The following is a 121,896-nucleotide window of genomic DNA, read 5'->3' as shown; positions in this document are numbered from 1 at the left end:
GGGGGCCGTGAGGGCTGGGGCCCACCAGGTTTTTTCCCAGTGAATTAGGGCCTCATTGGGGCCCCTATACCTCCTGGGCCCCACGGCAGCCAAAATTCCGCTTCCTCTGTAGTTAGATCCTGAGGAGGCCCCCCAATTTCTGATAGTGACCCCAGATAGAAAGGGGGAGGTACTTTATAGTCCAGACACCTATAGGCGTGCCCCTCGTTTCATTAGACTAACTGGTCAATTGTGCGAGATATTGAGAGACTGGGGAGGCAACATAAACCCATTAGCACTTGTGACGTGCCGAGCTCATTTGCCCACAACACAACACACAGGGCCACTGACGGGTTTGGGGAGGCCATGGGGGGTTACACGGCGAGTAGCCTCTAGTCTGGGCTGACAGTGAGCTGTGAGGAACGCAGTGTGACTGGAACTGGAGCAGCAGCCACGAGCATGTGCGTATATATTGTGTGTGTGTGTGAGGAGCGTCAGTTTGTGTGAGAGGAGGCTGCGAGGGGAGGGGCGATCTGAGAGCGGCGCGGGCACTACTAGAACGTGATTGGAGCCAGAGCTGAGCTCAGATGAGCCGGACATGTCTCTGCGCTCGCTGCTCTCTGTCTCCCCAATGCAGCGCTGCGTCCTAGCGCCCGGCCCGCTCTCTGCGCTACTGCTGCTGTCGCGCACTTGAACTGTGTGAGTGGATCTGTCTTCATGGAAGCCATGTCACCCAAACAGGACACTGTGTCACAGAGCCGCTCTTCTTCTCTCACCGGGGAGCCGCGCATCTCCGCACAGGCTGACAGTAATAAGGTAATCACCCCTTATATACAAACGTGTGTGTCATTGGCTGCACGGTGTCCCCTGCATGTGACTACATTTATTGTCATTAATGATTTATTGTTCTTCTCACCCAGTAGTTTATTAATCAGCAATTGCAGCTGTGCCCCCATTGTGATGTCACTCTCCCAGCCAAACCATTGCTGGGGGGGGGGGTTTTGTTGTGCTGGGTTTCTTTATTTGGGGGTGATGCCCCATACTCTTCTTGCTACTAAACCTGGCAGCCAACTCAGTGACAGTTTTGCACCTAATATTGTAAATCCCATGATCTGTAATGCACGATTCATGTGCCTGGTGCTCTACCTAATGATTGGCCAGGTATTCAGTCCAGGACTCCAGTTATATTCCTTGCCTAATTATATATCTCGTGCCCATATATATATTTTCCATGCTCATTTATATATTCTGTCCTTATTTATATACCCCATGCCAATTTATATACCCTGTGCCCATTTATATACACCATGCCCATTTATATATCCCTTGCCCATTTATATATCCAGTGCCCATTTATATACCCCGTGCCCATTTATATATCCCGTGCCCATTCATATATCCCGTGCCCATTTATATATCCCGTGCCCATTTATATATCCCGCGACCATTTATATATCCCGCGACCATTTATATATCCCGCGACCATTTATATATCCTGTGCCCATTTATATACACCATGCCCATTTATAAATCCCTTGCCCATTTATATATCCCATGCCCATTTATATACCCCGTGCCCATTTATCTGTGCCCATTTATATATCCCATGCCCATTTATATACCCCATGCCCATTTATCTGTGCCCATTTATATATCCTGTGCCCATTTATATATCCCGTGCCCATTTATATATCCCGTGCCCATTTATATACCCCGTGCCCATTTATATACCCCATGCCCATTTATATACCCCATGCCCATTTATATATCCCGTGCCCATTTATATCCGTGCCCATTTATATATGCCCATTTATATACCCCTTGCCCATTTATATACCCCGTGCCCATTTATATACCCCATGCCCATTTATATACCCCATGCCCATTTATATATCCCGTGCCCATTTATATCCGTGCCCATTTATATATGCCCATTTATATACCCCATGCCCATTTATATATCACGTGCCCATTTAAGTATCCCGTGCCCATTTATATATCCCATGCCCATTTATCCACGAGCCTGGGCAGCACACAGGCACATGCAAATTGGATTATATTAGTTAAAATTGTGTATAGGTACAGGTTTTCCTTTTTTTAAAGTAGCAGGGATCCAAAAATGTGGATTTTATGGGCTAAATTCCAGGGCAGATTGTGTGCGTTGTCTGCATCTCTGCTACTGTTGTTACACTAGAGCACAAACCAACAGCCAGTGCTGAGTTGTAATTCAAGGAAATCTGGAGCAGGGATTCTGAATCTGGGTTTCATACTTTTAAATAAAATTGGGCCACCATCCTGGCATCTAGATCCTTTTTAATGCTGCTTTTCTCCTTCACCGGTACAATGCATTTAATGACAAAAACCGAATGCCAGGTTCTCTTGAGTGTGACCCCAAAACTGAAGCTGGGGTAATAACTGATCAAGAAGGTTTTGGATCCACGAGGCAGCGCAGGGAATGTGTCGTGTCTAATTGTTGTGTCATCTGCTGATATTCAGTGTAAAATTCCTCGTTGTCATTGTGCAAAATCATTTCCCCATTGTTTGGTTCCGAACGGCTCGTGAAAAGGGGAATTGATGCCTCGACCTTGGAAGGGTTACACTGGTTTGTTTGTGCTGGATATTGATTATACAGCCAATGCCGTTTCAGTTTTTCCTCCTGAACAAATCAGAATGGAAAAATAATCTAGTACAGATATGGGACCTGGTATGCACATAAAGGGATTAATAATCTCTTGGTTGGGGATCAAGTACAATATATTGTTTTGTTATTACAGAGAAAAGGGAAAGCTGCTTTGAAAATTAGTTATTTGCTTATAACTGTTTCTATGGGAGATGGGCTTCCCATAATTTGAAGCTTTTTGGATAACAGGTTTCTGGGTAACAGATCCCATACCTGTACAGATGTAGCCAACTTTGAGACATCACACACCTCATCATGTTGTATGGGGGTTGCATTCATTTCAGTGGAAAAGAGACTGATATAGTGCAAACCGCTTTAATACTATTTAAAATAATTTTCCGGATAGTAGTGATGTGCGGCCCGGTCAGCTCCTACACAAAATATTCGAAAAAAAGGTTGAGCTCTTCTCCAGCACTCCCCTTTCGCAACCTAGCGTTTCCGGCGCCTAAATTTCTTGACTTGCGTCCACCCCTATTGTGACGTCACTGCTGGGTTGGGCAGGCGCAGGTCTATAAATAGAGGGGGAACGCGGGCTGGGAGGGGGCTAGTTAGTGGGCAGATCATTGTCACCTAGACAGTGACCCTTTAGGACTTCTCCCATGTAGTGGTGTTTAACCTTTTACTTACCAATTATTCACTAGGAGGTAAATGAAAGGAAAGATGCAGAAGCATGCACCATTTGTTGTCCAGTGCTCTCCAGTGCTAATGCTGAATAGACGTGTTCTGTTCCTGTAAACTGTATTCACATGTGGGTATGGGCACTGACAATATCTTTATATTGTTGGTCTCCTTTAATGCCACCCTTGTATAGTATAAATAGTATTTTACTCACACATAGGGGCAGATCTTATCAAAGGTCGAGGTGAATTTTCGAATGAAAGAAATTCAAATTTTGAACTGTTTTTGTGTACTTTCGACTAGGGAATAGTCCAAATTCGATTTGAATTTGAAAAGAATTTGAATATTGAAATTTATCATGTACTGGCTGACTTTTAAAATTCGACTTCGACCATTCGCCATCTAAAACCTGCCGAATTGCTGTTTTATCCTATGGGGGGACCTCCTAGAACCTACTTGGAGTCAATTGGTGGACTTTGGGGAAAAACTTTGAATCGAATTTGATCGAATGCGCTATTAACTCGATTCATACGATTCGAATTCGGCCGAATTCGGACCTATTCGACCAAAAAAAAAAACTTCGGCTTAATTTCGGTCGGTCTTTTTGAATTCAAATTTCGAAGTTTTTTCAATTCGAAATTCAACCCTTGATAAATATGCCCCTGTTTAGTGTATTTCCTCACTCCCCAGCCCTTCACTACTCGTACTACTAGAACATTGCCTTTGAAAAATAACATTCCTTTTGTCTTATCCAAAGCTCTTCTAGTCTCGTGCGTGTCTGCACTTTAGGGCTCCCCATGCTCCATCCACATGTGCTGTGTTACATGTTATTAATAGACTGCTCACTTGCCATATCCACTGTGTGTGTGTGTAGAGGATTTGTCGCATTTCTTGCCCTGGCCGAGGCTCCGTGCATCGTCTATATGTTGCACATGTGCCCTAGACTATAGTGGAACTTTACTGTTCTATCTAAGCACTAGAAATGCTGTAACTGAAAATACTCCAGCACGGGAGAGTAGTATGGAAGCTCCTGCTCCCAGGGATGCTAGTGCCTCTCAGCAGTATGTTAGGTTGGATATTTATACATATGTTGTTAAAGGGGAACTCAGGCTTCCAAACCAAAATTTCATAAAGAGGCTCATATAACACAGACACCCCTAATATACCCATCACCGTTACCTGTTTCTTCAAAAAGTATGAATAAATGCCATTTTCTATGCTGAAATCCATCTGTTTAACAGTTCTTCTCTTTCTGCATCATTTGAAATCCTGGCAGGGAAGGAGGGACTAAACACTGATGTTACAAATTGTAACAACTTCTCCACAGCTTACAGACAGCATGCAGGGACTACATAACCCACAATGCATTGCACTGTGATGTTCCCTTCCTTATTGAAATCACGTGTGCAGGGAATTGTGGGGTTTGGAGGATACAGGCTGAGGGCAGTGCCAACGGCGGTATTTTCTTTTCAACATTTGTTTTTGAAGGTTTATTGTTGTTGTTTTTTGTTGTTATGAGACTTTCATTATACTGACTGCCACCCCAGCTCCAATCTAAGTGCTGACAGTTGTATACAGGGGTGATGCATATGTGTCCAAGCATAGCTCTCTGATTGGTAAACAACAACGTTACAGTATCTAGTAGAATTAAGTCAAAGGCTACTGGACATTTGGGGGCAGATTTATTAAAGTTCAAGGTGAATTTTCAAATGAAAAAAACAATTTCGAACTATTTTTTGTGTACAACGGCTAGGGAATAGTCCAAATTCGATTAGAATTTTAAAAATATTCAAAAATTAGAATATCGAAATTTATTATGTACTGCCTCTTTAAAAATTCGTCTTTGACCATTCTCCATCTAAAACCTGCCGAATTGCTGTTTTTTATTTGGAGTCAATTGGTGGACTTTGAAAAATCAAAGTCTTTTTGGGGGAAAACTTCAAATCGAATTTGATCGAATTCCTTCGATTTGCACGATTCGAATTCAGCCGAATATGGACCTATTCCATTCCTTTGGGAGTCCATAGACCAAAAAAATCTTTGAATTAAATTCGAGTTTTGAAGTATTTTCAAATTCCAAATTTGACCCTTGATAAATTGATAAATATTCCCCTTAGAGTTTTTCTTGAAAATGTTTCATCCGAGTGGATTCTTCAGTTCACCACTCGGATGAAACATTTTCAAGAAAAACTCTAAGTGTCCAGTTGCCTTTGACTTAATTCTACTGGATAAATGAGAATCTTCATAGACAAGTTATGGTTACCTTTAATATTTTACTTGGCATTTTCTTACCTCTCCATGCTTCTCCTTAAGTTGGTTGTGCACCTTTGAGTTAACTCTTAGTATGATGTAGAGAGAGATATTCTGAGACAATTTGCAATTGGTTTTCATTCTTTTATTATTTGTGGGTTTTGAGTTATTTAGCTATTTATTCAGCAGCTCTCCGGTTTTTTTTAGCAAAATTTTAGCAATCTGGTTGTTAGGGTCCAAATTACTCTAGTGAACATGCATTGATTTAAATAAGATTCTGGAATATGAATAGGAGAGGCCTGAATAGAAAGATGAGTAATAAAAAGTAGCAATAACAATAGATGTGTAGCCTTATCGAGCCTTGGATTTTTAGATGGGGTCAGTGACCCCCATTTGAAAGCTGGAAAGAGTCGGAAGAAAAAGGCAAATCATCAAAAAACTATAAAGATTAAATTCTAAAGACCAATTGAAAAGTTGCTTAGAATTGTCCATTCTATAACATACTAATGTTATAATTAATGTCAGTCTAAAGCTGGCCAACATGGGTCCATAAAAGCTGTAGGCAGACCAAGTCAGCCAGTGTACAGGGCCCTCCAATGGCTTCCTTGACCAATATGTGACTGAAAATTGGTTGGTTTTAAAATCCCATCGGATTGAAGAGCACATTGGTTCATTAGTACAATCCTTACACTGATTTCCTGCATTCCCGGCATTGTAAACTTTTCGCTGGGCCCTAGGGCCTACTATTGAGTCAACCCAATATGGCCAACCCTCATGGTGGGCATATCAGGGCAAGATCACTCATTGGCGACCTTTTCAAAAGAGTCGATCTACCTATGCGTGGCCACCTTAATTAATATTACAGATCTGGTTACGAAGCTATGGTTAATATATAATGCCTTTTCAGGCACAAAGCAAAATCCAGGACCAAGTGCTTACTGAATGAACACTGCACCCATTTGTGCTCTATTACTTGTGTCGTACATAAATGAGGCCATGTTGTTTCTACAGGTCAGCTAACAATTATTTTGAGATGATTGTAGGAAATTTAACTGCAAGGATAACATTGGATTCAGCTGCATTCAGTGCCGTCCAAGGTCCTGCATTTAGTATAAATCTCTTAAAAGATGTTTTATATTATCTGGTAACCTTGCTATATTCATTGGCAGGTGCAAAAAAATGGCCACAGTCCTATAACCCATAGCAGCCAGTCAACAGATAGTATTGTTTGGTTTTGTGCAGAAAGGCTGTTGTGGTCGAGTGATAGTCACTTGCCTTTTAGTGCAAATTCAGAGTTTTTTCACCTGCCCCGCTGAGTTGAAAATCACTGTGGACATTTAAGGGACAACAAAAATGCCCAGAATCTCAGACGTGTCAACTACCCTGTGTTTGTCGAGAGTCACTGTGCTTAAACACACATTTGAACAAGTCCGTCTTCTGCTGTCATTCATTTTCTCACAAAACCTAATTTAACGGCTCCTTTAAATTGCATTGACTCATCACTCAATGTCCTTCAATATTATCCAAAGCACTGGACCAGGAACTTGACAGATCACTTTGGATCTAGGTTGGCATCTCTGGGATCTCTTGTGTGCTTCAGTGCCAACTTTTTCTTATTATTCTATAATTGACTGTATTGTTCTATAGTGTTTACACTCCCCCCTCCCCAGCATCCTCCTTATCATATTACAGGTTTAGGATCTGTTAACTAAAGTGCTCAGGGCCTGGGGTCTATCCATTATTTGGATCTTCATACTTTAAGAGGCACATTTATCAAAATTTGAATTTCAAACTCATGTGAGTTTTCTTTGAATAAATTCGAATATTCTCACAACTCGGATTGGAGGTTATTTAAGAAAGAACTCGAATGTCTAAAACTCGATCGAATATTTCCGACCTGAAAACTCGAATCGAATTTGACTAAACTCAAATGGAGTTTTTTTCTATTAACATCTTCAAATGGGTCACTGGACCTCTGCCTTTGACTTCGACATGAATTCGCCAGGTTTTAGATGGTGTATAGTCGAATTCGAGTTGCCCCCAGGGTCCAGGTATGATAAATTTCGAACTTGAGTTTGGATTTTTCACAACTGAAATTTGTGAGTTTAGACCAAAAAACATTGAATTCGAATTTCCAATTCGAAACTTAGTAAATCTGCCCCATAATCTGCTAAAAATCAGATATCCAGCACGTTAGTGGACAGTGCAACACTATTTCGCATTGTCCAGCAGAAGCAGCAGTGATGGGCTTCTCCTGATTCAAAGCATAATTCAGTCCCAGAAAAGAGAGTGGTCCAGATCCCACTGGCAAAGCTTCAAATGAATCTTAATGGAAATGTTCACTCAACAGTACGGAAAGTATTTCTTTTGTCTGAAGAGCAAGTGAAGGATAAAAGTGATGAGTCTTAAGTTACGGGCCCAGAGGTGCAGCACATGTAACAACACTGACACATGGGCACATCTGTAGACTTTGATCTAAAGAAACAATTTCCTGGTGAAGAGGGAAAATCTTTGAAAAATAGCCAGTAGGATCTGGAATATGTCCTTGTCGTCCCGCAGTCAATCAGCTCTCCAGGAAATGACCCATTATATAGAGTTTCATGTTGGTTTGGGAGGAAATAGAACAAATATGTAAGATGGGCTCTGTTTGGGTCTTTGGGAGTAGAAAATTATTTTTACTTGTATCTGTAAACCATTTGTGGTTATGAGTAAAGTGGAAAAGTCATATGTAAACTGCACCTAGTCTTATCCCCTCCTGTTATGGGCTATTTATGCAAATATGATAAAAGTGGCTCTTCTTTAAGACTGGCCTACAGCCCATCCAAACCAGCACCTGGGATCAAGTTTCTCACCCCAGACCTACATATTCCCTGGTTTTTATGGCAATTCGTGCAAATACGATGCCTATCTTCCGAACCTGTCCAAATTTCTTGCCTGGTGTTTGGAAAAGAGGTTGGCACCTCTCTGATAATATAATTGAAGAAGGATTACAAACACTCGAAGGCATGTGAAGCGGGGCGAACCCCTGCGTGTTTATTCACGTCAGTGATGTAACGTTTCGGGGGACCCTTGTTCAATGAATGGGTCCACCTCCGAAACGTTACATCACTGACGTGAATAAACACGCAGGGGTTTGCCCCGTTTCACATGTCTTTGAGTGTTTGGTAATCTTTCTTCTATTTCATGCCATCTCACCCATTACTTACTTTCTGCTGTTTCCGCTTGCCGAAAATATCTAGTACCCGTTCTTTAAACAGGCAATATGTACAGGTATGGAACCTGTTATCATGTAAATGTTGAATAAACCCAATAAGCTGGTTTATATCTTAGTTTGGATCAAGTACAAGCAAGTTTTATTATTACAGAGGAATAGGGATTGTTTTAAAAAAATTGGTTTAGTTTGATAAAATGATGGGGCCTTTTTGAGGCAGCCTTCATATAAATTCAGAGCTTTCTGGAGAACTGTTCTCTAGATAAAGGATTTCATACCTGTATCTGCATGCACCCAGTAGAGGGTGACTTAGTAACCTGTGCGTTCACAGCTAAACAGAGCAGGAGTCAAACACATGGAACAAGAAATGATTATCTCTCAGGGATTCTGATGGTTGTAGCCCTGCTGTATAGGTAGATTTTTCATTAAAGGGATACTGTCATGGGAAAAAATGTTTTTTTCAAAATGAATCAGTTAATAGTGCTGCTCCAGCAGAATTCTGTATTGAAATCCATTTCTCAAAAGAGCAAACAGTTTTTTTTATATTCAATTTTAAAATCTGACATGGGGCTAGACTAGGGTTGCCACCTGGCCGGTATTTTACCGGCCTTGCCGGTAAAACGCCCGCCGGGGCCGGTATTACAAATTTACCGGCAATGTAGCTGCCTGTAAATTTGTAATATCCCTAAGTAAAGCCCTTGGCCTGCCCCAATCTGCAGAAAGTCTAGCTTTTCTTCGGCGCCTGGCCAGTTGCACGCTGCCCCCTTTGACGTCTTGCTCCGCCCCTTTGACGTCACATCCAATTGCACGCCGTGACTCCGCCCCATTTGCAATCACTCCCCACCCCTTTGACGTCACATCCCGCCTCTTTTTACCGCCACCCAGCACCGGCCGGTGCAAATTTTATTGAAAGGTGGCAACCCTAGGCTAGAAATATTGTCAATTTCCCAGCTGCCCCAAGTCATGTGACTTGTGCTCTGATAAACTTCAATCACTCTTTACTGCTGTACTGCAAGTTGGAGTGATATCACCCCTCCCTTTTTCCCCCCAGCAGTACAACAAAAGAACAATGGGAAGGTAACCAGATAACAGCTCCCTAACTAAAGATAACAGCTGCCTGGTAGATCTAAGAACAGCACTCAATAGTAAAAACCCATGTCCCACTGAGACTCCTTCAGTTACATTGAGAAGGAAAAACAGCAGCCTGCCAGAAAGCATTTCTCTCCTAAAGTGCAGGCACAAGTCACATGACCAGGGGCAGCTGGGAAATTGACAAAATGTCTAGCCCCATGTCAGATTTCAAAATTGAATATAAAAAAATCTTTTTGATCTTTTGATAAATGGATTTCAGTGCAGAATTCTGCTGGAGTAGCACTATTAACTGATGCCTTTTGAAAAAAACATGATTTCTGATGACAGGATCCCTTTAAGGAATAGATGCCTAAAAATATCATGCAAACAGAATTGCGAGAAAGAGAGAGAGAGAGAGAGAATGAAGAGAAACAGATGCTGAGAGAGGAATAGTGACTAAAAACTTGATTATTTAAGAAACTATGCAGAATTTTTTATTGATTGATTTTAAAAAGCTTCTTACTTCAGTATGATGAAGCTTATATGAAATGTTCATTTTCGCGATAGTTCCCCTTTAAGCTTTAGTTCTCCTTTAAAATTTGAGTTAGGGGTGGAAACAGTAAAGAGGTCCATGCATGAGTAGATAGTTCCTCTTTTTCTGTTGACTTCTAGACCCCAAATTATTGCATTTTAGGATGATATCTCAGACTGTATATTGGGCAGTAGAGCATTTGGTCAGCGAAGCACCAAATCAGGAAGTGACGAGATCCCTTTATTAAGTCCCAAATATGTGTGTCCTTGCAAATGCTTTAAAATACTTAAAAAATCCATGATTTGTTTTTTCCGTTTTAATGTGACAAACCCAACTACAAATTCACAAGTGGCACAAAGTCAATTGGCGTAGCTCCCTGATGTGAGAAAGTGACATACACAAAGCTACATTGATATAATCCAACAACTAAACCTGGTTTCCTGAATGATTGTCCAGTGTTGCCTCAAGCAAATAAGAGGCCTGAGAGTTATGAACACTACTTTCTTGTTTTTATATTGTATTTGACTTACAAGTAAGGTTTTTTTGGTTTTCTTGTTTATTTTATCTTGATTGATATTCTGACATAAACACTGTGAGAATAGCTGGCAGCCTAGGGGGGCGGCCGTCGCTTCCTCTCTCTGTGCGCGATGATCCTAGTTCGACGTGCTTGCGCCACTTCTGGGTTTTGATGCTGCGTCTGACGTCACTGTGCTTGGGGGGAAATTCGAATATTGAAAGGCGCATCTTTCTTTTCAAAATGCCCAACATAAAAGCCATTCTTTAGTTCCTGGATGCTATTCTTGTCTGTTATTGACCTTGTCTGTCCCTGGCCATTCCACGCTTACTGCCCGTCCTGACCATTGCCTGTTTACTAACTATTCTCTCGGATCACGATTTTCTACTGTACATCGTCCGTTGGTTTTGACCCTGGCCTGTGACCTCAACTACACTCCTGCTCCCTGATTTGGTACCACATTGTCTGTTGGTTTGACCTGGCTTGTTTCACGTCTATGCTTTCTTCTCCCTCGTCCCTTCTTTATACATTCAGTTCCCTTGCACACCCAGAACTCTCTCCCTGGTTCTCTCACATTACGTACTGGCGGCATCCGAGTAGCGGAGGGCTCCTCCTGAAGCCAAAAGTGGTTGCTATAGGCAGAAGAGTGAGCCGGGACCTTGGAGTCGGGACACTGTCTGTTACAAACAATGTGTTAATTTAAAAATTTAAATAAATAATAGCAAAAAAGCTACAGAACCAACATAGATTAGCTTATTTAATAGACTCATTATTGTGTGCTAAACCTGCTACTGTTATTGAAAGTGAAAGACAAACGAGTGACCTGTTCTACAAAACTCTGAGCCAACTATTGATTTCATTATATTGTACAGAATTTATTTTTCTTCTTCTGTACTCAGCCCTGAACCAACTATATTCCTTCTACTTTATTTAGCCCTGAACTACCTATATTTCCTCTTCTGTACTTAGCCCTGAACCAACTATATTCTTTCTAACGTAATTAGCCCTTAACAGCTATATTCCTTCTACTGCAGGCATGTCCAAAGTCAGGCCCGGGGGCCAATTGCGGCCCATTTTCAAATTTACACCGGCCCTCAGCCTCCATCATGAAATGAATAATATTGTGGGCCGCCAGCACAGGAATCGCGTATCAATAGACACATACTGGCACATAGTGACGCACCGCTATTGCATACTTCTTTAGGGCTGAAGGTGCAATAGTCGTACCAACGTGCCTGTACAGTAAACTAAAGAAGTACCGGTATGTGAGAGTGGCGCGTCACTACATGCCAGTACGTGTCTATTGCTAACACCTTCAGCACACAGGCAGCAGTATAGACCAAGAAGCAGATCATTTCACTAACCATATGCCCAAATATTACGGCTACGCCATTTCTTGTTTAAATGAGGGGAGGAGAATAAGTCCAAACAGACTCCACTTCTCCGTATCCTAAACGCAGTGTACGCATCCATCTCCAGGTGTGAATGATCCTGATCGCAAACTAGCGACCTCGGAATGGATGTCAGGGTGAATGGTTGGCCCCTACACATTTTCACCTCACCAAATCTGGCCCTCGTTGCATAAAGTTTGGACACCCCTGTTCTACTGTATTCAGCCCCGAATCAACTATATTCCTTCTACTGCACTCGGCCCTGAACCAACTATATTCCTTTTACTGTATTCAACCCTGAACCAACTATATTCCTTCTACTGTACTCAGCCCTGAACCAACTATATTTCTTCTTTACTCAGCCCTGAACCAACTATATTCCTTCTACTGTACCAGCCCCTGAACCAACTATACTGTATTTCTTCTTCTTTACTCAGCACTGAACCAACTATATTCCTTCTACTGTACCAGCCCCTGAACCAACTATACTGTATTTCTTCTTCTTTACTCAGCACTGAACCAACTATATTCCTTCTACTGTACTAGCCCCTGAACCAACTATATTTCTTCTTCTTTACTCAGCCCTGAACCAACTATATTCCTTCTACTGTACTAGCCCCTGAACCAACTATATTTCTTCTTCTTTACTCAGCCCTGAACCAACTATATTCCTTCTACTGTACTCAGCCCTGAACCAACTATATTCCTTCTACTGTACTCGGCCCTGAACCAACTATATTTCTTCTTCTTTACTCAGCCCTGAACCAACTATATTCCTTCTACTGAACTAGCCCCTGAACCAACTATATTTCTTCTTCTTTACTCAGCCCTAAACAAACTGTATTCCTTTTACTGTATTTAGCCCTGTAACCACCTATATTTCTACTTCTGTATTTAGCCCTGAACCACCTATATTTCTTGTTCTGTACTTAGCCCTGAACCAACTATATTCCTTCTGATGTACTTATGCCTGAACCAACTATATTTCTTCTGAACTTAGCCCTGAACCAAAAATATTCCTTCTGCAGGACTCAGCTCTGAACAACCTTTATTCCATCTACTTTCAGCCCTGAGCCTATTATTCCTGTTTGTCAGAACCAACTATAATTCCTACTGTACAATACAGAAATTTCCTTCTGAACCTTCACTGTCTCCTATTATAAAATAAAATAAAATTAAATTTTGATCATCTATTCAGTTATACAGAATTCTGAAACAACTACCCAATTTCTCCAACTATGTAGGACTCATTTTCATAATTTTATGTTTAACTACTGTAGCTTTGGTTCTAGTTATCCTGTACAAACCTCAAAAACATCTGCTGGTCCTATAGAATTGTTGACCTCACTTACTATCCCTTGCATTCTGTAGAGTGCAGAAACAACCCTCCCTCCAATTATAGGTAATAAAATATAATTTGTATCATCATGTTTACAGTTTGACATATTTCTCTCTAATTTGTGTCGAACATTTTATCCTTGGGTGACTCTTCTGCATAGTTTAGCATTAATTCTGATGATCATATTAAACGCTGAATAACCAAATCATGAGCGGAACATGAGTGAAAAATGTATGACAAATAGTTGCTGTAGGAAATAAATCTAATTGGTTTCATCTGTTCGGTTTCATTTACATTAAAATGAAAAAAAAGTGTAAAATGGCGAAGCTGGTGTAGACGTCACGGTTTAAATCGACTTGTGTTTAGGTTAATCTTTCATCTCCTACCCATAATAAAAAAAATGAAATTGCTAAATGTTAATATTTTTTATCTGCAAAAAACGGGAAGCACAGGATTATATCCCCCCTTGCTATCTTTATTTTCACATATGGAAGACATTTTGCATAGTCTTGGTTACCTTCTAACGTTTTCGTGGATTTTCCAAAGTAGGAGAACACTAACGTTTTTCAGGAGACATGAACATATACAGAAACCCTGCCAGATTCTTTCTTTCTCTGTCAAATATTATTCTGCGGGAAATTTCTGCTATAGATCTTTTTTTTTTTTTAACCTAAAACCGCATTGTTTTAAAGGAACGGAGTGCTGATTAACAGAAAAACCTATTGACTTAAACGAACTGCAAACGACTAGTAGTTGAAAGGCGAGAGAGGAGTACAACTCATCACCTTAGAATTAATGTGCTTACTCTGTATAGGGCGAGCCAATGTGGTGCCGCAGGTTGCTCTAAGCCTTTCCTTTTGGAAAACACACATCCTAAAACAACGTACGCAGATGTCCCAGTTATTTTGGCACTTTAGGTATCTGGCCAGAGCCTTACTGAAAGGATAGGATTTGTGTTATTAACACAGGCATTTCATGTAAATATCTTGTTTCAGCTCCTGGCTTTACGGTCTATAAAATAAATCTGCCCTTCTGGATCATGAAAAAAGATGGTAATGTGATCATTTATCTTTCTTTAGGGTAAAAATTATTTCCCATCTTTATTTAATAGGACGAACGTAGCACCAAAGGCTTTTCCCTTTCTAATTGCTCAAGTGCTGGGGGGACCTTAGGTCAATGTTAATCTGGGAAGGTACTTAGCAAGGCGCCAAGCACGATCTAGAATCCAATAGTGTCATAGTCAAGTCACCTTAATGCTTATAGTCCTAAATCCTGATATTTCTGAAATAATGCCTCTGTAATTTTTTTTGGGGGGGTTCACCCAGACCCACTCCCCCCCTCTCGTAGTGCAAGCATAAAAGACAGTTGGAGAATGGAAGTTTGACGTATGGACGCAGGCACGCATCTGAAGCAGTTGGGGGGTGGCCTGTCCTGAGGGTGGGGTTCATCGAGGAGCCTGGGTGCAAATCCTGTACCTGTATGTCTCTAGTTACACCATTGGGTTTCTTTGCTCCAAAATGGTGGGCAGAGACATGTATTCTCACCAGAAATATGGCCTTGACTGCATTCAAAAGGGGCAGTGAGGGGTGGCACATAGCAGCGGAAGGAACATCTGAATGACATGCATGTTAGGGGACCGGTATGGGTCCGGAAGCCAGATACCTATGTGCCGCCCGCATGAATACAGTGCTACTAAATGCAGGCACAGCTGTATTCATGGGGATAGTTGCTGGTCTCTATGCTCTGAAAAGAAGCAAAGTGACCTGCATCAATTCTCCAATGGAGGAAGGCAGTCGCAAAGTGCAGAAAAAAATGGCAGATTTCATACTTAGCACCCTGTTTTTAAAATTGTAAATGACCCCTTCTACCTCCCAAAACAATGTAGTCAGCAGAATCCAGCTGATTAACAGACCTGCAAGAGAACTGACTTCTGCTTTATCTTCCACAGAGTCAGAACCAGAGAGCAGAAAGCAATAAACAAATACTGTTTCAATTGCAACAACATTGACCAATAATAAAGGCATCAGGTATAGGTTTAACCATTGTTTAAAAGGAGATTCATATTTTACAGTTGATGCATTTCTGCCCTTATGTCTGCGTTGATGTATATTTTGGCTTTTCTGCTGAATGCCCTTTTTCTGCCAAATAGACGCCTTTTGGGGAATAAAAATAGCTCAGTGATCTGATCCCAGGCAGCTATTTTAGAGAAAAATGTATAGTATTATGGCTTAGAAAAACGTCAACCTTATCCGTTAATGGCATGCCAGGTGCTCCGCAAAGCCAACTTAACCTTTCAGGGCAATACGAGCGAGATCCCTAATTTTCATCTGGAGGAAGTGAGAGTTAAAGAGGGACTCTGCCCTGTTCTACAGAATATTTTGCAGAACCAAACGAGTCCTTTTCACGATTTCACAAAGCTGTCTGGGTGTGACCAAAAATGTGCAAGAGCTTTGCCCAGATCCTGCTAGATGAGATGCATGTGTTTGGGGAAGAATGATGCAAAGTACTTTATTACAGAGTTTAAATGTAATGGCAAGGGCCCAGTTGGCCTTTTTACTGTTCCACCTAACCAGGAATATTTCAGCTTTAGATACCAAGTATTCTTGAAATGTTCTTTCTTTACCCACACTTTATTATTGAGCAGCATTGATCTGTAGCTACATTCCAGGGTTTGAAGCAGTTTCTAATGAGCCAATTTCATAATGTGGGATATAAATGAATTGTTTCAAATTTTTAAAAACATTTTTGGTTGTACATAATACGTTTTGAAGAGCCATTCAGGTTAAGAACCCATAAATAGCTAAACCTGCTACGACTTGTACTCTTTTTGCATACTGCCTTCAAAGTAGGGATGCTTTCAATTGACCCCTTATTGGCCGATGACATGGAGATGGGGGGCGGAACAGGGAAGGGGCTGGCCTATTATGTGACGTGGCAAGACTATGATGCAAATGAGGTTGGAACTGGGAAGCTGGTGGCCAAAAGGCAGGCAGCATCAAGGTTGAAAAAGGCAATGGGCAGGACATTAAGGAATGTGGAGTGGAATCTGGGCCAAAGGTAGAACAAATAGGGTTTACACATGTACCGGAAAGTACATAGCCAGTAAATTTGTAATACCCATCCTGGACCTGGTTGGTAATATACAAGTGAAATACCGGCCAGGTGGCAACCCTACTTCAAAGTTGTCTTCATATCTTCCACAACACTTGAGCAAACAGAAGCCAACTGATACTGGAGGAGAAATCTCTTCTGCCTCATTGTTTTGGAAAGGGATTTAACACACTACTGCCATCTCTAGTGATGTTATGACTGTTAGACCTTGGTCCCTTTTGACCACCTGATATAAAACAATAGGGTCGATTTTACAGGGTTAATTAAAAAAAAAAAAACATGCGAAGTATGAAATCTGGCATTTTTGCGCACTGCCTTACTCCATTAGAGAATTGATGCAGGTCACTTTGCTTCTTTTCAGAACGTAGAGACCAGCAACTATCCCCATGAATACAGCTGAGCCTGCATTTAGTAGCACTGTATTCATGTAGGGCGGCACGTAGATATCTAGCTTCCGGACCCATACCTGTCCCCTAACGTGCATGTCATTCAGATGTTCCTACCACACCTATGTGCCACCCCTCCTTTTGAATGCAGACAAGGCCATATTTCTGGTGAGAATGCATGTCTCTGCCCTCCGTTTTGGAGCACATATGCAAGTGATATGGAACTTATTTCCAGCCTGCTAGAGAGACAATGGCTTTTTAAGCAAGACTAAGTAAATGCACTAACTGATTGTTTTAAATGCTTAAACACTGATTGTTTTTAATGCTTAAAATCTTAATACAATGATTGCAATCAGTCACACGTGTATAGGTCCAAAGTTATTTTACCAAACAGACTCCACCGATTTAACACGGCTCTCATGGCAGTTACTAAATTAGCCAATTAAAGATCTTAAGAACAATAAGTATGGCTTGGTATACTGTGTTCTGCATAAATACAATACCATATATTAAGAAGAAATCTTGGGCATTTTCTCTTGTCTTTTCACTGGCACTGTCACGGTGTTCTCAGATGGTATTGGTTAAAGTTAATTGTACAGGTATGGGATATATTATCCAGAATGCTTGGGACCTGGGGTTATCTGGATACTTTTTGTAATTTGGATCTTCATTCCTTAGGTCTACTAAAAAAATCTTATAAACAATAGTTAAACCCAATAGAAATGTTTTGTCTCCAAAAAGGATTGATTATATCTTAGTTGGGTTCAACGATAAGGTACTGTTTTATTACAGAGAAAAGGTAATCCATTTTTTAAAATGTGTATTATTTGATTAAACAGAGTCTATGGGGCAAATTAACTAAAGGGCGTTGTGACTAACGCGGGCGAAAATTCGCCAGTACGACGTCATTTCGGTACTTCGCTGATTTACTAACGGTCGCTAGTGAAGGAGATAGATTCTAGCGGTTCTTCGCTCCCTAACGCTTGGCGAATGGATGTAACTACCCAAATTCACGAAGATGCGGATTTTACTGAAGGTTACCTCTTGCGCCAGACTTGCCTTCGCCACCTCAGACCAGGCGAAGTGCAATAGATTAGATTGGACTTCCTAAAAAAATAGTTGCATAGTCCCAAAAAACGCTGGTGTCTTCTCTTTTTTCAGGGTGATAGGCTGAAAAAGAGAGTAATTGTTTTTGGGGTAACCAGCTTCCTAACATATGGCAAATAAACTATACACTGGGCTCATGTTTAGGGCAATATAACAACTATTTTATTAAGGTTTCCCTGGCTTGTGTAGTGTAATGTATTTGCTGCAACATATACGTCCATTCAACTTAAAATTCCTGCCGTATGCAAATTAGGCAACGCTAGCGCAACTTCACTTCGCTTGGTGCAGTAACGCTAGCGCAGCAACGCCAGCATTCGGAGCCCTGGAGTCAATTTAGGATTTTAGTGAATTAGTGTTGTCCTGGCGAATCTACGCCTGGCGAAGTGTTGCAATTTCGGAGGTTAGTGAATTTGCCCCTATGAGACATGGTCTTTTTGTAATTTGGAGATTTCTACGTGTTTTCCCGATAACAGTTCCCATGCCTGTATCAGGACAGTTCCATGGGCTAGCTATTGGTGTATGATACTAGATCCTGTATGGCGTGATGTTTAAACCTGGGGCCATTCAACAAGTGAATGGAGAGGAAGGCACAGAGATTGAGGAACATCTTGTCCAACTATAGTGTAAAGGACAGTGGTGCGGCGGGACTTCCTTCAATCCTACGCACACAGCAAAACGTAGGTGAGTCTCATTTTGTTCAGTGCTAGCGCATGACGTCATCGCTCGCACCACGAATATTTAAAGTGCCCCTGACCTACTATTCATTGCCCAATGTAGGTCTATTTTTCCATAGCTCCTGGGTGTGTTTATCAAGTCTGATCTTTGATCCTGTCCCTTGCCTGTCCCTGACTTTGCTATCCTGCTGCCTGAACTGACCACTGCCTGTTATTGACCTTTCTTCAGATCCTGATTCTGTACCACGATGCTGTTTGGTGTTGACCTCGGCCTGTGACCTTAACTACGCTTCTGTTTCCTGATTTTGTACTGCATTGCCTGTTTGGTACGACCCGGCCAGGCCATCAACTAACATTCCCAGTTCCCCGTTCTACTTTTATACGGTCGGTTCCCTAGCTTGCCCAGAACTCTCTCCTTGGTCCTCTCACATTAAAGGAAAAGTTCAGTGTAAAAATAAAAACTAGGTAAAAAGCCTTTCCAAAATAAAAAATGTTTCTAATCTAGTTTTTTTTTTTTTTAATTATTAAAGCATAATTTATTTGCAAATAGCATTACTGCCAGGCCATAAAAGCACAAATATTTATTTGTATTGCTGTCATATTAATGTCACAGATTTTTGTTTTTGGTATTAAATGTCCAAGGCAGGCTGAAATATTTTAATGATTTACAATCCATGTAGATAAACATGACAGTCATATTCCAGAATAAACATTTCTCCTCAGAATTTGATTTGCAAACATTTAATTGGAGGATTGAGAATAAAATATTTCAAATGACAAGCGGGGTTAACAGAAAATGATTTGCAAGCGAGGACCAATATACCTGATGAAAAAAAGATTTATATTCAGTTGCAAATGTGTCTGTGGCTAAGGACAAATTGTTTTCTCTATTTAAATGGACCATGGGATGAAAAATAAGCAGATTTTTCATTAGAGTAAAACAGTATGGAATGTTCTTTTATACATATATATATGAACACAAATGAGGTAACATTTAAAAAAATAGATATACAAGTGCTAGGTGTTTCATTACAGAGTTGGAATGGAGTCTCTGCCACATCAGTAGAACTGAAGCATACATGTGCTCCCATAACAGCCTTATATTTTGTTATTTAGAAAGTTAGTGCCAAAATAATTATTTTTACCAAGAAATAAACAAGTCAAACACCTTTCAAAAGTTAGCCAAATCTTGCTAGAGAAGAATCACGTTTCTAATGTTGTTAATTAGCCAAAAAAATGCAATGTATAAAGGCTGGAGTGACTGGATGTCTAACATAATAGCCAGAACACAACTTCCTGCTTTGCAGCTAACTCTGAGTCAGGGACTATAAGGGGGGTCACATGGGACATAAATGTTAAGTGAGTTTGCAATTGATCCTTAGCATTCAGCTCAAATTCAGAAGCTACAGTTATGGCCCATGTGATCCCCCCCCCTCAAGTCACTGATTGGTTACTGTGTGGTAACCAATCAGTGGAAACCAAGAGATCTGCAAAGCAGGAAGTAGTGTTCTGTTCTATTACACATCCAGTCACTCCAGCCTTTATACAGTTTGCAATTGATCCTTAGCATGCAGCTGAGATTCAAAAGCAAATAGTTATGACCCATGTGGTCCCCTCTCAAGTCACTGATTGGTTACTGCCTGGTAACCAATCAGTAGAAACCTAGGGGCAAATTCACTTAGATTCGTAGTTGCGCCAGGCGTAACTTCGCCTCACTTCGCCAGGCGTAGTTTCGCCAGCGCTCCGCAAATTCACTAAAATCCGAAGTTGCGCTCAGGGGTAGCGTAAGGTTGCGAAGTTGCGCTAGCGTTGATTCGCTAAGCGAAGTGAAGTTACGCTAGCGATGGTTAATTTGCATACGGCGCCAAATTCAAATTTCAATGGAGGAATACGTAGAATCACTACAAATGCCTGGGAAACCTTCAAAACATCAAATAAAAATTTTATTTTGCCCTACACATGTGCCCACTGTATAGGTAAGTTGCCATGAGTCAGGAAATGTAGGGGGGAAGGAGGGGAGCCCCAAAAAAATTTAGATCTTTTTCAGCCTATCACCCATAATGTAGAAAACACGACAGCGTTTTTTGGGACTTAGAAAAAAATGTTGACTTTTTTTTAAGCAATCCCTATCTACTCTATTGTGCTTCGCCTGGTCTGAGGTGGCGAAGGAAGTCTAGCGTAAAAGGTAGGGTTCAGTACACTGCGTGCGTTAGTGAATTTGCGTAGTTACGTCCGTATCGAAAATTCGCCAGGCGTAAGGGTGCGAAGTAACACTAGCGAATGTACGCCAGCGTTCGTTAGTGAATTTGCGCAGTAACGAAAATGCCAAACGCTAGCGAAGTAACGCTAGCGTTCGGCGCTTAGTGAATTTGCCCCCAAGGGAGCTGCACAGCAGGAAGTAGTGTTCTGGCTATTATGTTACACACCCAGTCACTCCAGTCTTTATACATTACAGAAACATTTTTTATTTTGCACAGCCTATCTATTTACCAAGTTTTTATTCTGACACTGACATTTCCTTTAAGACCTGGCGGCACCTGAGTAGCTGAGGGTTCCTCCGAAGCCAAAGGCAGAAGAGCCGTGACATGGTCCTTGGAGTTAGTTCTGGGTTTGGGATTCCTTACTTAACATATAGCTACTGCAACTTCTGTTGTTCTTCTAGGCCAGACTTTCTGGGACTAGGGAAGTTTTTGCATAGACAAATTTGTATTGTATTAGTAATATCATTTACAGAACTATATGCCTTTTTTTATCACGCTGGGTGTTCTGCACAGGGGGGGGAATAAAGAGGTTATATACAGTATAAACTCTCTGAATAGTCTACATGTTAACAGCGTCCTTTATATATTAGTGGTGGAAGTTCACAAATACTGACAGAACGTGTTTATATACTGTATCACAATCATTTCATAGAAACCTACATCGGTAAGTGGGAGTGAGCGCCATATGGACTAAATCAGCAACGTTCACGCTTCGAGGAAATTTAATTTTGCCTATTCATACAATTTCTGTCCACCAGAAAACAACATACTGAAATTCCTGCCGCTGTGTTGCATTTCCATTTTCTTTTAAATTGAATCCTGTGGGTTTTTTTTTTTTGCAGAGACCTGTACTTTGCCTACGGACAAATGGGAACAATAATAGCCTGATGAGGATTTGGCAACCGCTGAATTCCTCTGCAGTCTAACTGATTGTTGAGAAATACTGCCTATGATTCTAATGTTTATAAAATGTCTGCTGGTTAATATGTTCCTCTGATTTGAGGGTTGTCTTCATAAGCATGCACGCTGGGATCGGAATTTCCACTAGGACACTATATGGTGCCTAAAACCAAGTCTTTGGGGATGCTGACTCTCCGTATTCCTTATGGTAAAGAACAGAAAGTATTCCCCTGACTTTGGACTCTTCGCTAGTCTGCTAAAGAAGTAAAAACTAGCACTCCATGAAAATCACGTTGTTTCATTCGCTGTTTCAAAAATACTTGGAATTAAAGCTTGAATGTTATATCTACAGTGGTGTGAAAAACTATTTGCCCCCTTCCTGATTTCTTATTCTTTTGCATGTTTGTCACACTTAAATGTTTCTGCTCATCAAAAACCGTTAACTATTAGTCAAAGATAACATAATTGAACACAAAATGCAGTTTTTAAATGAAGGTTTACGTTATTAAGGGAGAAAAAAAACTCCAAATCTACATGGGCCTGTGTGAAAAAGTTTTTTGCCCCCTTGTTAAAAAATAGCTTAACTGTGGTTTATCACACCTGAGTTCAATTTCAAAGGTTATAAAGCCATTTCTAAAGCTTTTGGGACTCCAGCGAACCACAGTGAGAGCCATTATTCCACAAATGGCAAAAACATGGAACAGTGGTGAACCTTCCCAGGAGTGGCCGGCCGACCAAAATTACCCAAGAGCGCAGAGACAACTCATCCGAGAGGCCACAAAAGACCCCAGGACAACATCTAAAGAACTGCAAGCCTCACTTGCCTCAATTAAGGTCAGTGTTCACGACTCCACCATAAGAAAGAGACTGGGCAAAAACGGCCTGCATGGCAGTTTTCCAAGGCGCAAACCACTTTTAAGCAAAAGAAACATTAAGGCTCGTCTCAATTTTGCTAAAAAACATCTCATGATTGCCAAGACTTTTGGGAAAATACCTTGTGGACGACGAGACAAAAGTTGAACTTTTTGGAAGGTGCGCGTCCCGTTACATCTGGCGTAAAAGTAAACAGCATTTCAGAAAAGAAAAATCATACCAAAGTAAAATATGGTGGTGGTAGTGTGATGGTCTGGGGTTTGTTTTGCTGCTTCAGGACCTGGAAGACTTGCTGTGATAGATGGAACCATGAATTCTACTGTTCTACACAAAAATCCTGAAGGAGAATGTCCGGCCATCTGTTCATCAACTCAAGCTGAAGCGATCTTGGGTGCTGCAGCAGGACAATGACCCAAAAACACACCAGCAAATCCACTCTGAATGGCTGAAGAAAAACAAAATGAAGACTTTGGAGTGGCCTAGTCAAAGTCCTGACCTGAATCCTATTGAGATGTTGTGGCATGACCTTAAATAGGGAAAATTGCGTCATACTTACCGTGATTTTCCTTTCCTTGACCTCTCCATGTCAGTAAAGTATCGGGTTAGCTCCGCCCCTTATGCCACGTCAAGAACCCTCCCACTCAAAGTTAATAAAGCTGACCCCTGAACCCTTGACCAGTGTCCAGTTACGAGCTTTTTTTTTTTTTTTTTTTTTTGTGGTCTCATTGGGAGGGCCGTACTGACATGGAGAGGTCAAGGAAAGGAAAATCACGGTAAGTATGACGCAATTTTCCCTATTCCTAGCCCTCTCCATGTCAGTACGTATCGGGACGGTAGCAAGCTACCAATCCCGGGTGGGAGACCCATAATATAATGAAGCCAAGGCAGATAGTTGCAATAAAAACTTTAATGTTTTCCAGCCGCAGATCTGAGGACATTAGAACCGAACTGGGAATTTTCTGCTGAGGCTATGTTTAATTTGTAGTGTGAGACAAATGTGTTGGGACTAGACCAGGATGCCGCCTTACAAATGACCTCCAGGGGTGTGCCCGCTTCAGCCGCCCATGAGGTTGCTTGTCCCTGGTAGAGTGCGCATTGACCTTTTCAGGCTCCCTTAGACCTTGGGAGGCATACGCCTTCTTAATGACTGTCTTAATCCAGCTTGCAATTGTGGATGAAGAGGCGGCTTTTCCCTTGTTCTTCCCTGCAGGAATCACGAACAAACGGTCTGACTTTCGGAATGTCTCTGTGGCCTTGCAGTATAAGTTTACTCCTGCTGCCACATCCAAGGCTCCTAGGACCTGATCCCCCTCCTCCGGAAAGGCTGGTAGGGATAACTCATCCTTGAAGTGGAATGGTGAGACCACCTTAGGCTTGAAGGTGTCTGCGAATCTTAAGACTACCCTGTCCTGGAAGAATACTGGGCTGGAGGTGTCCGTATCTAATGGCTTGAAGTTCTCCAACCCTCTTGGCTGAGGTAACGGCTACCAGGAATACACCTTGAGGGTGATATGCCAGACCGAACATTCGTCTGTTGGATAGAAAGGTGGTGAAGCCAATGCCGCCAATACTAGAGGCAAATCCCACTGAGGGCAGGAAGGTCTTTTTGGTGGAAGTATTCTGATAGCTGCTCTGAAGAACCGGACCACCAAGGGATGTTGTGACCACCTTGATTCTGAAAAGGCTGAAATGGCTGAGACTTGGGTCTTCAGTGTACTGATGCTTAGGCCCTTATCCAGTCCTGATTGCAGGAACGCCAGGATGTTACCTACTGTCAATGAGGACAATGAAATGTGCTTCTCCTGACTCCAATGGAGAAAAACCTGCCAGATTCTTTCATATCTGCTAGTGGTGGAATTCTTTCTGGATTTTAGGAGTGTCTCTATAACGACCTCGGAGAGACCTTGGACCTCTAGGTTCCGCCGCTCAATCTCCATGCCGTTAAGGCCCACGGGCCTGGGTCCGGATGGACGAACGTGCCCTGAATCAGTATAGGACCTGCTAGGGGAATCCTCCAAGGAGGTTCCACTGATAGATGCATTAGATGTGGAAACCACGGTCGCCTTGGCCAGGCTGGAATTATGCAAATCACTTCTGCTCTGTCCTCCCTGATTCTTCTGTATCACTCTGGGAATCAGAGGTAGAGGAGGAAAGACATAGGCTAAAGTCTGATTCCAATTCTGACAAAAGGCATCCACTGCCCATGCTGCCGGGTCTGGTTCCCTCGAGTAGAATCTCTTGCATTTCGTGTTTCCTGAAGTGGCCATAAGATCCACTACAGGACGTCCCCACCTCTGAGTTATCCTGCTGAAGATCTGTGGATGCAGGCTCCACTCGTGTCTCAGAAGATGGTGTCTGCTGAGAAAATCTGCTTGGGTATTTTCTCTGCCGGGAATGTAGACAGCTGTGAGATCTGACAGAGTCTCTTCTGCCAGGCAAAATAATGGTTCCACCTCCGCTAGCAGGATGCTGCTCTTTGTGCCGCCCTGTCTCCTGATGTAGGCTACAGCGGTGGTGTTGTCTGAGCGGATCTTCAGCCTGCAGCCTTCCAGCCGGTTGCCAAAAATTAAAGCAGGCCTGAACTATCGCCCTGATCTCTAGGATATTTGAGGATACGCCTGGAACTGGATTTGGCCATTGGGCCTGAGCTACCTGCCCCTTGAACTCCGCTCCCCAACCTACGCCTGAGGCATCTGTTGTCAGTATGGACCATGGAGTTGGAAACAGATTGGAGCCTCTCGTTATGTTCAAAGGATTGTTCCACCAAACCAAGGATTGATGTATGTCCGGTGATACCTGGATGCTCTGATTCAGATCCAGCCCGTCCCAACTGCGAAGGAATGTCACCTGAAGTGGTCTCAATCTCCAATGTGCCCAAGGGATAAGGCCTATAGCCGAAGACATTATCCCCAACAGGCTCAAGATTCTTGAAGCCGGGACGCAAGATGATGAAATCACCTCTTGGATAGCCCTGAAAGTTGCCTGTTGCCTTTGTTCTGAAAGGCATACTTGTCCCTTGACCGAGTCCCACCTGGCTCCGAGGTACAGTAGACTCTGAGATGGACGGGGTTGGCTCTTGTCCCAATTCAAGCACCACCCGTGGGACTGTAGGGAGAGGATAACCCGATCCCGATGGTCCAGAAGTTGATCTCTGGATGATGCTAGGACAATCAGGTCGTCCAAGTAGTGGAAAACTCTGATTTTCTGCCACCGCAATTGAGCCACTTGGGTTACAAGGATCTTCGAAAAAACCCGTGGGGCTGTGGACAGACCAAAAGGAAGTCCCTGGAACTGGAAGTGGTATCCCTCTATTGAGAATCTGAGAAACTTCTGGTCCTGGGGAGCAATGGGAACATGATGATATGCGTCCCGGATGTCCAGAGAGCACATCCAATCCCCCGGACATATTGCCTTCTTTACAGAATCCAGGGACTCCATCCGAAACTTCCTTGTTTTCAAGGTTCCGTTGACTGTCTTTAAATCTAAGATCGGGCGCCAAGCTCCTGATGTCTTTCTGACTAGAAAGAATACGGAGTAGACACCTTTCCCTATCTCCTTCTTTGGGACTGGAACGATCACTTCTTGATGAAGCAGATGCCTGAGGCACTGAAAAAGGGCCTCCCTCTTTTCCCGATTGACCGGAATTGTTGAAGGACGAAAAATGTGTAGTGGAATCCTGGACCCAAATTCTAGTTTGTAGCCCTCCCTGATTATGTTTAGAACCCAGGCATCTTCTGTAGAACTTTCCCAGGTGGCCAGAAAGAGGCGGAGCCTTCCTCCAATTTTTGGCCCCTGAGGACCCCCACCTTCATAACGGCTTACGGTTATCGCTGAAGGGTTTCCCCTTGGTTTGCTGGAAAAACCTTGGCTGGCCCCTCCAGTTGTTTGGCTTCGTGCTGGATTTCTTATCCCGAAAGGAATAGGAGTCCGAAGGCCTCCCAGGCCTGTAAGGCATCTTCCCTTTTGATGCTTGCGGTCCTAAGAATCTAGGCTTTTTCCTCTGGGGAAGATACTGGCTTTTGCCTCCAGAGGCCTTGGAAATCAATTCCTCCATTCTTTTCCCGAAAAGGAGATGGCCTTGGAAAGGAAGGGTGCAGAGGGCTATTTTGGAGATTGCGTCTGCATCCCATGACCTAAGCCAAAGAGCTCTCCTGGCAGAGACCGAGATGGCCATAGATCTAGAGGCCAATCTAACCAGATCGACCATGGCGCTGGTTAAGAAGGAGGCTCCCAGCCTCAATTCCGCCATACCCTCAAGAATATCTTTCTTGTCTTTACCCTCTTGAAGGGCCTGTTCTATACAGGACACCCAGGTCTCCAAGGCCTTGGATACAGAAAGACCTGCTACTGCTGGTTTGATAGATTCACTGGCGTTCAAAAAGGCTCTCTTCAAATCCGTCTCCATTCGTTTGTCCATGGAGTCACGAAGAGAAGCTTGATCATCGACTGGCAAAAGCACGCTTTTTGACAGGTTTAGGATTGGGGCATCCACTCCTGGGACTGAACAAAAGTCCTTAATGTCCTCTTCTCTGAAAGGGTACAATTTACTGAATTTCTGCTGGGTTGCACTTCTCTTTGAAGGTACTTCCCACTCAGATTTGATCAACTCCAACACCTCTTGGTGAAAAGGAAAGACCTTGTTCCTCTTTTTGCATGGTGGTAGGAAGGATGTAGATTGACCTTCCTCATCCCTAATATCTAATGCTTGTCTGACCGCTTTAACCAAAGGGGAGACTAATGTGAAGTCAAATGATGAAAGCTCCTCATCCGAATCCTCCTCAGAAGATGATCTGATGATATCAATGCCTTCCTCTGTGTCCAGAGGAGAAACCTCCTGGCTCTTTTTCTTGGTTTTAGATATTGCCCCCAACTCCTGGGCCACAACTTCTTTAATCCAGGCTCTTAGGTCTGGAGGGGGACCCGAAGAGGTACTTGCAACCTCCGACATGCAGGACTGGCACAGTCTCTTACTAGGCAGGGCCTCTCCTGAACAGCCTAGGCATACTCCTGGCTCCGTTTCAGGCAAGATGGAAGGATCAGGCGCCTCCTTTCGCTTAGCGGCAGTATCCATGGCACTAAGAGAAATGAGAGATGCATAGGTTAGGGCTATACGTTCTACGCAGGCCCACCCATTGTTCCTTTTTTTTTTTTTTTTTTTTACCTCTCCAGGGGAACTAGGCTTTTGAGGGGATGCGGCTGGGACAGCGGGAGCAAAAGGAAAAATATATAGCCTGGATCAAAATAAAAAGAAACGAAGAGGGTGTTAAGGTGCTGAAGGAACGAAATCCTAACCCCTGCAGGCTCTCCCGCTGTCCCTCTATACCAATCCCGGAGCTTACCGGTCTCTTGAAGAGGATCGGAGTAAGGCGGCACCGCAAGGCAGCTTGTCGGCTCAGCTGACAGGAAGCGTCTCAGCGGAAGTGACGAGGCCGCTAAGAAGCCTTGCGGATGCGACGCTCTGCGTAACGGACCTGCCGCCTCCCCTCCTCCCGCTTCCACGAGACAAGGTAGCACGCCCCCCTGTTAGGGGAGCGGTTCAAGGCGCCGGACGCTTTAGGGCAGGCCGGGTAGCCTGGAAGCGGGCGGAACTCCCCCCATGTGACTAAAAGTCAGGATAGATCCCGGTGGGGTAGCCCTAAAAAACCTTCCGTCAGGATATGAACGGAAAGGAAAAGAGGCTGTTCCAGGGCCGCCTTACGAGCAGGCCCTTGCTAGTTCCCCTAAAAATAAGACTATGCTCCAAAGGAGCGGCATAAGTGCGAAGAACAAAAAAAGACACTGGTCAAGGGTTCAGGGGTCAGCTTTATTAACTTTGAGTGGGAGGGTTCTTGACGTGGCATAAGGGGCGGAGCTAACCCGATACGTACTGACATGGAGAGGGCTAGGGAAAAGGCGGTTCATGCTAGAAAACCCTCAAATAAAGCTGAATTACAACAATTCTGCAAAGATGAGTGGGCCAAAATTCCTCCAGAGCGCTGGAAAAGACTCGTTGCAAGTTATCGCAAACGCTTGATTGCAGTTATTGCTGCTAAGGGTGGCCCAACCAGTTATTAGGTTCAGGGGGCAATTACTTTTTCACACAGGTTTGGATTTCTTTTCTCCCTAAATAATAAAAACCCTCATTTAAAAACTGCATTTAGTGTTTACTTGTGTTATCTTTGACTAATAGTTAAATGTGTTTGATGATCAGAAACATTTTGTGTGACAAACATGCAAAAGAATAAGAAATCAGGAAGGGGGCAAATAGTTTTTCACACCACTGTATAGTCACTTAAAACTTGCTGGTATCCAGATTGGGCCTTTGTTTAAACCCGGAAAAGGTGAAACAGTAACACCAAAACTATCAGTGAATGTGGAAAGGAAGACATACTTAAGAACTTGGTCTTCTGATATGTATCTGCGGAAGGGATGCACCGAATCCACTATTTTGGATTCGGCCGAACCCCAGAATACTTTGCAAAAGATTTGGCCGAATACCGAACCAAATCCTAATTTGCATATGCAAATTAGGGGTGGGAAGGGGGAAAAACATTTTACCTCCTTATTTTTTGACAAAAAGTCACGTGATTTTCCTCTCCATCCCTAATTTGCTTATGCAAAATAGGATTCAGATTCGGTTCGGCCGGGCAGAAGGATTCGGCCAAATCATGCTGAAAAAAGCCGAATCCCGAACCGAATCCTGGATTCGGTGCATCCCTGATCTGCGGTGTTAGAAAAACTTAGAAGGATCTTTAATAAAGACTGCATCCTATTCTGCTTAAAGGAGAATTAAAGCCTAACTAAAGAAGTAGGTAGAAATGTTGTACATTATGTGTTGTGCTTCTGTACCAGCCCAAGGCAACCACAGCCCTTTAGCGGTAAAGATCTGTGTCTCCAAAGATGCCCCAGTAGCTCCCCATCTTCTTTTCTGCTGATTCACTGCACATGCTCTGTGCTGCTGTCACTTACTGAGCTTAGGGACCCACTCACAATATACAGTACACATAGAATAGAAATGTCACAATATAAGACTGATTAGTAATTAATACAGATAATTACTACATGGCAGCACAGAAACCAGTGCAATTAGCATCAGAATTTAATAATCAGCAAACCTGTAGCATCAGCTTATATTACAGTCCAACCTCATTTTCTGCTGGATAATTAGTGACGACCCCTAAGCTTAGCTTCTCAACAGCTGCTCAGAGCCCACTGAGCATGTGAGTGTCACAGACACTTTCCAAGATGGTGACCCCCTGTGACAAGTTTGAAGTCCCGGATCATTGCTGGTATTGACAAGCTGAAACTTTAGGCTGGTGCAATAAGTTCAGTATATAAAATATGGCATTTTTAGCCACATTCATTTTTAGGGTTTAGCATTCCTTTAATTCAGTAGGTTTTCTCTTCAATTCTATAGGAAGGAATGACAGACAGATTCAACCTGTGCTGTTTTTGTCTAGAACCTCCACCAGGTCCCAACTTGCCATTGCTTTAACTGTGATCGGTGGTTGACCATGATCATGTAAGGCTGGAAAAAAAGGTGAGAACTTCTGCTTTATATCACATCGAGCAGAAAGTTCATTTTATGGTAAAATTCTTTCTAAACTTTGTAGAATGTATGAACATCCCAGTCCCCTGGAGTTGAAAGGGCGTCCACGATTGCTGCGTGCAGGGGAGTTAATAGAGGGTTGGGTAGAATATGACATATTCTTATGTACAGTTTAGGAAGGGAGTTAGGAGAGCTGCCTATTTAAGAAGGGATTTAGAAGAGCTGAACGCAGTCAGCCTGTGATTGAATGGTGCGGTCGTTCCACCATCTGCAAACAATAAAGATAATGTATACCTTGTACGTTGGAATAATTACTTATTGTGCGTCCCGGCCGTACTCTGGATCAACTGAGAATTCTGATTTTCTTTTTTTTTTCCACAGAAGATGAAGAGCTTGGCACAAAGACGTCAGTCCGCACCATCTCTCGTCCTGAGCAAAGCACTTAAATCGAGAACCATAAACAAGTAAGTCCTGTCTTCCAGCCCGGGATATGAATCAACGGCTTCTCCCAATCACGGGGGTTTTAAAGCAAATCCTCTTCTCAATAATTTAAAATAAAGAAACATAAAAACGTGTATCGGAATACTATATGTATCATGCGCCATAATGGGGTTTGCTGTGACCTGTTCAGCTTTCCTTGGATTCCATCCATCAGAATTATACAATTCCACAGGTCCCAGATGAGGGATCTTTTTAAAGTAGAACTAAACATGAAATCACTGGAGGGGGTGCTAAAATGTGCCCAGGGGTGGACAGTTTTCCACAAACAGGAGCACCGGCCCAGGGTATCAGGTAAGTAATTATAATTGCTGGACAGTGCTTAAAGGGGAACTAAAGCTTAACTAAAGAAGTAGACTTCTGTACCAGCCCAAGGCAACCATAGCCCTTTGTGCCTCCAAAGATGCCCCAGTAGCTCCCCATCTTCTTTTCTGCTGATTCACTGCACATGCTTAGGGACCCACTCACAATATACAGTACACATAGAATAGAAATGTCACAATATAAGGCTGATTAGTAATTAATACAGATAATTACTACATGGCAGCACAGAAATCAGTGCAATTAGCATCAGAATTTAATAATCAGCCTTGTAGCATCAGCTTATATTACAGACCAACCTCATTTTCTGCTGGATAATTAGTGACGAGCCCTAAGTTTAGCTTCTCAACAGCTGCTCAGAGCCCACTGAGCATGTGAGTGTCACAGACACTTTCCAAGATGGTGACCCCCTGTGACAAGTTTGAAGTCCTGGATCATTGCTGCTATTGACAAGCTGAAACTTTAGGCTGGTGCAATAAGTTCAGTATATAAAATATTACATTTTTAACCTTATTCATTTTTAGGGTTTAGTTCTCCTTTAAATAGTTAAATCGGGTTGAAAAAAAGACAAAGTCCATCAAGTTCAACAATTCAAATGAAACCCAATATCCATATACACACCCCTCCCTACTTTCACATAAATTCTATATACCCATACCTATACTAACTATAGAGTTTAGTATCACAATAGCCTTTGATATTATGTCTGTCCAAGAAATCATCCAAGTCCCTCTTATAGTCATTAACTGAATCAGCATCACAACATCACCCGGCAGTGCATTCCACAACCTCACTGTCCTGACTGTGAAGAACCCCCTACGTTGCTTCAAATGAAAGTTCTTTTCTTCTAGTCTGAAGGGGTGGCCTCTGGTACGGTGATCCTCTTTATGGGTAATTAGGTCCCCTGCTATTTGTCTATAATGTCCTCTAATGTACTTGTAAAGTGTAATCATGTCCCCTCGCAAGCGCCTTTTTTCCAGAGAAAACTACCCCCAACCTTGACAGTCTCCCCTCATAGACTGTAATGACCCTTTTTACTTTAGTTGGGCAAATATATTTGGGGCATTGTTTTTTTGTAGAGGCATGTAAGAGAAATCCATGCCCCAACCAGAGTTGCAACACTAGCATTGCTTCCGCCCATCTGCCTGCAGACTTTTGTGACAAGCTGAAATATGATCAATTCTAGGTTAAGAAAAAGTGCATTGTGGGTGAGAAAAGTGTATGTATCAGTATATTTAGAGTCGGTTGTACTCACAATACTGCACATCTTCACACAACATTACAAAGCAAGTATTTATGAAGCCAGCATATTCCACTGCGTTGCACCATAGAAAAGTTACACACACAGATTAGCCAAAATTTGTGAGCTCACGTGCCATGTCAAGGTCCCTCATTGTATGCGAGTCCTACGCTATCTATAGCATTCTATGTATGTACTGCATTTAAATCAAGTCCCCCAGCAACCAATGTGACTGAGTAGTAAGACCAACAGTTAACTCAGAGGCTCTAGTGAGAAAGCAGGAGATTTTAAGCTCCAGCCCATTAACATACACCTGTAAATCATTCCCTGTTTTGTAGGCTGAATGGCAGCTATAGGCAATACTGTGCGCTGGCAATCTTTCTCCTTCTTTTTGTGTACAAAAATTGGCTTTTTATCATTTATAGCAGTTTGAAATTCTCTAGCTGTCTATTTCTAAGCAAAAAAGTAGCGAGAGTATGTGTTTGGTTATGTCAGTATTTGTCCTCAAGGACAGGCAGGGCTTTGCTGCTCAGTGTTACACGTGTGATGTATCAGTTTTGTAATGATAACCACAGAAAGGTTGAATTGTCATGAAGGTCAGTAGTGGACACAAAGTGGCTTTGTTTTTACATACAGTGATCTTGGACTGTCCCTCACCCTCCTTATTTGCAGCAGTAGCCATCTATTGTCTCTCGCAGAGTAAAGGATACCCATGCTCGTACAGAGTAAAGGATACTCGTACAGAGTAAAGGATACTCCTACTCATACAGAGTAAAGGATACTCGTACAGAGTAAAGGATACTCCTACTCATACAGAGTAAAGGATACTCGTACAGAGTAAAGGATACTCATACTTGTACAGAGTAAAGAATACCCATGCTCGTACAGAGGAAAGGATACTCGTACAGAGTAAAGGATACTCGTACAGAGTAAAGGATACTCGTACAGAGTAAAGGATACTCGTACAGAGTAAAGGATACTCGTACAGAGTAAAGGTTACTCATACTCATACAGAGTAAAGGATACTCATACTCGTACAGAGTGAAGGATACTCATACTCGTACAGAGTAAAGGATACCCATGTTCGTACAGAGTAAAGGATACCCATGCTCTTACAGAGGAAAGGATACTCGTACAGAGTAAAGGATACTCATACTCGTATAGAGAAAAGGATACCCGTGTTCATACAGAGTAAAGGATACCCATGCTCGTACAGAGGAAAGGATGCCGATGCTCGTACAGAGTAAAGGATACCGATGCTCCTACAGAGTAAAGGATACCCTTGCTCGTATAGAGTAAAGGATACTCATGCTCGTACAGAGGAAAGGATACGCATGCTCGTACAGAGTAAAGGTTACTCGTATAGAATAAAGGATACTCATACTCGTACAGAGTAAAGGATACCCATGTTCGTACAGAGTAAAGGATACCCATGCTCGTACAGAGGAAAGGATACTCGTAAAGAGTAAAGGATACTCATGCTCGTACAGAGTAAAGGATACCCATACTCGTACAGAGGAACGGATACCCATGCTCCTACAGAGTAAAAGAAGATAACCATGCTCATACATAGTAAAGGATGCCCATGCTTGTATAGAGTAAAAGATACTCATACTCATACAGAGTAAAGGATACCCATGCTCGTACAGTGTAAAGGATACTCATACAAGACAGTTTATATGTAAATATATTTACACAAAAATATTTCACCACAATAGATGGCCAGTTACATGTGCATTGATCGTGATCCTCCTGTGCACATATAGCACAAACCCGTGTGACTCAGCCTGCACGACAAAATGTAATATCTTTTTTTGGGTTTTTTGTTAGTGGGTGCTCAGATTTATTGTCGTACAGATTCCTATGTCTGGTCCGTAACAGGTTATTGTTATACCCACTACTGCACCTTGGTCGCCAGTTTACAATTTAGTGATTTTTGATTTTTGCTTGCTCATTTATGAATCCCAAGCCCAAATATCCTAAAAGAGTCCTGTAGAATTGTGCTTAGGTAGGTTAGGGGAAGGTGTATGCTTGTGTATTTATATGGTGACTGTCTGTGCCGGCTATGAACCATTCTAAGGACGTCTCCCTGCTGATACCAAGCCTTTAAGGAAGGAGTTCCTTTAATTTAATTTCCTCTAAAATAAAAAAAACTTTTTTCCAAATCCCATTAAGTTGTCATGTGATTCTTAACATTAATTAGAAAAATAGTTAAAAAAAGGCCATAACAGTATGTTACAACTAAAATGGCTTGTGCTTAATTAGATCTGGTGGTGTGTTGGCGACTGTATATAAAGTGAATAGATGTGGCAAGCAGAAGAGACGAGGTGGCACATGGATCTGTGTGAGAGGCGCAGCGTGAGTCACTTGTAGCACATTCCCTAATAGGATTATTCGGCCAAGCGGCTCTCGTGTACCATCTGTTGCCATGTTTTCACTTACATGTTGCATCGCAAGCTACAGGGCAGGCAGTGGGTGGGTATAATCGTTTTTTAATTAGTTCTGTTCTTTTCGGCGCCAGAAAAGCTCTGGTCCCATCTGAAAGCTGGAAGGAGGCAGAAGAGGACTGCAAGTAATTAAAGAACTATAAAATAAATAATGAAGGCCAATTGAAAAGCTGCTAGGAATGGGACTTTCGGTAACACAATACAATTTAACATAAAGATGAACTAACCCTTTGACCGAGTTGCAGAAAAAAACATTTGTATAAGGAGGCACAGTGAAGGGTCAAACTTCAACTATACAGGCCGAACAGATGAAAAGGATAGTTGGCAAGACCCAAAGGAAAACCGTATTAGCACCAGCAACATAAACCGAAGGTTGTCTTTTTCCTACAACGGATATATGGGATTGGCCGGAATAGAAACTGATTGCAATGCCGGCTCAGTTTATTCAGTTGGGAGCTACAGCACCGGAGGGTTAAATAAGTGATGCAGACAGCACCTCAGTATGGCACACACAGAGAGCATAGGGCAGGCAGAATATTGCACACACAGGGAGCAGGTAACCAGTTTTATACGACCCAACTGCAATTACAGTTGTAAATTGGCCTTTTCATTAGATTTATACCTTAAAGGGATTCTGTTATGATTTTTATGATGTAGTTTTTATTTCTAAATTAAACTGTTTATACTGCAAATAATTCACTCTACCATATAATATTTCATTCCTGAACCAGCAACTGTATTTTTTTAGTTGTAATATTGGTGTGTAGGTGCATCTCAGGTCATTTGGCCTGGTCATGTGATTTCAGAAAGAGCCAGCACTTTGGGATGGAACTGCTTTCTGGCAGGCTGTTGTGTCTCCAAATGTAACTGAATGTGTCGCAGAGGGACCGAGATTTTACTATTGAGTGCTGTTCTTATAACTACCAGGGAGCTGTTATCTTGTGTTAGGGAGATTGTTCTGCTGATTGGGGGGGGGGGGAAGGGAGGGGTGATATCACTCCAACTTGCAGTACAGCAGTAAAGAGACTGAAGTTTATCAGAGCACAAGTCACGTGACTGGGGGGAGCTGGAAAACTGACAATATGTCTCATGTCAGATTTCAAAATTAATTGTAAAAAAGTCAGTTTGCTCTTTTGAGAAACAGATTTCAGTGCAGAATTCTGCTGGAGCAGCACTATTAACTGATGCATTTTGAAAAAATATTTTTTTTCCCATGACAATATTCCTTTAACAGTGGTAGGACCACAAAGTTACTTACTCTCTAGTCCGTTTGTAAGAACTTCCAATATTTACCTAGCATTCATTATACAGGTATGGGATCTGTTATCCGGAAACCTGTTATCCAAAAAGCACAGAATGACCGTCTACCATAGGCTGAATTTTAATCAAATAATTCTAATTTTTAAAAATAAATTCTTTTTTCTCTGTAATAATAAAATAGTACCCTTTTCTTAAGTCAAACTAAAATAATACATGATCCTTATTGAAGGAAAAACAATCCTGCTGGATTCATATAATATTTATTTAATATTTAAAGGGGTGGTTCACCTATAACTTTTAGTATGTTATAGAATGGCAACTTTTCAGTTGGACCTCATTATTTATTTTGCTATAGTTTTTGAATTATTAGCCTTCTTCTGACTCTTTCCTGTTTTCAAAAGGGGGGAGGTCACAGACCACATCTAAAAACAAGCCTTTTAAAGTATTTAGTTGGTCTCTTTTTGGTGAACAAAAGCATGTGACTTATGTACTGTAATACAGCAGCCTTCCTCCTCCTGCCTCTTAATTATCCTTGCCATCGTTATATGCTACTTGAATTTAATTTCTGCGTCAAATCACCGGCATTTGTTTGACGTTTTCAAAACATTGCGGTTTTGAATTTTTATATATTTTTTTATTGTATCCCTTGTGATTATTAAATTCCAACTGCTTTCCTACTAATTAAAGTGATCTAAATGCCTTTTTTATCCTCGCCCCACATCTACCCCAAGAATGCTTTAACTTTCTTTTCTTTGCTGTAATTGTTTCAACCACATCATCATTTCAGTAAAGTAAAGCCTTTAAATATTACACTTTGACTCTTCCCTTTCCAGTTGTGGATGAAGATTCATTGTCATTATATTCTTAACCTATCTTCTTAATTTACAGGTGGGAAAAACTTTATTTTAGCATCTGGCTTTCACTACATACCATTCATTAAAATGAGAAATAGACCTTAGTTATGTTCCAGATGCCAGAGTACCCAGTTCCACCTGTTGTTCTCACTGCCTTTTGGGGTGTCCAACTGCCTTTGGGAACCATTGGGGACTCTTTTTTTAGGCGAAGTGTGGGAAAGCTCATTAATAGCCTTGGGGAAGGGACTGAGGCTGTGAGATAGCAGGTATAGTAGGGAGATATGGTGCCTATAGTAACAGTGGGATAATAGTCTCTGGGAAGGGAGTGTGACTGTGGGATAGCAGGTATAGTAGGGAGAGATGGTGTCTATAGTAACAGTGGGATAATAGTCTCTGGGAAGGGAGTGTGACTGTGGGATAGCAGGTATAGTAGGGAGAGATGGTGCCTATAGTAACAGTGGGATAATAGTCTCTGGGAAGGGAGTGTGACTGTGGGATAGCAGGTATAGTAGGGAGAGATGGTGCCTATAGTAACAGTGGATAATAGTCTCTGGGAAGGGAGTGTGACTGTGGGATAGCAGGTATAGTAGGGAGAGATGGTGCCTATAGTAACAGTGGATAATAGTCTCTGGGAGTGTGACTGTGGGATAGCAGGTATAGTAGGGAGAGATGGTGTCTATAGTAACAGTGGGATAATAGTCTCTGGGAAGGGAGTGTGACTGTGGGATAGCAGGTATAGTAGGGAGAGATGGTGTCTATAGTAACAGTGGATAATAGTCTCTGGGAGTGTGACTGTGGGATAGCAGGTATAGTAGGGAGAGATGGTGTCTATAGTAACAGTGGGATAATAGTCTCTGGGAAGGGAGTGTGACTGTGGGATAGCAGGTATAGTAGGGAGAGATGGTGTCTATAGTAACAGTGGGATAATAGTCTCTGGGAAGGGAGTGTGACTGTGGGATAGCAGGTATAGTAGGGAGAGATGGTGTCTATAGTAACAGTGGATAATAGTCTCTGGGAAGGGAGTGTGACTGTGGGATAGCAGGTATAGTAGGGAGAGATGGTGTCTATAGTAACAGTGGGATAATAGTCTCTGGGAAGGGAGTGTGACTGTGGGATAGCAGGTATAGTAGGGAGAGATGGTGTCTATAGTAACAGTGGGATAATAGTCTCTGGGAAGGGAGTGTGACTGTGGGATAGCAGGTATAGTAGGGAGAGATGGTGCCTATAGTAACAGTGGATAGTAGTCTCTGGGAAGGGAGTGTGACTGTGGGATATCAGGTATAGTAAGGAGAGATGGTGTCTATAGTAACAGTGGGATAATAGTCTCTGGGAAGGGAGTGTGACTGTGGGATAGTAGGTATAGTAGGGAGAGTCAAGTCAAGAGTGAGTTTGTCATTTCATCCATATATGTTTGTACAGTACAAGGTGAGACAAAACAACGTTCCTCTAGGACCATGGTGCTACACAACATAGATGTACCGGACAACAGACAAAAAGTGCAAGTGCAAAAATATGCAACTCCTGCAAGACAGGTCAGCACAGTGCAGGGACAGGACAAGACAGTGCACAGCAGATGTAATATGTTAAGTAAATAATGCTAAACGTCAGACATGATGGGTGTATCATTGTGACATGACGGTAGCAAGGACATGATAAAGAACATGACAAAGTGCAGATGCGCTCATAGGGAACAACTGTAAAGAGTAACAGCCAAGTCTTGATGCTTTCTTTAGTTTAGCCAAGTGAACGGAAAGGGTAAACTTATAAAATATTTAAATATATGAAATCTAAAACTGTGAGACAGCAAATAATGCAATACTATGTATCATGCTTTAAAAAATCAAATGTTATAAGAAAAGTTTGTTATAAAATTGCATTTGACTGTGTGTATCTTGTCCTGGCTGTCTTAATGGAGCAAGTTGTGTACCTTGTTTCTAGGGAAAGCTGCTTCTCTCCTGTGAGCCCAGAAACATGTCCTCTGGTACAAGCATTCCTCTGCTCCACCAGACTCTTTGTAGCCTACAGCCACGTGCAGCTCAAGACTGGTCTGCAGACCCAGGACCGTCATCTCTTCCTCTTCACAGACATCATGATTATAGCAAAGTCCAAGTAAGTAAATATCTATTGGTATTAGGGATGCACCGAATCCACTATTTGGAATTCAGTTGACTCCCCGAATCCTTGGTGAAAGATTCGGCCAAATAACGAATCGGAATCCTAATTTGCATGTGCAATTTAGGGCCAGGAAAGGAAAGGAAAAAGTAGTAGTAAAAATTCTTCTTTTGTGTTGAAAAATCACATGATCTCCCTACCCTCCCCTACTTTACATATGCAAATGAGGATTCGGTTCGGCCAGGCATAAGGATTAGTCCAAATATAAATCCTGCTGGAAAAGGTTGAATCCTGGCCTAATCCTGAACTGTATTCGGTGCATCCCTAATTGGTATATAGAAATTGCCCTAACCCTGTATTGCATAGACAATAATGTTTGATAACAAGGATGTCCAGTATATGACTGTCCAGAGCTCAATCTATTTTTCTGCCGTGATGTCAAGTGAGAGACTTGGAAGTAGAGGCCTACTACAGGTTGTACACCTCTTTCTCATGAACCCACGTGTTTTTGCTTGATCCTATAAAAACTACATTTATGAAACACCATTTTTTTTTATATGGACTTTTGTTAAACAGTCCAGCATTAGTTCAGCTAGAAAAATAAATTTTCTCAACAGGATATTTTCAGGCTATGTGCATAGCGGACTCTTCTGTGTATTTTTCTAAGGTACCATTGTCTCCCTGGATGAATGGCCACTAACTCCACTCTGCTCTCTGATGGTCTTATAATACACAAAAGCCATGAATATCTTGTAAATTATATCCTTCTAAACAGTGACTAGTGATGTCATCAGTTTTAAACGGTGAATAGTGTTGTGCATTATAATAAAGTACCCCTTGTTGGAAAATATGAGGATATTAGAAGTAACATCGGAGTTCCATAATTAATATAAAAACACTCTGACTTCGGCCTCGTTCTTTTATATGGTCATTGAACTCCTCGCTGACTTATAATATCCTTATGTTTTACCCGCGGGTCGGGCAGGTTCGGGGTTATCTTGCATGCTCCTTTCCGGATGCGACTTCCGGGTTGAGCTTTTATAGATGAGCGCCTCTCCCCAGCCCCTTTTGTGACGTCCTCAGCGTGGCAGGTCGGCGCGGGTCTATAAAAGGAACCCGGTAGTTGGGTGCGGGTGGTGGGAGGGAGTATGGCGGGCAGGTGCAAGTCTGGAAAAGGCCGACCCGTACATCACTATTCACTATATAATAGACTTTCACAATGGCATAGGGTTCAGCTTAGTAGACTATGGTATATGGCTTAATGATTTTGGGGTGGGGCCAACCTAACACTGGGTATATATGCACCGAATCCAATATTTTGGATTTGGCCGAACCCCCAAATGGAACCCCCAAATCCTTCGCGAAAGATTTGGCCGAGTACCGAACCGAATCCGAATCTTAATTTGCATATGCAAATTAGGGTTGGGAGCGGGAAAACATTTTTTACTTCCTTGTTTTGTGACAAAAAGTTACGCAATCTCCCTTCCCGCCCCTAATTTGTATATGCAAATTAGGATTCGGTTCGGCCGCATCTGAATCCTGCTGAAAAAGGCCGAATCCTGGCCGAATCCCGAACCGAATCCTGGATTCGGTGCATCATATACATATATATATATTATATATATATATATATATATATATATATATATATATATATATATATATATATATATATATATATATATATCCTTCCAAGTGAGTATCCGCACTCCAAGGCAAATAATTTCAGCAAGGAGAGGGGTGCACGGTAATTATGTATACGCCAATTATTCAGAGACCAGCACTCCCTATAGTAAAAGCCAATTTCTTTATTGTGTCTGTGCCCGACGTTTCGGTCCCAATCGGGACCGAAACGTCGGGCACAGACACAATAAAGAAATTGGCTTTTACTATAGGGAGTGCTGGTCTCTGAATAATTGGTGTGTGTATATATATATATATATATATATATATATATATATATATATATATATATATATATATATATATATATATATATATATATATATATATATATATATATATATATATATATATATATATATATAAAGATATAGTTAAGAGCACTCACATCCTGACAACGGTTCAGAGAGAACCGAAACGCGTTGATGTGGGGTAGATTGTAATGCTCCAATAAAAGCCTTTTTTCACAATACCCGTGAGTGCTCTTAACTATATCTTTATGATATTTCCTGAAGAAGCACCAGGGATTTGATTGATCGATGGTGAGTGCCGGTTCAACAAACTGACTATATATGTATAGATTTTCGATAGACCTTTATAGAAGCAAGGGAAGCCTTGCAACAGGACCACCATAAGGCATTTATCTCTTGATGGTAAATTCCATAAGGTTGTCGGTCACATACACAGCGGCCACATGAAAATGAAAATTACTCAATATCCACTTTACTTTCCCGTCTGTAATGTTATTGGGACGTGCACCACCAGCTGTTGCCTTTATCAGTATGTTCACCTTCCAAACACTTGTTTTTAGTTTAGTTGGTTTCAGATTGTTCCGCACAAATAAATACTTTTTTCATTTGCTTTTTTTTTATCTTTTATAGTTTTTTTCCCAAAATTTAAGTTTAAAGTTTAATGTTCGTGTCTCTGGTGTTTCAGTCTGGCAGCTCAGTGATCCAGGAGCAGATTCTGAACTGTTACAATTTGCTACATTTAGTTGATACAATTAGTTGAGACATTTCTCAGCAGTATCTGTGGAATATCAGCAACTATTGTATCAATTCTAACAGCTGCCTGTTATGAAACAAGGTCGGACTGTAGTGATGTGCGGGCCGACCCGATACCCGCGGGACCTGTGGGTTGAGCTCTTCTCATGCTCTCCCTGCCCGCCACTGTCAAATGCCGGCTTCCAACTTCGAGGTTCGTCTTTCGTAGATGCACTTGCTCGACCCGCACCTTTTGTGACGTCATCGGCAGTGCTGGTCTATTAAAGGAACCCGGTAGTGCGGGTGAGGACCAAGGGAGGGCGGTTAAAGTCCTCGACCTGCACATCACTATCGGTCCTGCCGGCTCAGACCCTCTGCCCAATCTGGTGGAACTTAAAGAAACTACAGCCGAAAGTAGACCGCTCCAACCGTGCCGTTTTATTTCAATCCCCTCTTATTTGTTTGGTGGATCCATGTCGAAGTGCTGATTTCAAATAAAGTTGCATGAATCAAATTTTGAAAAATATAAACTGCACTTCCATTAAAAACGTATACTTTATTGTTTAGCTATCAAATTGATAAGATCAAAGTCCGCAACATTGCCTGACGCATTTCGGACTAGTCCATAATCATAGGCTCAAGGAACTTAAAGAAAAATGCGTACAGCACGCAGTAAGCATGCGTGCAGTTCGCCGTACTTCGTGAATGTATCAATTTAGAACAGTCACAGAGTCGGCGACCCCTCCCCCCCCCCGGAGTTGCTTTAGGTAAAAAAATTAAACTTTACACTACAGTATTAGAAAAACTGTCACAAATAGAAAACCGAAAGTAATTGGAAAAAGTCTTTATTTCTGGTGAACTGTCTGAAAAACAACTAAACCGGAAAAAGTGTTTGGAGAGCTAACCGCTTGCTTAGGGAAGGCCCTGGGTTGTGCAGCACATTATTTTGAAAACATTCTGTTACTGCCCACATTTACTATAATTCTGTTGGAACATTACTGTAAGTATATTTCAGCCTGAATATTTTCTTCATTAACTTTGTGGGATTTATTCATTCAGGCAGGTGAACCCACCTTCTGTCCTCAGTGGCCCCAAACACCGCATATTTTCTTACTATCCTCACGTGAACTCTACAGTTGATAATTCCCTCGTGGAGATAAACCTGTGCTTATGGCACTAGATCTTAAACCTAAATACCTGTGGCGCTGGAGGGTCTTTTGGGATTCAGCTGGGAAGAGGTCCAGGCAACAACTAATAGTTTATTCAGCCGTTCCCTATAATAGCAGACCCTTTGGAAATATGGAGATACATACATTTCCTGGGACTGTAGCTTATCTGTTTAGATGGGAAATGTCCATACAAATCCCTGCAACATAAAGCAGAACAGTGCAGTATCCCGGAGATGGTTTTTGTGGAATTCCCATAATCTCCCCCCTAGTTGAACAAGAGAAGGAATGCTGGGAGTATCCTCACTACACTACACTATAGTACACAAGGTCGCCTATTGATTTTTGTATATTGAAAAACAGCAAAATGCTGGTTCAAACTGCATTACAATGGCATTGTAACCCTATAGTTCAAGCTCTGATAATGGGTAGGGATGCACCGAATCCACTTTTTTGGATTCAACTGAACCCCAGAATCCTTTGCAAAAGATTTGGCCGAATAACGAACCAAATCCTAATTTGAATATGCAAATTAGGGGTGGGAAGGGGAAACTATTTTTTACTTCCGTGTTTTGTGCCAAAAAGTCACGTGATTTCCCTCCCCTAATTTGCATATGCAAATTAGGATTTGGTTCTGCTGGGCTGAAGGATTCGGTCGAATCAGAATCCTGCTGAAAAAGGCCGAATCCCGGTGCATCCCTTATAATGGGTGACCACTGCTAACCTGCAGCCTTTAGCCCAACAGAATGTATGGCCCATGAAGCAGCACAGTCTCGTGTAATTGATCTGCATCTTATTAAAATACTAAATGCTGTGGACCTCAGTTATCAAAAATGGGGCAAGGGGAAAATTTCAAACAATAGGGGGCAGATTTATCAAGGGTCGGATTGAAAATTCTGTACCATTTCTCAAATAATTAAGTTTATCTTCACTATTCACTATTCAATTTTTTTTATGGTCAAAACTGTCAAATTCGACTAGGGAGTTATTCAAATACGATTCAAAGTTCGAATTCGAGATTTATCATACTCTGGCCCTTTAAGAATTCGAGCCAGACTATTTACCACCTAACGCCTGCCGAATTGTTGTTTGAGTCAATGGGAGAGGTCCAGGGATAAATTTGAGTTGTTTGCAGCCTTCGTGACATTGAGGTTTTTTTTCTGAGAAAAAACTCGAATTACGTTTTTTAAATTTTGAGTTTTCGGGTAGGTTTAATTCACCCGAGTTTAAAAAAAATCGAGGTTTTTAATACATTTCGAATTTCAAATTTATGGGAGTTTTTAAAAACTCACTTGAATTCCAAATTCGACCTTCGATAAATGTGCCTCCAGGTGTAAAGTCCCATGCACTTTTTGTCCTGTTGATTTTGATGGGTGAAACTATTTCCTAGCATAGATTTTAAAGAACATATATAAATATGCCCCCTGGAATGATTCCATGAACTTGAAAGCCACATATTTTGCTTGTACCAGACCCAGCACAATACACATTTACCATCAGCCCAACTTTGGAACTGATTTCCTGCAGCAAACACTGTTGTGACTTCATCAGGGACACACAAAAGGGAAGAGGAACTGAAATAACAAATAGTTTCTTATTCTCAAAGATTTCTTTGAAAAGAATAAAATGGCATTAAGGTTAAGGCCGATCCTGCCCAAACAATAGGACCGCAATGGTGGATACCCTATAAGTAGCCATACATGATATGCTCACTTTTAGGGATGCAGTGAATCCTCTGGGAAAGATTCGGGTGGACCGAATCGAATCTGAATTTACATAAGCAAATTAGGGGTGGGAAGGGGAAAACATTTTTTACTTCCTTCACAAAAAGTCACACGTTTTTACCTCCCCGCCTCCTCATTTGCATATGCAAATTGGGATTCGGTTCGGCCGGGCAGAAGGATTCGGCTGAATCCTGCTGAAAAAGGCTGAATCCTGAACAAATCTCGAACCAAATCCTGGATTCGGTTCATCCCTACTCACATGCACTATATGTATATTACTAGAATATATTTCCAGCATGTCCAGTAAATTGGCTGGGATCATCCCGGCAGCATATTTGTACTGTAAAATTAAATACATTGTGCTTCCTACAAGTGTGAGAAACCTGTGAAAGACGTTGAGAAAAAAATAAATCCAATACCCAGTTGTATTTAACCGCATGTTTGTTTAATTATCAAAGGATGAATGGGTCACATGTTAATAGAATGATTTGTGTGATATTGGCTGGGTAGGTGTTACATGCTTCTTTATTAACTGCCTTTAATCAGTACTCCTCTAATCAGTACTCCTCTATTCTCCTCTCCTCTAGGTCTCCATCTAACTTTAAACTGAAACATCACATGCGAGTGAGTGAAATGTGGATGGCATCCTGCATGGAAGAGGTGTGCGAGGGCAGTACTTGCCCCGAGAGGTCATTTGTCATTGGCTGGCCAGTCACAAACTGTGTGGCAACTTTCAGGTACACCCTACTTCTTCTTATTTTTTCAGGATTTGGGCCGGATTTTTAGTAGGGCTGAATGGGATTTTCCCTTAACCTGTGGTTTCAGACCTACGGTTCTTTCTTGGGGGGGACACCCTAGGGGAACTATTGCGAAAATGAAAATTTAAAGGGATACTGTCATGGGGAAAAAAAAATAATTCCAAAATGAATCAGTTAATAGTGCTGCTCCAGCAGAACTCTGCACTGAAATCAATTTCTCAAAAGAGCAATCAGATTTATTTTTATTCAATTTTGAAATCTGACATTGGGCTAGACATATTGTCAATTTCCCAGCTGCCCCAAGTCATGTGACTTGTGCTCTGATAAACTTCAATCACTCTTTACTGCTGTACTGCAAGTTGGAGTGATATCACCCCCTCCCTTCCCCCCCCCAGCAGCCAAACAAAAGAACAATGGGAAGGTAACCAGATAGCAGCTCCCTAACACAAGATAACAGCTGCCTGGTAGGTCTAAGAACAACACTCAATAGTAAAAACCCATGTCCCACTGAGACACATTCAGTTACATTGAGAAGGAAAAACAGCAGCCTGCCAGAAAGCATTTCTCTCCTAAAGTGCAGGCACAAGTCACATGACCAGGGGCAGCTGGGAAATTGACAAAATGTCTAGCCCCATGTCAGATTTCAAAATTGAATATAAAAAAATCTGTTTGCTCTTTTGAGAAATGGATTTCAGTGCAGAATTCTGCTGGAGTAGCACTAATAACTGATGTGTTTTGAAAAAAAACATGTTTTCCGATGACAGTATCCCTTTAATATAAGCTTCCTCGTACTGAAGTAAGAACCTTTCTAAATTCAATCAATGAAAAATTCTGCATTGTTTCTGAAATAATCAAGTTTATGTTCACTATCCCTCTCTCAGCATCTGTTTCTCTTCATTCTGTCTTCATGCAGCAGTTGGGTGTCAGATATTCACTGACAGTTAGATCCAATATATCTTATAGGGGGGGCTTCCTTTCCCAGCAGATGAATTAGAGCTCACTCAAATAACTGATTCCAGTACAAACAAAATAACTGCCTTTTGCACAAATTCTGCATGTAGAGAGACATGATGATTTTAATAGAGTGAGCTCTAATACATCTGCTAGGCAAAAGGAGCCCCCTTATAAGATATATTGGATCATTTATCTGACACCCAACTGCTGCATGAAGACAGAATGAGGAGAAACAAATGCTGAAAGAGGAATAGTGAAGATAAACTTAATTATTTGAGAAACGGTACAGATTTTTTAATTGATTGTATTTGAAAAGTTTCTTATTTCAATATGCTGAAGCTAATATTAAATATTCATTTTCCCAATAATTCCCCTCTTAATGTCCCTTCTGCAATAACTGGGTTAAGTATGTTTGAATATCTGTGCTGACCCATATTCTACTTATCCTGGCTCTTGATGCTGGCCTGAGCACCTTAGGGAATTAAACGATGAACTACAGATTTACACCTGCGAGTGTTGGCAGAGTTGTGCTTATCCTCGCCGCAGCACAAAGTAAAAGAAATCCAATGGAACAGCATGTCCTTGCTGCCCTCTTGTACTACAGCAGTGCCACTGGTAAGACCTTGCCATTGAGATTTCAGGTTACATTTTTAAAGAAGGAAGGGAGAGGTAGTTGCTTCCCCATCTTTTCTAACCTCTAATGTGAAAAGTATTCAAGCTTTTTGTTACCAAAGATTTGGAAAACACATTTGCTAAATATGATTAAATGACTCCCAGGGGGTTATTTTTTAAAATCCCTAATTTCTCAATTTATTTCTGAAATGTACTCCAGGCCTAATAGACCAGGGAATGGAACCCCTCAAAATGTATCTTGGATTTTTCTTATTGTAAGGTTTGTCTTTTTGTTTTCTATAAATATTTTCTTACAGTGATGACTATGGTTGAAAAAAAAAAGATATATATATATATATATATATACACATACAATATCAAAACAGGGGGTTGTGGGAGCACTCTAAAGGCTTTAAAATATATATATATATATATATATATATATATATATATATATATATATATATATATATATATATATATATAAAGTATAATAAATGCTAATGCATATGTACCCAAAACAGGGGTTATTTTGTTACAAAGTTATGATCATAAAATTGATAAGCCACCATACCACGTCAAGGTAAACCCCGAATGGCGGTCCCTAACTTGTTTTATATTTTATGTGCATTTTAGCATTACCTGTAATCAATGTCCATTGAACGCTGTTTTTTCACTGAGGGCTGTGGCATAGCTTCAGTGGTTGTAGCACCCCATACCCCCCCTTTAAACTAGTGGTGATCCTATGCTTTTAAAATTGGGCGTTTGTTTTGGGAATATCTCTTATTTAAAAGCCTGATTGCTGGCTGGGGAGGATTTAGCCCTCAGTGAAAAAACAGCGTTCAACGGACATTGATTACAGGTAATGCTAAAATGCAAAACTTGACGTGGCTTATCAATTTTATGATCATAACTTTGTAACAAAATAACCCCTGTTTTGGGTACATATGCAATAGCATTTATTATACTTATATATATACTTTAAAGCCTTTAGAGTGCTCCCACAACCCCCCTGTTTTGATATTATAGATAGATAGATATACTCTGACCAAATCCGCATGGGTTATTTCCCCTTAATATATATTCCTGAAAATTTGCTGTGCGGGGGCGATTTTTGTCCAAAAACCACAAAAACTTTAGATTATTGCACGAAACTCAGCGCAGATTAGGATATCTTTGGGACTTTTCTTATTGACTTGTATACAACCTCGGCAGGTCTGAGATGCTAGATTTTCGGTAGGGATGCACCGAATACAGGATTCGGTTCGGGATTCGTCCTTTTTCAGCAGGATTTGGCTGAATCCTTCTGCCCGGCCGAACCAAATCCTAATTTGCATATGCAAATTAGGGGCGGGAGGGAAATCGTGTTACTTTTTGTCTCAAAACAAGGAAGTAAAAAATGTTTTCCCCTTCCCACCCCTAATTTGCATATGCAATTTAGGATTTGGTTGGGTATTCAGCCGAATTTTTCACGAAGGATTCAGGGGATTGGTCGAATCCAAAAAAGTGGATTCAGAGCATCCATAATTTTCGGATTCTAACTTTTTCCATCCTCAGGGTATAATAAATCCCAAAAAAATGATAGTTTTTTTTTTTTTTGCAAAATACAAAAAAAATTTTTTGAACTCCCATAACTTCGAAATTCGAAAAAAAAGACCATTTGAAATTTATTTAAAAAATCGAAGTTTTTAACTGCGAGTGAATAGAATGTATTCGAATCGTTTGAAACAAAGTTTTAGCGAATTCGAGTGAATTCAAAACTAAGTATTTGCCCCAAAAAACTTTGATTTTTCAAAGTCATCCAAATGACTCCAAATAGGTTCTAGGAGGTCCCCCATACCCTTAAACAGCAATTTGGCAGGTTTTAGATGGTGAATGGTCAAAGGTTTTAAAGAGACAGTACATGATAACTTTCGATATTAGAATGGTCAAATTATTTTTAAATTTGAAATAGCTTGAAAATTAATTTTTTTTTACTTTGAATTTTCACTTGATAAATCTGCCCCTTAGAGTTTTCTGTGAAAGTGGATTATTTTGTGCAGTGGGCTGTCTAATTTAAAATTCATTATATTTGCATGAAGATATCCCACCCAGGAGCTGCTGTGTCGTAGTTGCAGCCGATATTAATTGCTAAGAAACACCTGCTAAAGCCCATATGTGTCCGACCCCAAATCTTTACCAAGTGAACATTCCTGCAACTGGAAAATTGGCAGCCGCACTTTGTTTCTCTAAATACAACACTGATCCACATCCAGTTATGCTGTGGTTTTAAAAAAAAATCAGTTTTTTTCCTCTACACCTCTTCTTTCCTAATAAAAAGATTGGGAAAAGAAAAAAAACAGCTGAAAGCCCCCCCCCCCCTTTTTTTAATGGGTAAGTAGATATTTCTGTCTTACTAAAAAATCTGAGAGGACCAATAAATCAAAATTGCCCAAGACTCGAGTTTTAGAAAAATCACTTCAGTTATTTCATTTCTTGGAGGTAAAGTTCTGTTCAATACAGATTAGGGGATTATCTGAAATGCTTGGGACCTGGGGTTCCCTGGATAACGTTTTTTCCTTTCATTCGGATCACCGCCGACGTCAATCAGTAATTTGAGTATTGTTTATTTTAAACTGCTTTAAGGAACAGTAACACCTAAAAATTAAAGTGTTTTAAAGGAATGACAATATAATGTATTGTTGCCCTGCACTGGTAAAACTGGTGTGTTTGCTTCAGAAACACTACTATAGTTATCTACTGTGTATCCTGTGCTTGAATGGCTGCCCCCATGGCTACACAGCAGCTTGTTTATATAAACTATAGTAGTACTTATCTGTTATCTACTGTGTATCCTGTGCTTGAATGGCTGCCCCCATGGCTACACAGCAGCTGGTTTATATAAACTATAGTAGTACTTATCTGTTATCTACTGTGTATCCTGTGCTTGAATGGCTGCCCCCATGGCTACACAGCAGCTTGTTTATATAAACTATAGTAGTACTTATCTGTTATCTACTGTGTATCCTGTGCTTGAATGGCTGCCCCCATGGCTACACAGCAGCTGGTTTATATAAACTATAGTAGTACTTATCTGTTATCTACTGTGTATCCTGTGCTTGAATGGCTGCCCCCATGGCTACACAGCAGCTTGTTTATATAAACTATAGTAGTACTTATCTGTTATCTACTGTGTATCCTGTGCTTGAATGGCTGCCCCCATGGCTACACAGCAGCTTGTTTATATAAACTATAGTAGTACTTATTTGTTATCTACTGTGTATCCTGTGCTTGAATGGCTGCCCCATGGCTACACAGCAGCTTGTTTATATAAAATATAATTGCATTTCTAAAGCACATACACCAATGCAGGGCAACAGTACATTATATTGTCATTCCTTTAAACCACTTTAATTTTTTGGTGCTACTGTTCCTTTAAATGCAAGAATTCCACACTTTCGTGAAAACTTACAGGCCAGATTCAATTTGAGGAGGAAAGAGTTTTCTCCTAATTCAATTCCAGTTTTTTTCCCCCATAGACAATAGAGTTTTCATGAGATAAAGAGTGAGATAAGTGTTCTCACTGAATTGCATCTGGGTGTATGGGAAAATCTGAAATTGAATTAGAAGATAAGTCTTTCCCTCCAATTAAATCTGGCCCCTTGTTCTGTAATGGTTCATCTCAATTGGACACTGTTAAAAAGTTCTTGTTATTGGAAGCTGCTCAGAGCACCCATTGGTTACCAAATTGAGCTCAGATTTAGAATTACTAAGTGTTTGATGGTATATTTCTATTCTTTATTACAGTACTCCGGAGGAGAAGGAAAAGTGGCTGGCACTTCTGCAAAGGTGGGTATAAACGAACAAAGCTGCTGCGCTCTCAGGATATGGCAAAACTCGCAAAAGAAGTTTATTTAAATCACATGCAGAATAATCAAGGTTTCAATCCTATACCAGGACCTTCATCAAGAGGTGGTACAGATAGAAACTCACTAAAGGGCGAATTCGCCAGTGAACAATCCGCCACACTTTGCGCCACTTTGCCCGGCGCAAATTAGTTGCCACTGTGCTAATTCACTAAAATGCGAAGTTGCGTCTCAGCAGCCGAACGTTGGCGAAGTTTCACTAGCGTTAATTTGTCAGCGCGAGCACTTCATAGTTCTGCCTAGCGAAACTTGGTTAGTACTCTTATGCTTAGGTCAATTTCAATAGGGCGGGTACATATAGGTCATATATGTGAGAGATGTTGGTGCAAATGCTTGAAGTGGCCACTTATTATTACAAATGTCCAAGGAAACTTAATAAACACAAAAGAGATCCTCTAATGTCCTAGACATGAGCCCACCCTAAAATAAATGTGACGTCCCTCAAATGGTAGGGAAAAAATGTTAACACAACAATCTTTAATAGTTAGAACTTTTGAAGACAATCCAGCTTTAAAATATGGAAAAAACCCAGATTTTTTTTAAAATAGGATATGATGTCACTGACAAAAGATTGAGGAGGGTGTAGCTTCATTTTTTCAGTTCGCCAGATCTAAGCTGGCGAATCTCTTTGAATCTGCCCGTGTGTCTCTGCCCTTAAGATATGAAGATCTAAATTATGGAAAGGTCCGTTATCCGGAAAACCCCAGGTCCCGATCATTCTGGATAACCGGTCCTATACCTGTACAAAGATGTTGCCTTTCAAGCATCACCGGGGAACAAAGTGTGTGTTCGGGACTGAGAGAAGACCTTACATTTGTGTTTCTCAGTCCAGTAGAGAAAGGCAGATAACATACAAAGTAACGTGTTTGTGTCCAGAACAAAATGTGCAGGAACCCAGAATTCAAGGAGCTGTGGTCACGGGTATTGTGGTTTTTGGGGAAAACCAAACTCCGCTGGTGACTTGGGATATATTTAAAGGAAATATTTGGTTTGAAAAACCTTGTTTTGATGCTACTTTTAGAATATGTATTGGGTTAGCTCAGGGTATCTAGGACTAGAAGTGAAGTAACATGAGGGACATTATTTTTTAAAGATGATTTATGGACATTCTCTGTATTGTTGCCAACAAAGCCCAAAACTGCTACCCTCAGGCCAGTGGGTAGTGATAAATTGCCATTCTGTGGCCAGTAATTATCAGTCACTTGGAGAGCAGTTGAATGATTATTCAGATTGTAAGGTTCTACAAGCAGTGTCCTCAACCCTATCATTACTCCATATTTGATACCTAGTGTTTGTATCTGATGTTGTTCTTTTATATCATATGGTTCTATGTTTTGTATTTGAACCCAATGTGCATTTCTAGCGGAGCATGTGACCAACCTATCCACAGCATGGATGGAAAAGGGGAACACCCTAAAGATTTTGGCTTTGAGTGTTTCGTGGACTACTGAATTCTTCTACAACTTTTCAGCTGGTCTTCATTTTTCATTTTGTGTGGTTTTTAAAATTATTGCAATTGTTGTTCGGTAAAGGTCAGACTTACAAATGCATCTGCTGTTTGAGCACCCACAGTCTGTTTTCGTTGTTGGCTGCTGACAAACTTATAGCTTTTTCCATTGCTGACTGGTTTACAATACAAAAACTATACAAGATATATGATGAAGGCCAGTGGAAAGTTGGCTTACAATATATTGCTTTATAACGCCCTAAAAGTTCATTCAAAGGCAAACTTTCCCTTGAAGGATGCAGTAAGAAACTAGACAAATGGAGTCTTCATCGGCATTATGAAGAACTACTCTGGCATCATGTGGAAATGGATGTTATTACGGATGCCGGAGTCTTGTCGTTTTCTTGGCTGGTTTATATGTGTGCCGAGGAACACCAGGCCGCAATTTCCTTCTTTTGTCAAAGTGTGAAGTCATTTTCTACTTCTTCTACATAATTAAAACTGAAGGCGAACAACGTTTTGAACTCTGCACCATAAATAATGGGAAATAATTTTCCCAAAAATTTGCTTTGCGGTAAAAAATCTGATTTTCATGATTTTTTCATCCGATTTTCTCGGAATTTTCTGGCCAGCCTGATCGACGAGCCGACTGATATCCAAGTCTTCTGCTGATATTGGTAGGCTTTTTCCAACCATAAACTCACCGAATAACGTACAAAAATTAGTTTTGTGTAAAATTATCGGTGGGTCTATGGCCACCTTTAGGCTTTTGCTGATTGAATGCCTGCACAAGTAGCAGATGTAGCAATTGCCCCTTCCTTTCAGCACAGCGTGCTCATTTCTATAGTCATTCTGTATTGTTGTACCACTACAGGTGTCTAAATTGCCTTACATGGCCTGAACCTTCATGGTGCTCAAGTATAAGCCTTGATAGAAAAGAGCTATCAATTGGGCAATATGTTTGTATCAGTCTCGTCTTCTAGACTAAAGTTCAAAAGTGACTTGATGTTTCATATTCCCTGGTTTGGTCGCTTGTAAGACGATGCATGCATCTCATCTTTGCTCCCTTGACTACCTACTGGTTGTATCATGGTGTTGTTCTCTGAACAATGTGGGTTTTGTATTCGACTCCAAATCTGGTCTAATCAAGACTTTATTTAGAATGCTCTATGTCTAAATCTTTGCTTCCTTGACTACCTACTGGTTGTATCATGTTGTTGTTGTCTGAACAATGTAGGTTTTGTATTCGACTCCAAACCTGATCTAATCAAGACTTTATTTAGAATGCTCTATGTCTAATAGCAGTCCTTCCAACCCCAGAGGTCCACCATCACCTTGTGCCATTCCTGTGGCAGTCATGCTTAACTACATCTGGAATAAGCCTATAACAAAGTCAGGATGTGTATTGGCAGAGGTTTTTTACCTGGGAAAGGTCTTGTAGCAAAAGCGATGAGCAGCAGTCCCCAACTTTTTTTTAACTCTTGAGCCACATTCAATTGTAAAAAGAGTTGTGAAACAACACAAGCATGAACAAAGTTCCTGGGGTGCCAAACAAAGGCTGTGATTGGCTATTTGGTAGACCCTATGTGGACTGGCAGCCTGCAGGAGGTTCTATTTGGCAGTGCATCTGGTTTTATGCAACCAAAACTTGCCTCCAAGCCTGGAATTCAAAAATAAGCACCTGCTTTGAGGCCAGTGGGAGCAACATCCAAGAGGTGGGGGAGCAGCATGTTGCTCACGAGACACTGGTTGAGGATCACTGGCTATGAGTTTGTGTGACAATACAGTTCCAAAGGCCAGTAACACAGGGGTGCCCAGGGTGCCCAGCAGGCCCAGACCAGCTCCTCAGTGTGGCCCATAAAGACAAGCTGTTGCACCGAGTGTCTTTCACGCACAAGGCAGGAGTGAGTTTTTGGTGGTGGGGCGGGGCCCCCCGGAGACTGCCTGGAGAGCCCTCGGTTTTATTGGCCCGGTGGGCCCCTAAGTCTCCTGTCCAACCCTGCACAGTTGTGTTTTTTGATGCAGGGAAACCATTTACAAACCAGATGGTAGCTCCAGGGTTTCAACAGCACCCTTTGTCCTTCTCCATAGTGCGGTTTAACAGAAACTATGCCAGAAATGGTGCCCACCAAACTTGTTGCGGCATGTGCACCTCTCCCTGGTGACCACAACAACTCTGGAATTCTGGGGAAAAAACGTGTAGATTGTGCTACAAGTTTATGTTTTTTAACTTGTCAAATAACCACAAGTACACCACAGTAATAACCACAGTAAAATAAAAGGTGTCCCTGTAAAGAAACATTCGAACATATTATTGGTTGGTCAGCAAAACTGCAAACATTGAGTTTCTGTGACATAATATTAATTCAGCTGACATTATAGTTGGCTCCAGCTGTACAGTTTCATGGAGACCACTCTACATAAGTAAATGGTCATACTTCAATTCCAAACTACCCTAGGAATCAAGAGGAGACTCTAGCAATCCTTTGCTTCCATGGACCAGTTGATAGGTTCTATGTTCACTGCTTCCGCAGAATAGTATCTATGCACATGTAACACCTGCTGTTTCATTATAAACTCTAAGTTTCATTATTTCTTGTTTCTTTCCCCCCTTTTAGACATATCAAAGAAGAGAAAGAAGGTGACCGAATGAAGACCATCCCTTTGAAGATCATCACTAAAGATCTCGGAAATTGTGCCTATGTAAGTTATATGGGTTTCAAAGAGAGTTTATGTTATTGTTATAAAGTTTATGTTATATAATAGAAAATTGAATTTGAAAAATTGATTTGGGGACGATTTACTAAAACGCGATTTAATCTCATTATTTAAAAAAAAACAAAAAAAAAAAACACACAACCAGACTCCCATACCTGTTTTTACATTATTTATCATTAAAAAAAACTCAATAAAATAGATTTGGAAAAAAACTTGGAACAATTTGGGGTTTTGCTAAAAAAAAAAAAACTGAATTTTTCTGGTTTTATGCCCTAAATATTTGAATTTGTCATGATATCGCTCGTAGCACCCAAATTTTTCGGATTTTTATGCACACACCATAATAGCTTCAAGTTTGAAATGGGACCTTTGCCATGGACTTATACAGGACCTCGACAGGTTGGATATGGAGTATTTTTGAATTCTGACTTTTCACAGCTTTGGGGGTTGAGTTCACTCTAAAAATTTGTGCTTTCTAGTGAAAAAAACTCCCCCCTTTGTGTGTGTTTGTGTAAGTTGTTTTTAGTGGGACGAGTGTTAATTAAAACACGAATACGGAATTTTGTAATGTATTAATGTAATGAATTTTACATGCCTAACATGTTTGGACCTCATTTGATACATAGTCCAATGTCGCTGGTTAATTTTGTTCCAACATACAGTATCATGGCCCTGGTTCATGTTCTGTTTCTAACAAAAAGATGTAAATGTTTCATGCTTAACCCAATCACCATTTTTCTAAGGAAGTCCATAGACTTGGTCAGAAATCTGCTACGGCCCACCAGTGTGTGACTAATATGTTTGTATATTGGGCATTATAGAATGTGGATTGTTGGCCGCATAGGTCATACATAGGCAAGTATAGACCACTTGTCCTCAATCTGTTATTCTTAAAAATCCTACAAATTCCTTTCCATCCTAGTATGAAATCATACAGTAATGCCTACTAAATTCCTCTTAGAGGTGTGAGCTTTTGTTGTGGAAGTTTTGTTTTTGGGGGACTGTGTGTAGATGCTTACAGCAGGCTGTGTCTTTGACTTTCAGACCAAAACCTGCATTAAAAAAACACAGGAGATTATTAAATCCCTTGGCCTTTAAATCCAGTCTCATTGCACCAAGTACAAGTAGAATGTTTCGCCTCAGATTTTTTTTCCCACCACATGGAATGGGCATTAATGGTTTCTGCTTCACAGTAACGGATCTATATTTAGCTGTTGGCTGAGATTATTAGCAGCTCATTTTCCTGGATAACTTAACAGGCTACAATCAGACAGTTTATGTTACAGTTAATCTTCTTTATTTTAGGCAAGACTTGCTTCTTTAAAGTTCCGTATCAAAATAGCCTCTGCTAATCATGTTCTTGTTATAGCCAGACGGGTCATACAGCTGTCTCTTCACATAAGAATATTATTCATCATAGAAATCTATTCTTTTATACCCCTGCCTGTGGTGACCAACCTTACACCTCCCTCCCCCATTGATACCAATGCACTTAAATCTGTCCCCGGCACCACATATCAATTGGCATTATTTAATAGTGGCTTGAGGCCATATACAATGCATGTCACACAGAACTATGGGAAATGAACACTGAATCGTTTTCTAAAAACGATTCATTGAAAAAAGACTTTTTTTTGTCCAAATGCGTTAAAGTCAACTGGCAGGTTTTCCTATGGAGACTTTTTTTGTCTCAGAGACAACTTGTCTCGGCAAAATATTCCGCAGCAAATTGTTGCTAAAAAATTTGCATGTGGTGATGTGACAAATTTTGCCGCGAATCCATGCCTGGCAAATAAATGTGCTCATTACTAGTAAATAGATGAAGGACCCTCACTCCATCGTCTATGTGGATTTTGTCACACGGACTTCACAGCACCCGCTTCCCCACAGGCCTCTCTCAGGCTCCAGTAGCCTCTCACAACGTGGTAAGAAGATTTGGGGGGGTTTAGTCGCCCGGCGACTAATCTTCCGCGATCTGCCTTCCGACACTTGGATCGCTTCGTTTTCCAAAGTCGCCTCATGAGGAAACTTTGGACGACTTCGGAAAACTAAACACTCCCAAGTGCCATCCCGCCGGCGATTTAGATTGTAGCTGGCTGAGAGGCAGTTTGGGGAGATTAGTCGCCTGAAGAAGAGGCTTCTGTGTCTCTCGATAGCCCAGGGGTGTGGGAGCCAACACCTTTTATGGGCAAAATGAACACTTATCTCAGCTGCCACTTAATTATCTAACGAAAAGCGAAAGCAACCCCTTTTTTCTTTAGACCTCCCTTTGCAGCACATGTAATGCTCCTACAATGCAAGTCTTTAAAGCAGACGCACGTTGCCATCTATGCAGCTGAATTCACACTGGTTACTGTCCTGCTAATCTTTTGACAGAATGAGATCTCCATCTCTGAAGCACAAATTAAAGTAATCACTTAGGTTTAAGCTGCTAGCTGATGTTAACAGCTGCATTTGGCTGACACGTGCCCCCTGATTAGAATTACAACAGTGAGTACCTAATTCAGTGTTATTCAAAAACGTGTCAGGTTCTCTTCAGCCTCCAAAATTCCAAGCTTCAAAAAGTGTGTTGCTGGAAAACTCCAAAAAAATGGAGAATGGGGATAAAACATCTAGTGGAGAGTGTTCCTAAATGTACACACCCGTGTGCCATTAACTCACACCATATGTGTAAAAAGGATCCAATGGATACAACTCAAACCATCTAAGTAACGTGTGAAAATGACTTCATTGTGCCACACATTCATCAACCACAATGTGAATTGGTGATCAATCACAGAAAAGTTTGTCGATATGGTAGGCTCCCACTTTATTCTGCTATTCTTATTCTTAGCTGAAAGCTGTTTATTAACACCGGGTATCTCCTAGACCAATGATCCCCAACCAGTAGCTCATGAGTAACATGTTGCTCATCAACCCCTTGGATGTTGCTCCCATTGGCCTCAGAGGTGCTTATTTTTGAATTCCAGGCTTGAAGACAAGTTTTGGTTGCCTAAAAACCAGATGTACTGCCAAACAGTCTCCTATAGGCTGCCAGTCCACATAGAGGCTACCAAATAGCAAATCACAGCCTTTATATGGCACCAACAGGAACTTTTTTCATGCTTGTGTTGTTCCAAACTCTTTTTATATTTGAATGTTGCTCACAGGTAAAAAAGGTTGGGGACCCCTGTCCTAGACTTAGAGACACAAGGAACCTATACCTGACCATGACAAAATGTGCTATTAATAGCCTGTTTTTATTTTTTTATTTTACTTTGCTAAATCCCAGAGCATTGAAGTGGTGTTCAGTCAGATGTGAATCCTTGTTGGGGGAAAATGTACATTGTGTGGCAGCCCTTGTTTCTTATTTCTCTGATTTATTTATTGTTTGTTAAAAACGGTCATGGATTTCTGTGCTTATGAGTCTGAGGCTTTGCTCATTGCTGTTTTCATCTGGATATCTTGTCCTGTGGACTTTAGTAAAGCTGGCCATACATGTAAAGGGTAGTTTCAGTTTGGTTGAACCCATTACTTTTGACCTTTAGGTGACACTCCCTTACTTCTAAAATAGGAGGGTTCATAGGAGGTGACAGATTCATGTCAAATGAGTGATTCTTTACCAGATTTATTCACCTAGGTGGTGACCCACATTGGGCCCATCTGTCAACAATCATGGCAATAGGTACGTGTACAAACCCATTAGGACTGCATTGATGGCATGATAAATACGGCCCATTACCAACCAGGTACTACTGGCGTTTGGCCAGTGAGTGAGTTTATTATGCAATAAAACATGTAACATTTTTCTTATCAAAGCTTTGTCGCCTATTTAAACATTATGTTTTGTGCTTCTGTACCAGCCCAAGGCAACCACAGCCCTTTAGCAGTAAAGATCTGTGTCTCCAAAGATGCCCCAGTAGCTCCTCATCTGCTTTTTTACTGATTCACTGCACATGCTCTGTGCTGCTGTCACTTACTGAGCTTAGGGACCCACTCACAATATACAGTACACATAGAATAGAAATGTCACAATATAAGGCTGATTAGTAATTAATACAGATAATTACTACATGGCAGCACAGAAACCAGTGCAATTAGCATCAGAATTTAATAATCAGCCCTGTAGCATCAGTTTATATTACAGGGGAAGTTCATTTTCTGCTGGATAATTAGTGACGACCCCTAAGCTTAGCTTCTCAACAGCTGCTCAGAGCCCACTGAGCATGTGAGTGTCACAGACACTTTCCAAGATGGTGACCCCCTGTGACAAGTTTGAAGTCCTGGATCATTGCTGCTATTGACAAGCTGAAACTTTAGGCTGGTGCAATAAGTTCAGTATATAAAATATGCCATTTTTAGCCACATTAATTTTTAGAGTTCAGTTCTCCTTTAAAACTTCCCACGTTTGACTGTAATAGGCGGTTTGGGGAGGGGGACAATGGAGAGGGGCTGGGGTTTGGGTGGGTGAATTCTCCTTTACATTCAATGTTTTCATAATCTTCTTCAAAAGCAGTTAATTGAGCAACACTATTTGACATGAGCATTTCTGCCCTTTAAGCATTGCTTTGTATAAACCAGTTGTATGGCAGGTATGTGTGTATGTAATCCCTTGAATACCACAGAGGTCTGTGACGGACATTGCTCAAAGATTTCCTCTGTACTTCAGTAAATACACATAAATCACCAGTGAGGTTGTAACTCATCAGGTTCCAATTCTGTCCACAGTCCAAGGTTCTAACCATCAGCAATGAGGACACCGTAAACGACATTATCAAAATGGCTCTTCTACAGTTTGGAGCTGAGGTATGCGCTTTCACTTCCATGACTTGAAACTGGTTTGTGTTCCACAGCATAGGATGGAATTGTGTGTACTCTTGAATTACAAGCTGGCTTTAGGACCCATTGCTATTTATACAGCAGGCCTGGTGTCAAATGGGAAATATGTTTAGGGCTGGAAATGTCAATAAGATTTATCTTGTCCGAGAAGAACATGCACCATGCAGGGTGGAGGAAGTCAGTTGGTGCTAATGTTACATAGGCAGCTCAGCATTTTTTTAAAAGTAGAACAATCATGAAAATTAAAAATTAATAAAATCAACTTTCTAAATATAATCAAGGGGAACTCCAGCTTCCAAACCAATATTTGATAAAGAGGCCCACATAACACAGAAACCCCTAGTATATCCATCACAGTTACCTGTATCTTCAAAAAGGATGAATAAATGCCATTTTCTATGCTGAAATCCAGCTGTGTAACAGTTCTTCTCTTTCTGCATCATTTGAAATCCTGGCAGGGAAGGAGGGACTAAACACTGATGGTACAAATTGTAACAACTTCTCCACAGCTTACAGACAGCATGCAGGAACTACATAACCCACAATGCATTGCACTGAGATGTCCCTTTCCTTATTGAAATCACGTGTGCAGGGAATTGTGGGGATTGGTGGATGCAGGCTGAGGACAGATGGCTGTTGATACAAAGTAACAGTAGTCAGCCAGATCAGCAAAGTAGTCAGACAGATCAGCAGGAGAGCAGGGGGCTAGACTTAGGGAACTGTCAGAAACCATTAAAATCATGAAAAGTCTGCATATTTTTTAATTGATGTATATTGCAAAGTTGCTTGAAATTATGTTCACTTTTTGAAAAGCTATGTTATGGATTCGGCCTTTTTCAGCAGGATTCGGATTCGCCGAATCCTTGTGCCTGGCCGAACTGAATCTGAATCCTAATTTGCATATGTAAATTAGGGGCGGTAGGGAAATCATGGGACTTGGTCACAAAAGATTTTTTTCCCCACTTTTTCTTTTCCTGACCCTAATTTGCATATGCAAATTAGGATTCGGTATGGTATTCGGCCAAATCTTTCACCAAGGATTCAGGGATTCGGCCGAATCCCAAATAGTGGATTCTGTGCATCCATAGTCAAAATACTATTACTTTAACAGGACCAACTTCCTTAGGGGCCTCAAATTATTAGCCCATTGGGCCCCGCCAATGATCCCTGCTAGGCCAGAACTCCAAAACTCCTTACTGCTCCCTTTGCAACCCACAAATTGCACATTCAAGACTTGGGGCCACTGACTGGAATAACCACCTGATTGCAGCCATGTTCTCACAGCAGCTTTTTGACTAATGTGATAAAATAGGATTCTGAATATTTTTTTGGGTGACGGGTCCTCTTTAAGTGCTAAACTCTGACGTATATCAGAATACAATGATCGACAGGAAGAACGGATGGACTTCCCTTTGCAGTGCTAAGGCCATTATGTAATAGGAAGCAGCATCACTGTGTAGAACTGTGCTAGGAATAATAAATACGTCGTTTGGAAGTTTACTCTAGATCGTTTGCTTTAATAACCCCGGAGAGGTTCTTGTGCAATTCATGGCACTAATTAATGATGGGATCATTATAGAGCATTATTCCTCATGTTACATGACTGTTTTTCCCTTGATTCTCCGATGACCATTAACATTGCTCTGTTTTCTCCAGGGCTCAGACGCAGATTATCGCTTGTGGGTCACCTCTGGCAAAGATGAAGCACCTTATCCTCTTATTGGTATGTTCCCAGACTGTCTATTTTAAGATTGACACCGTGCTGCAGTTGACACAGTGACAAATTCAACGTTACAGGGCCACAGAAAAAGATCATGTATACTTGGGCCCCTTATTTGCTGTTAATGTTTTATTAAAAGACGTTGCATTGAATGCTATTGACTAAAATGCAGAGAAAAAGTACCTTATGACTGAAATTAATCACTTTCCTTGTCACTTGTGGGGCATCAAATGGCACAGAGAGGTCAGGGAGTAGACGGCTGTTGTTAAATTTAGTCCATGCTCTGTCTATGGGGCAGTTGGTCACCCTGAACTTAGGCTGATCTACACATCCTTAATTCACATGTCTCATTTGTTTTAAAGGAGAAGGAAAGTCATCTTGCACTTGGGGCTGCCAAATGTTAGGCACCCCCAAGTGATTGTATCTACTTCCCTGAAACCCCGGGCTGGTGTTCCTATCAGCAGAAAACTGCACTGGCCCGGGGGTTATTCCAGCGAGCACCACCGAGCGATCCTCTTCCGGCTTCTTCTTTCTTCGAATTTCCCGGGGCAGATGCATGCGCAGTAGAACGGAATAGCTGACTTTTTAGTTAAAGTTTGGCTTTTCGCTCTACTGCACATGCACAGCCGCAGACGAAAGAAGAAGATGGAAGAGGATTGCTCCGTGGTGCTCACTGATATAACCCCGAGCCGGTGCAGTTTTCTGCTGATAGGAGCACTGGCCGGGGGTTTCAGGTAATTAAATAAAATCACTTGGGGGTGCCTAACATTTGGCTCCCCCAAGTGGAAGAAGATTTTCCTTCTCATTTAAGAGTATGCTATGTGTTTCTTCCTTTGTATACTACAGGAATGGGATCTGTTGTCCGGAAACCCATTATCCAGAAAGCTCAGAATTACGGAAAGTCCATCTCTCATAGACTCAATTATAATCAAATAATCCAATTTTTTTTAATTATTTACTTTCTCTCTCTAATAATAAAACAGTACCTTGTACTAAGATCTAATTAATCCTTATTGGAATCAAAACCAGCCTATTGGATTTATTTAATGTTTACATGATTTTCTAGCAGACTTAAGGTGGCCATACACGGGCAGATAAAGCTGCCAATATCAGTCCTTTAGACCAATTCGACAGTTTATCTGCCTGTGTGTGGGGGCTTTTGACGGGTCTTCCCTATTGATATATGGCCACGATATCGATCGGGAAGGTTTAATTTTTCCACTGACCGATCCGTCTGAGCCCATTGGTCCTTGTAATCCGATCGTTTAGCCCTAGGGCCAAATGTTCGGATTACCCCATATAACCTTGCTGTTGATGGGCATATCAGTGAAAGATCCGCTCGTTTGGGATGTCGCCAGAAGATTGTATCTCTTCATGTATGGCCAGCTTTAGAGGCCCATTTATCAAAGTCCAAATTTATCTCATTATTTTCTGAAAACTACTCCAACCAAATCCGCACAGGTTTTCCCCCTTATTTATGAATACATTTTCCCAAAAATTTCCTGTCTGGGAAAAATTGTGTTGTACGAATTTTTAGGATTTAGATTTTTCCCCGAAAACCACTAAATCTTCGGATTATTGCACAAAACCCAGCTCAGATCAAGATATCTTGGGGACTTCTCCCATTGGGGCAAATTCACTATGCGCCGAAGCGCCTAACGCTAGCGTCAATTCGCTAGCATTGGGCATTTTCATTACTTCGCAAATTCACTAACGGACGCTGGCGTAACTTCGCTAGCGTAACTTCGCACCCTTACGCCTGGCGAATTTGCGCAACGGACGTAACTACGCAAATTCACTAACGCGCGCATTGTTCTGAACGCTACCTTTTACGCTAGACTTCCTTCGCTACCTCAGACCAGGCGAAGCGCAATAGTGTAGATAGGGATTTCTTCAAAAAAAGTTAAACATTTTTCTAAGTCCCAAAAAACGCTGGCGTTTTTTCCTATATTATGGGTGATAGGCTGAAAAAGATCGAAACATTTTTGGGGCTCCCCTCCTTCCCCCCTACATTTCCTAACTCATGGCAACTTAACTATACAGTGGGCACATGTGTAGGGCAAAATAAAAATTTTATTTGATGTTTTGAAGGTTTCCCAGGCATTTGTAGTGCTGCTACGTATTCCTCCATTGAAATTTGAATTTGGCGCCGTATGCAAATTAACCATCGCTAGCGTAACTTCGCTTCGCTTAGCGAATCAACGCTAGCGCAACTTCGCAACCTTACGCTACCCCTGAGCGCAACTTCGGATTTTAGTGAATTTGCGAAGCACTGGCGAAACTACACCTGGCGAAGTGCGGCAAAGTTACTCCTGGCGCAGCTACGAATCTTAGTGAATTTGCCACATTGACTTATGAGCAATCTCGGCAGTTATGAGATGCCAGATTTTCATATTCAGACTTTCTCCATCCTCGGGGTATAATAAATCCCTAAAAAAAAAAATTTCCACTAAAAATTCCGATTTTATAGTAGAAAAACACAACTTATTCAGGTTTTTGGCATTCAGATGTTAATAAATACCCTCCTTAATGTATGAAGATCTAAATTACATAAAATCTGTTATTGTGCATTGTGACTAACAGGTCCCATACCTGTATATCATTTGTAAGGAGTGGCCCTTGCAACACATCCACCATCAGATTAAGTAATGTGCTCTTGCTTTGCAAGTAGGGATTCACCAAATCCATTTTTTTAATTCAACCCAATCCTCCTCTAATACCAAACCAAATAATTTTTATATTCACTGTACTTAATTGTCGATTATGTTGGTACAATGAGTAGCATTGCTGCTTTGATGAAATAAACTGGACACAGTTTGAAGACTTATAATAAAGTCCATAGAACCATAATAAAGATCATTGTAAGCCATTGGGTGAAACCACATCAACGAACTGATATGGTCTCTGCCCCAATGGGAAAATCACACAAATTTTCAGGCAGATATTGATCAGGCAGGCCTCATACATGGGCCAATAAGATACTAACTCGCTCTCAAGGACTGCGTTATCATCCCGTGTATGGCCAACTTTATTGTGTTTGTGTAGTTGGAAAATTAGATTTTAAAGAAGACATTTTGTGTAAAAAATAATAACATACCAATGCGTTCTACTCATTTAGATATAGAAGAATTGTGCTTAAAAAAAGTAGTTTTTCAGACTGATTTATTGAATATTTCTGCAAAAACCCTAATAATCCCTCCCTTCCACTTCCTGCTTCCTGAATTCCCAGGCTTTGCAGGGGAGCCGGCGGCACTCAGCTCAATGCACTGTAGGACAGGAGGTAGAGCAGCTAGCAGGACCTGATAGGGAACTGAAGCCTTTGCTTGTGTGAATGCAGACCTGTGATTGGCTGTCCCCCTCTTACTGTGCTTCTGGCAGGGACTGTTAGGACACACCCACACCAAATTTGAAACAGGGACCAGTGGACATCTATAGGGAGCTCTAATAAAGGGGCTATTTTTAAAGACTATATTAATTTTTAGAACCATGTAAAAGCAACACCATATATTACTTATAATTGGCTACAAAATGAGGATTTTATATGTCTCCTTTAAGCTCCAATGGGGCAGGGATTTGTCATTGGTCCTGTCTAAAGAATAGGCGCACAACAATACCCTGATTGGAACACCAACAACACATTTATTATACTGAAAGAGTTTGTGAGGCCATGATGCAATTACTTGACAGCAGGTCAACTGGGGATCTGGCACTCAACCTTCAATTGCATAGGCCCAAATCCAACCAACTGGATCAAAGCTGACAGTAATTGGCTGATGGTAAACTGATAAAAAAAAGCTCACTCTCCGGTACTGAGCATCCACAAGCTTTTCTTTCATCTGGAACACCAGACCACCCCTATAGATGAACCCTCCTTTGCTTTTCCATGAGCAATCGAACCCAGGAACATGGAAACCCAGTCGGCGCATTGGAATGATACATAACCGTTCACATACAGAGATTGCTGGTTGCACTTTATTGACTTAAATATCCAACCTCCAAGTCCTAATAAATCATAAGAAAACATCTCCTCTCATACTGGTGAAACCTAAATATTTCTGGCACATAAAAAGCTCCCCAGCAGATGTGCAATATTTTCAGTCCTGTGTAGGCAAAAACAGTTTACGCAATGCTAAATATACCTCATAAATACTGAATCCAGAAATCCTGCGTGTAGAAAAAATGGCATTGAAAGCATGAACAATTTATATACATAGAGAATTCTGAACCAGCCCATTATAAATGTCACTGTAATTAAATAATGAGGATCCTAATTGAGTTAGACATTAGGGAAGGCTGAATACATATTTTTTCCTATTTTAGACTGGTTACACATGAAATTATGTAATATGAAACCTTAAAAAAACACAAGCTTTTGGACAGATTTGTATAAACACATAGTAAACATACATGGAAGGATATTCAAGTATTTTCATTCATCAATGGGTGGAAGAAAAAAAGTGGAGACCTGTGCATTGCATTTTATACCCTTTTCCCCTGTGGAAGACCAAAAGGACAGTGACTGTCCGACATTTTCAGTTCAAACCCACCATGGAGGTCCAACCTTGGGTCAAGGCTGCCTCGGCTAATAACATGATTACAGATGTAGGAAAAATTTTGACATATGAGTCATTTAGTCGCTGTTGCAAGAATATCACCTAAATTGACCTTCAAGTTGAGCTTTCATGTGTATTTTGGAGCTCGTTTAGACATTCTCCAAAATTCTCACCCTAAATGACATTCGGTTTGATCCCCTCTGTCTCATTTTCCACCCCTCATAGTTTTGGAACTTTGGGATGTTGAAATGCATTGCTCCTTTTTATACGTAGTTATTTTATATTTGTAACTTTTGTATCAATACATTTGCTTCAGCCTGCCATAGCTCTCTATTATTTATTGTATCTATTTTGGAGACTTCTCTTGGGTCAGCCCCTTCGTATTTTGCTTCATTGGATATTATATTTCATCTTTGGGTAACGGCACAGTGGAGATTTTGGGAATGTTGACAACAGTGTATGTTTTTTTTTGAGGCAACTGTTTCCTGACAAGTGTGTGTGTGGGGGGGGGGTCAGTTTCAGGTGCTTATTTTTAGGGTTAAATATTGCCCAAAGAGCCAGAATGCTTCCCAAGTGCCATTACTTTAAGAAGTTTTGGTTGCCCCATAAAAAGATGTATTTATCAATATATTATCCAATAGAGACCTTGTTAGTATCTTCTCTGTGTGACAGAAAATATAGACTATGTGGCTAGTAGTTGGTCTCATCATTTCACGCACAAGGATATATGAAGCTGGCCCTTTCTTTGCTGCTATTACTCTCTACTCTTCTGGGAAGGCTTTCCACTAGGTGTTGGAACATTGTTGGTGGGAGTTGCTTCCAATTTATTCATAAGAAGTATTGACGTGGGTGATCTGGTTTGGCTTGCATGGGTATTTTAACTCACCCAACAGGTGTAGAGTTGGGTTGAGGTCAAGTTCTTCCACTCCCATCTCTGGACCTTACTTCGTGCATGGGGTTATTATCCTGATAAAACAGTAAAGGGCCTTCCCCAAACTGTTGAAGTGAAGTATGGGAATTGTCAAAAATGTCACCATGTGATGTAGCGCACCTGTGTCGGCAATGAGTGTGGCTTCAATACCCAATTCCAATAATTAGAAAGGGTGTCCTCATACTGTTGGTCAAATGGTGCATATTCAAAATACAGGTATGGAATTTCCAATAATCTGATAAATAGAACTATTGAAGCAACTATAGGAGACATTAATATCTCAGACCATGCACCAATCTCATTTGTGGTCTCCATTTCACCTGCACCTAGAAACTATGTCTCTTGGTCCTTTCCTGATTCGCTTAAAGATAATCCAGACTTCATTAAGATGCTACATAGCAGATGGGATTTGTTTTTCAAGGAAAACAAATTACATTCAAAAGATCCATCCTTATTATGGGAAACTTGGAAGGCAGTGGTTAGAGGGGAAATATCTTCTTTTAAATCTCACTTCTTTAGGAAAGTTCACAAAAACTTTCTTGAGTTGAGTAAAAGACAAAGCATCTCTTACATTCGATTTAAACAACATCCCTCATTTGAGAATGCTCAAAAATATAAGAATATTTTAGATGAACTTAAAATATGGATTAAATTGAGACAAAATTTTTTTGCATCTTTTTCGCAGGCTAGGCTTAAAAACTTAAGTAACAAAGCAAATAATTTGCTTTTTAATCTTACTAAGGCTGAAAATAAGCAGGCTAAATTTATTAAGATTAAAGATACTCATGATCAGCTAACAAATGATCCCAATAAAATTGTAAGCATTTTCAAAGATTTTTATAAAGATTTGTACTCTAATCCAAATATAAACTCTGAGAAAATGCAAGAATTTTTTGTAAATTGTAAAATCCCCCAGATTTCAAAGGGTCAGTTGGAAAAGCTAAATAGTCCAATTTCCTCTGAGGAAGTGTCCACTATTATTAATAATCTGAAAACTGCAAAGGCAGGTGGCCCTGATGGCCTAACTCCTTCTTTCTACAAAATTATGAAAGATAAAATCTCACCCTTTTTAACAAACCTATTCAATGATATATTATTCTTTGGAAAGAGCCTACCTTCTAGTGAAATATCAAATCTTAGAGTTATCCCAAAAAAAGACAAAGACTTATCCAGCGCCGATTCAGACCTAAGCGCCGCCTGAGGCGGCTCCTGCAATGCCGCCCCCCCTCGCCGACTTACTTGTCGGGAGGGGAGGCAGGAACACTAATGCGGAGAGCGCAATTGCGCTCTCTCGCATTTGTAAAGCCGAATTTCCGGTTTAAAAACCGGAAATTCGGCTCTTAAAGGTGCAGGAGCGGCTTTTTGCCGCCCCTGGAAACCGCTTCGGCGTTGCCGCCTGAGGCGAGCGTCTCAGCTCGCCTCATTGGCGGCGCGCCCCTGGACTTATCCCTTCCCTCCTCCTATAGGCCTATTTCCTTGTTAAATCAAGATATCAAGATACTATCCAAGGTCCTTGCCGATAGGCTTTCTTTAATTCTTCCCTCTATAATATCCGAGGCCCAAAATGGTTTTATTAAGAATAGGTCAGGAGTAAAGAATATTAGGGCTCTGATCCATATCTTATACTTCGCAAAAAAACATAAAATCCCCAGTTCTATTTTTAATATTGATGCTGAAAAGGCGTTTGATAATATTACCTGGGATCATCTATTTGTTTGCCTTAAGAAATTTGGTATCACAGGCCCCTTTTTCCAATATATCAAATATCTTTACAAAAATCCCAGAACACAAATTATTTTGGGGGGAGCTAGGTCGGCACCTTTTGAAATATTTAAAGGGACAAGACAGGGCTGTCCTTTGTCGCCCCTTTTATTTAATATTGCTCTAGAACCGCTAATTCGTTTCCTTGATCAATCCAAGTCAATTTCAGGAATTACCATTAATAGACGACATCTCAAGGTATTAACCTTTGCCGACGACTTATTACTAATTTTAAAAAATCCTGAGTCCTCACTTAAGGTTGTTTTTGATTTATTCCGAGACTTTCAGTCCTTCTCTGGTTATAAAATTAATGTTGAGAAATCGGAAGTAATGAATATTTATGGTTCTTTTTCTAAATCTTTACTTAAGAAATTCCAACTTAAAAACCCAAAGAATCAGATCAAATATTTAGGATTAATAATTCCATCAGATCTAAATAATTTATATTCTTTGAATATCACTCCAGCCTGTCAAAAGGTTTTTTCCATGTGTGAAAAATGGGCTAATTCTCCCCTTAATATAAAGGGACGAGCACTCTTTTTTAAATCTTTGATATTTCCCAAGTTAATATATCCATTAATTAATCTCCCCTTGCTTATAAAACATTTTGATATTAAGAAACTTGACTCTGCCTTAAATAAATTTATTTGGAATGGTAAAAAGGCAAAAATTGCACTTCATAAATTAAGAGCTCCAGTTAAACTAGGAGGGTTAAATCTTCCTAACTTTAGAGCTTTTAATTTATCAGCCCTCACTAGATACTGTATTGAGTGGATCTCTCAAGGCAATAAATTTACAAACCCTGACATCGAGATCTTTCAAGAACCCTTCTTTGATATTTTATCTGTTTTACATAGCAAATGGGGAAATGTTCCTTGTGACTTTAAAAGGAATCCTCTTTATCGTGATTCTATTTTTATGTGGAAACATTTATTCTCTCAACATGGGTATAGTTATACAGAAACCCCTTTCATGCCAGCAAAGCTCTTACTTAAACCCTCAGATTATCAAAAGTCTGATTCCTTTCTATTTTCTGCTAAGAGAAATTTACTAGTCTTAGTTAAAGACTTATTTGATCCACATAAGAAAACTTTATTGTCTTGGTCAAAACTCAAAAATGAGTACAAGCTTAATGAATCTGATAGATATTATTACTTAGCTTGTCAATGCGGTCTTTCTCTACTGCATGATAAAAACAATTTGATTTTAGCTGACCACAAGCTAGCAGATGATTTGGCAGAATTTTTGGAACTCCCCTTTTTGATTTCAATTAACTCTTTATCTAAAAAATTTTGGAATATTTATGGTACAGACTCACATCCATTATCTAAATCGTCCATTAAATGGACTGAGTTTTTACAATGTCAAGTGTCTCCCTCAGATTTGGTGAAATCTATTAATACTTATAATAAATTAATTTTGGCAGAGAGTTGGAGAATTCAACACTTTAAGCTTATTCATTTAGGATATGGGAAAATGTTTGCTAAAAGTACCTCTAACAGTCCTATATCATTTTGTCCTAAATGTGACGAGACTAATGTGTCAATTTTTCATTATTTATGGTCCTGTCCAAAAATTAACCTTTTTTGGAGGGAAGTTACTAATTTTTTGAATTTTAGACTGAAGATAAAAATTAAACTATCTCCGTGTATTGCTTTACTGCATCTAGATATTAATATGCTTTCTGCAAATCCTAAGTCAAATATTATCTCCCATGAGAGTAAATTATTGACTTCCTTTTTTCTAGCTGCTTCTAGGAAAGCTTTATTTAATTTCTGGTTACAAAAGGAACCCCCCTCATTATCGGACATCATCTCTTATATGAATCAGCTTAGTTGGCAAGAAGCCTTAATAACTAAAACTAAAGGAAGTATTTCCAAAGATTCTTTTAGGCTGGTTTGGTCTCCTTATTTTGAAATCTGTAACTCCAATACTGGCGATCAAATAATGCGCTTTCTTCAATAGTTAGATGACCTATCTGACACTCCAGATGATAAATGGGCTTTTTCTTTCTTTTATTACTTGTGCATCCACTGGCTTAGTTAATTTTTAGTTCGTTTTTTGTTATTTTTCATGAGTGATATAGTTTTGATACTATCATGCCATTGTCTCCTTTGCAACATATTTTCTTCATCTGCATAACATTTGTTGTCATTTTGATTTCATTTGTTTAATATGAAAATCAAATAAAATATTTTAAACAAAATACAGGTATGGGTTCTGTTATCCAGAATGCTCTGGACCTGGCGGTTTCCGGATAAGTGATCCTTCCATAAATTGGATCTTCATGCATCAAGTCTACTAGAAACTCATGTAAACGTTAAATAAACCAAATAGGCTGGTTTTTCCTCCAATAAGGATTAATTATATCTTAGTTTAGATCAAAGTACTGTGTTATTATTATTATTATTACAGTGAAAAAGGAAAAAATTGGATTATTTGATTATAATGGAGTCTATGGGAGATGGCCTTTCCGTAATTTGGAGCTTTCTGGATAACGGGTTTCCGGATAACGGATCCCATACCTGTACTAGTAAAGACAAGGCAAATATTTGTATTATAATAGCTTTTTGTTTTTAATTTGACCTATGATGTAATTATACAGTACTATGCATACATACAATCGTAGGGTATTTTTTCCTCATTAATGAATGCAGCTGTATTGCTTTTTTTTATTAGGCAGTTGACTTTTAATTATGACTATAGGCAATTAGCCGGTTTATTACTTATTTATTTTGTTTTCTGGTGTAGTACCAGACTATGTGGTACCAGAACACAATAAGGCTTGAGCTTCTATTTAGTTATTTAGACTATGTGGCATTAGGAGCAGATGTGGCCAGATGTAGCCAGACATAAACAGGCCGGGCTCATGTTATTATTGTAGTCCTGCCGTCTCGCTGGTACTCAGCATGTCACATAAACAGCAATCGTGCAGCTCAGCTTGGTTGATAATATTTTGTCAGCAGTGGGGTAGGAGTTTTAGAACAGGTAACTGCCCAGCGGGTATTAATGGAAGACATTTCTTCATGTTTTCATTTCATTCAGCAGCCTGTATGTGTGGGCTTGGAGCTCGCCTCCTATTAGACGGTCATAATTATTGTCTCTTTCAGTAGATAACGGATATTCCTCATGAAAATACTTATACAACATAGTTCTTGAACCAAAACCTAATTTTTGACTGTTGAATCACAAGCTGAATTGGTGCTGACTCTTGATAAGGGATTTTGTACCCCTCCCATTGACTAGGTGTTTCTTTAAAGGACAAAAAAAACCCTATTCAGTAATGGGGGGGGGGCAAAAGATTAAACACCACCCCACCCCCAAGGGAATAGAGGTTTGTTCCCTGGGCTGGTGCATCGGTTATGGAAAACTGCACCAGTGTCACGTTACTTTGCTTACCCGTTTCTCTGACACACTTACAGGCCTATTTATCAAAATTCAGATTTGGTGAATAGAGTTTTTTCTTAATATAAGAAAACTTACCAGACTTGAATGTGTGTTTATTTATGGAAAAACTCAAATCTCAAAAACTTGATCACTTAAAGGGGTTGTTCACCCTTGAGTCAACTTTTTGTATGATGTAGAGCGGGGGTGTCCAAACTTTTGGCTTCCCAGGGCCACATTGGAAGAAGAAACATTTTCTGGGGCCACACTAACGTTAGCTTTTGATTGATTTTATTGTAAAAGTAAAAGAAAAGGGTGTATCATAAACCTAGTGAGATTTTTGACATTGTGTTTGAGAAACTAATGTCAATATCTGGTTGAATGGAAGTAGTTGCAATTCTCAGTGAATTCTCAAGGTGCTCATCAGATAATTTGGTTCTAATTTTACTCTTAGGGGCAAATCCACCAAGGGTCTACTATCAAGGGTTAATTAACCCTTGATAATTTACTGGGAATTAAAATCCTTCGACTTCGAATATCGAAGTTGAAGGATTTTGCGCAAAATACTTTGATCGAAAAAATGTAGGCATTAGGATTCGAAGGATTTTAATCCAACGATCGAAGGATTATTCTTCGACCAAAAAAATTCCCCATAGGCTAACATTGAGTTCGGTAGCTTTTAGGTGGCGAACTAGGGGGTCGAAGTTTTTTCTTAAAGAGACAGTACTTCAACTATCGAATGGTCGAATAGTCGAACGATTTTTAGTTCGAATCCTTCGAGTCGAAGATCGAAGTAGCCCATTCGATGGTCGAAGTAGCCCAAAAAAACACTTCGAAATTCGAAGTTTTTTTTACTTCGAATCCTTCACTCGAGCTTGGTGAATTGGCCCCCAAGTGTGTTCATTCTTGACAAAAATTGCTCACAAATGTAGACGCTGCGTATATCCCTAGCATAGCTGGCAATGGCGCTGAAGAATGCTTACCTGCCTTTGTAAGTAACCGAACGCTCACTTGTTAACTGCTTTTTCTGCTTTAGGAAGCCACACTGCACACCCCACGTAAAATTGAAACCACACATGCACACAATAAGTGATCACATACATACGCTCTCTGTGCGTGAAATTGCAACATGACGTTTCCTGGAATGGCGGAAGTTCAAGCAGGCTGCATTCATATCAATCCTGGGCCACAAATGGCCCTCGGCCCACGGGTTGGACACCCCTGATGTAGAGAGTGATATTCTGAGACAATTTGCAATTGGTTTTAATTTTTTATTATTTGTGGTTTTTGAGTTATTTAGCCTTTTATTCAGCAGGTCTCCAGACTGCAATTTCAGCTGTCCAGTTGCTAGGCTCTAAATTACCCTACTTAACATGCCTTGATTTGAATAAGAGACAGGAATATGAATAGGAGAGGCCTGAATAGAAAGATGAGTAATAAAAAGCAGCAATAGCAATACATTTGTAGCCTTACAGATCATTTGTTTTTAGATGGGGTGAGTGACCCCCATTTGAAACTTGGAAAGAGTAAGATGAAGAACAAATAATAAAAAAAACTATAAAAAGCAAATAATAAAAAAATCTATAAAAAATAAATAATGAAGACCAATTGAAAAGTTTCTTAGACTTAAAGGTGGCCATACACAATAAGATATGCTTGTTTGACGAGGTCGCCAAATGAGCGGATCTTTCCATAATATGCCCACCAATGGCAGGGCAATTTCAGGTTAAACCTAATGTTTGGCCCTTGGTCTGACCGATTGGATTACAACAAAGAAACTGGTGCCGATTGGACGAGGACCACATCGACTAGCCGATGCGGTCCTCGATCGCCAGAAAACTTGAAACTCCCCAATCGATATTTTGGCCAGATATCGATTGGGGAGACCCATTGGAAGCCCCTATACACTGGCAGATAAGATGCCGAATCGATCTAAAGGACTGATATCGGCAGCTTTAATCTGCCTGTATGGCCACCTTTAGCCATTCTATGACATAATAAAAGTTAACATAAAGTTGAATCACCCCCAAAAACATGGAAAAAAACCTTGAACTCAGCGCAGTCGTATTCTACTCATCATTTCCAATGAGTCTAGCAACTTTGAATGAAACCCTCAAAATTGTAAGGATAATTTGAATTTTTCTAAGAACGCTCCCATTGATTTCTACATAAACCTCCCAGCTTTTAGATGCCAGATTTTATAATTCGTGTTTTTTGCACTTAAATCTCAAATCTTTGACTTTCAGTAACCCTCATTTGAATTCTTGATGACTTTTATAACATTTCCCCATAGAGTGACCACTTTGCAAACAACTGTTCATTGCCAGTTCTCATGCATGCTCAAGTGTTCATTTGTGCACTTATTGATGAGTTCTTCAATGGATGAGTTCTTCAACACAAATGACCTAAATCTTTAAAGGATTATACAAATTATTATGTTTTAAATACATGGACTTGCAGTGATTTATTCCTTTCTTCCACCATGGGATAGACATAAATGGGAAGAGGTTTCTGTAATCCAAATTATACTTTGTCTAAATAATATTCTGCAGATGTTTTTGGGGGGAGGAGAATATGTCCTTCCCACTAGAAATGAATTTCCTTGTCACATTCACACTAAACTACACACCACAGGGTCCATCTCATGAAGAACAAGTAGAGAGCCTTCCAGTATGTTTTGGGCTGTGGCAGGAACAGGAGGAAACCAATGCAAACATGGGTGAGCTCACAAATTCCACACTGGTCACAAATAAGCCCAAACAGTAATGCTAACCACTGTGCTCACGCCTTCTTCTGTGTATATTTCAGATTTCTCAGAACTTTGCACCCTACAGACCCCAAATCTATCCCATTATGTTTGGCGACAATGAGTTGCATTCATATTTTTCTCAACAGGACATGAGTACCCATTTGGGATTAAAATGAGCCATGTCCGTGGCACCTTACCGCAAATACAAGGCTTGAAGGACATGGACTGTCCCTTGGATCTACAAGGCCCCTTCCTCATGGAGCATCTCCCTAGAGAAATGCAGTGTCAGTTCATACTGAAGCCCTGCCGCCTGGCTCCTTGCCACCCACTCGCTGGTAAGTTCTGCCCTTTTACAGAGGACTCATTCAGGATGAAATATTCAGCACAAGCATGTTATTACTGCAAACTCACATAATGAAAGGGTAGAGACGCACATTCCAGCCTCCTGAGGTATTTTCCTAGAATTTACGGCATGTTTACATATAATAAGCAAAGTCAAAATTTCAGGAAAACTGTCCTGCTAAGTCAGTGTCCTCTTTCCTCTAAGGGCTACGTATCTATATGTGTATATATAAATATACTGAAGGCACGGGTCTGTGTTTGCATTAGAAACCAGAATAATATCAATTCAAACTTCAATGACAGAAGCTGGAATTAGAATTGTGGGAAGAACTCACTCCCCAAATAATGTCTTGACTTGAATTTTGAGTGTTCTCATTTTTTTTTGCATCTGAGTGCAAATTTCTCAGGGCATTATAAAAAAGAATGAATCTCTCCGCCATCTCCTCACAAGTCCATTGCACAAACTACACAGCTTCTTTGTGTTGGTCACCATAAGTCCAGCACAAGATTTGTAGAATCCTACCAAATCTGATACCCCTATAGCTAGGAAGTCGGATCAGACCAAGTTGGATGGTGTCGTTTGATCTATAGCCGACAGTCAATGTATTTCAATGGAAACCATTACATTTTATCTCATTGTTCAGCAGCATCCAAAGTTCCCTTCTGACAGTTGTGTCGCATTGGATGGAAATTTTTCGTGTAGTTCAGATTTTCCATAAACTTTTTGGTTCTTATCACTGATCTAAGCGAAGTAGGCACAGTAAATAATTGCTTTTCTTCTTACTTAGTGGCCACCATTGTAGATCTAAAAGTAAACATCTACCAGGTGCTGTAGTAATATAAACCATATTTTTCAAGCCACTAGGCCTAGATTATATGCTTGGTCTTACAATAGCTAGACTGCACTGGCTGGCCCAGGGCCATAGGGTTTGCTATACAAGAAAAACCTAATTGAATTCAATAGTGTAATGTTTGGGAAAAGATTAGAATGAACTAGAGGATAAACAGGGGACAGTGATTGTAGGACTGGCCGTAAATATACTTCAATATATGGACAACCCGTCCCTGCTTAGGGCAGAGTTATGGATTAACCGAAAAAACTTTTTGGAGCAGGCACTCAATGAAGGCAAACTTCCACCAGGCAGATAAATTCAAAGTTTATTGTGTCCACAGCCTAGAGAGTTACGGATTAAACCATAAGCTTTTAAATGCTCCATTTTACATAGCCCTTCATGCTAAGTCCAAGGTCATCTACACCTTTCCTTCTCCTTTAACTGTTGCTATGGGTTACTAGACTTGACATTTGCAGCTTTGTTGGTGGAAATATGGCAGGCCCTAAAGTGAGGTGCAAGACCATACAGAACAGGTTTTTAATCAGTCAGAAAGAGATCCATTGGACTTGCCCATCAATACAGACATTGGACCATTCAGTTCAGTTTTAGGAGGAAAAACTTCTCATGATTTAACTCATAAAAACTCAATTGAAATCCATGGGAAAATCTAGAATTGAAGGAGAAAAGCTTGTTTTTTTCTATGAATTGAATCTGCCCCATTATCTGCTGATAATTCTGCCCCAAACTGAGATGGTTTGTCCATATTCTGCAGTGTATTTATGACCAGTCCTACAATCATGATTCACTGCAGCTTTTTCCAAATGATTATTCTGTTTATTGGGCAACATAGAGATCACCCTATGGAAGCTGGGAATAATGGGAGCGATTTTTAATGGGTCCCATTATTCCCAGCTTCCATAGGGTGAATGGAAGAGCGAATACACATGCTGCCTAATTGTGACGTCACTCTGTGGCACCATGTATTCTTTTTGGGTTTTGTAACACACTTTAGTTGGTCTTCGTTTTCTATTTAACATTTTTGTTCTGTGGCTCTCTGTTTGCCAAGATAAGTGGAACCCTAACAGATACGATTCCACAAAAGACTAATACAAAATAATAACAATGAAAAATTAGCGTCACAGCTTGAGCGACCTGCTCCAAATCATTGTGTATTTAGTAACTCCTAGTTCAGAATTCGCATACAACAAGCTTAAAGTTATTAACCAAATTCTCAAATTTTGTGTGTCCGTATTGATTCGATCAATTGTATGTGGACAATGACAATGAGCTGTTTCTAAAGCAAGTTGAGAAGGATTTGTCAGTGACACGTGGAAGAACACTCATCTGTGGTGCTTGGGTAACCAGGCTAAATATACACCAACCTGCTTGTGACCCCAGCGATCTGTAAAGTCCCTTGTTATTCATAAGTCTGGAGAGTCACACAGTTCCTATATCCGACACATGATATCTTGTAGAACTTGGCACTGGTTTTATTCCTTGACAAAATGATTAGAAGGGCATCAAACGTTTTTAAATGTACAGCTTTGTTTGAACAAAAGTTATGCTTATAAGTGTGGCACAGGGAGCGCTTGACCGCCTTTCAACTCCAGCAAACACATTGGCAAACAGATGCCCCCCCTAGCCATTTGTAAAGTTAATTATAAAAACCGGGAGACCATCACACGTTCTTACCTTGAAGCGTATCAGTCCGCGGTCTTCCTTTCGCATGTGCGTCTGGACGTGCGAAGTGAGTGCCACTGCCGGTACGCCTGGATGCGAAGTATAGAGATGATGCTTCTGGGTGCATACATGCTGTGTCAAGACGCCTGCGACCGTGCTGCTGTCATAGGGACAAATTCACTAACGTCCGAAAATTCGACAGCGACCGCTTCGCTCACAGCGCAACACTTCGCCAGGCGTAGATTCGCCAGGACAACGCTAATTCACTAAAATCCGAAAGTTGCGCCCAGGGTACCGAACGCTGGCGAAGTTGCGCTAGCGTTACTGTGCCTAGCGAAGCGAAGTTGTGCTACCGTTGGCTAATTTGCACACAGTGGAAGTTAAAGTTGAATGGACGTATATGTTGCAGCAAATACATTACACTACACAAGCCCGGGAAACCTTAATAAAATAGAGTTGTTATATTGCCCTACACATGAGCCCAGTGTATAGTTTTTGTGCCATATGTAAGGAAATGTAGGGGGGAAGCCGGTTACCCCAAAAAAAAGTTACGCTCCTTTTCAGCCTATCACCCTGAAAAAGGAAAAGATGGACTTATTGAGACTGTTTTTCAGGAACTCCTATCTACTCTATTGCACTTCGCCTGGTCTGAAGAAGCGAAGGCAAGTCTGGCGCAAGAGGTAACATTCAGTAAAATCCGCATCTTAGTTCATTTGCGTAGTTACGTCCATTCACCAGAGCGCAAATTCACCAGGTGTTAGGGAGCGAAGTACCGCTTGAGTCTATCTCCTTCGCTAGCAAAGTTACGCCAGCGACCGTAAATCGGCAAAGTATCGAAATGATGTCACACTGGAGAATTTTCGCCCGCGTTAGTCATTTCGCCCTTTAGTAAATTTGCCCCATTGTTGGCGTGAAAATTCAAAATAAAAGCCTGGATTCCCTAGGGGTAGGTTTCTGGCAGTTTACGGGCTACTTACTGGTCATGACAGTGTCCGATCTATGCTTATAGAACGTGGTCGATCAAACTGATGTCTAGACAGGATCTTCACCAGGTCTGGACTGTGTTTCAAAATAAGCCCTGGCATTTCACTACACACAGGCCCAAATAGCCTCCCCACCAGCCCAATAAATAGTAACTGTCACTTAACAGCAGCCCCTCTGGCCTTTGCCAGAACCCACAGATTGCCAATCCAGGCCTGATCTCCACTGTTGAAGAGTCAATATATAGCATGACCTGTGCCAGACTAAAGACTTTAGGCATAGTTTTTGGTTGCAAATGCAATTTGTGTATGCAAATTGCCATTTTTAACTAGTAATGCAGCATAATTATGGAGTTGCATCTTCTGCAGTTGTGCTCGGGTGCAAATTGAGTGCAAATTACGTCTTGCAGTTTCACAGTAGGGATTACATTGCTTCCAGAACGCACATTCAAAACTGCTTTTTCCTCTGTTTCACTGGGCGCAAGTCTGGAGCACCTATTGATGCAACCCACTGTAGTAACCCTGGAACTACCATCCATAATGGCATTAACTATAGTGTTTACCAGCATCAGTAGGTGCAGTTGCGCACCATTCAGGCAGGACAGATGCATTGGCAACCATACGAAGTGCAGGAGACGATATTGGCACAAGTAGCTCAATTGACTGACTCTATGCACTTTCTATTGCATCTTTTTTGGAGCTCCAGCACTGGGCGTGTTCGTAAATGACCCCTTTTATATTGTTTCTCAGTTCCTAGTTTCATATATCTGCTGCTAGAGGTGGAATATTGGTATGTAAAGGCTATTTTGTTTTTTCTAGTGGCTATTAAGGGGCTTTGCCACTAATTGTTCCCATTCTGGAGATATTTGCCCTCCCCTTTCATATACCTGGATTCCTTCATCCACAACAACATAAAATTGGCTGACGGCTTGGGAAGAATTATATAGAAAAATATTTTCATAAACCTCTAAAAAGTCTTCCCACCCAGTCCCAGAGGGGAATCCAAGAGTGAAATATATCAAATAAGCTTTGCGAAGCAACTACAATGGTAATAATTCATATTTTAGCTGTCTTAGCAGAACACTCCCCCCCACCCACAAATTCTTTATCATTTACATATGGGCCAAGTACATCCATTAAATGAAATGTCCTTTTGCAGTGTGGGTCTGTTTGGAGCATATACACCCCATATCATGCCACCGAATCTGTGGACCAACTGCCAGCCATGTGCCAATCTAACACATTACCATTCATATGAACTGCTATGAAAATAAAAAATACAATACGTATTGGATGGATAAGCTTCATCCTACTAAAATAAAATAACTTAAGAAAATGTTGTACTGTTTCTCAAATTCATCTTCACTATCCCTCTCTCAGCATTTTTATTTTCATTCTGTCTTCATGCAGGAGTTGGCTGTCAGATAATCATTGACAGTTAGAACCAATATATCTTATAGGGGGGCTCCCTTTCCTAGCAGATGTATTAGAGCTCAAGCTAGAGTCCTGCGCGGGTCCATTTTTTGGGACCCGTACACGCAACCTGCAATCCGCAACCCGCATTCTTACCCGCTTGGACCCGCTACCCGCTAAATAACTGACTGGCACAAATCCTGCATGTAGAGAGACAAGATTCTGTTGATTTGAAAGAGTGACCTCTAATACATATTCTAGGCAAAAGGAGCACCTTTAAAGGCTATATTAGACCTGTCATTCAAAATCAAACTCCCAACTCCTTCATGAAAAAAAGGTGCTAAGAGGGGGAGAGTAAAGAGTAACTTATTTTGGAAATGGTATAGAAGTTTTAATCGATAATATTTAGTTTTTTTAAATTTCAGTATGATGAAGCTTATATTAAATGTTCATTTTCGTGATCGTTCCCCTTTAAATATAGTCTTTTAATACAAGATTATAGACTGACTACAAAAATGTGACGCTCGGATTTTTTTTTAAAAAATAAAACCACTTGAGTAATAAAACCACTTAATTATATAGTAAGGGGTTTATTCATTAAAGTCTGAATGGCAAAAACTCGAAATATATTAGTTTTTTTTTTTTAACTATAAAATCCGAATTTTTAGAATTTTTTTGAGATATATTAAACCCAGAGGTTTAATTTGAAAATCCGGCATCCCTGACCTACCAGCGGTCCCAATCCTATTTGGAAGTTTCTGTGGTCCTAAAATCCGACACTTTCGTGCAAAAATCTGAAAGATTTGGGCTTTTCGGGAAAAAACATATGATTCGGATTTTTGCTAGATTTTTTTTCTTGCGTGTCCCTGATCCGAATAAATCGTGCTTTTTTAATAATAAATAAGGTAGCGGATTCTAGCTTGGTCGGACTTTTTTTATTCAAATTGGATTTAAATCGGATTTTGATAAATAAAGCCCTAAATGTGTGCAGCTGTTCGACTTTAAATGAGGATTTCTGTGGCACTTATACATTATTGCTAGTGGATGGATAACGTACATTACAAACACACATCACATTCACCTCATCTTAATAAGAAGCCCTGATGATCGCCGCGTGCCGATACACATTTTACTGTTGACATCTGTTTAGTGAATTCGATTTTGGCATAAACTCCTTCAAGTAATAAAATGTGAGCGCAGCGGTGAGTTAAAGTGTTGTTTAACTTAAGGCATTTGGCATCTATCGCTCTCTGTTTTTATTGAAAAGCCCCCAAAAATGACAGAGAGAGAGGTAATGAAATAAATACATGCACATAATGGAGCTGGATCACTAATAATGGATCACTAGGTCACTCTCTTCACACAGTAAAAGAGGGAATGCAATTGGGAAGCTTTTCCAGGAAAGCTGTTATAGCCACCACCCAGGAAAAAAAAAACCAACAAAAAGAGACATCCGTGAACTCTTCTATTCACTCGCTCACTTTTTCCCCAGATCTGAGCCAGAAGCCGTTTAAAAGAAAGAGGTCGATCATAAACTGGACCTTTTGGCGCGGGTCCAATTCTCAGTTGGACAATATACCGACATCTCCAACATCTTTCGCTCCTGGAATGCTGTTTGGCCTTTCACTGGTTAATATCTGTCCAAATGACAACATTCCCAAGCCCGTCATGGTAAGTACTAAACTCAGGACTGGCTGCCTATAAGCAACCAATGGTTGGAAAAAACAGACGTTGGTAAATCAAAAGTCGGACAGATAGAGACCTAGTTGGAGAAAGAGGAAGATGTGGCATTAGGCAAAGGACCGAAGTGTCCCATGGGGCAATTACTATTCAAGCAGTGAACCCAGATAGGCTGGTAGCTTAATCATATTAGCCCAGTTTGGAAACAAATATGCTTATTGGCCCATGTATGTAGTCTATAGAGTCACAACATCCATGGCTTACATTTACAGAATAGAACAAGTATTCTCATAGCTCTGAGCTCAGATTACAGCAGATATGGGGGGGGGAAGAGGAGCAAACTGAGCATGCTCACGACCAGGGCAAGAAGGTTTAAGCTGAAAACAGGAAGTCTGATACAGAAGCCCATGAGTACACAATAGAAGGAAAGAAAAGCTGTGTTTCTTTTGACAGAGGACTCAAAGCAGCATTTCTTTGAGGTTTACTGGTGTATTTATATAGACCTTTCTGATAAGGCTTACTTAGACCTTACTTAACCTTTCCTTCTTTAAAGGAGTACTAAACATTAACCAAAGAAGTAGGTAGAAATGTTGTACATTATGTTTTGTGCTTCTGTACCAACCCAAGGCAACCACAGCCCTTTAGCAGTAAAGATCTGTGTCTCCAAAGATGCCCCAGTAGCTCCCCATCTTCTTTTCTTCTGATTCACTGCACATGCTCTGTGCTGCTGTCTCATACTGAGCTTAGGGACCCACTCACAATATACAGTACACATAGAATAGAAATGTCACAATATAAGGCTGATTAGTAATTAATACAGATAATTACTATATGGCAGCACAGAAACCAGTGCAATTAGCATCAGAATTTAATAATCAGCCCTGTAGCATCAGCTTATATTATAGGGGAAGATCATTTTCTGCTGGATAATTAGTGACGAGTCCTAAGCTTAGCTTCTCAACAGCTGCTCAGAGCCCACTGAGCATGTGAGTGTCACAGACACTTTCCAAGATGGTGACCCCCTGTGACAAGTTTGAAGTCCTTGATCATTGCTGCTATTGACAAGCTGAAACCTTAGGCTGGTGCAAGAAGTTCACTATATAAAAAATGGAAGTTTCAGCCATATTCATTTTTAAGGTTTAGTTCTCCTTTAAGGAGCTTGTTTATTATGATAGGCACTAGATTGCACAAGTGCACTCAAAAGTTTGCAACCAATTGGCAGTCCATGTTATCAGTCTATAAGCTGAAATATGGAAGCAAATATCTGCTTGGCAAATTTTATTTAATAGTTTTTTGAGCCATCATGTGTGCGCACCTTATTTATAACTATATGAGCTGCAATTTCAGTTGATTGTCACGTTGAGATAGCGACCTGGTCAACTCATTTGAAATTAGGGATTCGACTGAATCCACTATTTGGGATTCAGCCAAATACCAATCCAAATCTTAATTTGCATATGCAAATTAGGGATGGGAAAGGAAAAAGTGTGGGTGGAAATTTTTTACTTCCTGGTTTCCCTTCTCTACCCTAATTTGCATATGTTGTCTGCATATGTAAATTAGGATTCGGTTTGGCCAGGCACAAGGATGCGGCCGAATCCTGCTGAAAAAGGCTGAATCCTGGCCGAACCCCGAACCGAATCTTGGATTCGGTGCATCCGTATTTGAAATGTAGTTTCCGTTATTAACTCCCATTTCGTCTGTCACCTATAGACAAGACCTTGCTGAAAGTCTCCTCCTTGATATTTTACTCACAGGATATGTTGTCTGTTCTTTGTCAAAATGGACCTTTCACAAGAGGCATCTTCAGGCGGTCGGCTAATGTCAAGTCCTGCAGAGAAATGAAGGAACGCCTTGATTCGGGGTGCGAAGTTAACGTTGAACGCGAATCTATACTTGTCACTGCTTCTGTGTTTAAGGTATGTCATGGTCATGTCATGGAGGAACTCGTATGTAATAAACATGCATAGAATAAATAGACACATACTAAGCTAGACTTGTTAACATGATAGACATATAGAATGCATCTACCCATTGACTGCACCTCCAATAACATGGATGTGGTATACGCAGATGCAAATCCACCATTAGCAGAGCATCATGGACGTTCCTGCACTCTGTTTGCCTACTGTCTGTACATTAGTTACAGCTGCTTTTGCTTTAAAGGAGAAGGAAAGCTACGGAGGCAGTTTATTGCCAATAGATTAGCCGCAATAGTGCAAGCTAGAATGCGATATTTATTCTGTAGAATGTTTTACCATAAAGCTCTAGAAGGTCTCTCTGTTTACGATAGCAGCTGCAGTATTAGCTTGGTGTGACATCACTTCCTGCCTGGGTCTCTCTCTGCTCACTCATAGCTCTGAGCTCAGATTGAAGCAGATAAGGGGGATGGGGGAGAGAAGCAAACTGAGCATGCTCAAGCCCTGCCCTGGAGGTTTTAGCTGAAAACAGGAAGTCTGATACAGAAGCCCATGAGTACACAATAGAAGGAAAGAAATGTGATGTTTATTTTGACAGAGGACTCAGAGCAGCATTACTTTGAGGTTTACTGGTGTATTTATATAGACCTTTCTGATAAGGCTTACTTAGTTTTAACCTTTCCTTCTCCTTTAACTGAAATCTCCATTGACTTTATCCTGCAACTGCTCTGTCTGTGTATTATCGCTTTGTATCCTGAGCTCATTAACTGCTCCACTTGCCTCTGTTCTGATGACCACCTTCCATGAGAGGACACAAACGTCACTGTTATAGTCTTTCTTCTGATGTCGTTGCTTGGATGTAGTTGTAGTTCAGCACTAATTTAAAGCAAATGTGATTTAATTAATAACTGCATTTTCTCTTCCGTCCTTAAGGATTTTCTTCGTAACATACCAGGGAGTATTTTCTCATCCAAACTGTATGAGAAGTGGGTCTCCAGCCTGGATTATGAAAGTCAAGAAGACAAGATCAAAGCCATTAAAATGTAAGTGTTTTTAAACCCATATTTTAGAGACAAGAGGGGTCATATACTTAAAGAGGTACTGACACCTGAAATTAAACTCTTTTTTTTACATCTATCATAATATTGCCTTTAAAAAGCTACTTATAACGTTGCCATAAAGTATTTGTACTATACTTTTACATTACCTGTCTGATGCCCCATGTCCCTGTATGAGGGGGCTGCCATATTTGTGCAATAGAAGTCTGTTAGCATTACAAACTCTAACTGACAGGCTGAGATGGGACAGTCAGGTTGGCAAAACTGTCAGGTTTAGGAACTTAAACTAACAATTACTTAAAAAAACAAACCTCTCAGCAAAAAACAAACAACATGATCTATAGGTAACTCTTAATGTACATATTTTAAAAAGTAGTTTCAGTTTCCCTTTAACCCCAGGGTGCAAGTGCTGGAGCATTAAGACACACGCACTTCTGCCCCCCTTGGACCATGCACTGACTAATGCAGATGTGCTCAATTCAAGGGGCAATGCCCATGTAGCAGATGCTTGCAGCTATTCTTCAAATACCCCATCCAGAGTGCAGTGGCCATTGTGGCCCTTAATTACTTGCTTTGGCCACTGAAGCGCCCCTGTAGAGCCTGTTGAGGTTGGCAATATTGGGCTGATCTAATGGTGGGCCCTAGGGCCCAACAATCGGATCATAATGCAGTCGGATCACATGACCGCATCTCCCGGCCAGAGATAGATCGGGGAAGCCCGTCGGAGGGCCCAACACATGGGCCAATAAGTTGCCCACTCGGTCTGTCAGCAGCTTTTATCGGCCCGTGTATGACCACCTTAAGAGTAATGTTCTGTAGTGTCTATACTTTTAACAAGCATATGTATAGGCAAGATGAAGAAGTAACTTTGTAGTACAGTTATGGGATCTGTTATCCAGAATGCTTTGGAGCTGGGGTTTTCCGGATAATGGTTCTTTGCTTAATTTGGATCTTAATACATTAAAGGAGAATTCAACCTGTGGGGGAAAAAACCCGTATCCCCCCAGGCTAACTACTCCCCCCTGGGGAAATGCCCCATACTCCATACTTACCCCTCACCGCAGATTCTTCCAGCAGAGTTCCACGCGTCCATCTTCGGCGTCCTCTGTAAGCTGACTGGGCGTTCGGAATTTCTGCGCATGTGCAATTGGAGCAGTTTGCTGGCATGCGACAACTGCGCATGCGCGGAATTCCACGGAAATTGCCGATCTCTCAGTCAGCTTACTGAGGAGCCGGAAGATGGACGCGTGGAACTCCCTTGGAAGATTCTATGGCGAGGGGGGGAGGGTACAGGTTTTTTTCCTCACAGGTTGAATTCTACTAGAAAATCATGTAAACATTAAATAAACCCAATAGGCTGGTTTTGCTTCCAATAAGGATTAATTATATCTTAGTTGGGATCAAGTAGAAGCTACTGTTTTATTATTACACAGAAAAAGGAAATCATTTTTATTATTTGGATAAAATGGAGCTTTCTGTATATCTGATCTGCCCGCTAGGTCCCTTCTTAAGGGTAAAACGTTATTTGTTGGCACCTACACCTTTAAACAATGGTCAGACAACACTGAGGCTGCACAGAACAGGCACTGAAGGCTCCTTCTTCTCTTCTTGGCAGGTTAATCGAGACTCTTCCATCAATCAATATTCTTTTACTGCGATATGTGTTTGGAGTCTTATACTGCATCCAACAGCGTTCTGAGAGCAACCAGATGTCCGCCTTCAATTTAGCCGTTTGCATTGCCCCCAGCCTGCTTTGGCCGCCCACCCCTTCAAGTCCAGAGATTGAGAGCGAATTCACCAGAAAGGTAACACTACTAAGCTTCTCTGTTGTGTCCAATGCAATATTAAACTGCTTTAATCCCTTAATAAAAGTAACGGGATATTTTAATCTAACAAGTCTAATAACTGTCATCTCTCTGCATTTTGGTATCCAAATCCAACCGGAAATGAAACCTGACATTTTTGGTAACCCCACAAACACCTAAGACACTTTTTTTTTTATTCACTTTTAGTATGATGTAGAAAAGTTATACACTGAGACAATTTGCATTTTGTTTCCATTTTTCCATAACTGCTTCTTTTTTTTTTTTTAAACTATTTAGCTTTTTATTCAGAAGCTCTGCAGTTTCACCCATCTGGTTGCTAGGGTCCAAATTACCTTAGCAACCATGCACTGATTGGAATAATGACTGGAATATGAATAGCAGAGGGGCTGAATAGAAAGACGAGTAATTAAAAGTAGCAATAACAATAAATTTGTAGCCTTACAGAGCATTTGTTTTAAAATGGGGTTTGAAAGTTGGAAAGTTTTTTTTTTATTCCAAGAATTCGGGCATAATTGCGGGTGCATGCAAAGTTCTGTCCATAGCAAAGAACATGCCATGCGCCAAAAGTATGCAAATAACATTCTTTCTCTCTTTCTTTCCCAGGTGGCTCTGTTCGTTCAGTTTATGATTGAAAATTGCCGCATGATTTTTAAAGAGGACATTTCCCTGTTATACGCCAGCTTGTCAACAAAGGATGAGAGCAGAGATGAAAATTCAGGTAATAATTCGTTATAGGAATTATGATAAAAGACAATTACGTCCTCCTTAACAGACAGGGCACAGTCACAGCGCTGATAACAAGCTTCATAGAAGGACAAGCTGCACTGATTAGAGAAGTGACGCACTGAATTCGGGTTTAATTCCCATTAGAGGTGTTAGCGTTGATGTCACAATGAATTACAGGCATTAGTTTCATCTCCAGTTCTGAGCAGTGGGCTATACAGCAAACAGTGTGACGTGTGTGTTATTTTGTGCAGCTCCATCCTATTGCCAATGTGTCTACAGATTATGTGGGTTGTTCAGGTGATGATCATTGAGGACACTCATAATAATAATAATTTACTCCTTGACTCCCAGCAGAGACCAGAAGTTCAATCTGAGACGGTCAGCGTCCTTTGTTATATAATTATGACCTTAAAGGGGACCGATCACAAAAATGAAAATTAATATAAGCTTCATCTCTCTGAAATAAGACACTTTCTAAATACAATCAATTAAACATTCTGTACTGTTTAAGAAATAATCACGTTAAGGTGCCCATAGACGTGCAGATTACCTGCAATATCGGACAAACGATCGGACGTCCCCATCTCCCGATCTGCCACTGACCTTTCAGTTTAAATTAAGTCGTAAAATAACAGATCAGACGACGTTCTGCCCTGACAGCAATCGTATGAAAGTTATGTCTGACAAAGCTGGTCTCCCACTAAAAATCGTCAGATCGGCAATAAATACAGGGATATTATCGGCAGCCGACAGAAATTTTCTAACCTGTCCGATCGATTGAACGACCGATTGTGATATCGTGAAAAATGTCAGGACTCTCTACACACGGGCCGAAAAGCGTACGAAGTGAAGGTTTATACGGTTGAATCTTTGGCCAGCTTAGCTTAAAGGAAAACTATACCCCCAAAATGAATACTTAAGCAACAGATAGTTTATATCAAATTGAATGACATATTAAAGAATCTTACCAAACTGGAATATATATTTACATAAATATTGCCCTTTTACATCTCTTCCCTTGAGCCACCATTTCGTGACTCTATCTGTGCTGCCTCAGAGATCACCTGACCAGAAATACTACAACACTAACTGTAACAGGAAGAAGTGAGGAAGCAAAAGGCAGAACTCTGTCTGTCAATTGGCTCATGTGACCTTACATGTGGTTTGTATGTGTGCACAGTGAATCTTACGATCTCAGGGGGCGGCCCTTATTTTTTAAAATGGCAATTTACTATTTATGATTACCCAATGGCACATACTACTAAAAAAGTATATTATTATGATAATGGTTCATTTACATGAAGCAGGGTTTTACACATGAGCTGTTTTACTCAGTATCTTTTAATAGAGACCTACATTGTTTGGGGGGTATAGTTTTCCTTTAAGTCTTCAGTATCTCACTCTCCAAGCTGTCACTCTTCATCCTGAGGTCTGGGTCAGATTTTGATTGACAGGTAGGTCTAATACATCTTTTAAGGGGGACTCCCTTTCTTAAGGTCCCCATAGATGCAAAGATTTTTCTTTGGTGAACGACCAATTTTAGTGCAATCCAACCAACCCGTCAAATTATCGTGAAGTTAGTGGGAATCGAACGATCGTGCATCTTCTGGCTTCAACTAGACAATATTGCTTGAAATGGTCTTTTTAGTTGATGGACAAATCGGATATTTAAATGATCGTTTCAAGATAATCTTGGTCTCATGATAACGAAAAGATCTTTTAAAAATCTTTCCATCTATGGCCAGCTTTAGGGGTAAATTTATCAAAGAGTGAAGTTCCGCCACTAGAGTGAAATTCCACAGCTCTCAACAGGGTCGGACTGGGGGGACCGGGGCCCACCGGGACTGTTGCCGAGGGCCCCCCTCCGGCCACCCGTCCCCCCACTGTGACGCGCCGGCTCAGCAAGGAAGCCGCTCGGTGCGCATGCGCAACAGCGCCGCTTGGCGCGCATGCGCAGGCGGCGCTGCTCAGCACCGATAATTTGTATTTATTTTTTTTAAATATAAATATTTAGAGAGGGGTTCTGGCCCGGCGGGGGCCCATGAGGGTCGGGGCCCACCGTGTATTTTCCCGGTGTCCCGCCGGGCCAGTCCGACACTGGCTCTCAATTAATTTCTGTGGGATTTTGAAAGGCGTATTTATCAATGGGTGAAGTGAAAGTTCACCCTTTGATAAATACGCCTATAAAAATCCCATAGAAATGAATGGAGAGTGGCGGAATTTCACTCTAGTGGCGGAACTATTATTAACTTCACTCTTTGATAAATATACCCCTTAGAGTTTAGAATAACTCAAATAACCAACTCCAGCACAAACAAAAGCTAACAAAATAACAGACTCTGGCAAACACCCTGCAGGATTTCCATCAGAGCCGGTGAGTACTTAGGTTAGGACAAAGCAGCAGATGAAAAGACAAGTTTATATAGCAGCCCTGTACATTCTCTGTATCCCTACCCAAATCTGATAGTTGCCCTTTCAGTGGATGCAGTGCATTGCTATTCATTCCCTTCAGCACTGAATGCTTCCATATAGCAAAAATGATATAAATATGTTTCCTCATACTGAAATAAGAAACTTTCTAAATACAATAAATTAAATATTCTGCATTGTTTCTGAAATAATCAAGTTTATGTTCACTATTCCTCTCTCAGCATCTGTTTCTCTTTATTCTGTCTTCATGCAGCAGTTGGGTGTCAGATAATCATTGACAGTTAGATCCAATATATCTTATAGGGGGCTTCCTTTCCTAGCAGATGTATTAGAGCTCACTCATATAACGGATTCCAGTACAAACAAAATCTAACAAAATAACTGCCTTTTGCACAAATCCTGCATGTAGAGAGACATGATGTCTGGTGGTTTTAATAGAGTGAGCTCTAATACATCTTCTAGGCAAAAGGAGCCCCCCTATAAGATATATTGGATAATTAATCTGACACCCAACTCCTAAATGAAGACAGAGTGAAGAGAAACAGATACTGAGAGAGGGATAGAGAAGATAAACTTGATTATTTCAGAAACGGTACAGAATATTTAATTGATTGTACTTACAAAGTTTCTTATTTCCGTATGCTTGAGCTTATATTAAATTTTCATTTTCGCGATAATGATTTTTGAGCACTAATGACATACAGACGATTTTATATCGTATTCTTACATATTATATATGCCGCACTATATATATTTTTTATTCCATAATATAAATCTTTAATTGGGGCAAACATTGGGAATGCCAGCATGCTTTTAAGGAAGGACTTAAATGATTGATAGCAAAAATAGAAGCTGAGCCCAGAATAGACACAGAATTATTGTGAGTGACAGGATAATGTTTGGATGAGCCGCTCTTTGTTTGGAGGAGCTGGTTTCTTGCATGACCTACTCCTGCCTTTGCCCCATATACAGAATGCGTTCCAGCTGCTTCCCTGCCGAAGAACCACAGCATTGTTGTGTGTGTAAAGAGTTCTAGCAGCGCAGACCTGGGTTCTCACTGAGATTGGAATGAACACACAAATAAAGCCAAGGCTTGTTTTACTAGGTCTACTGGATTTTAGAGACGTTTCACCCAGGGTGTCTGCTCCTCCTGCACTTGCCCTTTATAACTTGACTCTGTACATACACACACAGAAACTGGAGCAGGGATTGGAACTGTCATTCAGAAGAGAAGCAAATGTCAGTTTATATATGGAAAGCCTGTTGATAAGAAACAAACAGCAGCAAGTATTAGAAAAATGTTTGATTTCTATGGACAAAATTCCTGATTTGGGCTTAAAACAAAGAAATATTGGGGCACAAAATTCCAGATTTGGGCTTAGAACAAAGAAATATTGTACAGGTATTTAAACCTGTTATCCAGAACGCCTCGGACTTGAGATCGTTCCAGCTAAGGGATCTTACCATAATTTGGATCGCTATACTTTATATCTACTAGAAAAATCATTTAAACATTAAATAAACCCAGTAGGATTGTTTTGCCTCCAATAAGTATTAGCTATAGCTTAGTTGGGATCAAGTACAAGGTACTGTTTTATTATTAGGGAGACAAAGGAATTATGTTTTTAATTGGCATTATTTGATTAAAATTGAGTCTATGGGTGATGACCTTCCTTTAATTCAGAGATTCCTGGATAACAGATTTCTGGATAACAGATCCCTTACTTGTACATATATCAAATATAGTTTTATGGTATTTCAGTAAAATGGGCAATGTTAAAGGAGAACTAAAGCCTAACTAAAGAAGTAGCTAGAAATGTTGTACATTATGTTTTGTGCTTCTGTACCAGCCCAAGGCAACCACAGCCCTTTAGCAGTAAAGATCTGTGTCTCCAAAGATGCCCCAGTAGCTCCCCATCTTCTTTTCTGCTGATTCACTGCACATGCTCTGTGCTGCTGTCACTTACTGAGCTTAGGGACCCACTCACAATATACAGTACACATAGAATAGAAATGTCACAATATAAGGCTGATTAGTAATTAATACAGATAATTACTACATGGCAGCACAGAAACCAGTGCAATTAGCATCAGAATTTAATAATCAGCAAACCTGTAGCATCATCTTATATTACAGGGGAAGCTCATTTTCTGCTGGATAATTAGTGACGACCCCTAAGCTTAGCTTCTCAACAGCTGCCCAGAGCCCACTGAGCATGTGAGTGTCACAGACACTTTCCAAGATGGTGACCCCCTGTGACAAGTTTGAAGTCCTGGATCATTGCTGTTATTGACAAGCTCAAACTTTAGGCTGGTGCCATAAGTTCAGTATATAAAATATGCCATTTTAGCCATATTCATTTTTAGGGTTTAATTCTCCTTTAAGCCACTTGGAGTTATAATGTACTGTAAGAGTGATGTATCTTACACATAAAGAATTGCAAGGAGTAATCTGCCAGTGCTTACCCTGGTGTTAATGTTGGGGTGCATCAATGCTCTCAATGTGCATTCAGTCGGATGCAAACACCTGTAGTAGGAAATTATTATAATATTTATTTTGATGCTATAAAGCAAAATCTGCCTCATCTATAAATAACAAATGTTTGGTTTCTCTCCCATAATAATCATCTATCCTCAAAGCCATCCTGATAGTCTTAGTCATGTGCTCTGGGGGCTTTGTAGTATCTGGTGGAGTGGTCTTCCATAATTGTGCCAGGACAAGAATCTGAAGTATGTGAAACAGCCCCAAACGATATGAATCCCCTTGTTCTTAGTGCAACTAAGCAAATAGTTCTATTCAGTAAAATATAATGGGTAACCTTCTTTATTACAGATATCTGCTCATTCAAGCTTACAGACTCCTCATATGACAGCCTGGAGAATGAACTGAATGATGATGTAGATTCTCCTTTCAGTGGTCTGGCCAAAAAGTGCAGCCCTGACAACAGGAGCAGAGATTCTGTTTTGACGTTAAGCGATTGTGATCTCGACCATCCAGATGCTGAGGATGCGCCGACCAAACACTTGCTGGAGTCTCAACCATTCAGGGTGGCCATCGCTTTTCCTCACAGTTCCGTGTCACGTGAGCAGTCTGAAAATGAATCCCTCTGTTCCAATACTTCTGGTTACTCGTCCGCCACAGTGTCCGATGCTCTAAAGGATGGCAGAAGGGACAGGCGTTGTTCTGAGCCAGCCATAGGGATCCTTGTGTCTAGATTCATGAAGCTCAATGAGTCTCCTCATGAGGGTGCTACATACAAGACAAGCTGTGATGCTCTTCTGTCCAACTCTGGAGACGATTACCTGAAGCAGCATAGGGATTTACAAGTAGAAGGACAAAAGCTTATTAACCGCAGTCTGATTTTGGGGATTGATGTAAGTAAAAGCTTAAGCAAGAAGCAAACACCAGAGAAGAAGAGCACTCCCAATAGACTCTTGCCACCTCCTTCCATGAGGTTAAACACATGTTCTCAGACTAGTTGCTCAAGTTTGTCTTCTCCTGGAACTTCCCCATCAGGTTCTTCTCTGAGTTCCTTAGACAGTGCTTTCTCTCAGTTTTCAGATTATTCGGCTTTGACTCCCAACGAAGTGCCTTCCCCACTGGAATGCACCTTCAGGTCTTGTAAGAAACAAGGAAATATCACTCCAGACTTCCTAAGCTCTGGCTCTTTTTCAGGTTTTACATTGGATGAAGATATCAAACAGACTTACAGTGACAGCGGAAAAGATACTGACTTGGCACAGCACAAAACCCCTGCTGGCATTCACCCCGGTACATGGTTAAAAAACGGCACATCGACTGTCAAAAACTGGTCACTGAGACGAAGGGAAAAAGCAAACAAACTGGATGTAAAAAACAAAGCAGATGTCACTATAAATTCTGAAAGGCTACAACCAGACACGTCTAAGATTTCAGAACGTCCAGTACTTCAGGAGCAAATAATGGTGCCAAAAGATGATTTGGAAACCCAGCATCTTTTGGCAGTACAAAAATCTGAAGACATTGTAAAAGATACTAATGTGAGTGTTTCTCTGTTTTGTGAAGGATCTAGTGGAAGGAGAAGTGCCTCCAGGCATGTTCTAAGACACAATGTTATTATTGATAAAAATGGTAATGGGGAACATCAAGTGGAATGCAGCTCCTTCCTTATGCCATCTCCTGTGTCTATAAACATGGAAATATCTGCACTTAGCCCCCACACGTGTTGTTTTGCACAGGAAAGTACTTTAATTCCTCAGTCCTACAGACAAAAAACCAGTAACAGCTCTAACGCAGAACAAGCTCTTCTCTTAAACCACAATCAAAAAGGCCCCGCCGAGCGTGTGACCCATATCTCTGGCGAAGAACTTTCTTCTGTAAAGGAAGAGTCAACCAAATCCACAATTGGCAGCTTTCGGGTCGCCAGCTTAAAAAGAAATAAGGTTTTGCCGTCCAATATAGACACTGGATTTAAAATGGTCAATTGTGACTTGGAGAAAAACTTTTGCGTGTCTCCAAAATCTACGACCACTACAGCAAGCTTTGCCTTTCAGTTAGATAGCCAGAAGCACATTAGAAGCAGCCATGAAAGTGGCCGGAGCAGCAGAGAATGTCAGGCAAAGCGGTGCAGTGATCCCAAGTTTGAAGACATTGACCAAAGATTTTTTACTGAGGAGTCTTACGTGTAATGGATGGGATTACATACATGTAGAGGTCCTCACTGCCATATGTTGGTGTTGAATCTGCCTGACTTTAAAAAAAAAAAAAGCACTTGTCGGTGTTGTTTTTCAAGATAGAAATGCAAAAAAAAACTATTTTAAAGGGATACTGTCATGGGAAAAAAAAAATTCTAAATGAATCAGTTAATAGTGCTGCTCCAGCTGAATTCTGCACTGAAATCCACTTCTCAAAAGAGCAAACAGATTTTTTTATATTCAATTTTGAAATCTGACATGGGGCTAGACATATTGTCAATTTCCCAGCTGCCCCAAGTCATGTGACTTGTGCTCTGATAAACTTCAATCACTCTTTACTGCTGTACTGCAAGTTGGAGTGATATCACCCCCTCCCTTTTTCCCCCCAGCAGCCAAACAAAAGAACAATGGGAAGGTAACCAGATAGCAGCTCCCTAACACAAGATAACAGCTGCCTGGTAGATCTAAGAACAACACTCAATAGTAAAAACCCATGTCCCACTGAGACACATTCAGTTACATTGAGAAGAAAAAACAGCAGCCTGCCAGAAAGCATTTCTCTCCTGAAGTGCAGGCACACGTCACATGACTTGGGGCAGCTGGGAAATTAACAAAATGTCTAGCCCCATGTCAGATTTTAAAATTAAATATAAAAAAATCTGTTTGCTCTTTTGAGAAATGGATTTCTATTGAATTCTACTGGAACAGCACTATTAACTGATTCATTTTTTAAAAAAAAATTTTTCCCTTGACAGTATCCCTATAACAAGAAACCTACAGTTTTTTTTTTAGTTTCTGAGAAGGAACTTTAAGCACCAAACTCAGTAAGTCCAGTTAAGGAAAGGGAAAGGAGCTGTGTATATTGGTTTTAGAAGCAAATGCCAGCGTGGGATACCGTTTCATTTGTGTCATGGCAATGTTATATTCTGCATTTCATTTGTGATCTAGTAAGGACAGAACAGAAAAATGACAAAGGGTGAATCTGGGAAAAGGACCTTCAGTTGGGTATTGTCTATTCTTTAGCTGAAGGATTGCTACCCTCTGGTTCTCTGGCTGGTCCAGTTTTAGCTAGGCGACGGATTTTTTTTTTTTACTGAAATTACTTAAATTGGCTGTACATAGATAGAACCGCTTGTTAAGAAAGCCATACTTGGGCCCGATCAGTCTACGGCTAAATTGTTGGAGAACATATGAGGGGGCCACACACGTTATGGCCATTAAGTGAAGAGGAGCTATGGTTCTTCTTCACTTCATTTGCTGATGCACCGTTCACTAGTAGAGATGGTGTCATAGAAGATGAGAATTTATAACCTGCCAGATTCCAGAACAGACTAATATTCATGGGACATGGGTATCAGTAGAGCTCAGCATTCAAGTATCAGTAATCGTATTTGTATGGCCAACTTTAGGCACACACACCAAGAGAGTATTGATTTGGTCCACCATCTGCTGTCGCACCATGAACTGGCCAATGTAGTGCATCGAAATATGACATTTCTAACCAGTGAGATTCCAGAACTAGTAATACTAATATTTAGGAAAAATCACTAGTAAAATATTCATTTGACCCCTCCACTCAAGTGGTGAACCAAATCAGACTGATCTAGTTGTTTGACTGCTGGGCCAAAGATCACATCTATTTGGACTCTTGTGGAGAACTAACTGCCAGGCAAAGATTATATCCATTTTGATCAGGAAGACCTCTTGTACATAGGGCCAGTAGGATGCAACTGTCAGTTTTTGGTTCCCAAACTTCAGCTACAACCCAAATCATTCTCATGGATTTTGGGAATTACAAGTTCATTACAAGTGGAACCCCAAAAGCTGTTTATCCCTGTGGCAGGATTATTAAGACTAGGGTGCGCCTAATGGACTTACTTCTCCCTTGTATAAATGTGTCTTGTGTTGCGTCTGTGCTCATATTTTCTTTTGTACAAGAACATGTACCATGTACCGCCAAGTTACGTTACGGTCATTTCATTATATATTTAAGGCAAGTGAAAAGCTCAAACGCTTATTGGGTTTGTTTATGGCGTCCTGATGTTTTGCCATTATTACGTTTTGCTCTTATTAAAACAAATTGTGTATTTTTGTACTTGCACAAACTGCTGCTAACTTTATACAATGTGTATGTTGTTATGACACTGATGATAATATATGTATGTATTATATTCTAAAGTATTAAATCCCTTGTACCATTATGTAAGATACTGGTAACACCTCCATTGTAGCTGTGATTGCCGATTGGTTTAATGGGACAGCTCCATTGGCACGTTGTTTAACTGTTTAACATTAAAAGCTACGAATAAATGGCTTTGTTTGCAGAGAAGTCCATCCATAGTGCTGGTTTGGCTGTAGAACAACAAGGGGACAATGACGTATGTCTGGAAAGAACAGCTGTCGGTATTCCACTTTCTGCAGGTAAGACTTCCCTTTCATTAAAGTGCATCATTGTCTGACTATTAGCCTGTACGGGATTGAACCGGAGCCAGATAAGCCTATAACTAGTGCAGGAGGCCTCTATTAATTCTTATCAAGCAACATCACTTTCTCTGGTTGATGGCTTTGTTTTTACTTAATAAAGAACTGAAATACATAACAGTATTTAAATATTTAAGTGCTGGATCCTTTGATTTTGCCAGAACAAGAACAATTTTGGTAAGAAATCAGAGCCGTGGTTTCTGCTGCATCAGTATGATAGTAGTTATTATGCTGGGGCTATAGATTCTACAGAGGGGAGACTAAAAGGTGAAAGACCAAATGTAGTAATGTGTAGGGAGGTAGAAGAAGCATGCTTCCCAGTAAGTGAGTTCTTCTACTGTGTTTTGGGCTACACTCCTGCCAGGCAGCACAAAAGGCTGGATAGTACGTTGCCCCACTTGAGTTTTACCAACCGTGTCGGGGGTAAAAGTGTAGCAGGAAGGACTTGAGCAGGTCCTGGTCTGAATAGGCCCTGGAAGAAGGTCAAGCCAGGATCCCCATAAGTGAGGTGAAGACTATGTAAGAGGAGATTTACATGGCAGGAGCTAAAGTACCAGCTTAACTAAGAGAGCTGGTTAGTGGAAAGCCTGGACAAGGGGTGTTTGTGGGGTGTGAAATGCATTTTCTTTCCATTCTCTGGAAAGCAGAGGGAATTCAAGTTCCAGGATCTATTGCTTCAAAACGTGAAAACAAGTGAGGGAGGGGTGGTCTGTGAGCCTAAGGGTCAGGGCAGACCCGAAGATTCAGAGAGATTTTCACCCATCGATAAATCGCCTCTTCTTCTTCGGGGCGACTAATCTCCCCGAACTGCCTCCCGCCGACTAGAATTTAAATCGATGGCACTTAGAGCGCTTCATTTTCTGAAGTCGCCCAAAGTTTCCTCGTGAGGCCACTTCGGCCGATTTAGGAAAACGAATCACACCGATTGCCATCCCACCGGCGATTTACATTCTAGCCGGCGGGAGGCAGTTCAGGCATTTCCTCTCATAAGGCAACATGATCTCATTATGTATTCTGAGGAATTGAAACTGATCCATGATCCCTGGTATATGATAAATAGGCCCAACACCATAGTATGAGAAACATCCCCATATCATGATGCTTGTGCCCCCGGCTTCACTCTGTACTGTTACTTGAATTCAGTGTTTGGGGGTCGTCTGACAAACTGTCTGTGGTCTCTAGAATCAAAAAGAACAATCTTGCTTTCATCAGTCCAAAAAATGTTGGGCCATTTCTCTATAGGTCAATCAATGTGATCTTTGGCAAATTGTAAGCTCTTCAGCACATGTCTTCTTTCCAACAATGGGACTTTGCGGGGGCTTCTTGTCGATAGTTTGGCTTCACATAGGAGTCTTCTAATTGTAACAGTATCACAGGTAACTTTACACCTTCTTTCATCTTCCTGGAGCTGATCATTGGCTGAGTCTTTGCCATTTTGGTTGTTCTTCTATCCATTCCAATGGTAGTTTTTCTTTTTCTTCCATTTTTTCCAGGTTTTGTTGCCATTTTAAAACATTTGAAATCATTTTAGCTGAGCAGCCTATCATTTTCTGCCCTTTTTTAAAATATTTTCCCCTCTCCAATCAACGTTTTAATCAAAGTACTCTGTTCTTCTGAACAATGTCTGAAACGAGCCATTTTACTCAGATTTTCAGAGAGAAATACAGTATAACCAGCAGCACAACATTTGCTCCTTCCTTAGGTATACTCTCATGGAAAAAAAAAAAATTTCAAAATGAATCAGTTAATAGTGCTGCTCCAGCAGAATTCTGCACTGAAATCCATTTCTCAAAAGAGCAAACAGATTTTTTTATATTCAATTTTGAAATCTGACATGGGGCTAGACATATTGTCAAGTTCCCAGCTGCCCCAAGTCATGTGACTTGTGCTCTGATAAACTTAAATCACTCTTTACTGCTGTACTGCAAGTTGGAGTGATATCCAAATCAAGCATATATATATTCCCAAAGGGATGTATATAAGAAGAGATCAGTGCCTTTGGCAACAGAAATTAAAAACAAGCATAGCGTAATACGTTCATAAAATGGGATGTCACCCCGTGCATATAATAGATATTAATAGGTGTGTTCTCCCTTTTTCCTTCCGGTGACTATTAATGAAAGGATAGGTTAACGAAAAAAGTGGAAAAGGAAGGTGTCTTTCCTATGAAACAAGATATATTCCAGGGATAAAGCGCCTTCACCTTCTGTGCAAATTGCCTACTTACAAACCACTGATGTGGTATAACAAGAGGCCCTTTCTGATCCCTCCTCCAGATTCCAAACCAGGAATAAAACCAATAATAGGGTAATACCGTTTTTATTAAGAACTAATTAAAACCCAAAAAATTTTTGCACTCACATTTACCCTCACGGGTTTTGCGCATTCAGTCCAATAAAAAGTTTGTATGGGGTCCCAGGGGATAGTCCCGTCTGCTCGTTCCAGACTCCCTCGTGGTGCCTTGCTTTGGGCTGTTGTGTGCCCCAAACTGTGCCTAACGCGTTTCGCTGTAATCGTCAGCTTCCTCAGAGGCGTAGTTTCCATGCTGGTTTCTGTCCTTTTTAAAAGCTCATTCCGAAGTTGGAGTGATATCACCCCCCCTCCCTTTTCCCCCCCAGCAGCCAAACAAAAGAACAATGGGAAGGTAACCAGATAACAGCTCCCTAACAGAAGATAACAGCTGCCTGGTAGATCTAAGAACAACACTCAATAGTAAAAACCCATTTCTCACTGAGACACATTCAGTTAAATTGAGAAGGAAAAACAGCAGCCTGCCAGAAAGCAGGCACAAGTCACATGACTGGGGGCAGCTGGGAAATTGACAAAATGTCTAGCCCCATGTCAGATTTCAAAATTGAATATAAAAAAATCTGTTTGCTCTTTTGAGAAATGGATTTCAGTGCAGAATTCTGCTGGAGCAGCACTATTAACTGGTGCGTTTTGAAAAAAACATGTTTTCCCATGACAGGATCCCTTTAAATAAGGGTTGCCATTGACTCCTGTTGTTTTCACAGAATGAATGAACTGACTAATTTAACTCCACATTATTATTTGGAACAAGCCTCAATGAATGATTCAATGACACAGAATCAGCAGCAGGTCATGACTATTGGGTCTGTTGGTTTCTGTTACTCTTCTACACCTGCTAGTAAATTATTTGCCATGTAGAAATATCATTTCTACCAAAAATAGTGATTGATCAGGTTAGTGATGTCAGACTGATATTATTCTGAACGCAACTGTAAATCCGTAGCATTAGTTTAGGGCAGCTGCAGGGTATAAAAGGAGGAGCATTAAAGCATTCAACAGCACTCAAGTCTATCCAGCCCGGGTTCTCCTCTGCCTGTGATGAGATGTCCCAGAGAGAGGCATGAAATGCATCAGGTGCTCTTGCACAATGTGCCCATTATGGAGTCTGATCCGCATTTCTTTTTAATGAAGATTTAAAGTTGTTTTTTTTCTGCTTTTTAAATGTTGGAATCCGGAGGAGCACTTCTTTTTTTATGCTGGCAAAAGCTTTTAGAAATAGTTTCACAATTAGCCACAAATGACACTTTAAAAGCTCTGGCGTTCATGAAAGGGATTGTTCCTGTTTGAGTTCATTTTACTATGATGGAGAGGGTGATATTCTTAGACAATTTGCAATTGGTTTTCATTTTTTATTATTTGAAGATTTTGAGTTATTTTGCTTTTTATTCAGCAGCTCTCCAGTTTGCACTTTTAGCAGTCTGGTTGCTAGGGTCCAAATTACCTAGCAACCATGCTTTGATTAGAACAAGAGACTGGAATATGAAAAGGAGAGGCTATACATATAAAGATGGTTAATAAAAAGTAGCTATAACAATAAGGGAGTTATCAAAATCTGAATTCTTCTGATTATTTAAAAAAAAGTGATCAAACTAGAATCCACAATTTAACCGTATTTATTTAAAAAAAAAAGCTTGATTTAATCGGTTCTGGTAAAAACTCAATAAACCCCGAATCATACGATTTTTTCAGCGTTTTTTCCACTCCTTGCTCTATTTTTGCAGTAAAAGGTCAGATTTTTGGGCTAACTCCAGAAGAGACCACAAAAACTTCAAAATATGAAAGGGACCTCTCCCACTGACTTCTACACAACCTTGGCAGGTCTGAGATGGCGGATCTTTGGATTCAGACTTTTTGCTGCATCTGGCTTTAATAAATCTTGAAAAATTTCGAGTTATTAAAAGAAATAAAGAGAATTTGGAGTTTTGCACCAAAAAGTCAGACCAGAGTTTAGTAAATATCCCCCTAAATGTGTAGCCTGTGTAGACAGAGCATTTGTTTTCAGAAGGGGTCAGTGACCCACATTTGAAAGCTGGAAGAGGAAGGCAAATAATTCAAAAACTCTATAAAAAAAACAAAGACCATTTGAAAAGTTGCTTAGCACTGGCCATTAGTGAATTTGTCCTGTTTTGCTTCGCTGCGAAATTTGCGGAACGTCCGAAAAATTTGTGAAACTGGAATTTTGCCGCTGGCTTCAATTTGCGGGCGTCAACATTGACTTGATATTTGCTGCACATTAAAGTCAATGGGCGTTCGTTTACTTGTCTCCGGCGGCAAAATATGTTGACTCTGGCGAATCTTCGCAAATTTATTCGCCGGCGGTGAAACGTGGAAATTCACCACCAATTCGTGCCTGGCGAATAAATTCGCCCATCACTACTGGCCATTCTATAACAAACTAAAAGTTAGCTTAAAGGTGAAGCACCCCTTTAAAGGAAAACTATACCCCCAAAATGAATACTTGCAACAGATAGTTTACATTATATTAAGTAGCATATTAAAGAATCTCACCAAACTGGAATATATATTTAAGTAAATCTTGCCCTTTTACATCTCTCGCCTTGAGCCACCATTTCGTGATGGTCTGTGTGCTGCTTCAGAGATCACCTGACCAGAAATACTACAACACTAACTGTAACAGGAAGAAGTGTGGAAGCAAAAGACACAACTCTGTCTGTTAATTGGCTCATGTGACCTTACATGTGGTTTGTATGTGTGCACCGTGAATCCTACAATCCCAGGGGGCGGCCCTTATTTTTTAAAATGGCAATTTTCTATTTATGATTACCCAATGGCACATACTACTAAAAAAGTATATTATTATGAAAATGGTTTATTTACATGAAGCAGGGTTTTACATATGAGCTGTTTTATGCAATATCTTTTTATAGAGACCTACATTGTTTGGGGTATAGTTTTCCTTTAAAGTGTGATCCAGGCTATTCAGCATATGGTTCACTTTGGAACCCAAGCAATTTGCAACTCTCCAGATTTTGTTGTACTACAGCTCTCAGCATGCTTCCAACAGAGTCCGGCTGCTTGTGTCTGACACATGTGGGGCCCAGACGTTGCACTGAGCAGATCTGCTGGTCATTATAGTCGCCCCTTTGCTCTGTGCCGTGTAGCTTTGATGGATTTACTGTAATCCGCCTGCATTACCAACATGTGGGATGAAACGAGGTTGTCTGTCACCTACATAATCACATCAGTGGGTCAAGTATTTTTGCGGTGATGTCGACCATAATTACTATTCATTGGTAACATGCCTAGTGAGCTGTGAGTTGCAGTCGTGCAGATGTGCCGCCAAACAAACATGGGGCATGCAAAAGCAAAAAAAGAAGAAGCAAAGGAAAAAACAATGACAATGTGAACAGAAGCCCCCGGTACTATCAGATCAACTATAGAACTGCCCCATATGAATCTCCCATGTGGGACCTTAAAGGGTGACTAAACCTTTAAAATAAGTGAATGTAAAACTCATGAGAGAGCTATTCTAAGCACTTTTGTTATTTATAGTCATTATTATTATTTTTTTTTTCAATTCCAAGATATTAAGGGATACATGTACTGTTAATATGAATGAATTTTATTACAACAGCTCCACCTGCTGGTCAGTTTCCCACCAGTCTGACCACCAAGTAGTCAAGGAAGTTGTCAGGAGAAAGAAAGAGGCTGCTGATGTTCTTCTGCTTAGGAATAAAATTAGAAACCTTTCTCACATCTTTCCTAAGCAGAAAAACATCAGAGCAGCCTCTTTCTTTCTTACAGTACATGGCTTATAAATAACTATTGGCAGCTACTGTTATCATCAGGGTCGGACTGTAGCATCGGGGGCCCATCTGGGCTGCGACACCAAGGGCCCCCCTGGCAGTCACCGGGGGGGGGGACTTCCCAAACTCTGGACCAGAACCCCACCCCTCCCCCTGCGTCGTGCTGCAGCAACTTATACTTTAGGGGGCAGCCAATCAGGGAAGCACGTCTGGGTTGGCAGGGGCTCATGAGGGCTGGGGCCCAATGGTTATCCAACTCTGGTTATCACATATCGTAAATGCTAGAGGATCCAAGGTTACCCTCCATACCCCAACTCCCTCATCCCAGGAAACCTTACTCACAATAGTATTTGGAACAATAGAACGACCTGAAAACACACATCATGGGGGTTATTAAAGTCTGAATGCCAAAAACTCAAAAGATTCTAGTTTTTTTTACTATAAAATCTGAATTTTTAGTGGGAAAAAAAAAAATCAGAATAAAAAATCCTCCAACCCAGACCTGCCAAGTTAATGTAGAAGTCAATGAAGTCCTAAATATATCCTGATCTTTCATGATTTTTAAGAGTTTTTTTTCCCAGTACAGGAAATTACAGAAAAATGTATTAATAAATAAGGGGAAAAAACCCATGTGGATTTGGTTGTAGAAGTTTTCAGAAAATGTTAACAATTTTGATTAATAACCCCCCCTAGTGTTTCTTTTATTCTATATGGAAGGGAAGGTGTAGGAATCAGCAGTAGTGATGGGTGAATTTTTCCCATTTTGCTTCCCTGAAAAATCGCGAATTTCCAGCGGAATTCTAGAAACGGCACGGCTAACGCTAGCGACTTTTCGCCAGTGTTGCCACCCGCAGGGACTTCGCCAATTCAGCAACAGGTTCCGGCTAAAAGCCGCCTGGTGATAGAGTGCGAATGACCGCTAGCGACGGTCCTGTTCGCTAGTGATCATTTGCATTCTATTGGCAGTCGACGTTTCACTAAGGCAAATGATTGTTACTCCGCAAATTCACTAAAGTGCAGATTTTACAGAACGTTAACTCTTTCGCCAGAGTTGACTTCACCACCTCAGACCAGGCGAAAGCAGCTCGATCTTCCTCAATCTTCTGTCACTTACATCATATACTGTGCGCCAAAAATGCATTAAAGTTCCAAAAACGCTGGCGACTTTTCCTTTTTTTAAGCCGAATTTCCTGCAAAAGTCCTGACTTATTTGGGTAATTGGTTTTCTCCAGACATTTTATTACATATGGAACATTCATTTTTCAGTGGGCTCATGTGTAGGGCAATATATTAACTCTCTTGTCTTTATTAAGGTTCCCTGGACATGTGTAATAAAAAGTGGTAACTTCAACCATTTGCAACAACATTTATAATAAAGACGTCCATACAACTTTAAATTTCTCGCCCTATGCAAATTGAGCTGAGCGAAAGATCACTAGTGAATTTTCGTTAGGCACAAATGAACGCTAGCGCATCTTCGCTATGAAATGCTCGCACTGCCGAAGTAACGCTAGTCGGTGTTGGCGCCTGGGACGAAACTTTGCGTATTAGTGAATTAGTGTATTCGTATCGTATTTGCGCCTGGCGAAGTGATGCGATGGGTGCGAAGCTGACGCTGGCAAAAATTCGCCCGTGAGTGAATCTGCCCCTTTGTGCCAATAGCTCCAACTTAGTGACTATTAAGTCTAATTGGTGATAAGTATAAGAATGTGTAGAAATAGTAATTTGTCTGAATCCTCAGTAATAAATAAACTCCGGTGACTGCTAATGAGGCCACATGGACTGTTTACTGTTGTGTCTCCTGCACTATGAGCAGCCGAGCGAAACGAATTGATAGTTTGGAAAGAAAGAGAATTACTGTTCAGACGAGGACACTGGAATGAGAATCTCAATATGTTCTCACACACAATCCATCGTCACAAACCTAAATAAAGCCAGACCGGTCGTACAGCAAGAACACGGCGGCAACGCTCCATGTTATCTCAGACTCATATTGCTGCACTCTCTGCTGTCAGTGTGTCTCTTTCATTAAAGGGGCGGTTCACCTTTAAGTTAACTTTCAGTATGTTCTAGAATGGCCAATTCTAAACAACTTTTCAATTGGTCTTTATTTATTTTTTTTATAGTTTTTTAATTATTTGTCTTTTTCTTCTGACTCTTTCCAACATTTTAAATGGGGTTCACTGACCCCATCTATAAACAAATGCTCTGTAAGGCTACAAATGTATTGTTATTGCTACTTTTTATTACTGTCCTTTTTATTCAGGCCTCTCCTATTCGTATTCCAGTCTCATATTCAAACCAGTACATGGTTGCTAGGGGAATTTGGACCCTAGCAACCAGAGGGCTGAAATTGTAAACTGGAGAGCTGCTGAATAAAAAGCTAAATAACTCAAAAAGCACAGATAATAAAAAATGAAAACCAATTGCAAATTGTCTCAGAATATCACTCTCTACATCATATTAAACATTAATTTAAAGATGAACAACCCCTTTAAGCAATTTAATTCAATGACTTGTCAGTCTAATGGAGAGCAACACATGCCTGCAAAGAAATCAGGGCTCAGTGTATGAACATTCCCAGCACCAACCAGAACATGATCAGTAAACAAAGGAAAGAAAGAAAGAAAGAAAGAGGAATCTGGTTTTTGGGTTGAAGGTTCTCCTGGAGCAGTGGGAGGAGCTATACAGTGAGCGCAAATCATTGGCTGGAGCCTCTGGACTTGTATTAAAGGAGACATACTGGATACGATGAGTGAGCCCATCCTAATATTGTAGGCAATAATGAATACAAATATGGTGCTGGTTTTACCTTTGGGCTAAAAAGGAATATTATCTTTAAAAATTGCCCCTTTAGGGCAGTGACATCGGGGGAGATTTGTTGCCTGCTTCAACTGAATCTGTCTGCCCAGCTGAACCGAATCTGAATCCTAATTTGCATATGCAAATTAGGGACGGGGAGGGAAATCGTGTTACAAGGAAGAAAAAAATATTTGCCCCTTCTCACCCCTGATTTGCATATGCAAATTAGGATTCGGTTTGGTATTCGGGCAAATAATGAAGGATTCGGGGGTTCGGCTGAATTCAAAATGTGAATTCGGTGCATCCGTACACACAAGGCTATTTGAAATCACCTGTAGTCCCAAAACATCCTTTTTGGAGTGATTTATCAGAAATAACACGACTTTTCAGAAGTTAAAATCTGCGCTAGCAAAACACACATGGCGATTCGTAGCCGCGATAGTATGCAAATTCTTGTGTGCGCGGCATGTCGCAAGTATAAGATCATATGGATGTAATTTCGAAGGCGGCAATTTCGCATATTAAGATACTCGTGTGACAATACGCCGCGAAAAATGCCTTTTTTAAAACATTTCTGACACAGATAGGCTCATTGATCTTGTTGATGAACGTCCAGCCTGTGTGGGAGAAAGCACCGTGGTGCACTATGGGATGCAAATCGATCGGAAGCCAAAGTCGCCTGAGATCTTTGCAAAAAGACGATCGCTTGTTGCTGAAACAAGCTTTTTATTTAATTTAATTAATTTAATTTCAGATGACAAATCTCCCCGTGTGTCACTACCCTAATTGGAGCTCACTACTGATCTGCTACAGTCGCTGTTTGTGTTTTAAATAAGGGGTGGGTTCTAATGATCCCTGCCAGAAACACAGTAAGAGGGGACAGCCAATAACAGCCCTGAAGTAGCACAAGCAAAGACAGACCTGTTCCCTATCAGGTCCTGCTAGCTGCTGATTGGTTCCTGTCCTACATTGCAGTGAGCTGAGTGCTTCCGGCTCCCCTGCACAGCCTGGGAAAGGAGGCAGCAAGGACATAGGACAGATGGGTGGGACTTGTAGGGTTTTTGAGGAAATTATTAATAAATCAACAGAACGTCTAGTTGGTTACTTCCTTTTCTTACTATTAACAATGTAATCTTCTTATTGCTTAATAACCGTGCTGTAATTTGGATCTCCATACTTTATTTCTACTAAAAAAATAATTTAAACATTAAGGGAGTTAATTATCAAAATCCGAAAATATCTCGTTATTTTCTGAAAACTACTACGAAAATTTATTGTGCGGGAAAAAACTCATGAAAAACTCAAATCGAATTCAGATTTGATGCCCGAAAACTCTGATTTTTGCCCAAAACCCATGAATTCTTCAGATTATTGCATGAAACCGAGTGCAAATCAGGATATCTTCGGGGCTTCTCCCATTGACTTCTACATGAACTAGGCAGGTCTGAGTTGGAGTAGAGTACTTTTTTATTCCGACTTTTAACACCCTCAATTAACACGAAAAATTCAAGTTTTTTTTTCCACTAAAAATTCGGATATTATAGAAAAAAAAGACTAAAATTTTTCGAGATTTTTGGCAATCGGACTTTAATAAATAACCCCCTAGATCAGGGCTGTCCAACTGGTGGCCCTCCTTCTGTGGCCCCCCACATGCTGTGTCATTTGTAAACTTTAAAAGGTATCACTACAGAGATTGACTGGCCCCTGCATTGTTTAAACCTCAAATTCAGACTAATCCCCTGTATTGTTCACACCTGTGATCCCTCTGGATTGTTTACACTTGTGACACCTCTATTGTTTATATCCTAAAGCCTGTACTGTTCTACCTGAGACCCAGACTGAAACTGCCCACATTGTTCACCTGTTCACACTTTATACAAAATACTAATGGGGCACCAGCACTGTGTCACTGTATGTAGTACATATTAGACTGAGAGCTTTCCTTGTCTCCTGCTCTGTTCTACCTTCCCTCCCTTTGTGTGCCATTCTCTGCTTGCCCAGTGCTGCTTGTGTGTGCCATTCTCTGCTTACTCAGTGCTACTTGTGTGTGCCATTCTCTGCTTGCCCAATGCTGCTTGTGTGTGCCATTCTCTGCTTACTCAGTGCTACTTGTGTGTGCCATTCTCTGCTTGCCCAGTGCTGCTTGTGTGTGCCATTCTCTGCTTGCCCAGTGCTGTCTGTGTGTGCCATTCACTGCTTGCCCAGTGCTGCTTGTGTGTGCCATTCTCTGCTTGCCCAGTGCTGCTTGTGTGTGCCATTCTCTGCTTGCCCAGTGCTGTCTGTGTGTGCCATTCTCTGCTTGCCCAGTGCTGCTTGTGTGTGCCATTCTCTGCTTGCCTAATGCTGCTTGTGTGTGCCATTCTCTGCACAGAAGTTGGACAACACTGCACTAGATAAACCCAATAAGGTTGTTTTGCCACCAACATGGATTAATTATATCTTAGTTGGGATAAAGAACAACGTACTGTTTTAATATTTCAAAAACAGAGGGAAATTTCTCCCGCAGACCTAATAATAGCCTGGGAAATGATAAGCCCGGAATTGCTATGTGTGATATTGCCATTGGACGAAGGTGGCTCCAAAGGAATTGAAGATGGCGTTTTTTATGTACCAAGAGGAATTACATTTGGGAAGTTGTTTTTTTGATATCTTCTTGATTAGAATTAAACCCCGGGACATCTGAACCCCTGGAACAGGATGACACCTTTTGTGAAGATAAATTAGGTAGCCATATGTGTATGGTCCTTCATCCATCCATTTGTCCTGTGGGGGTACTGTATGGGTTGACCCAAGTATGGCCACCTTAAAAAGCTATACATTTTTAATCCCACTTATCCCATGATCCCACTGTGAAAATATCCTCCCTTATTCTTATTGACAGAAGAGAGAGAATTATTACACCTAGCAGTAGGACCAGTCCAAATGACCATCACTGAGTTCCAGAACCCAACTCAGTCCAGTTATCACCCAAAAAAATTATTCTAGCAATATTTGCAAGACGTTTCCAGAAATGTTTCTTATTAGGTGATTAATACAGGCCAGATTCATATTCTGCATTCCTGATACCTGAGATGACTTTGAAGTCCTCCCAAGATTTATATGGTCCAGATTCTTAAAATTAGAGACGGCTGCATCAGCCTTCCTGCTCCCGGCATTATATCATTGTGTGATGGAACAGAACTATGTACAATCCATGCACATTTATCTGGATACATTTGGACACTCAGAACCATCAATGTATTGTGTTTAGAGAACAGGCTGAAGGGAGGTATGTATATTTGCCCCTTATAAGGCACCGACAATGTCTCCAGTACAGTAACATACATAGTAACATAGTATGTAAAGGAAATAGAGCCAGGCACTCGCAGATCAAGGCCCTTATCAAGGGCCTTGCCCGAAACATGTCGCACTAATAAAACTATTTGCAGTTGATCTGCGAGTGCCTGGCTCTATTTTCTTTACATCGATTGATTTGCCTTATCTGGACTAAGGCAGAGCTTTGAGGCACACCAAGGCAATTTTGGATCCAGTATCTACATAGATCTACATAGTAAGTAAGGTGGAAAAAAGACACCTGTCCATCAAGTTCCACCTTTTAGATTTTTTTTTAATTAATCTGCCTATCTGCCAGTTGATCCAGAGGAAGGCAAAAAAAAATTTGCCTCAGAGGGGGAAAAAATTGCTTCCTGGCTCGAAAATGGCAGATCCAGTCCCTGGATCAACTTGTACTATGAGCTATCTCCCATAACCCTGTATTCCCTCACTTGCTAAACACCATCCAACCCCTTCTTAAAGCTATCTAATGTATCAGCCTGTACAACTGATTCAGGGAGACAATTCCACATCTTCACAGCTCTCACTGTAACAAACCCCTTCCCAATATTTAGGTGGAACCTCCTTTTCTTCTAATCGGAATGGGTGACCTTGTGTCAGCTGGAAAGACCTACTGGTAAATAAAGCATTAGAGAGATTATTATATGGTCCCCTTATATTTATACATAGTTATCATATCTCCCCTTAAAGGGGAAGGAAACCTAGTCGGCGCAAACCCCCCACCCCCCTCCCATTTGTTGCCCACCCTCCCTCCTCCCCCCTGGCCTACCCGTCCCGCTGGGCAAATGCCCCTAACTTGTTACTTACCCCTCTGTGCAGGTCCAGTCCAGGGAGTTCACAGATGACATCTTCTTCCACGCACGTCTTCTTCCTGCTTTGAACGGCGCATGCACAGTAGGATCATTTCGCCGGTACGATCTACTGTGCATGGGCGTGACTTTTGGCGTGCTCTAAAACGCCGTTCACAGCTGGAAGAAGATCGCGTGGAAGAAGATGTCGTCTGTGAACTCCCTGGACTGGACCTGTGCAGAAGGGTAAGTAACAAGTTAGGGGCATTTGCCCAGCGGGACGGGTAGGCCAGGGGGGAGGAGGGAGGGTGGGCAACAAACGGGACGGGGGGTGGGGGGTTTGCACTGACTAGGTTTCCTTCCCCTTTAAGAGCCTCTTCTCCAACGTGAACATCCCCAATTTGGCCAGTCTTTCCTCATAGCTAAGATTTTCCATACCTTTTACCAGCTTAGTTGCCCTTCTCTGTACCCTCTCTAATACAATAATGTCCTGTTTGAGTGATGGAGACCAAAACTGTACGGCATATCCTAGATGGGGCCTTACAGGTGCTCTATACAATGGAAGAATGACACCCTCCTCTTGTGAATCAATGCCCCTTTTAATACAGCTCAAGTCCTTTATATACAATATAAAAAAAGGGCCGCCCCACTGCCTGCAGGCCATATGTGTCCCTTTAAGAGATTTGTATGGCTCCCAGAGTGCTCAAGAGCTTTTTGGGATGACATCATTTTAATAATCTGGCCCTCAAATACTGTATGTAGTATAGGAATTGGCCCAATATCGACTCAGTTTAAGGAAACTCTTAAATGGGAGTATCTGGCCTTAAAATTTACAATAGATGGACAGAGGGGGGAATCCATGTGCCCATTTCTCAGTTAATAAGGAGATGCCTGAGGATGTTCTGGCTCCAACGTGTTGCACAACGCTTCTCATTTAAAATACGAGCTAATTGGGTATCCCATGACTGCACTCACGCATCTCACAAGGTTCTCACCATGAATTTGATTATCATGATTTTCTTTCTTCCAGGGACAGTAGATTTGGTTCATTTTTACATCTAGTACAACCCATGAACACGTGTGAGGCGGTAATTTAAGGCATCAGTGTTATTTTGGGACACTTATATTCAATACTTATGTAGCGCTATAGTAAATTGAGTGCACCTAACTCTACTATAGGCTTCACTCCTATTACATATGCTCCGGATGAGACCTTAAACCTTAGGGAGTGAGCCTTCGCATCGAGGTGGAAGCAGGGTGTAGTGCAACTGTAACTGTAATCAAGGTGCAAAGAATTGGGCGCCAGTGGTTCTTATAACTTAACCAAATAACAGATTTATTGAGCACAGTATACAATCCTCAGTGGAGTGTACATAAATCAGAACATTGCAGGTTCATACAGTACATTGAATAGGCAGTACTCACAACACCTTTGGTCAGTATGATTCTCCTCAGAGATAGGAACAATACATGCAGCTTTGAGGAGGTACACCCAGCTTTCAGCCTTTTCCCTAAGTGGAACCTGAGGGGAATCTATCTACCCTAGGTCTGTACACTTAGTCCCTACTTCTGGGCAATGAGTACCCTGGGATCTTAATCCCACTACAATCCTCGTAGGAGCCTCAGACTGCTCAGCTACATAAACTGACTGACTATCACTCCTAGAGTGATCTATAAGTGTGAGTAACCTATTCTTACTAGACCTGACCTGTCTAGGTTCCAACTCGAGCTCTGCCTCCTGCACAGGCTAGAGCCAGCACAAGATGGACACTGAATTCTGCCTTCAGAGCCTTTTTATACTCTAGCCCAGCCGCCTGCTGGTCACTAGGGGCAACACAAAGAGTCAATAGTACCCCTCCCAACTGTATTTTAGGACCCATTTAGGTGTCCATAACATGGAGGGACTGCCTGCACAAAATACTAGGGGTGACTATTCTACACATCCCTACACTTACATACACTCTCTGCTCTGCCATAGGTCACATTGTGACATCAAATTGCCAGGGGGGCATTCCTAGCTAATGACTTGTCTGGGGGCCTCAATGCTTTCATGTATTTCTCTTCCAAACTCAAAAAGTTCCAAATAGAAGAAGCACCAATAGAAGGAGAAATAGAGAAACCTAGGAAAACCCCCTAGAACCATACATTAAAAAATCAGATATGGCTTCTTATTAATAAATACTGTTTAATGTTTAAGGTTCTTAAAGTTTCATACACAGTAAAATACTAGCACCGTTAAGGTAGAAACAGTGTCAGACTGGAGACCCTTGGCCCTGATCTCCCACCGGGATTTCTCCCACTAAAGCCGAGTAGAAAACATTTGAAAAACCATTGTACAGGGCCATCTTGAAATCTTTGCAGCCCTGTGTATTGGTGGTTATCTGCAGAAAGAACGCAAATCAACCAATCAGCAATTAGCTTTGGTTGATCAACCATAGTTGACCTAATAAAAGCATACATCTGATTGGTAGTTATGGCGTCATACTTAAAGTATAAGTAAACCTTTAAAATAAATGAATGTATAATTGATGAGTGCTCTTCTAGCACTTTTGCAATTTACATTCATAATTGTTTAACTCAAAGATATTAAGAAATACATGTAGTGTTAATTGGTTGAATTTTGTTACAACAGCGCCCCCTACTCATCAGTTTCTGACCACCAAGTCATTAAAGGAATTGTTCAGTGTAAAAATAAAAACTGGGTAAATAGATAGGCTGTGCAAAATAAATAATGTTTCTAAAATACAGTAGTTAGTTAGACAAAAATTTAATGTATAATGATTGGAGTGACTGGATGTCTAACATAATAGCCAGAACACTACTTCCTGCTTTTCAGCTCTCTTGGTTTACACTGATCGGTTACCAGGCAGTAACCAATCAGTGTCTTGAGGGGGGGGGGCACATGGGTCATAACTGTTGCTTTTGAATCTGAGCTGAATGCTGAGGATCAATTGCAAACTCACTGAATGGTTATGTTCCATTTGGCCCCCCTTCAAGTCGCTGACTAACTCAGAGTTAGAGAGCTGAAAAGCAGGAAGTAGTGCTCTGGCTATTATGTTACACATCCAGTCACTCCAGCCTTTATACATTACATTTTTGCCTAACTAACTGTTTTAAAAATAGTTTTTATTTTGCACAGTCTGTCTATTTACCTAGTTTGATTTGTCATACTGAACTGTTCCTTTAAGGAGAAAGAAAGATGGCTGCTCTGATGTTCTTCAGGTTAGGAACGATGTGAAAACCGTTATCTGAGGTTTCTAATGTATTTCCTAACTAGAAGAACATCAGACATTGGATGGGGGAAATTAGGGCTAAACTCTACAGAACGATGGGGAAATATGTGTCACGCGACAACGAAACTCGTGCAATGTGTCGGACATGCTGAATATAATGGGACTGATCGAGAAATCGCAGGTACAAACTACATGTATCAGACACGACATCAATGGATAACTTCATACGATTTTCCATGCGTCTATGGTGGGAGACAAGCCGACCAACATCAGCAGAAGACTTGGATATTGGTTGGCTCGTTGATCGACCAATGCGATGAAAATGAAAATGTTTTGTTTTTCTCTGCAATAATAAATCTCGAAGATTCTTCAGAATAGCAAAGCGAATCCGAACCCTAATTTGCATATACAGATCGGGACTAGGAAAGGTTAAAGAAAACTTCCTTGTTTGTGTGAGGAAAAGTCACGTGAATTTAAGGATTCCGATTCAGTTTGGCCAGGCACTTAGATTCACCCGAAATCTGCTGAACTGAATCCTGGGTTTGGTTCATTTTATGTTTAAATCTTTTGTTGGTAGACAAGGTATGGAGATCCAAATTATGGAAAGATCCCTTATGTGGAAAACACCAGCATTCTGGATAACACGTCCCATACCTGTATTAGAAGTGACCTTTGAGTTCAATGACCTGTAAAACAGTACTCAGCCTTCATCCCTTCTGCCTTTATGTGGTCATTGAACTGCTCAGTGACTTATAATATCCTTATATTATGCATGGGGGTACATTATACACATTTATAACAGAGGTGATGTGTTTGTATGGAGAGGCAGGGGATCAACAAATACAGTGCAATCAAATCAGCCATCTCCCACATTAAAGGAGAAGGAAATGTTAAAATGAAGTAAGCCTTATCAGAAAGGTCTATATAAATACACCAGTAAACCCTCAAAGTAATGCTGCTCTGAGTCCTCTGTCAAAGGAAACACCACATTTCTTTCCTTCTATTGTTTATACATGGGCTTCTATATCAGACGTCCTGGTTCCAGCTTAAACCTCCAGGGCTTGGGCTTGAGCATGCTCAGTTTGATCCTCTCACCCTCTCCCATCCCTGCTGTAATCTGAGCTCAGAGCTCAGTGAGCAGGGAGAGACTCAGGCAGAAAGTGATGTCACACTAAGCTAATATGGCAGCTGCTATCCTAAACAAACATATACAGTGTCTAGAGCTGTTTGCTCAGGTATGGAAAAGCATTTTAAAGAATAAAAATGACGTTCTAGCTTGTACTGTTGTGGCTAATCTATTGGCAATAAAACTGCCTTGGTAGCTTTCCCTTCTCCTTTAAGAAAGCCACATCCTACACTATGACATTAAAATAAATCTTCTGAGTTCATTAGGTTCTAATTGTTCTATAAGTCGGTGGGTTTAAGGCTCAGGTACCGCTTCCCTTAAAATGCTTGTGAGGGCAGCTGTGTTTAAAGGAGCAGTAACATCAAAAATATTTTTTTTTAAAAAATTCGTTAGTATACCACAAAAAAAAAACACCAAGTCAAATTAAACTATAAAATCGCACAGCCTTTATTAAGAAATAACTTACCGAAACGAAAGTTTAATTTGTCCGTGTAGGTTTTTTTCGTGGTATACTAACGAATAAAAAATGTTGATGGTACCAGTCCTTTAATGAATGTCAGAGCAGGGCCAATGGTTTACCAGTAGGAGCAGTAATTAAAATACAGACAATTGATATATTTTTATATTGCTGTGTGTAAATAGTGATGTATAGTGAGTATAGTGATGTATAGTGATGTATAGTGAGTATAGTGATGTATAGTGAGTATAGTGATGTATAGTGAGTATAGTGATGTATTGTGAGTATAGTGATGTATAGTGAGTATAGTGATGTATAGTGAGTATAGTGATGTATAGTGAGTATAGTGATGTATAGTGAGTATAGTGATGTATAGTGATGTATAGTGAGTATAGTGATGTATAGTGAGTATAGTGATGTATAGTGAGTATAGTGATGTATAGTGATGTATAGTGAGTATAGTGATGTATAGTGATGTATAGTGAGTATAGTGATGTATAGTGATGTATAGTGAGTATAGTGATGTATAGTGATGTATAGTGATGTATAGTGATGTATAGTGAGTATAGTGATGTATAGTGAGTATAGTGATGTATAGTGAGTATAGTGATGTATAGTGAGTATAGTGATGTATAGTGAGTATAGTGATGTATAGTGAGTATAGTGATGTATAGTGATGTATAGTGAGTATAGTGATGTATAGTGAGTATAGTGAGTATAGTGATGTATAGTGAGTATAGTGAGTATAGTGATGTATAGTGAGTATAGTGATGTATAGTGAGTATAGTGATGTATAGTGAGTATAGTGATGTATAGTGAGTATAGTGATGTATTGTGAGTATAGTGATGTATAGTGAGTATAGTGATGTATAGTGAGTATAGTGAGTATAGTGATGTATAGTGATGTATAGTGAGTATAGTGATGTATAGTGAGTATAGTGATGTATAGTGAGTATAGTGATGTATAGTGATGTATAGTGAGTATAGTGATGTATAGTGAGTATAGTGATGTATAGTGAGTATAGTGATGTATAGTGATGTATAGTGAGTATAGTGATGTATAGTGATGTATAGTGAGTATAGTGATGTATAGTGAGTATAGTGATGTATAGTGAGTATAGTGATGTAGGGGCCACTACACAGTGTCTCCTCTAATGTACAGGGTACTTGTACTGCTGAATGTGGAGTTGTAAATATACATTTATTTATTCATTTATGTTATGATTTGATACAATGATGTAGAGAAGGAATGTTTTGTTGCGGCTGCAGGCATAAGATAAAGCAAGTAGCTCTTCATAATGAAAGAAGATAAAAGTCACAGCAGCAATAAATAACCAGCAGTGGAACAATGGGACTTTTTGGGCCGAGCGGGAGGTCAGGGCAGTTTCCAGTCAGCCGCTGGATATGGAGGATTTCACGCTCATTTGTTTGAGCAGCAGAAAGACACACTGAATTGAGCATTTAGCCCCATTTTAATATACTATCTACACAAGGGGCCCTCGGGCTCTAAACACAAGGAACAGCTTCTTAAAGCTACAGTGGCACAAACACGGAACGGCTTCTTCTATGAACCCCTCACATGAGGCTGTAAAATTCTATGGCACATTCTGGCATCCATTAGCCCTTTTCATGTAGACAGGTAGTGAGAAAAGTAGTTCAAAAGCACCTACAACTAGGGTTGCCACCTGCCCGGCATTTTACCGGCCTGGCCGGTAAAAACGATGGTTGATTCCGGAAAAGGTGACAACCCTACCTACAACTGTTTTAGGTTTAAAAAAAAAAAAAAAACAGAAGCAAAGTTATGGCACTCAGTTACATTTGCTTCAGCTGCTTGTACAGTTAGGAAACACATTATCACATATCTTTCATATATATATATATATATATATATATATATATATATATATATATTCAATAGGGTTGGAGCACTCACAGATAGAATCGTCAGCTGCCTGGGTGCTGGTTATATCACAATATAAATTATACAAAAATGAACCGCACTCACAGGACTTGTTTGATGCAAAAGACGGTTGTATTCCGATGTTTCGGCTCCTATACTCGAACCTTCTTCAGGAAGTGAAGTGAAGTGAAGTGAAGAAGGCTCGAGTGTAGGAGCTGAAACGTCGGAATAAAACCATCTTTTCTTTGCACCAAACATGTCCTGTGAGTGCAGTTCATTTTTGTATAATATACATATATATATATATATATATATATATATATATATATATATATATATATATATATATAAATATAAATTTCCACATAGAGCCGCGGCCCACCTTAGGGCCTTAATAAATCTCCACCTTCCCATGGGTTTTGGCGCCAAGTAGGACATCATACAAGCTAGAACTTCACATCATTAATTACCCATTGTAAAACATCAAAAGAAGTATACTTTCTCACCACTCTGTGTTAGTGATCTGTGGGTCTAACCCGCTCTCCTTTGACCCACACCCGCACTTCCGGGTTCCTTTTATAGACCTGCTTCTCCAATGATGTCACAAAAGGGGCGGGGCGAGCAGGCGCAGCGTCTATAAAAGACGAACCAGGAAGTGGCCGGGGGGAGAGCAGGAGAAGAGCTCAACCCGCACCCGCCTGCTACCCACGACGAAGTGTGCGAGGTCGGCCCGAACCACGGTAAACCCGCGAGTATCGGGTCGGCCCGCACATCTCTACTTGGTGTCACCGACAATTTCCACTAAAGGAGATAACACTGTCATATCTGTAACTCAATAGATATTTTGTATAAACTTCACAGATTCCTTGGCAGAAAGTGTTTCTGAATGGACTATTTTCGTTTTCACTGCAAGTCGGCGACACCAAGTGGTGAGAAAGTGTATTTCTTTTGATGTTTTACAATGGGTAATTAATGATGTGAAGTTCTAGCTTGTATGATGTCCTACTTGGCGCCAAAACTCGTGGGGAGGTGGAGGTATAAATACACTGTTAACACTGCATTTATTTATCCTTGATAAAGGACCTAAGGTGGGCCGAAACGTTGGACACACAGATTTATGCAATAAATGTGATACTTAATTTTGGAGTGCGACTCTGTGGACATTTATGTGTAAAATTTGATCCAGCACCCACTGTGAATTAAAGACTCACGATCAGAGTGCGGCTGCCTACAAGTGATTATATATATAGATATATATATATACACACACACACAGGTATGGGATCTGTTGAACAGAAACCAGTTATCCAGAAATTTTCAAATTATGGAAAGTCCATCTCCCATAGACTCCATTTTATCCAAATAATCCAAAATGTTAAAAATGATTTCCTCTTTCTTTGTAATAATAAACCAGTAAATTGCACTTGATCCAAACTAAGATACTGAAGATCCAAATTACAGAAAGTTCCGTTATCGGAAAACCCCAGGTCAGGTTTGGATAACAGGTGTCGCATGCATGTGTGTGTGTGTAAGTGCACACGTGCAGATGTAAATTCGACACAAGGAGAAACCATGCATTTTAGGATTACTGTCCCTTTAACCAAAATAAACATTAATACAAATATAGGACCTATTATCTGGAATCCTCAGGAGCTGGTGGGTGTTCCAGGACAAGGAACCTAATAAATGTTTTGAAATGAAATAAACCACCAGGATTGTTGTGCGATTGGCTTGTGCTCCGGGTTATCGGGTTTATTCTGGCTTAATTTATCATTCAGTACAAGGCTATACATAGGTATAAGCACAAAAAGCTAATTTGTATCTTATATATAAATCAAAAATTCTACAGGTCATGGCTGAGATTTCTTTTATGTATAAGGGGATTCCACACAATAGATCCTATACCCACACTATGCCCCTATAGCTAATGTTGGTATCACAGTTATAGAAGATGTTTATGGAGTAGGATAAAGACATGGGCACACACACATATTCTCAATTTGCTTCTCAGTACTCCCTTCTCTTGATCTGGTTACTACTGGTCAGTGACACGCGGCAACTAAAAAGCACATTCATTCCAAGGTTCGACTTTATTAGAATACTAAAAGGGAGATGCCATATGGTTTCCAGAGGCATTCTCCACTGACCAAGATCACGGCATGGCAGCTCCACTCTCCCTCCCCCCTACAGGAACCGATATGTGGAGAAAGAACAAACTTTGTACATATTCATTTATATCTTTATAATACACAAGATCCATGTAAAATCTGACACTTGCTGAATGAATGTAATGGCAACTGTTTAATGCAACCAGTAGCTCATGAGTAACATGTTGCTCACAAACCCCTTGGATGTTGCTCCCAGTGGCCTCAAAGCAGGTGCTTATGTTTGGAGTCCAGGCTTGGAGGCAAGTTTTGTTGCACAGAACCAGGTGTACTACCAAACAGAGTCTCCTGTCGGCTGCAAGTCCACATAGAACTTTTTGCAGGTTTATGTTGAGCTTAACTTCTTTTACATTTCAATATGGCTGAGGATCCCTGGTTTAAGGCCAGAGACTGTCACCTCTCCAGTCCATAATGAACACTGCTGCCAGGCTTATACACCTCAGCAACCGCTCCTCCTCTGCCGTGCCACTCCCTGCACTGGCTTCCACTACTTTCAGAATTGAATTCAAATTAATGACCCTGACATTCAAAGCACTTCCTAACTCTGCCCCATCCTACATCTCTGATTTCATCTCTAGATACTCACCCAAACACCTTACTACACTCCTCAATTCTTCTCTCATTACCTCCTCACACGCTCGCATTCAAGACTTTTCAAGGGCTGCACCCCTCCTCTGGAATTCTCTCCAATTGTCTGTCCGACTTTCTCCCAAACTTTCTGCTTTCAAAAGATCTCTTAAACTTCACTTATTGAGAGAAACCTACCCTCACTCTGTTTAACTACCAAATGCAATACCATATATTACATCTCTCACCTGCTTATTTCTGATCTTGCCCACTCCCGCACCGTGTCTCATCCCCTTCCCCTTTAGATTGTAAGCTCTTTTGCTTCTCACCTTTTGTACCGGTACTAGTTGGTATGTATGTAACCCTGTATGTTCTATGTATGTAATTCATGTGATTTCTTTGTATAAACACATTTATTTTACAGCGCTACACAATATGTTGGCGCTATATAAATACTTGATAATTAATTTTAGTTTAGCCTGTATCGCGCCGCCCTTTATAGAAGTATTCAGATTTGGGGCCTCCTGCCTTTTATTCCAGCACATATGTCTATACATATATGACATTATACATAAAAGACTATTAATTCTGCTGGTCCTTGGGGAACAGGTTAAAGTGCTGGCAGTGTGTCTGCTTCATCATTTAGTGAATGTATGGTATGAATTTATGAATTTGGTGAATGTATGGTATGAATTTAGTGAATATATGAATTTAGTGAATGTATGGTATGAAGCACAGAATGACAGCAATTATCACTATGGAGTGGGAAGGGGAAGCACAGTGGTCTCTCCATCACTCAGTCGGACACTGAACTGTGGAAATATAATGTACAAAATCTATGTATTTATATTTATAGGCAAAATTAGAAATACATTCAAACCATTGGTTCAGTCTAGCGCATAGAAGTTAGTGATAATTACACAGAATCATGAAATCTTATAAAAAGGCAGCGTTTTTTGAAGAAGTCTACGTCTCATGAATTCTTGCCCATATCCACCGCCTGCCGGACATCGGCCACAGAGTCTGGCACTTTCACCATTATTCCGTTCATGGATTTCTTCAGGCAGATCTGGCAGCCCAGCCGGGACCTGGAACAGAAACAAAAGAGATCCCTTATTAAAAGGGTGTTCACCTTTAAGTTAACTTTTAGTGTGTTATAGAATGGCTAATTCTAAGCAGCTTTCCAATTGGCCATCAGGTTTTTTTGTTTTTTATAGTTTTTGCATTATTTGCCTTCTTCTTCTGTCTCTTTGCAGCTTTCAAACTGGGGTCACTGAACCCATCTAAAAAACAAATGCTCTGTAAGGCTACACATCTATTGTTATTGCTACATTTTATTACTCATCTTTCTATTCAGGCCTCTCCTATTCATATTCCAGTCTCTTATCCAAATCAATTGCTATGGGAATTAAGACCCTAGCAACCAGATTTCTGAAATCGCAAACTGGAGAGCTGCTGAATTAAAAGCCTAGTAACTCTAAACGACAAATGATAAAAAAATGGAAACCAATTCCATATTGGCTCAGAATATCACTCTCTACATCACACTAACAGTTAATTGAAAGGTGAACAACCCATTTAAGCCTTCAGGGCAACATGATCCATAAACATTGCTTAATAATTTATTGTAGAACAACTCACTGGCCTATACATATGATTGGTATGTCAGTTTACATTCCAGAAAGAGGCTACTTTCCTACACTGATCTGATTAAAGGGGTCGTTCACCTTTAAGTTAAGGTTTAATATTTTATAGAATGGTCGATTCTTAACAACTTTTTCATTGGTCTTCGTTATACTTTTCTTTTGTATAGTTTCCATATTATTTGCCTTCTTTTTTCCCATCTTTTAAAAGGAGGTCACTGACCCCATCGTCCGAACAAATTAATGCTCTGTGAGGCTACAATTTTATAGTTATTGATACTTTTTAATCACTAGGGATGCACCGAATCCACTATTTGGGGTTCGGCCGAATCCCCGAATCCTTGGCGAAAGCTTTGGGCGAATACTGAACCGAATCCGAATTTGCATATGCAAATTAGGGTCAGGAAAGGAAAAAGTGGAAAAAAATTCTTCTTTTGTGACGAAAAGTCACGTTATTTCCCTAACTGCCACTAATTACATATGCAAATTAGTATTCGGATTCGGTTCGGCCAGGAACAAGGATTCGGTCAAATCCGAATCCTGCTGAAAAAAGGCCGAATCCTGGCCGAATCCCGAACCGAATCCTGGATTCAGTGCATCGCCATTAATTACTTTTCCTTCCATTGAGTCTCCCTCCAATTCCATAATTAAGAAACAGAAGAAAATAAAAATAAATAAAGTGAAGACCAATTGCAAATTCCAACAGCATATCAATATCTACATCATACTAACAGTTAATT

The 121,896-nt window shown here is 40.7% G+C and overlaps 2 protein-coding genes across 5 annotated transcripts in view; one reads left to right on the top strand and one right to left on the bottom strand.

Moving 5' to 3' along the window:
• Positions 1-295: 295 nt before the first annotated feature.
• arhgap20.S (Rho GTPase activating protein 20 S homeolog) lies at positions 296-94,757 on the top strand. Of its 4 annotated transcripts, XM_018250338.2 has the most exons (16): positions 296-440; positions 721-795; positions 30,807-30,889; positions 38,984-39,154; positions 45,301-45,450; positions 50,824-50,865; positions 55,008-55,092; positions 59,815-59,892; positions 61,582-61,648; positions 75,170-75,358; positions 81,764-81,942; positions 83,709-83,870; positions 84,804-84,913; positions 86,544-86,733; positions 87,358-87,472; positions 92,744-94,757. In XM_018250338.2, the coding sequence occupies exons 3-16, from the start codon at positions 30,810-30,812 to the stop codon at positions 94,576-94,578; spliced, it is 3,453 nt and encodes a 1,150-aa protein (XP_018105827.1). In that variant the 5' UTR covers positions 296-440; positions 721-795; positions 30,807-30,809; the 3' UTR covers positions 94,579-94,757. The 4 variants fall into 4 exon arrangements, with proteins under 4 accessions (XP_018105827.1, XP_018105828.1, XP_041440504.1 ...); XM_018250339.2 differs by lacking the exon at positions 721-795 and having other exon boundaries at positions 323-440; XM_041584570.1 differs by lacking the exon at positions 296-440 and having other exon boundaries at positions 478-795; positions 30,810-30,889.
• A 25,579-nt stretch (positions 94,758-120,336) lies between these two features.
• Positions 120,337-121,896, bottom strand: part of fdx1.S (ferredoxin 1 S homeolog) — a 14,068-nt gene continuing 12,508 nt past the window's right edge. The window contains exon 4 of the mRNA XM_018250336.2: positions 120,337-120,601. Within this exon, the coding sequence (XP_018105825.1) occupies positions 120,487-120,601 (115 nt within the window). The 3' untranslated portion in view covers positions 120,337-120,486. The remainder of the gene's footprint in view (positions 120,602-121,896) is intronic.

This window comes from Xenopus laevis, chromosome 2S (assembly GCF_017654675.1).
Source record: "Xenopus laevis strain J_2021 chromosome 2S, Xenopus_laevis_v10.1, whole genome shotgun sequence".
Classification (NCBI taxonomy): Eukaryota; Metazoa; Chordata; class Amphibia; order Anura; family Pipidae; genus Xenopus; species Xenopus laevis.
Note: the sequence above shows the minus strand (reverse complement) of the source record. Positions and strands in the feature narration are given on the sequence as shown.

Bases quoted from the DNA above. Each gene is read 5' to 3' on its own strand.
- arhgap20.S (XM_018250337.2), top strand. From the start codon at position 697: ATGGAAGCCATGTCACCCAAACAGGACACTGTGTCACAGAGCCGCTCT. The intron at 55,093-59,814 runs GTAAGTTATATG...TTCTGTCCACAG, and splicing joins ATCTCGGAAATTGTGCCTAT to TCCAAGGTTCTAACCATCAG. The intron at 87,473-92,743 runs GTAATAATTCGT...TCTTTATTACAG, and splicing joins GAGCAGAGATGAAAATTCAG to ATATCTGCTCATTCAAGCTT.